This window comes from Scleropages formosus, chromosome 21 (genome assembly GCF_900964775.1).
Source record: "Scleropages formosus chromosome 21, fSclFor1.1, whole genome shotgun sequence".
Lineage (NCBI taxonomy): Eukaryota > Metazoa > Chordata > Actinopteri > Osteoglossiformes > Osteoglossidae > Scleropages > Scleropages formosus.
In genome coordinates, this window is record NC_041826.1 from 21,795,451 (window position 1) to 21,910,515 (window position 115,065).

The 115,065-nt window shown below is 42.3% G+C and overlaps 5 protein-coding genes across 14 annotated transcripts; 2 read left to right on the top strand and 3 right to left on the bottom strand.

Annotated features, from left to right (window-relative positions):
- Nucleotides 1-6,223: 6,223 nt before the first annotated feature.
- Nucleotides 6,224-7,711, bottom strand: LOC108920818 (potassium voltage-gated channel subfamily A member 1-like). Its single transcript, XM_029247375.1, has one exon. It carries the CDS (start codon nucleotides 7,709-7,711, stop codon nucleotides 6,224-6,226), a length of 1,488 nt encoding a protein of 495 aa, XP_029103208.1.
- A 7,237-nt stretch (nucleotides 7,712-14,948) lies between these two features.
- Nucleotides 14,949-23,171, bottom strand: LOC108920993 (ubiquitin-conjugating enzyme E2 N). The gene is made up of 4 exons (XM_018730172.2): nucleotides 23,066-23,171; nucleotides 18,376-18,622; nucleotides 17,493-17,633; nucleotides 14,949-17,004 (listed from the first exon to the last, which is right to left on the bottom strand). The coding sequence occupies exons 1-4, from the start codon at nucleotides 23,093-23,095 to the stop codon at nucleotides 16,958-16,960; spliced, it is 465 nt and encodes a 154-aa protein (XP_018585688.1). The 5' UTR covers nucleotides 23,096-23,171; the 3' UTR covers nucleotides 14,949-16,957.
- Nucleotides 23,172-29,076: 5,905 nt separating this feature from the next.
- On the top strand, nucleotides 29,077-30,323 carry c1qtnf13 (C1q and TNF related 13). Its single transcript, XM_029247499.1, has one exon. The coding sequence runs from the start codon at nucleotides 29,077-29,079 to the stop codon at nucleotides 30,124-30,126; it is 1,050 nt and encodes a 349-aa protein (XP_029103332.1). The 3' UTR covers nucleotides 30,127-30,323.
- A 2,466-nt stretch (nucleotides 30,324-32,789) lies between these two features.
- Nucleotides 32,790-99,220, top strand: kcnma1a (potassium large conductance calcium-activated channel, subfamily M, alpha member 1a). Of its 9 annotated transcripts, XM_018729977.2 has the most exons (31): nucleotides 32,790-33,774; nucleotides 48,529-48,693; nucleotides 56,466-56,527; nucleotides 59,340-59,433; nucleotides 60,836-60,947; nucleotides 62,105-62,180; nucleotides 62,934-63,009; nucleotides 63,398-63,568; nucleotides 63,825-63,916; nucleotides 68,463-68,573; nucleotides 68,779-68,884; nucleotides 69,400-69,482; nucleotides 70,988-71,057; nucleotides 72,358-72,513; nucleotides 72,878-72,987; nucleotides 73,288-73,356; nucleotides 75,170-75,181; nucleotides 77,622-77,708; nucleotides 79,691-79,767; nucleotides 80,205-80,213; nucleotides 87,222-87,315; nucleotides 87,515-87,638; nucleotides 87,937-88,161; nucleotides 88,376-88,568; nucleotides 88,739-88,852; nucleotides 89,179-89,309; nucleotides 90,746-90,940; nucleotides 91,080-91,198; nucleotides 92,432-92,650; nucleotides 94,987-95,015; nucleotides 96,060-99,220. In XM_018729977.2, the coding sequence occupies exons 1-31, from the start codon at nucleotides 33,472-33,474 to the stop codon at nucleotides 96,215-96,217; spliced, it is 3,642 nt and encodes a 1,213-aa protein (XP_018585493.1). In that variant the 5' UTR covers nucleotides 32,790-33,471; the 3' UTR covers nucleotides 96,218-99,220. The 9 variants fall into 9 exon arrangements, with proteins under 9 accessions (XP_018585493.1, XP_018585495.1, XP_018585496.1 ...); XM_018729979.2 differs by lacking the exon at nucleotides 80,205-80,213; XM_018729980.2 differs by lacking the exon at nucleotides 75,170-75,181.
- Nucleotides 99,221-99,627: 407 nt separating this feature from the next.
- On the bottom strand, nucleotides 99,628-114,420 carry anxa11a (annexin A11a). 2 transcript variants are annotated; one of them, XM_018730215.2, is made up of 15 exons: nucleotides 114,114-114,420; nucleotides 110,593-110,890; nucleotides 109,637-109,734; nucleotides 106,664-106,936; nucleotides 106,473-106,560; nucleotides 106,119-106,213; nucleotides 105,682-105,795; nucleotides 105,141-105,231; nucleotides 104,854-104,933; nucleotides 104,095-104,151; nucleotides 102,913-103,006; nucleotides 101,890-101,985; nucleotides 100,890-100,948; nucleotides 100,685-100,807; nucleotides 99,628-100,012 (listed from the first exon to the last, which is right to left on the bottom strand). In XM_018730215.2, exons 2-15 carry the CDS (start codon nucleotides 110,879-110,881, stop codon nucleotides 99,953-99,955), a joined length of 1,617 nt encoding a protein of 538 aa, XP_018585731.2. In that variant the 5' UTR covers nucleotides 110,882-110,890; nucleotides 114,114-114,420; the 3' UTR covers nucleotides 99,628-99,952. The 2 variants fall into 2 exon arrangements, with proteins under 2 accessions (XP_018585731.2, XP_018585732.2); XM_018730216.2 differs by lacking the exon at nucleotides 114,114-114,420 and adding an exon at nucleotides 113,815-113,971.
- Between the last annotated feature and the right edge of the window lie 645 nt (nucleotides 114,421-115,065).

A 115,065-nucleotide genomic window follows, 5' to 3' on the forward strand; every position in this document is an offset into this window, starting at 1 on the left:
ATCAAAACCACACTTGTTTCCAGATAAAGAACAGGAGTCAGAGATAATTATATATTATATATTATATATTATGGTTACCACCTCTGCCTGCTTGGTGCTCCCACGCACGAAAGGTAAAGCACAAAGGTTCTCGGTTCTGGCCCCGTTGTAGCGGAACGACCTCTCCCTGTCACTCAGAACTGCTGAATCCCTGCCCACATTTAAAAAGGGTTTTAAAACTCACCTCTTCCAGAGTCACTTCGCCCATCATCTCCTAAGTTCATGTAAGGTGTAAATGTTCATGCACCATAACTTTAAGATGATGCCCAGATAAATCTTTACACAGCTACTCCTGTAATGTAAATGTCTATATATATATATATATATATATCACAAAAAAAAAAAATTACCAGGAAGGTGATCAGGAATCGTGGATATTCAGATAAAGTTTTCTGCAGCTACTCGTGTGATGAACGTTGATTCATATGGTGGAAAGAAGCAAAATAACTGCGCTTAGGAATCACACGTGTGCATCTAAGTGTCTCTTCCTGCTAATGTAATGAACACATTGTATTTTCTATGAGATGTTTGTCACCTTGGAGAAAAGCGTGTGATAAACGAGGGAAAGCTGGTAGCGCAGAGTTTAGATCTGCTGCCTTCGGACCCAAAAGGATGCACGTTAAAATCCCACCTCCAGCCGTAGTACCCTCGAGCAAAGTACTAACCCCAAGTTGCTCCAGTAAAATAACCCAGCTGTATAAATGGGTAAATAATTGTAAGTCCCTTTGGAGAAAAGCATCTTCAAAACGAATAAATGAGGTTATTTTAACGTACTGTGGTTTGTACAGCCATCGAAACTGTGTCTGTTTTCAGCTAAAGGACACGTGAGGAACGCGAAACGTTACGTTACTCTGGTCCTCTTTGTTAAGGAAGTGAAAAGGCTGTGGCTCCCAGAGCGAAGCTGCACACCGGAGACTGCGGGCCTGCAGGTCGCAGCTCTGCAAAGTCACGGAGCCACCCGACGGTGGTGCGCGCGGCCTGCGGGACGAGCTGTCGCCGCGGGAGATCGGGGAGATCGGCAGCGCGGTACATAATGCGAGATGGAAGGAGATAGCGAGCGAGGCGCCTGCTTGAGGTTCGCGCTGTTGTGCTGACTGGCGCACCGTTTGGAGGTCGATGGTACGAGAGGCAGGATCCGATCGCGCTGACATCCCCTAATGCCGCCCGCCTCCGCTCCCCGAGACGCATCCGCTCGGCAACGCAGCGGAACACAGTCGTTTGCTTTTTGTGCGTTCGGGCACTTGAACGAAGTAAGAGCTTTTATTAATGTTAATGCACCCCCCCACCCCACTCCCATCTGGTAGGCAGCTACTGGCAGCTTGTAATTGTAAGTCAGCACCCAGCCCAGAGGATGGTGGTCTAGCTGTGGTAGCTGCCACCTTGGGCCCCGAAGGTCGCAGGTTTGAATCCCACCTCTGTGTGTTGTTCCCTTGATGAAGGTACTTACCCTACATTGTACTGGTAAAATCACCCAGCTGGACAAACAAGTAAATATTCGTAAGTGGCTTTAGAGAAAAGCGCTGGATAAACGACTAAATGTCCACGTCCTCTGAGCGTACAGACAAGTGTGAGAAAGCGGCCTGGAGAACCAGCACAAACACTCTGAGTGGCTGAACTCATGTGCAGTAGGTGTGTTGTGGATATTACATACACACATTGTCTGAAACTGCTTGCCCCAAGTGGGGTTGCGGTGAGCCGGGGCCTAACCCAGCAGCACCGGGTGCAAGGATGGAGGGGGAGGGGACGCACCCAGGATGGGATGCCAGTCCATTGCAAGGCACCCCAAGCAGGACTCGAACCCCCAACCCACCTGAGAGTGGGAACTGGCCAAACCTGCTGTGCCACTGCACCCCTGAATATTATACCGTGATAGAAAAATGACTCCGAGGATCAGTTACAGGAGTTGTTTAAATTTAACGTGAAGATGGGCAGTAAATGCACCACTTACATGGTTGATACTGGAAGAGCTCCCTCCTTACCACTGGTGCACCTAGTACAAAGCACCTCGTGCGTTAGGCCTGAGAGTGTTTGGCAGAAGCACATGGCGCTTTGAGGACAGCGGACACCCCAAGGCATCGCCCGCTGTGACTGGAGCTTTAGGACGGCAGGGAATTAGTGTGCGTGTGCCTAGCGTGGGAGCGTGTGCCTCAAGGCCTGGGAGAAGCACACGCTCCCATACTTGTGTCAAAGGTGTACGCTGACGTCCTCCACACGTCTCCTTCTGCTCTCCTTCGCACGCCGACCGAGGAGGAGGTCGGGAATCTTTCCGCTGCGGCCCGAGAGCAGCTGCCGAGGACCGTCCGGCTCGATGCGGGCGCGTGTTGGGGGGAGGAAACGGGCGCGGTGCCACGGCATCAGTGCCGGCGAAATGAGACGCCGCTCCTCTCCTGAAGCAAAAGCGTTACGACGCGGAAAGAGGCCGCATCCATAACGTCCTTCCCGCGAGCCGCGGATTCGGACGCTCCGAGACGTCCCGCATGACGGATGGCCGCGGCGATCTGAGAAATTAATACGGCGCCGTCGCCGGCGACATTCCAAAAGCAACGTGGACTGGCGAAATGAACGAGCACGGGGGGGGGGGGGGGAGTCAGCTCTTCAAAAATTTATTGGGTTGAATCCAATGTACAAGATTTAACTGTACAGAAAAAATATAATACAGATGCTTTTGCATAGGTCATAGTTTGCGAATCAGAACATACCCTTGAAATATAATTGAAGGTGAGCATAATACAGTCGTGAATTCATTCCCGCTAAGCATATGATTTTTATTTTTACTACTTTCCTGCGAAACTTAGCTACGCAACCGAAGGTCAAAAAAAAAGGTCAAAATGTCTATTTCCTTAGATACTTCTGTTGTTCGTAAATGTTCCTAAAGTCTAGAATATTCTCCTGGCTACTGCCTGTCTTTCATATTTAAAAGCTATATTCACGCTCAACAAAAACTTATTACTGTGATGAACTTGTAAATCTCTACAAAGGTGTCATTTTAATTCACGAGCTTTAATTGCTAAATGACCCCTACCGTTGGTCTACTGCACCACACAGCAAATAAAGAGACACACGTTGCGACTTTTACACCGAAAATTGTGTTTGTTGCTGACGTCAGTATTACAAAGAAAAATCATTTTTAAAACAAACAAACACGCCTGGTTCTCTTCCAGGGAGGAGCAGCAATTACTGGCCTTCACATGAGTTCAGGTTAATTGGATAACCAAGAAATAATACACATGTGGTTTATTTTTTTAGTTTTTCTGATATTATCACTTTTTCAAGGCTTGTATATCAGCCACTGGGGGGCGGGAGTTGGGGGGGGGGGGGCATTCAGCTGAATTCATCTGAACTCATTATATAGCAGCCTATATAATTCCAACATTTATCAGCATTGCTCCTAAACATAAATGAATAAAAACAACCTAATAGCACCAACAATCAAAGAATTAAATGCATATATAAACATTTACTTTGTTTTACCGGATGTGTAACGAACACTGCGAACGCCTGTGCTCGGATACGTCAGTGTCGCTTTGCATATTTAATTCGATCCGTTCGCTTCGGCTACTCTTGACGTCAGCGAGAAAACGAACACGTAGAGAAGCCGATCGCATCTCCTCGGTGGATCTCAGAGCTCGGAGGCGTTGAGAAAAAACGGACGTACGGCAGAAGTCGCTCAAGAAGAAACGTTAAGGGGTATCGTGCTGTTATCGAGCTCGTTGCTATTTGCTTCGACGTCTGTTCCACGGAGACCAACGTTTTCACGATCTGCTTCCTGAGCTCTCAATGTTCCTGAGAGGCACGGCAGTAGAACCCGTCTCCTTGGTAGAGTGACGCCCTGGGGCTCCTCTGCCATGATTTACTAGGGTAAACTGCCGCAGCGGAACTTCCTTTACAACTTGCCATCGGAAGGTTCCTTGGATGGTTTCCTCTCATGCACTCGCTGTGTGTAACTAACGGTCGGACTCTTTCTAAACACAGGTGCCGAAAACACACATTTTCTGACCGAGGCCTTGAGACCAGCGCAAGAAGAGACGTTAAAATGAGTAAAACCCTGCTGCTCTTGGTTGATGAGCGTCTGTTGAAATAAATCAATAAATCCCTCGGGTCCCAGACCACCAAACTCATTATTATCCGTCTGAGATCCAACGATACGTGGGCCCCGAAGGCGAGCGACGCAGCGGACGTGAAGCGTCATGGATCTTGGGTGTATGGTGTCAGGGATCGTGCCAAGACATCCCGAACCCGAATGCACCAAAAAAAAAAAACGCAGGACGAAAACCGAAACAGGCGTCGGACGTTTCCGGATGCGATTCCGCCGCACAAGAAGTTAACGTTTTGACATTATGCCACCATCAGCAACATTTTTTTGTCTCAATTTCAGTGTATCTACACCTCTTCACATGTTCTGCTAAGTGGGGTTTTCTGGAAGCGTCCTGCAGTAAAAGTTATGCAATGAGGTTTTTAAAAGGGCATAACCATCACCAAGGAGCTGGGCAATCAGTTTGTGGAAACACAAGCGTTGCACCTAATTTGCTATAAACTTAAAAAAAAAAAAAAAAAAAAAAAAAAATTGAAAGAAATAAATACATAAATAATAAATAAAGTGAATCAAATTTCAACGCATAGAATGCCCTGTTCAGCAGTATTTCCCTTTGCTTGTTCCAGTTACCTAAAGAATAGATATATATATATATATATATATATATGTATTTGTATACTGTATATATATGTGTGTTTATTTTCTACAGTGCATTGAGGGTGAAGAACTGCTGCTGTTTTGGTCTAAATTAATTACATAAACTGTACAGGGAGGCACTTTTAGGGATCCAGTTAAATATAAAGGCACTAGCAACTAATGTTTTCACAGCAGTGTGAACCATGTAAATAATTACTTCTAAAATGTAATTGTAACTTCTATTATTCCAGAAAATATGTAGGAGAAACGTCATGCATATAGTTCATTTAGTATTCACTGAGGGCCTGTGAATAGCAAAACAAATACATTTTCTAAAAAGTATCATTAAATCCTTACAGCATGTGTAATTTATGACTTATTTCCATTTTTTCTTTCCTCCCCCATTTTCTTCTGGAAAAAAGGAGAACGAAACGCACCATACCTTTTGTGGACGCATTCCTTCTCGGATCAGTCGGTTTTAGGAAGACCCTCATCTCCCAACCACTCCCAAGGAAAATCGTTAAGTCTTTCAGGTCCTTCCAGTGACCTGTAAGTTCTAATACTGACGTCATGCATTAAATAGAGCAAGATGCACGTTATCGTTGTTGTTCCGATCGCCGTCGCTTAGTACGGTATGTGGACATGCTATGATATTCAAAGGTTAAGATTTTACATTCAGCATTTATATACCTTTATACTAGTTCCTATTTTATTAAGAAATAAAGAGTGCACTTTCGGTGAAAGCAGAAGAAAAGTCCGAGCTCGACCACACGAGGTTAATGTCGAAGGGGGAGGAGGAGGAGGAGGAGGAGGAGGAGGAGGAGGATGTACACACTGTGGTATGAGGAAGGAGTACGCAGACATGCCGTGGAACCCCTGTCATTGTGGAGCCTTTGAAGGACAACACAACGTTCCCCTGCGTTGGGCTTCAACCGCAGCAGCGCCTGAAGAGCAGCAGCACTGCAGATGTCCCTGAGACCCTTACGTGGCGCACGGTAAATTCTGCGAAGGAGCAGCGTTCGAGACGGAAAGGGACATCTATAGGCCGCCTCGGTTTTTTAACGCTTCGCCTCCGACAACTCCTGGCCTTTCTTCACTTTGAGATGCACGTTCTCGTCGCTTCCGGGAGCCGACCGCGGCCTCGTCGTCCGGGACGCAGGTGTTGTTCTTGTAAAATGCCGTCGAGACGACCGCGTACGCAGGGCACCTCCGGAATGTTCTGCCCTCAACTTATGTCCTTAGGTTTGAAAGTCATTGAATCCATCCATCTTCTTTGCTGGTCGTCCTCCTTTTCCCTCCAACTTTTTCAAGCTTTGCCGTCTGTTCGAGACAAAGATGTATCGTTCTAATTAACCTAGATTTTTTTTTTTCTGTACAAACCTGGATGACTTTTTAAAAAATTAATGCAGCAAATGTAACACGTATTCCTCACTGTTCTATCTCTTTTCTCAACCCACTCAGATGATGTTACAGTGCATGGAACCGTCGAGGTCGATATCTGCTTCCACGTGGCTCTTAGACGTCGGTTAGCAGTTTCGAACTGACACAGTTCTGCTTGGCCGTGATGCAGTTCCCAGTTCGAAGGTTTGCTTCTCTGAAATTGTCGATGCTGTTGTTAATGTTCTCGTCGATCTCTACGTACTCCGACTTGCTGAAGGCCGACGAGCTGCGGCGACTCGAGTCGCTATCGGACGGGATGTTCGGGTTGCTCACGTTCAGCAGCTGCGCCTGCTCCTCTCCCTCCGTCTCCCGGTGGTAGAAGTAGTTAAAATTGGAGACGATCACGGGGACCGGCAGAGCGATCGTCAGCACCCCGGCGATGGCACAGAGCGACCCCACGACCTTGCCCCCTATGGTCACGGGGTACATGTCGCCGTAGCCCACGGTTGTCATGGACACCACCGCCCACCAGAACGCGTCCGGGATGCTGTTGAAGTGGGACTCCTTCTCCTCGGCCTCCGCGAAGAACACGGCGCTGGAGAACAAGATGACGCCGATGAAGAGGAAGAATATGAGCAGGCCCAGTTCACGCATGCTGGCCTTCAGGGTCTGGCCCAGAATCTGCAGTCCCTTGGAATGCCTGGACAGCTTGAAGATGCGGAAGACCCGCACGAGGCGGATCACGCGCAGGATGGCCAAGGACGTCGCCTGGTCCCCCTTCGCTTCCTTGCCCTCCCGGTCTTTGGCCAGCTCCGTACCCAGAGTTATAAAGTAGGGGATAATTGATACGATGTCGATGACGTTCATGATGTTCTTGAAGAACTCTGCCTTGCTGGGGCAGGCGAAGAAGCGCACGATGAGCTCGAAGGAGAACCAGATGATGCACAGGGTCTCCACTATGAAGAAGGGGTCGGTCAGCATGTTCGGTTTGTAGTAGAAGGTGCTGTTTCCCATGGTCTTCATGCGGCCCTCGGGCTCTTCCTTGAGGTCCGGTAAAGTCTCCAGGCAGAAGATGACGATGGAGATGAGGATGACCATGACCGACACGATGGCGATGCCCCTGGCCGGGCCGGAGCTCTCTGGGTGCTCGAAAAGCAGCCAGATCTGCCGGTGAAACTCCCTCTCGGGCAGCGGCCGCTCCTCCTCCCTGGTGAAGCCCTCGTCCTCGCGGAACTTCTCCATGGCCTCCACGCCGAGCTCGTAGAACTTGATCTCCTCGGAGAACATGTCTAGGGGGACGCTGGCCGGTCTCCGGAGCCTCCCGCCCGACTGGTAGTAGTAGAGGATGGCGTCGAAACTGGGCCGGTTCCTGTCGAAGAAATACTCGTTCCTGAGCGGGTCGAAGTATTGGATTCTTTTCTTCGGGTTCCCCAGCAGCGTGTCGGGGAACTGCGAGAGTGTTTTGAGCTGAGTCTCGAAGCGCATCCCCGAGATGTTGATGACCACCCTCTCGCAGCAGTCCTGCTCGCCGTGGCGCTCGGGGCCGCGCGGCTCCTGCGGCTCCTGCGGACGCTCCGCCAGAGCCGAGCTCTCCTCCAAGTTCTCGCCCGCTGCCACCGTCATGCTGCGGCGAGGATCGCGGAGCGAGAGCGCGCTACGGGACGCGGAGCCTCTGCAGCGCGGCGCGGTGAAAGGCGGCACGAAACGCTCCGGCGAGCGGCGCGCGGCTGCTCGCGGTGCCTCAGCAGGGCTCGTGTGCTGCCGGCGCGCGGAGCGCGGCGCTCATCGCGTCCTTCCGCTGCACGAGCGACCCGCTGCTGCTGCTCTCGCGCTGCTGCTGCTGCTCGCGCCGCTTCGCTTGTGCTGCTGCTGCTGCTGCTGCTGCTTCTGTCAGTCAGTCAGTCAGTCAGCGGCACAGAAAAGAAAGTATCGAATAAAGGAGCTCTCTGCCAGCTCAGCACTTCTCTCCACCCCTTTGCTCCAGCGCGAGTCTAACAATGGAAAGGTGCTAAAAAAGCACAATTGGAGACGCGCTCCGCTCTCCAGCCTCCTGGGCTCCAGCAGCCGCTGCGTCTCCTTCCGACTCCGAGCTCGACGACGACGTCCTCTACATCTGCACCATACATACACACACAGCCTCGGAACACTGTCCCGGGGCGAGAGACGCCGGCCATTTGCTCTGAATATTAATATTTATATTGCAACACTCCGTGTTTTTGTTTGTTTGTTTGTTTTTCTTTTTTTTTTAATGGTGAACGAACATCTCGTCCGTGTGTAGTGACGGTATAACAAGAGCCGCCAACCGTCTTATGACATCAGCGCGTCACCACCAGTTCGTGTCGTCGATCGCGATTATTTGGACGTGAACTTCACAGCAACGTCCCCCAACCGGTCCGGTGCCTTTTTTATTCATCAACTTGGCGAGACTGAGCGACCGAAGCGGGAAAGAGAGCCGCCGCAGCCGCAGCCACAGCCGCCGCCGCCGCCTCAGGAACACGGAACGGTTGGAGCGCGGGAGCGGGGCGAGCACCGCGCGCGAGCCCAGCGCGAGCTCAGAGCGCGCACGCCTCCCCTCGCGAGCGCGGGCGCCTTAATGGTGCGGTTCAAAGTGCTGAACGCATTAGGCGTCTCTTCTCCTGCGGCGCCCGTATCAGCAGAATTTGAGAGGTCTTTCTTGAGCGACGCAGAAACACACACACGTTGTTGTACGATGACTGTTTTTCCATCTAAACGCACCACATGCGGGTTGCGACAGATCGACGGAAACGTCACTTTTGTCCTGATATTAACGGACATTATCTAGTTTGTACCGCGCGCACGCACACGCGCACACACACACACACGCACACACACACACACACACAGGAGGGGAACGGGGCGCTGAGGCGGTGGGGTGGGCTGGGATTGGGGGGGCGGGGGGGGTTTCGACGCAATGCAGGCAGCCGGTGTAAAGCGCTGCCAGAAGTGCTGTCCGCGCTAGAAGCGCAGCAGTGCCGCACAGAGCCGATCCGTCACTCCTGCGTCCCGCCGCGCCAGTTCCACTCGTTCATTTCCGCTCATACACAGTATCCTGCTCATCTTATTATCTCACAATAAAACCGCTGGGTTATGGAAATACACAAACTGGCAGATGCACAACTACACCTAAGTACAGGGAATGCAAAAAGTCACGGAGGAACATCCTGGAAAAAGGAATTTTAACTTTAAAGTAGCTAAATCACAGTGACAAATGGGAACTGCAAAGGCAAGTCATTGATTGATTGATTGATTGATTTCCCATTAGCATCATGTGTCACCTGCCAGAAAGGGCAACACGGTGGCACAGCGAGTGGCGCTGCTGTCTCACAGCGCCTGGGTGGTACGAGAGGGCGTGGGTTCGATTTTCCGCTCAGTCTGTGTGGAGTTTGCGTGTTTTCCCTGTGTCTGCATGGGTTTCCTCCCACACTCCAAATCCATGCTGTTCAGGTTCCCCCACAGTGTGAGCGACAGAGAGAGTGTGTGTGTTCCACTGATGTATGGATGAGTGACCCAGTGTAAGTAGTGTATCTAGCAGTGTAAGTCACCGCGGTGAATAAGGTGTGTGGGCTCATAACACTACATAGAATTTACTGGAAGTCACTTTGGAGAAAAGCATCTGCTAAATAAATCAATGTAAGTGTCTGACAGTTACCACTTTGATAAGACAGTTTGTGTTATTGCGGATAATAGGTCTGTATAACGGGAACTTTAAAGGACCAGGTGCACCCTATAGCGCAAACACTGTTCCCTCATCATGTTCTCATTGTCTGGCGTGACAATGCCCCCGACGCACACCGCTAAACAAATTCAACGGCTTCCCCTATTTCCAGGCGTAAACGTAATTAAACCTTTATGCGAAGCTCTGGACTGCAGAGGGTGAAGTAGATTTCCACCTCCTTATTCTTCTAAGAACTTGAGGCTTTTCTTGGAGGACAGTGCGATATCCCACAGCACAGATACGGACTCGTATGGTCATATTCTCGAATGGATTGAAGCTGTTCTGAAGGCAAAATGTTGCCTTAATCCTTGTTTGATCCCTGATGTCAATGTATACTTTGATGTTTCTGTGATTTTGTCCACTCTAGTATATAACTTCTAATTGAAGTTCAATACCCTGGAGCAGAACAGGACTTCTTAATTATGATCCATGAAAATATGTACATGCATGCAATTCTAACATGTTTTTATTAAAATTGTTAGCCAAATAACCAATTAATACTTATTACTCATCAGTTTTTTTATTAATAATAGTCATAATTTATGATACATATCCAACCAAGAAGCATTTCAGGACCAAGGACAGTATCACACCTAGTGTATCCACGCTAGGTTCACTTATAGCTTTTAAATGTGTTTCTCAGGGCCTGAGTGATGCTGAACATCCTGTCATCAAGTCTTTTCAGTAAAAATGATGATAAAAAAGCTGTAATCCGACACAGACTTGCTTTTTGCTGAGAGTTTTAGCTTTTAAACCGGCAGACAGGAAGTACGTCAAGCAAGAATGTTAAAAATATTCCTTGCAGGCAGTCCTCATATTTTCTGAGTCAGTTGGAGATTTTCACGTGTTAAATCCCACGTGTGATCAACCCTTCATCCTGATCCCTAAAGTCCCACCTCGACTGAACTCTTGTCACAAAACTAGAAGTGGTGTCATGAACGTCAGCATATATGTGCACGATACAGCCGTGTCCTCGTCCGTAAACACTGATGTGCAACAGAACGAAATGTTCAACATCCACAGTCCTTACTGATAAACTTTCAACAGCTGTAGAATAAAGACATAAATCGTGGAAGTTCTCAGTCGTGGGCAACAAAAGCAGCAGGACGAACATGAGTGGTGGCGCAGCGGGTTGGACCGGGTCCTGCTCTCTGGTGGGTCTGGGGTTTGAGTCCCACTTGGGGTGCCCTGTGGTGGACTGGTGTCCTGTCCTGGGTTTGTCCCCTCCCCTTACGCCCTGTGTTACCGGGTTAGGCTCTGGGTCACCGCAACGCCGCTTAGGATGAGTGGCTTCAGCCAGTATGCGTGATGAACACGTGAACGAGTGCTTCTTGAAAGAATCAACCTACATAGATGGTCATTATTCTTAAAATATCAAATAAGCTTATAAAATCAAAATCTTTAAACTTCTGAAAACGAATAAATGACTCTGATTTACACCCCTGATTCTACTCACCCACCTGGTTTAACCAGTTCAACTTGGGCTTCGCTTATTTTTACAGCTGCACGACTTGTGTGTTTCTACCACACATAATTTCCTGTAAAGAAACGGATGGAATCGGTCATTACACACCTATTATGTCACACGAGAAACACTGCTTCTCATTAAATTACCGATTTGTGGTAAAACCAAGGGACACGAGGGTTCACACTTTCACTGTGCACTCCTAAACACTCCAGTATACAGAACATCTTCCACTAAACTGTTCTTTCCATCGCTGCTGGAACATGGTACACAAGATAGAGAGGTAGCAGACGGCCACTGTACATTCATTTTTTGAATTATAAAACCCGGAGAATCTAGAAATCTATAAACGTAAAGAAATATGATTAGTCTAAGAAGGAGGAAAAGTGCTGAGTTTATGATTTTCGAGATTTAGGTAATAAGGTTTCCATTCTTGCGTGAAGTTGGGCTAATTATAGGAGCTAAAGGAAGGACTCGGAGCACCGGGGCGTGCGTTGGGTCTACAGGGGAACCGCATGACTCCGGTGCACGGTGACCTAGATGGTACGGTGCTGATGACGGAGTAGACGAGTATTTTGGCGTTGAGGCCTCTGACCCACCGGCAGCATATTGGTGACCGATAAAGTCAAAGTGCTGCTGGAAAGTGTGTGAACTTCCAGTACTCTCTTCAAGCAGCACTGTGTATACAGGAGTCAGTCATCATTGGAAAAACTAGGAATGTGTACAAATGCATATGGTCACTATATATTTTATGTTCTATAACTGGGTGGTTTGGCTTCTTTGCTTGTAGAAAAACAAATATGATTTCTCATTTAATAGCTGGACCTCATAACCTATGGTGGGATATCAACACCTGCGAGACCCAAATACGTGAGCGGTATCTAGGTGTCACGTAAGGTCACTAAAGCACTGAAAGCACAGATCTCCCCCCCCATGACACATCCATCATCAGCTTGGATGTAATATGACTTTCACGTGATCATAGATTTGCCTGTAGTCGTAACACGGGTGGCACTGCTCTCTCACAGCACCTGGATGGTGTGAGAGGATGTGGGTTCAATCCGCCCTGAGTCTGTGTGGAGTTCTCATGTTCTTCCCCATTTGTGTGGGAGTGTGGGTTTACTCTGGGTGCTCTGGTTTCCTCCCACACTCCAAAGACACACTGTTCAGGTTCCCCCATAGTGTGTGAGTGACAAAGAGAGTGCGTTCCACTGATGTATGAATGAGTGACCCAGTATAAGTAGTGTACCTAGCAGTGTAAGTCAACACGGTGAATAAGGTGTGTGGGCTCATAACACTACCTAGAGTTCATTGGAAGTCACTTTGGAGAAAAGCGTCTGATAAATAAATAAATGTAATAATTTCCTTAAAATGGACAACAGAGCTAAGAGGAAATGGAGTTTAAATGCAAGCATTTCTTTAGCAGTACTCACAGGAGGGTTGGGGGTGGGGGGGGGGGGTTTGCAGCAGCTCACACTCAAACTGCTGGCTACAAATTTGATTTCCATCCAAAAGCAGTTTTCACTGCTTGGTTACAGTAAGAGGAACAATCCCCATTGTACCTTGATGCTGGAGGGCATCACTACTTTTAATCTCAGAACATGGTAAACTAATTACCTACCCGAGTACTTACAAGGCCATAGGACTGCAATCTCTACTCAGCCGCAGCAGAGTAACTCCGGGTTTTCTGGATGGGGCATCTCTCCAATTATGACTTTAAAGAACGTTGACAGTTCCCAAAGTATAGAAATCAGAGAGTAAATCTCAAGTATTGCACTTTTACCAGTAATTAGCAATTAAGCACATTTGAAATGCAGCTGCAGGTCATGTAAGCAATGATCATGGATTTTGAGGTGTTCTCCATTAGACATCTGCGCACATGCACATATAGGCACTGATTTTGAATCTAGTGAGGCACATAATTTGTGTATTAGAGTGTTTAATTATTGACAGAATAGATTCAATTTTTTTATTCAAATTCCTTTACATTTCGGCAACAGGCAGGGTCAACAGACACAATTAAATGTTTTCATTTCACATTGGATAAGTGACATCTCCTAAAAGGGGGACAGCTGGTAGTGTAGTGATTAGAGCTGCTGCCTTTGGATCCAAAGGTTGCAGGTTTTATTCCCCCCTCCAGCTGCAGCACCCCTGAGCAAGGTAACCTCCCTCCAATTTCTCCAGTAAAATTACCCAGCTGCATAAATATGTAAATAATTATAAGCTTGTAATAATTGTAACCTTACAATGTTAAGTTGCTTTGGAGAAAAGCATCCGCTAATGAGAAGGTCAACGCACCAATAATCCTGTAGCAAATACTTAAGTTGAAGTGAAATATGTCTTCCACAAAAAGCTGTGTTAAGGACATACATCTGTGTCTTTATTAGCCGTAGGGTAAAGCTGCAGTACTGAAATGCCCTAAAGGGAGTGATCTTTATGACCACTGGTTAGTCTGGTGGGATAAAGATACTGCACGTTTAAGCCTATTGTACCTATTCCGACGGGGGTCCCCTGCTGAGACACGATCATAAAGCATGTTGTCTGTAGTGGCAGAGTAATCATAACGAGAGCTGTAGCTCCACTCTCCTTTGTCCCCTTTTTGATTTTACCACCTTTTTTTTTTTCCATTTCAAACCCAGAAATTTGGAGCAGAAAGCTGTACTGGGCAGGTATACATTTGTGTCCCAGTACGCAGAAGGTACTGTACATAAAAACAAGATGTATATGCATTTTAAGGCAAATTTACCTTGTAAAGGAGATAATTACTATTCCATTTATCATTCGAGCACAGAAAAGGACCCAAAGTTTCTATCAGATGGTTTTTTGACTCAAACAGGTGAACCAAGATCGAGCAGAAATTTAAAGCAGCACAGAACCAATTTTTGGGCACACTCCCTAGTAAGTAAAGGCAGTGGGATACTATTAAATTTAATTAAATAATAAATACAGACAGCATATTGTGTTCCTGCAGGGAAAGCCTCAGCACACCTTTATGAATCATCTGAAAAGCCGATGCCAGATGCCATAAAATAATGAGAGGAGCTACAGGTGCTTCGCTGAGCCGCACATCCTTCACGGGGTTACCATGTTGAGCATATAAATTTGTCAGGGACACAAAAATTTTGGACAAAACGCTACATGTGCATTAGCACATACACATGGTACAGTCCATTTCTAAGATTGGCCACCTTGTCAGGGAGTTGTGCCTCATGGGCCAATGGCTAACAAGTGCAACAGTGCCACATGGTGGCCAGTTAGAGAACTTACTGACAGTACCACGCATACATTGTTCATCTAGGATTTCATTTCAGGGATTCCTGTCAAGAATCTAAAAGTGATGCCAGAATCACAATTCAATACTATTTTATGTGGCACCAACGTAAACCAGACTACATTACAGTTCACAGTACGTATTACAACAGACTGATACCTTTCTCCTGAAGGGAGCTGTAGCATGAATCCAAATTTGCACTTGGTTTCAACTAACTTGATAAGGCTCTGAAGAAACACTTTGATGTTAAATTCATTAAGAGCTTGAGAAATAACTAAAGATACATTCCTACCATCCATTGAAGAAAAAAACCTGTTCACTTTTTCATGAACTAGAACACTTAGACTACCATATTAAAAAAATGACTGATTTTAAATAATCCCCCATGTTTGCAAACAAATGTATGCTTTTATTACAAACTCAAAATAAAAAATAAATATATAAAAACTTAAAATACAATCAACATATAATGTCTATTGAGCAGACCTGGAATAAGCCCTCAGGTGCAAACAGACGGAGTCCCCAGACCAGAGCATTAATCCCACCCACTATAGTGAAACTCAATATACAATGTTATTTCTTACCTGTAGCCTCTGGTTTATGCAATTTATCACTATGAAAAGTTATCAAACTACTTGAGCATCAGCTCAACAGCCTGCAACTGAACAAATGCAGCCAATGTTATTAACTTAAGAGAGCTGGAAAGCTTGCACATATGCTACCTTCATTATGTTTGCGTGAGCAGTGGACCAGGCAAGTAAAAAATAAACTTAACACTGCAAAAGTAAAAGCAACAAAACTTACATGCAAATACGTGTAATCATCTGAAAAGAACACGTGACTAACTTCTAACCGAGAAAAAAAGGCCAAATAAATTCCAAACATAAAAATACAATCAATCAATCATAAAAAGCTGTCTGCCAACTCAAACCCAGCACTTCACTTTTCACTTATCGTATAATGGCATTTTATAGCAATCACTACAGGCACTTAAGAGCAATCAGCTAATTGAAATTGCTGTAGAGGGATCTCAGAAAAAGGAAACTGCCTGCCTGCAATGGTTGAGAGACCATAGCCAAAATGCAAAGGTTGGTATACAGTCTAAACAGAACTGGAAACCCTGCATCTAACATTTTTGGACCATAATTTTTACACAGCCAGCAAGTAAGCAAAAACTATTTCTCCTTAAAAGTGGAAAAAACCCAATGCAAATTGTTTTATAAGGACTGACTCCGTATCAGACCTACACGTGAACACCAAATTTGTGTCATGTGTAAGTTTAGCCACACCACTAAGACTATAATGCAAATTCTAATAAAGAAGCTGTCGTTTTACCACACAAACACATCATGCGAGGTCATCCCGGTTATAAGCACAAAGGATCATGGTCCAGATGAGCCCAGCCACATCTATCCTGCAAAAGCTGTTGGTCATACAAACATACTGCTTAACAAAGTCTTACTCAACAGAATTTATTTACACAAATGGGTGGATTTAGACTTAAGCATTTTAAAAAGAGGAGGAAACCATGTGTTTTTTATGAAGAATGAAATTACAATCAATGAATTTATTACAGTCTTAACCAAGTGAGTGAAGCCTTAAATCTTAAAATAAAAAAACTCAGCATGTTGCCTAACAGGAAAGCAAAAATTCTTGTAATTTGGATCACGGACAATGACAACAGCAGACTGGGGCAGGATGAAAAACACAGCACTTATGTAACTTCAAGAATCAAGAATTGTATGGCAATGGCAACAGTGAGATAAATAAAATTCTAAGACCAAACAGAATAACAAAAATATTTTACTAAAACAAAATTTACATTTTCTTTTTTCCCCAGACAAGCCATACAAGTCTCAAGCCTATATTAGTCTACACTGACAGCTGCCCAACGGTATAAGTGATGGTGAAAGTGGCTTTTTCTTTTTGAAAGTTGTTTCATTCCTTTATTTTTGTCCAAGACAAGCTTTGCTCGCTCTATAGCAGCTAAAGACATTAACTGTTCCAGGCTGAGGGGGATGATATAGATCAGGCTAGTTAGCTGCATTTCGAAAATCAAGACCATCACAGGAAAAACAGAAAATACTCTGCACTGACACTATGCTGGGTCAGGCGGGAGGTGTAGCGAGCCGGGTGTAGCGAAGGTCACCAGGCATCCAACCCAAGGTAAAAAGCCACATGGCAAGTCACAGGCCTCTGCCCATGCTTACAAACAGTGAACCAGGACAAAGACAGTTGCTAATGTGCATTTAAATCAACAAATGATCTTAAGTTTGTTTCGTTTTCTGTTTAATATTCTTTACTGGTTTCATTTTTTTCTAAGACTGTGTCCTTTAAATGCAAAACAAACAAATCAGGAGTCTTGGCAGAGCAGGAGTTGTGCTCACACTTCAACTTTTAAACTTCAATGTTGTTTCCTGCATAAAGCCTGGTCCATGTGCGGGCTGAAAGACAGAACACAAACAAGGCACTGGCATTAAAATAACCCCGTTCGGCAAAAACAACAGGCCCAGACGTCGTAACAGTCCAGAAGAGGAAAAACTCCTAAAACATTATCCATAAAGACTCGTTTTCCCTTTGATTCATACTTCCCTTCATATTTTACACTTGATTACAACACAATTACCACCAGCTGAAAATCTGGCCCAGCACCTTTCTATACACAAACCCTTCTGAAGTCCATCTAAAGCCATCAGGGACCAAAAAGAACACACACACAAAGAATACCCTGCCATCATATGGGCATGGAGTAAAGAGACTTTTCTGGAACAAGATATGTTTTTTTGACAGTTTAGTCGCAGCTTCAGGGTTTGTGTTTTGCTAAGGCAGAAAAATGTTTTCTTTGTTCCATACTTTTAACACAATATTTTTTTAGTTTGACACAACATCTAAAGAATGGTTCTGGTCAAGATTGGTGCAACTTCAAACTCACCTGTCTCTATGGCTTGAGCTTCATTAGTTTTCCATTGCTCTGCAACATCATTAGCTAATGGATCATCAGGATTGGGAGCACTTAGTAATGCCTGGATTGATAGCAGAACTGTGCGAATCTGCAGGGCAGGGGACCACTTGTCTGCAGAAGAGACCAATCCAGCACACAGCAAGAGAAGTTAATGGCAAATCTTTATAATCAGTGGAGGAAGCAATACTTGATGCATGATGCTCTGCCTTAAAGAGAAGTTCACAAGAGTGAAACCAATTATACACCTAGAGCAATTTACATTTTTGCATTTCACAGATGCTTTGCTCCAAAGTGAGGGACAACTCTGAGCGTATATGCAAAATTTATGTAAATCACTGTTTCTCAACCGCTGTCACGTTAAACCCATGTACGTTTTTGTTCCAAATGACCAACATTAGCTGATATTTCTCGACGGGATTTGCATTAAAGAGCTAAGGGACAGTCCACTATACTCTCAGTGACATTAAGCCAAATTTGTTAGAACTGAAATGCCTCCAAAGGTAAAGAGAGACATTTATGCAACTGCCCCATAGAATTAATAACTTTAATGATTATACATTCCTTTGTTCTTAGCCAAGTACGTCTGTAGAAGATTACATTACATTACAGGAGAAGGGAGAACCAACGCTAAACACTGGAACTGCGTCTCCAGAGACTGCACTGAGAAACACTAACAAGCCTGGTGAAGCTCTAAAAACAAGTCCGTTCACGTGCACTTCGGGAATCACTCATAACAACCTTACTTGCAACGCAAAGGCCGATTTCCAAACGAGAATAGACAATGCACTCCTGATCTCCACCGGGAACACAAACCTCAGAGGTCAAGCAACCTACACCAGGGGCACTCTCTTACCTTTTAAAATGTCTAGGCATATTCTCCCCAGCTTGTCTACATTAGGGTGGTATATTTTGGTCATGAAGCGTACTTTTGGAGCTGCCATTGGATATTCTTCTGGTAGAAAAAGTTCAAGTTTAAAAGTCCCTCCTTCAAAGGGAGAATCCTGGGGTCCAGCGATGACCACATGGAAATAGCGGGCGTTTCCCTCGTCAGGCTCCGCCTTGATCCCGGGTACAGGCTCCGCCAGTAAGCGCTGCGTCTCCTGGAAGGAGAAGACGCAAAAAGACAGCTGAAGGTGAGGTCTAAAACAAGGTCTTCTTGTTTGACGCCGTACAACACGGACTCAAAGGAAACACGTAAAACTGGTTTTGTTGCAGCAGACGGGTCCAGTGCGCAGAGATGTTCGTATCAAAGGAGGTTCTTCTCTCTCATAATCCCAGCAGTCTGGGATGATGTACGGAGGTCCAGACTTCACCTGGATCCAAAGGTACATTAAACACGTTGCTTTAGGAAAGCAGCAAGAAAACTAGAAGTCTAAGCGCGAGACATATGTTTCACAGTCTCCCCCACCCAAGCTGAATTCCTCACATTTTTTCAGATAACCCGTCATACAACCGAAGGATCCAGTCTCCCTGTTTGTGACAAATTGCACGCTGTGTGCCAGGAAAAAAAAAAAAAAAAAAAAAAAAAGCTTCAAGTGTAATTTAGCAGAACTTTCCAGAAAGCTTCATTTCTGGTTAACATTACATTTGTACATTTTGCAGATGCCTTTTTCCTAAGAAACTTATGTACTATAGAATAAACTACCCAGAACATTTCCCCATTTATACAGCTGGATAATTTTTACTGAAGTAATTCAGGGTAAGTACCTTGCTCAGGGCTACTAGAAACAAAAGTGTAATTAAGACCTTGGTCCTTTAGTTGGAAGGCAATGATTTCAACCACTATGGTACTTTCTTTCCCATAATTAGAATGGTGAATAAATCCTTTATGGAGAGAAAAAAAAAATACTTGACATGACTTTGTATCATAAACATTCATGAGCAAAATGATTAAAGCGTCTCTTAAAAAATGCTGAAAACGTAAACGGCAATGGGGAATGCTGCAAAGGCTATGAAAGAAAATCCAAAACGGGGGGGGGGGGACACACACACAACATTACTCCCTGTAATGCACTACCACCCCATCGGAGGTACACCCTGCTGTTCCCCGACAGTCTCTGGACTGCTGCAGTCTTACGCTGGACAAATGCTTATTAATAATGAATGAAAATAAACATTAAAAGACAGAAATCATAGTTTTTTTCCCTACAAATATTAAATCTGTTGCTGTAATCATGCATAAACATACCTTTTATAGAGGCATTAATTAAGTGACATTTTTCATCCAAGAAATAATAACTTGAACCCCCCATAATGGAATGTTGCCTAAGCCTGGGGGGGGGCCCTCACAGAAAGAATACCCTTGCTATGTGACAAGAGACATATACAACATAGTTGGTCTGAAACTTCCAAACTTAACTGGCAGAGTGTTGTTTCATTACTTGAAAAATTTATAATCGAATGCAACACAAAGCAGACCAGCAGCTCACATCAGTTCTGCAAAACGGTGGTACTGGAATATCTGACTGTACTTTTTAGAATCAAGTGTCTATTTTTTCTCAGCTGTAGTGAAATGCGCTTGTTTACTCGGTGTGAGTTTACATTGTGAGCCACATAGGAGAAAAGCATCTGTAAAATGAGAAAGGTAATGTAACTGGCAGCAACCAAGACAGCTCCACAGGAAGAGAGGCAGTAGCGGGGCGTTTCAGATGGGAACAGAGCACCAACTGACCGTCTCTCCCACCGAACACATGGCGGACCCCACACGTCACATGGGATTCACTAGTACGCAATACAAGAATAATAATAAGAAATAAAAGCAAAACTACAACCAATTAAAAAGAAAAACAATGTAAGCTGTTTGGTAATTCAGCAAGAAGTGCAGACAAGAACGAGAGGTAGTAGTACATGGAGGTGAAGGAAGACAGAGAGGCAACACTTCACAGACGGTCTCAAAACTGAGATGTAGAAGGCAGAGGATCATCTACCACCTGCTTGCTTTCTCATTGCTTCTTTCCTGCCTTCTCCACTCCTTTTTTAAAAAAAAAAAAAAAAAAAAAAAAACTTAAGATGGACCCTACTGTTCAGGATTGCCATCTGTTGGTGCATCAGGTGACACTTTGGCACACAATTTAAGCTGGTATGCTAATTGTTTTTATTTAAAAGAAAAAGAAAAAAAAAGGAAAAAACTAAATATTCCACAAATAAGCCTGCATAAGTGAAAAGCTATTCAAAAGTCAAAGTGAGGGACCAACTATTTAACATGTCAGTCCAAAAGCCATTATTTAATAGTATCATGTAAATATGCAGCTACTTGTGTGATGAACGTCGGTTCATATGGTGGAAAGAAACAAACTAACTGCACTTAAGAATCACACGTCTGCATCTAAGTGTCTCCTTCTGCTAATGCAATGAACACATTGTACTTTCTATGAGATGTACGTCGCTTTGGAGAAAAGCGTCCGCTAATTGAATACATGTAAATGTAAATATAGGTTTTTCTGTCATCAGTACATCTGGATTTAAAAGAAACTGCAGTTACCATTTGCCGTATACTTGGAAACAGCAAACTTCACTGGAACCTGCAATGACTTTCCAAAACTACAAAAATGCATTTTCTTCTACGCATTTCTTTGGTTTGTAATCAATACATGTCTAACTGGTAGAGACCGCACAGCAAAACCTTGTCTGATCTTTGCATAAACCCAAGAAAGTTTGCCTTTTAGTCAGGTAAGCTTTTTACTTGCTGGTGAACACCAAACAACGTAATTTCCAATCAATTCACAGCATCAGCTATTGCTTCATTGTAAATTATACATTTCAAAAGCCTTTGGCAACTTGTTCACACAATATGCAAACTCTGGCTGTGATCGAAATATTAACACACCTTGACATAAACTAAACCAATTCATGGCTACTGAAAATCAGCCAACTGAGAAACAGTTATATTGTCAAGCAAAAAGGAATTATACCACCATTATTCATATTACATACATATGTATATATACACATACACACAGAAAAATACAATTGGAAAATTGTCACAAATGCTTATAAATTGAGACTAAGTACGCAGGTATTGACAAGAGAGCTGCAATTACAGGAGGTTACAATGCTATCAGATGTGTGAATAAACCACTTATAATCTACTCCACAACCGAAAATAGCTTTGCCATCAAACGATCGCTAAAAGGACAATATCGGGGAAGTGGGAAGCATGAAGTACCAGAACATTCTCTGCAAGCCAAGGCGTGCAAAGTGTGCTCTGTGACAGAACATCATCACTTACCTTAAACTGCTCCAGTGGGGGGGGGGGGGGGGGGAATACCCAGCTGTATAAATGAGTAAATAATTGGAAGTAGATTAACGCTGTAGGTCACTTTGGAGGAAAAGTGTCAGATGAATGAATAAATGTAACATTTGCTTGGTGAAAAGTCTTGATTTCAGTTCTGCCCCCCCCCATAGAGAGTAAAGCAGGACTGAAACACTTTTGAACCACAATCGCTCATCTTCTTTCACCGATCAAAGGTGCAGACTAGCAGGTTGGGATGCCTATATTCTGTGTACATTGAAAATACTCACACTTATTGTCCATAAATTATTTATTGCATAATAATAACGATTGGGGGGGGGGGGGGGCTGCGCAAGCCCAACACGTGCCTCCCAAAAACTGTCTATGATTCAATCCCATCGAGTTCTACTGCTGACACTTTGCCCCCTAAAACAGAGAAGTTCTGGCATCGATCAGGGGGGCTGGAAAAGAAGGGGGGGGGGGGGTGTATTTGTGTGGATGTCCTGTGGAAACATCTGGAAAAGGCGAGGAACAGCTGGGAGAAGAGAGTCCAGGAGTAACTAACCCTTCGGAAAGCAGTCCAGTGAACTATGTGTGTTGTACAAACGAGCGCTCGCGGAAAATAAAAGCGCGCTGCCTTTTTCTTTTTTTTTTTTTGCCGGAACGCGGCGGCGATGCAGCCGGGGCGCGCGCCGACCCCTCGCGCTCATTCATTGGGAAAAAAAAAACGGGCCCGAAACCCGCCCAAGAAAGAGGCCTCGGCCTTCCGAACACCGCCAGCACGTTACTCTTTCCCGCAGTAGGGTTAGCGAGGCGTACACTACACCACACCACTCATACTTGAACTGCTCGCTTGAGGGGGGCTCATTATATAAATCTGAACTGGGGGGGGGGACCATTTCACGAAGCTGCCGGGCACGCGCGCGCGTAGGAATGCAATGCACACCGGCTGAAGCGGAGGCGCAGCTCTCACGTCACGTCGCCGGAACGGTTCCTCTCAAGTACGACCGCACGTTCGGGCGGCTGCTGGACGCGTACGGATAATTCACATAACCCGCGGAAACATGTTCGATGCTAGGTGCGACGACGCTGGGCGCCAAATGCAGAACATCCAAGGAGCACATTTTCTCCGCCATCTTCAACCAGGAGGAGCGGGAGGGCGTATCATCAACTGCTAGCTACTGAGAATGAACGGAAGTAACAAGTAGGACAGTCACACTCGCAGATGGCACACCGGATTCACTGTTTTCATCTAAACTGCTTCGTTTTAATTAACTTGTGGAACCTTGGTATAAACCGCAGCACAATTTACCTTAATAATCCTGCGGGGCAGTCCTGCCATCTTGTAATGCGGTTTAACTGTGACTCTCGCAGTGCGTCTCCTTTCGTCGGCATCCACTGCGCAACCGTGCAGCTCTTCCAGTGATTTGAGATGCCGCTGTACGGTTGCATGTCGGGATATGTAGTTTCTTCAACAATCCACTGTAGTCCATATTTCTTGAGATGAACTACGTTTCCCAAAATCTGCGGGGCTACGTTCCAACTGCAGTTCGAAAGAAGAAAAAAGTTCCGCAGTTTTGTGTCAGTTTTAGAGACAGATAACATTTGTTTTATATTTTATTTCGCATACAGTGTTACGTTATTAAATGGAATATGATGAATTTCTAAGGCATTTAAGGTTAAGCGTGCCGATCAAAATAATGATTGTAATGGAACTTCTTCTTGTTTACAAAATATTAAATCTAGTTTTAATTTAATAATTAATAAATAAAACCGAAGGCTTATGTGAACTACACTACCGTTCTACTGAATGCGGTCCTGCAAACTCACTGCTGCCAAAGGAATTCTTAATTTAGCCTTTAAACTACTTGTCAAGTAACTTGGTAAAATAAAAAAGTGCTGCAAATCAGAACAAAACAATCAGCTATTATATTCTCCGAAGTTTACCATATTATCGTCGGGTCTTATACAAAAGTAATAATTTACGTTAATGAGTGGCGCTGTTTGAAGTAAAATATCCTAAAAATTCTGCTGATAAATGCAAATAATGTAAAATCAGTAAACGTTACTGAGCCATTTCAGAAAATTATGATTTGTGAAGGAAAAAGGGGGAAAAAAATTGTGTTAATCCCTTCACTTCACGAAGGATTGTTTAGTCTTTTTCCCCACAGCATAAAAGTAGCTTGTTAGATCAGTTGCTAAAGAACCTCTGATGTGCAGCATTAGAAGGTATTTGGGACCCTAACTGTACCTGCGCCCAAAACTCAGGTTGTTTTCATGAATCAAACTATAAAATCCCATAATAAAAACACTGGCAACTAACATCTCAGATGCCAGTGGACATTTGTCCATGAAGAATGAGTTCATAAGAAAGACATCCAAGTGTCCTAGCGGGGATATACTCTATTTAATCCATTTTTCCCCCAGTTGTTTTTCTGTTCATTATTAAATTGACTTAAATGTTCTTATTTGTATAAGACTTTCAATACATATGTATGTCTGTGACAATAAAACAGAGCAGCCTTTGAGTTTGTTTTATTTGACCATGGAGCAAAAATAAAAGTATATATTTTTACAGTTAATTTGTTATTACAAAACAGATAAATTACTAATCTGCTTCCTAAACTACGACTTATTCACATTTTATGAACTTGCCTCACTCAGTGAACCTCATTTAATAGTTGGAAAATGGTTTATTTGGGATGTCAAAGTTAGACAGCAGCCAGTAATCTTTCAAAACAAGGTATATATACAGTAACACTGAGACAGCCGATAGAATAGTATAGTATATAGTATCTTTAAATGGTGGCATATACAGTATAGTATATATACTATGTACACAGTGTTAGGGGGACAGTCGGCACCACGGTGGTTAGCGCTACTGTCTTTGGATCCAAAAGTCGCAGGTTTGAGCCCCACATCTAGCTGTGGTACCTTTGAGCAAGGTACTTCCCCCCAATTGCTCCAGTAAAATTACCTTAACACTGTAAGTTACTTTGGAGAAAAGCAGAAGGTAAATGTAATGCACTGTATGGTAAATAGACTCTAGTACATTTCCTCACTTAGGTGATGCTTTTCTCCAATGCAACTTGCAACATTAATGTATTTACAATTATTCACCCATTTATAGTGCCATGTAATTTTACTGGAGTAATTCAGGGTAAATATCTTGCTCAAAGGGACTGCAGCTGGAGGTGAGATTTGAAGCTGCAACCTTTGCCTCCACATGGAAGCAGCACTAAGCACTACGCTACCAGCTGTCCTATTTCAGTTATTCTGGTTAGAAAAGCAACTAGAGCTTTCCTAAGCAGGAGTCGTTTTTTTATTTGGGAACACTTAACAAGCTGGTACCATAACAGGGGAAGATCAACAACTTAATGCAATGTGTTTTTTAGTTTGGATGTGGACTTCACGTGTGCCAAGTCTGGCATCCTTTGGCAGACAGAGATGATAATGCTCGTGTGACGCGTACGTCGACCGTACGTGTGCTTTGTGTTTAACGTTCAGCAAAATCTCGCTCGTAATTCGGGAGCATGAATGGGTTAAAGGTTCCCAGAAGAGGGTGACAGCTCCTCCCATTGCCCCTTTCCCCTGGTCTTCCTTGTGAGAGCCACTGACCATTTAGGCCCCAAAAGCCCCAAAGGTCTGATGAGGGCAGAGAGCCCAGTGACGGAGGGATTATAGAACAGACATCTGGCCACAGGGACACACAACTGGCACCTTCATCCAAGGTGGGCTTCTCATTCATCTCTTTTCATAATATAATGACAAAAAGACAGAAATTCATGATACCAGTTGCATATTTTGTGTGCTCTTGTTGTCATGTGGGATTTTGTGTAATTATGATGACATAATATCAATGTAAACTGGAATCGATAACCAGGAGTTAATAACTATTAGTTTTCTGATTCAAAGTGTTTTTTCTAATCATCCGTTGTATATGAAAGCACACTTTAACAATGAAAACTCATTCAAAATCCGTTTAGATGACATTGTTTTGACACTGTGAAGATGTGTATTTATAGCATTTCATGACCCTTTATACACCGCAATGAAGTCCACTTATACTGATATTGACACGGCACTGTATTCATAGATGTTCCGGTGCAGAAGGCCTGTTCTCCAGATAAGCGTGAGCATTTTGATCTGTCCTAAAACTGCTGATTTGCAAAATTCATATCATTTTTAAAAATCAAAGATAATTTTCAAAAATAAATTCCCATTAAACGTCTGATAATGGCTCGTCCGCACATTCTAAACGCTCCAGTGAATTTAAAATAACGCTCTTATTTCTTTATTTTTGACCTTTGCAACCAATCCCGTACTTTCTAGTCCCTCATAAACTAGTTTGTGTTGAACCGATCGCTGATTGCAAAGCGTATAGTGCGAATTCGGAAATATACCGAAATGATAATTTACTCTCCGTTCAAACAGTTCAATTTCAAATGTGTACCACTAAAGCACACTGTTCAGTTTCATGCAAGGAAATTAGCAGTGAAATATCTCTCATTGTGTTTTCCTCACTTCCATGAAGTCAGCGCTTGTTTAAGACATCTGCCGCTGAGTCCAGATAAAACTTAGTTTGACATAAAGCCAACTGGAGAATGATGGGTAAGGTTATGTCTACTTAACGTGCCAACAAAAAAGCTGCAGACGAAACGGCAAACGACCTTCAGGACCTTCGGAAGAGGCAGGAGAAGTCCGCGGAAGCCGTGGACCCAGCACTAGACTTACCGCATTTTTCGCCAACTCCCGTAGCAGTTATGCCGCTGGAGACGGCGAGTACAATGGGAACCTAGTAACAACATGTTCAGAGACCTGTGTGAGACAGTGGCATCTGTGTTTTCTTTTGTGGTGGGAAAACAGACCTGAACTCCTACAATAGTGCCTGTAGCTGAATCCATATATGCACAATTATAACGTAGCGAAGCACAGTATTCTGTGAATGGCCCCTGTCCCCCCCACTCCTTCCCATGACTACATTCTCTGCCAGCCGCTCCAAAGAGATTCTATTGTTTTAAAACACAGGGACAGATAAGCCGGAGTCTAATCTATGGCATTTTCTCATTGCACACAAAGAACGGGCAATACCAGCGAAATTACAGGGGCTGTTGCTTCCACTGAGCACTTGATTTTGAAGTGCAAAACTGGCCCTGACAGCCAAAAACCACACTTCCTTTGCACTCAAATAGCATTTCCACTCATTTCCACTGCCGCTAAATGCCAGTCTAGTGTCCGAACGCCCGCGACCAGACGGGCGATACAGCAGACCGCAGCAAAGCATCAAGGTGGGTAACTAACCCTAATGGTGCAGCATAAATTTAAATTTCCTTTGGATAAATTTGGAAGTGGGGGCGCGGGGGCACAGGGGGTTTGGCCGGGTCCTGCTCTTTGGCGGGTCTGGGGTTCGAGTCCTCCTTGGGGTGCCGTCCTTGTGCGTCCCCTCCCTCTCCACGCTTAGGCCCTGTGTCGCCGGGTTAGGCTCCAGCTTGCCGCGGCCCTGCTTGGGTCAAGCGGTTTCAGACTGTGTGTGTGAATTTGGAAGTTGGTATATTTGCGGAAACATGCAAGCCATGATTTTTGGTACTCGGATGTTTTCAAAAAATGCCACCTAAACACAATAATGTGTTTAAATTCTTGCTTAGATGCTTAGTTTGACCTATTCCCTATTTGTGGCCTCTCACCTTTGACCTCCCGTGAATTAGATGACTTTTTAGCAAATTCTCCGTGACGGAACATGTCACCTGAAGTATCATTAACAAATAATAGTAGTTTTAAGATGGTCAGAATAGAAGTGCTGCAGAGCCAGTTCTCAGGATCCGGGTTTATTTGGGTCCTTCTTGTTCCACGCCATATGTGTGTGCCAAAGAAGCACAAAAACACACGCATTTCCCACATTCCCTTGTGCCGATGAGACGTCAGGGGTTCGCAGCCCTTCGTTTCTCGCGCTGGCGAGCGGCTCGACTCGGCGCCACTAGGGCTGTGTTGGGATTTGAGCAAACGGCGCTTTCCTCCAAGCGTGTATCATTGCCCAATGAATGCACAACCTGCAGAAAAAAAGCCAAAAAAAACTGAATGGCTCAGTGGATGCATTTCGGAGGAGGTGTGTGTGTGTGTGTGTGAATGTGTTCACTCTTCCCAAGTCAGTATTGGCTGGAAGCTAATTTACCCCCTTTCAAATGAGCCGAAACCTGCCCACCATAAGTTTTGTTATCTTTATCTTACATTCTGTTTCGTCTCAGAGATCCTGCAATCGTGCAAATATTGAAAATGATTGCGGAGAACCAAGGACTCGAGGCTATTTTCAAAACAAGATGTTGCGGTAAAGCGTACACACATTTTCTATGGGAACGTTAGGAGAGCTGTGGTATTTTTCTACCTGCATTGTATATTAGCATAGGGTATATCTGTGTATTTTCTCATTTCACTTGTACATTTCATTTCACATAGATTGTGTGTTGTTTCTTTTTGCCATTTTCTTCACAACACTGCTCTTATGTACATTTTTTTTGGTAGAACTCCAGAAGGCTTTGGGCTGAAATATACTACCTTTATTCAACGCTTTTCTTCAAAGTGACTTTCAACGTTAAGTTACCTTCAGTTATTTTCCCTTTTGTATAAGTGGGTCATTTTACTGGAGAAATTTACAGTAAGTACCTTGTTCAAGGGTACCACAGCTGGAAGTGGGATGTGAACCTGCAACCTTTTGGTTGAAATGCAGTAGCTCCAACCACTACACTAGCAGCTGTACTGTACAAATGAATATGTTTTAAAGAAACAGGCAGTGTTCTAACAGAACCATCTTCCTGGGATTAGAACAGAGTAGAACATGTGAGCCGTATGGTGGCACAACAAGTAGTGCTGCTGTCTCACAGCGCCTGGGTGGTGCAACAGGATGTGAGTTTGATCCCTGCTTAGTCTGTGTGGAGTTTGCATGTTCTCCCTGTGTCTGTGTGGGTTTCCTCTGGGTGCTCTGGTTTCCTCCCACACTCCAAAGACATGCTGTTCAGGTTCATCCATTGTATGTGTGTGTGTGTGTGTTCCATTGATGTATGGATGAGTGACCCCGTGTAAGGTGTGTGAGCTGATAACACTACATAGAGCTCATTGGAAGTTGCTTTGGAGAAAAGCATCTGCTAGATAAATAAGTGTAGAATATAGTTATTGTATTTTAAAGCAGTGTGCAACGTTACATGAGTCACTTGTACACATGGGCCCAGAACCACTCAAGAAGCTGACATGTGAATGTTGAGAAGGTCTCTAGTGAGTGCAGTGTTAATCATCCCTTGCTGACATTTGTTCTCCTTCTTTCCCTAAGCTGAGATGGCTTCCAGGCCTCTAGCAAGTCTTCTGGGTGTGCTCGCTCAGCTAAGCGTTGCATCAGTGCTCCGCGTCAGCCCTGGGATGGTGGGCTTCCGATCCGCCTTCTCCGCTGTGCGTACCAGCAGTCTCGTCGGAGGTTCCCAGATGGCCGTGACATTTGACCGTCTTTTGGTTAACGTGGGCAATGACTTCAACCCGGACACTGGGCACTTCAGGTGTCACATACCAGGCTCTTATTATTTTGCCTATACGGTGGGTAAGTTCCCCAAGAAGATGCTGTCTGTCATGCTGGTGAAGAACAGGAACGAGGTTCAGGCTCTGGTCTACAACGACCACAGGAATAAAGGCCGCAAGGTACAGAGCCAGAGCGTCATGATCAACCTTAAGGCTATGGACACCGTTTGGCTGCTCCTTCACGGCAGCCCTAAATATGCCTTGTACAGCAACCCTGGTGTCTACGTAACCTTCAGCGGCTACCTCGTGTACCCCAGCTCTTCGTCCGACTACTTTAACAACCACCTGTCTGTGCCAGGACTTCACTATCCTAGATGCCCACCTTATGGAGACCCTTGGCAAGCCTGGGCAGGAGGAGAGGAGCCAGTGTCAGCTTTCTCAGCGGCTAGAACCTCCTCTGTTCTTGGAGAGAAGAAAGGGCTTGAGAAGAAGGACGCGTTGACTTTTGACGTAGAGTACGTCAACGTTGGGGGACACTTCAACAAATCCTCCGGCCGTTTTACCTGCCACTTCCCCGGGGTTTACTATTTTGCCTTCACTATGGGGAAGCACCCAAATCGGGCCTTATCGGTAAAGCTTATGATGGGCGCCGGCGAAGTGCAGACCATGATCTATGATGAGGATCACTCACGATGGCGAGAAACGCAAAGTCAGAGCCTCTTGCTGTCCCTAGAGAAAGGGGACACGGTGTGGCTCTACAGCCAGCAGCACGAACGCTTTGCCGTCTACAGCAACCAGGGGCGTTATACCACCTTCACCGGCTTCCTAGTCTATCCTTACCCTGCACAGAAGAACTTGGTCACAACTCGGTTCTGAGGACCGAGACAACGCCCAGACGCCCTCTTCTTCACTAATGCTCCAAACGATGAGGGAAGCCTTTGAAAACAGCTGTTTATATGCCCAGCGTTCCAGTTGTACTGACTTACGTACGACAAATTATTACGGTGAACTCCTTGTTTAACTTGCCCTTAGTTCCCGTTATGCATAAAGTACAGAATATGTACGCAACAAAAATAAACACAAATTTGAATGAATTTACAACATTGTGACCACAAAAGTCTTCCTACTGTTAATGGAATTTATTATATATTGAACATGAAATTAGTTACAGAGAAAATTCTGGGTTCTTTCTGAGAAATTGCATTGGCTGTGATGGTTTACCGTTATTGTGTGGATATTGCGTGCCTCTGAAATATGTTTACTGTCATGCGGTAAGTACTGCTCAGATTGCACACGATATTGAAGAGACCTGTCAGGGAGTCATATGAAGCAAGTCCTTTGCCAGAAGTTACTTAATTGAGCCTGGAAGACAGTTTTTTGTACATTTTCTCTTTTAATTATGTCATGTCACTGCATGCTCATACAAATATCAAGGTAATTCAGTGTTTTTTTTTTTTCCATTTTTGAAAGCGTCTTTAATAATTGATTTTTTCGGAATTGCAGATACAAGCTGCATCAGCTAGTTGTGTTTATATCCTAAATGTACTTGGAGTATGTTTATTGATGCATGTAATACACTGAGAGAATAAAGGAAACTATATGTGCTGAGCCAGAAGAATGGGTTAGTGGAGGTGTTTTGGTTTGTTCCCGACAAAGAGGGGAAGTACATTTAGGATAAATAGGCCAACTTTATTATTTTATTATTTAGACCACCATCCTTCTCCAGATGCTCAGTTTTGTTGGCTGGTCTGATGTCGGTCATTTCTGGGTTTGGTCATATTTTTTTCTATTTTGTGATACTGAATCAGTGCTTCAGTGAAGGTTCGGTGCTTTGTCAGAACTTTTTTTATCAACGCCTCCAAATTTTTGGCTTTTCCCAACCTCAATTTTAAAGTCCAGCGAGCAGTTCCTCTGTTTCACGGCATTGCAACTGATCCGATTTGCTCTTCAAGCTGAGAGCTCACAAAGTTAGGAATAATTCTTCTAAGTCACACAATGAAGCTCAGTCTGGTGCTGTTTCAGTTTTATTGTGACCTCTTATTAACATGTAAACACTTTGGGACTGTCATGTTTAAAAGATGTCATCTTCTGTTCTTATTTGAATTACTGAAGATCAGATAGTGAAAAATTAAAGATGCATAAGGGAAACAAAGGCTTTTAGGTATTAAATGAGTCTTTAAAGAAGAATTGGAAATACAGTTTATGACAATGCTCCCACCTTGAGGTCACAAAAACGTAATGCAGATTTTTTGAAAAATAATAATCCAAGAATTGTTCAGTGCAGGTGGAACTGGAACTCTTGGGGCTGCACATAAAGACAAAAATGGCATTTAGTCCCTTCCTTATTATAGCAAACTTATGGGACATGCTACAAAACAACTGTACATATAAATATGTTTATGGAAATACATTGTAATTACTTCTAAAATAAGAAACTAAAGATTGTAAAACAAAAACAGTAGTGTACTTCGTACTATTTTTTAAATGAGTGATACAATGTTTAATAAATATTTGATTTTAGACATACATACAGATTACAAAATGTATAAATATTTTAGCCACTGTTTATGGTGGCGCGAACGCGAATAACTGTAATTTAACGTCTGAAAACAAATTGAAAACTTTTTTCAAGACAGAATGAGAATCCCGTAAATATGTATTTCCTGCGTAGTTTTGCTTTCATGAAAAACGTTACAGCGTTTCGAAGACACGAGGCGGCGACGGATCAAAGGGTGTTTATTCATTTAGCTACTTACAGTTATTTACCTATTTACACAGCTCGGTAATTTCACTAGAGCAATTTTTCCCAAGGTGAGCACGTCGCTCAAGGTATTATTAGCGCTGCAGGTGGGATTCGAACCTGCAACCTCCAAGGCTAAGGCAGAAGATCTCATCACTACGCTTCCACTCGTTCTGTTGCCCTCTAATAAAACGTTTCCTCTATTATTAAGCAAGATTTTCATTTTAGTTGAATTTTTCCCCGTTTGTCATCATTTCCTTGGCGGGCGCCCCTCCTCGCCCTTCGCCCGCTGCCTGGACTCGCATCCCCGCTTATTGACCAGGGCGCTTTTCCAAGGCTCTTCCCCCGATTCAGCACCACGCCGCTGACGCTCCTCGTCTGGTGTCCTCCAGTCACCACGTTATGACAGTAAAGAAGCGAAACCCGTTAGTTAGTGCGCCGCAGAATAATATGAACAGAAGCAACGCAGGAGAATCTTTCCACTTTGTGAACTGGCGCGTGGTCTGCGGTCTCGCGCGCAGAGGCGAACGCGGTCAGCTGTGCCGCAGCAGCAGAAGGAGAAACGCGGCAACGACGCCGCCCAATTTTGAAACGAACGTCGCTTGTATGCAAAATAACACACGGCGACAAAGCGGCGCGCCAGACTCCGTACTGCGTGGTGCGCGCGCGCGCGCGCCGCCCGCGCGCTCTGCCCCTCGCGGAGCTCCGCCTTTCTACCTGCGAAGCGCTGCCGCCGTCGCTCCGGCTCCTCTGACGTTTCGCGCCGCCCGCTCTCGAGACCCAGGGCGATACGCGGGAACGCCTACGTGAAGCGCACGTCTCGCGGGCTCGCTACGCTAATGGCAGCGCGCGGCCGCTTCTGCGCCGTTTTCCTGCGTACGACGGACGGGTGAAGGGCAGCAAGGAAGGAATTCCTCCCTGTTGCCCGCGCCGAAGGTGGCGTCGGTCGCTCGGTCAGCGCTCCGCGCTCCGCCACGAGCTGCCCAGCAGCAGCAGCAGGTGCAGGACGGCGTTTCACACCTGAGCGCTAGTTTCTATATAAGAGAGGCGATTTCATTGACAGCGCAGGAGGAGGAGCGCCGTCCGTCCGTTCGTCCGCCGCGGGGGGTGGGAAAGACAATGGCAGGAGCCCAGGCGAGGCTGCGATCTGAACTCATGTCTGACATGGAATTAGTGTTGAAGGTTCGAGAGGACCGCTGAACAACATCCCCGGCCGGCAGCGCGGCTCCGAGCCGCTCCGAGCCTCTCCTCGGTGCCCTTCCTTCCTCCTTCGTGCGCCGCCAGCACCAGCAGCGCGGCTGATCCAAGCTGTTCCCGCGCGTCCGTCGCCGCCGCTTCTTCTTCTTCTCCTCGCTTTTCTCGGGGAAATCGATCGGATCAGTGCGGACGACGGAATCATCCGAGGGAAAAGAGGATATCCGAGGCAATATGGCCGATACGTGGGGCTGGGGAGGGCGGCAGGAGCGCTCCGCATCCTCTGGATGCTGCTACTACTAGCCGCGGAAGATGGCTCTGAGTCTGTTCCGCGAAGCGTCCGCCGCACTATAATGAGTAAGAGCATCAATAGCATGAACCCGGACTCATCGGCCCTATACGTGTCGAAGATGGACGTGATCATCCCGTTTTCACCCGACGTGCCCTGTGACAGCAATGGCCAGCGCATGTGGTGGGCATTTCTTGCTTCGTCCATGGTCACTTTCTTTGGGGGTCTCTTCATCATCCTCCTGTGGAGGACCCTCAAATATCTGTGGACTGTGTGCTGCCACTGCAACGTCAAAAACAAGGTGAGTCTCGCCACGTTTCCGCTGTTGTTAATTAATTAATTTTTTCAAATGCATTTTTCTTTATTTTTTTTCATGCCCGAGACACGAGCGCTGTTTTCGCCCCGGAGCAAAACGTGTTTTCCTCGCTGTTCCGCTTGTCTCCGGACTCCGATCTGAGCGATACCTCGTTTCAAACCCAAAGTTTCAGAGTAAAAATCCTGTAAAAAATATCCGTCACCGGTGCGGCTGTAACCCTTTGGGTAACGCAGAAATGTTACATTGTAGCACAACAATGACACATTGTAACAACAGTGTCTATTCCCATTGTAACGTGTCATAAGTTCACAATATAACTGAACAATCTACATATCTGTCGCTTTGTAGCGTTATGACTTCCTCTCCAATGTGGATTGTGACATATCTACCATCAAGGTACTTTTAATGTAACATTCGTGCATCTAGAGAACAATAATGTAACAGTTTTGGTGACAGACAGCAGTGTTGCGTGTTGTCACATTTGCAAACTGCCCGGCGCCACACGTGAAGACATCCAATATCTCCAGTTGAGACTCAGGCGACGTGCAGGTGTCCATGCGTGTCCTTCGACGTGGCTTGTTCAGCTGTCCACATCCCTGAATTAGGTAAGGTAAGGTAAAGGCTCCGAAGAAAATAATCACACCTGAAAAATATCCCGGTATCAATGAAACAACAGGCGGGCCATCCTTTACCTCCAGAACAACTTCTGTCCACCTCGCAATCCTGCTAGACGCGTCCTCGGCTGTACGTTGGTGGGATCCTAGACAATTTTCCAAAAAAAAGTCTCCAGTGCTTTTTGAAATGCAGGGTGGGGGTTAAAAGTGTGCTTGCATTGCGAACTCCTCAGGAACACGAGAACATCCCATGAAGGTTTTGGGTCGTGATCAGGTGTTGCGGAGGGCCTTGGGTAGCGTTGACTGTCACTTTGTGGCAAAAGCTGCTGTGAAGATATGCTTACAAGAGACCTTCGGCAGCGTTTGGTTGTCGGAAGCAAATTGTTGATGAACTTTACAGCCTCTGCTCTCCGTTACGTTTTAATTCACCCGTGAGAAGAACTCGTATAACGAAACAAGTTCCTGGATCCCATACCAGGCGCGTATCGCCAGCACACCTCAAGCTGTGCTCATGGCATCTTGAAGGCGTCAGTGTTTGTGGAGGGGCAGTCGGTGCTTTTAAAGAACTGCATCTTCACGGTATTTCTGGATGAAATACGCAAAGCGAACCTGGACCTGTGTCCTCCTCGTGTGGTTCTGCCACATTTCAGTTCGGTGGAGCTCAGGCCTACATGTAAAGTGGTGCAAGACGAATAGCGGCGATAGTTAGACTGTCGTCGGCGGTGAGGCTTCACCTCTGAGACCATTTGCGGTGCTGAAGCTCTGACAGAGCAGCAACTGGCCGCTCAGAATTATTCAGTATGTGAAACTCGATATTGATCGCTGGTGAGGTTTTCTCGGTTGGCATGGTGCTTGTAACAGGATGCTGCCCCTATAGGTGTTCTGCTGGGGCAGCTGTGTACTTAATGTGAAAACGGGGAGTATCCTGTGTCTGGTACGGGTGCAATGGCAGGATTAAAAATGAGGAAAGTAGCTGGTTAGATATGACCACTATGGAGCATAAAAAAAACTATACCCCAGGGAAGGAAAATGTACACCAGTTACCACATTTACCAGCTATAACCTCTCATTAAGTATTGGGTCATTGGCAGTCTGTTCTGGAGGTGTTAAAAAAAAAAAAAGAAAAGATCTGATTTTTTTTTTTTCTTTAATTATTTTTTCTTTTTAAATTCGTTGCACAATTGGCAAGAAAGCGCCTGGTTCTTAGTTTGAACTTCTGCTCAATCTAAATGCATTTTTTCAAGCGCTGGACACGCTGTCAATAAAAACCGAGCCTCCCGATCATTCTAGAGCACAGTCTTGAGGAGCCATGATAAGTTCTACTTGTCACGAAACACCTGTAGTTGTGACAAAATAAATTCATGTTTCTTCTTGATAGGTATAATGCAATAAGCGACCGTTAGATTTATTCATTTAGGTGATGCTTTTCTCCCAAGTTACATTTATTACAAGCTTACAATTATTTACCCATTTCTACAGCTGGGTAATTCTTACTGTAGCAATTTAGGGTAAGTACCTTGCCCAAGGGTACTGCTGCCAGAGGTGGGGATCAAACCTGCAACCTTTGGATCCAAAGGCAGCAACTTTACTCCGCCAACCACTTGACCCTGTTATTCTTTTGAATTATTAGTGACTCTTATCAGTGGTTGCAGTGAATAGGAGCAACATTGTTTTATGTTTAACCTAAATCAGTCCTTTAACTTCCCTATAAATTTATTTGAATTCGATTTCACAAATGCTCAAATAAAGGGACCACATTTCACTGGGATTTCAACAGTTCTGTGGTTTCAATTTTAACAGCTGTTGCGCAGATTGTTAATTATATGATCCGTATTATATTGGCAGGTGAATTGCGGCCCTCTGCTTTGGAGAGGTAGCCTTCTCATTCTGCCTTCTTTAAGCAATCATGTTTCGAAGTCATGATTTTATCTAAACACCGAGCATCATCTGCCGAAAGCGTGGTGGGTTTTTTCGAGAAAGGTCAAGTGATTACCTTGTTTGGACGCTAAATGCAGGTTTTTTGGTGGGCGGAGAAGCAGGAGATCATCGCACGTTACAGGGAACCCGCTTTATTTCCTCATCATGAAATAATATTACATTTATTAATTCAGCAGACGCTTTTCTCCAACTTCCGATGAACTCTATGTAGTGTTATCCTACACACACCTTATTCACCACAGTGACTTACACTGCTAGATACACTGCTTACAATGGGTCACTCATCCGTACATCAGTGGAACACACACTAACCTGAACAGCATGTCTTCGGAGTGTGGGAGGAAACCAGAGCACCGGGAAGAATCCCACACAGACATGGGGAGAACGTGCAAACTCCACACACACTGAGTGGGGATTGAACCCATGTCCTCTCACACCACCCAGACAGCAGTGCTGCTCACTGTGCCACCGTGCCAATATTAATCTTTGAAAAATACTGCGTGCACTAAAGAGTTGCTTGGGGGAGGGGGGAGGAGAAGAGCTTAGCCGTTATCACAAGTTCCCGTAACGTAAGTGGGCATCGCATCCACGGACTTATTCGTTGAAGTTCTTCTGATTCACACCCTGCTTGTGTAAATATCTCAGGAGGCCTTTTAGCTGACGGTGCTGCAAATGTTTGTTTCTCCTGCGTAGTTGCGCTCGTTCCTCCTGGACAAATGACAACACAATACACTCGGCTTTTACGGTCGCGGGGAATATTTCATCGTGCTGTGATCCACAGTGACAGTGTTTCAGTGCGATGGCCCAGTTTGTTTTCGCCTGGTGTTGCGCGCCGGAAGAGTGATGGAAGAATGCGTTAAGTAGGAACATTTTATGTATAAATTTCTCTGCCGTTTGCAGTTATTTTTTCAGAACGTAACCTAAAGGCATTGAAAAGCCTCACACATTTTTCTCTTTTTTTTTTTTGTTAAGCTGAGGCTTCTCTACAAAATGACTTGGGGGCGTTTCATGACTCCTCAGATCACGGTATCAGGTCACGGCAACCTGTAAACTGAAGCCTTCATTTCAGCACGTTTTGTACCTCTGTGCAGGAGAACAGTGACAATGTTTGCTGCTGGAAATTGGTTCATTTAACACACCTGACTACAATTACCTTGTTCACTGAGCTAACGTACCTTGGGGTTCCCTTGTTTCCGCACGTGCATCAACACTTATTTGTGCATTCCTTTGTTGAATGTGTCCTCCAGCTCCTCCAACAGCACTTAGAATTTGTGCATATAAAGCCTTTTGATGACAAAAGCAAAATCTGGTTTTTATATCAACTTACAGAACTGCTATAAGGGGTTTAACTGCTTTCAAGCAGAACTGCGAGTGTATTTACAGTCACAATCAATGCATGTTTATGAACTTTATGTAGTGTTATCAGCCCACATACCTTATTCACCGCGGTGACTTACACTGCTAGATACACGACTTACACTGGGCCACTTTCTCTGTCACTCACTCACACACTATGGGTGAACCTGAACAGCATGTCTTTGGAGTGTGGGAGGAAACCAGAGCACCCAAAGACTTACACTGCTAGATACACTACTTACACTGGGTCACTCATTCATACATCAGTGGAACACACACACACTCTCTCTCTGTCACTCACACACTATGGGTGACCCTGAACAGCATGTCTTTGGAGTGTGGGAAGAAACCAGAGCACCCAGCGGAAACCCACGCAGACATGGGGAAAACATGCAAACTCCACACAGACTGAGAGGGGATCGAACCCATATTTTCTCGCACCACCCAGGCACCGTGCCACCGTGCTGCCCAATTTATTAAAAGTCTCCTGGAATATTTCCATGGCAAACGTGGGGCTCGATGCTTCGTAAATCTGATGCATGTCATTTATGTTCCCGTAAAACTACCCCACCACGGTCTATTGAATGTTAAATCGGTTAATGTTATCATTTTAAATGCTTTATTACTGAACAAGGCATGGAGATTGCATACTCCGCTGTTACATAATGAGTGAGAACAGGTCGCATTTTCTGAAGGTGTGTGACCATGAATCGATCATAGAAGATCGCCCCTAGCCGGTTTCCATGTAAGGGATTTCTATGAAAATTCGTGCGGGCAGTCTTGGCTAAAATAGTACATCCATATATGTGGTGTAGATAACAGTAATCGATACTTTTGGTTAGTGATCAATAGCAGCTCCTATTTTTAGTATTGACAGCGGAGACTTGCGCTGACAGTGGACGTGATGGGACAACTTACTGCCGAATCGAAACGTTGAGAATAAGGAGTGGAACGTTGCAAATCGCCCACTTTTTTTTTGCCTTTTTTCTACATCCCTTGTTTTTTACAGGCCCTTCATCGCGAGGGGATGAGAGAAGCTAAACTCTCAGATTTGTGAAAATCAAAGCCAGTGTTGAACTACCTACAATTACACTGGTCAACAAAATTGTAATTTTTTTGTCCCACAAACTAAAATAGGTGTATTTCATAGTACTTTTTACGCTGAATTCAGATCTGTTTTCAGAATTTTTCTATCAGGTAGGGTGTAAAAGTTACAAAGCAATTAAAATTGGAAAAAATGTATTTTACTTATTCATTTAGCTGATGCTTTTCTCCAAAGAGACTTATAATTATTTATCCTTTTATAAAGCTGAGCAGTTCAAGGCGAGTACCTTGCTTCGGGCTACGATAACAGGAGGTGGGATTTGAACCTGTAGCCTTTAGGTCCAAAGGCAGCAACTGTAACCGCTGCACTACCAGCAGCCCATTATTGGGAATATGAATTATTACAGTATGTGAGGTTAACAAAGGGAGCCCAGCTGTAGATCTGAGACGGCAGCTGCTCCACGTTGAGCTTCTACGAGTAGATACGGTGCGCAGGAAGTAGGGCAGGGGTTGTGGTCCTAGAGCCCCACGCAAGGCAGTCGTCGGCGTCAGGATTTGCACAGTCCAGTCGGAGCGGTGGCCCAAGGTCGGCGCCGCCCTGCTTGCGCTTTGCTCCACACATGAGCGCATCTGCGCTGTCGGACACCCCGAAGTCCTCGCTGTTGGAAACTCGCCGCCATTCAGAGCCGACGGGCGTGTCGACTAGAGCCGTGGTCAGCCTGCGCGTGCAGAGCGTGTGCGCTCAATGAATACACATTTGCGGGTGTGCGCTGGCTGTAGCCGCACACCGACACTGACTGACGATGAGCGCATTACGTCCACGTACCCGACGGGATGCTGAGGCATGCTGTAAAAAATTTTGAGATGAAGGCTTGTTTGTATAGAGGTGCAACTCAAACTTCTGCTACACACACGATTTCCTCTAAAAAACATATGTTATTGGTCATTAAACACCTATTATGTCACATAAGACACGCTGATTCTCCTTAAATCCTCATTTTGTAGTAAAACTGAGGGACACCAGGGGTTCGCACACTTTCGAGCAGCACCGTTATATGAGGATTGCTGGTTTAAGCTTGACGTGAACTGCAGCAGGAAAAAATAAGATTTTCCAAACTAGCTGTTTTATTGCAGTGTATCATATGCTTAAAATATACAGTATTTGATGGGTAAAGTGCGGGATGAGAAACCGTACTTGAGTGAAGGCCAGCTTAGCGAGTACACTCAAAGACAATGGAAAAAGAGCAGAGGTGCAAACAGCTTTGATTGGAGAGACGGAGAAATCAATATGATCAAGGAAAGATATGGTAATATGAGTCATTCTGTTTACCGTAACCAGTCGGTGCCGTGAAAATGAATCCCACTGGCAGTACAAAGTACACACCCGGTCTTTGGATCTATGTACATTTATCTGACTTTTCTCCAAAGCGACATACAATGTTCAGCTACTTAGTTATATACCCATTTATACAGCTGGGCATTTTTCTGGAGCAGCTGAGGGTAAGAACCTTCCTCAAGGCCACTAAAGCTGGAGGTGGGGTTCAGCCTGTGATATTTGGATCCAAAGGCATCAGCTCTAACCGCTACGCTACCGGTATTCAAGAGTAGGGGAGTAACTTCATGAGTTGAGAAAGCCAGTCTTCTCTGATCGGGATTGTAAGTACAGGACTAGCAGGAGACCAGCCTGTGTTTCGTACGAACACATGTCCGTCGCCGCGGGTCTCGCTCGTCCTGCAGCTATCGGCGAGCCGCAATAATTGTACCGTGAAACCTTTTGTACCTTGAATAATTGAAGGATCTCAGCGCAAGTACAAAATGTGAATCAAAAACCCTGCGGAGGAGGCTGGGCGGCAGGATCACTCCGTGCTCACATTCACGGCGGTCAGTGATACTTGATAAGCGTCTCTACATGAATGTTAATAAAGCATGATGTGATTAGGAGGCCCATGGTTCAGCTTACCCCGACAGCAGCTTTATGCTTCACAAACTTTTCGCTTCCAGTCCATGGAGTCTCATCGCTGGCGCACGAGGTTTTGCTCGAGAAGTAATTATCCCTCGTGGAAACGAACGAGCCCAACGCTCATCTCTTTAAGGCTTCGCACACGACGCGCGCTCGGCCTCGTTTCTTATTTTTGATTCCATCGCTTTTTTCGAAGTCGAGACCAAATGCTTCGGCTGTCTGCTGCTGGGAAAAGAGGAGTGCCGGGAGCTTTGCTTTTCATGTAAAAACACACTAATGAGCGTGGTAAAGGACTCTTTGTGTCACACCAACAGGTTACTTTGCGGTTAGTGAGTAGTGGCTTTGTACGGGGCAGCAGCGGTAGCTTAAAGTATCCTAATGATGATAACGATAAAAATACTCAACGTAATGTAACAAAAATTGTATTAAGCTAATTTATTGCACTTTCTATTCAGTTTCGTTAGATTGAACGTACTTTTGGTGTTGGTTTTTCGAAAAATATTCCACGTTCTTGAAATTAGCAAATTTTGGTGAATTTTCTCATCGGATTCCAGGCACCGAATATTCCAGTACCTTTCAAAATCTGATGCTTTCTAGAGTGTTCTGGTGCCTTCTAGAATCTTCCAATGGCTGCAAGATTCTGTGGATAAAACTGGCACTCTGGAAGAACTGGTGGCATTTTTGTAATCAGTAATTTTTTAATTTTTTTCTTTAATTTTTTTTTAACAAAAATCATTATAGCTAAGAACTTCGGAAAATCTTATTACGTTGTGTAATAATAAAATAGTGGGGGAAAAACCACATGCGCTGTGTTATAATGAAGAACAGTGTCTTAGCTACCGATCGACAGGCCGTACCCTAGAAGTCCCTTTTACGAATTCGTACTACCGAGTCGTAGCCGTATGTGCTCCCTCCGTCAGTGTTTCATTAGTAGTTTCCTCGTCGGTATTTCATTTCTCCTACATTCTTCTGCTCCAGAGCACTGTCTTGGAAGGCTTGTTTGGGCCGGAAAGGTTCTGACGTGTCAGGAAATCGAACTCCAGGTGGAGGGTAAAGGTTCGGGGATCTGACCGAGAGTTGCGCTCTTACTTATTTTTACGTACGGTGCTGACTGAAAGTATGTAAACCCTGTAGGGATGGTCATTATTCTTGTATGATATATTGTAATTAACTTAAAATCTAAATGGTAAATCTTAAAATAAACGTATAGAACAAATGAATGACCAATTTGCACACCTGACTCTACTTACCTACCTGGTTTAACCAGTTCAATTTTGGGCTTCACTTATTTTTACACCTGCACTACTTGCATGTTTCTATTACACACATGATTTCCTCTAAAGAAACATGCAATTGGTCATTATGCTATTATATCAAATGAGAAACACTGATTCTCATTAAATGACCATTTTGTGGTAAAACTAAGGGACATGCAGAGTTCACGCACTTTCGAGCAGCATTTTCTGCATTCTGTATTTATGATCAGATCCATAGAAAAATTGTTCAGTTACTACTGATGTATTGGTTTACCTCCTCGCTTGGCATATTTCAGTTTTGTGCCCCTTTCCTGGAGCTGCTGCTCTGTAAACACTTTGGCGCCAAAGACCCAGCTGATCGTTCTTTTACACCGATGGGGGAATCATGGTAAATTGGTCCTCTGCCACAGTTTTTCTTTAGTCTCACAGGAATGGGTCTTATTAACTTGCTCCTCATTTTCTCATCTCTGCTCAGAGACCTTCACGAGAGCCTTGAGGTTAAAGCGCCGAACATGGGAATTAGTCAGAGCGGCAGACCCTCCAGACACTGTTGTTCCCGAAAGACGCTCCATGAAGAAGTGGGACAGGAAGCTTCATTATGTATTTACATGACTGTAAATATGTAAGCCTTTTGCAGTGTTATGAATACTTCACATTTAGCTGCAGTGCCTGGGATTTTCGGAAAACCGTCTCCAGTATCGCTGCCATCCAGCCATTTTACGTCGGACATCGACGGCATTAGTGCACATCTGGTGTTTTTTGTGTTTGTGACCCCATCAGTATGAAGCAAAATATGCTTCTCTCAACTTGAGCTTCCTGAATCATTTTTGTGATCGTAGTCTAGTGTTAGACATCCAGATCTTTAAAAGTTTATTTCATGGATTCCATTGAACAGCATATCTTCTGTGAGAGATGTATCGCACGCACGTGTTCATTTAGTTGACACGTTTCTCCAAACCAGCTTACATTTACATTTCTTTATTTAGCAGACGCATTTCTCCTAAGCGACTTCCAATGAACTCTATGTAGTGTTGTCAGCCCACACACCTTATTCACTGCGGTGACTTACACTGCTAGATACATTACTGACAATGGGTCACTCATCCATACATCAGTGGAACACACACACACAGACTATGGGGGAACCTGAACAGCATGTCTTTGGACTGTGGGAGGAAACCAGAGCACCCAGAGAAAACCCACGCAGACACGGGGAGAACATGCAAACTCCACACAGACTGCGTGGGAATCATATCATGTCCTCTCGCACCACCCAGGCGCTGTAAGACAGAAGGGCTACTCAGTGTGCTGCCGTGCCGTACAGCTGGGTAACTTCTCAGTGTGAAGGTACCTACAACTATTTACCCATTTATACAGTGTGGTAATTTTACTGGAGCAATTTAGGGGAAGTGGCTCGCTCAAGGGTACTACAGTCAGAGCGGGGATTTGAACCTGTCACCTTTGGGTCCAAAGGCAGCAGCTTCGGTTACTACACTCCTAGTTTCCACACTTCTGGGAATAGCAGTATTTTTATTTCATGCTTTTAATAAGAGCTATGATATGATTACCCTGCCCTGAAAAGTTATATCCCCACATGGAGATATCATAAAAATCACAGCAGAAATGGTGGGAGCGCTTCAGTTTTCCTCTGATGTGTCTTCAGCCACACAGCCTGTGTCCTGCCAAGTGCAAATGAGCCAGCTGAGATTTTGGGATGGCAGGCAGCAGTGCCAGCCGCATCAGAAGCCGAAAAGAACAAAATCTGACATCAGTGTTGACATGGTGTCAGCTTTGCTTCTACAGTGCTGCTTAAAAGTGTTTGGAACCCTTGTGTCCCTCGGTTTTACCACGAAATGGTTATTTAATGAGAATCAGTGTTTCTCATGTGACATAACAGGTGTGTAACGACCAATTCCGTATGTTTCTTTAGGGGAAATCATGTGTGTAATAGAAACACGCAAGTAGTGCAAGTGTAAAAATAAGTGAAGCCCAAGTTACTTTGGTTAAACCGGGTAGGTAAGTAGAATCAGGGCTGTAAATCATAGCCATTTATTCATCATATAAGTTATTTTCCATATTTTCTAAAAGAATAATGACCATCCCTTTAGGGTTCACATACTTTGAAGCTACACTGCATGCAGCTACAGCACAAGAGCCTTGCTGAGTGCTCTGAATGCTACTGTCATATTTTGATGTTATTACATTATCCAGGTAGTTTTATTTTTATTTTGTATCTGAGTATCTAATCACTCAGGCTTGATTTTTTTTTTTTTTTTTTTTTTTTTAGGAATCCACTGTACAGGTCAAACCTTTGGGGGCAGCAGGTAGTGTCGCGGTTATATTCCGTGCCTTAAAATTGAAAGACCTAAGTTTGAATCTTCCCTCCCACTGTAGTAGCCTTGAGCAAGACACCTTACCTTGAGTTGCTCCAGTAAAAATCGTATGGACCTAATTCTGTCGTGCACTTTGGAGAGGAATGTCAGCCAGATGAATAAATAATAAGCTGTGTTCAACTTGCAGTGGGTAGAAAAACTCAAAAACGGCCCTGACAGTAAAATAATAAATTCTGATGCTACAAAATGATTATATGGCACCATAAAACGAAGCCAATTATTAAGTACAGGCAGTCCCCGGATTACGAAGGAGTTCATTCCTGAGTCTGTTGTTAAGTCGGAATTGTACGTAAGTCGGAACAGTTAGTGTAGCTACAGTTCATATTTAAGTTCGTAACAGTTCGTTAGTCAAATGTTTGTCTTAGTATATAGTATATTGTGTGCCGTTCTATGCATAAAAAATATTAAAGAAACACTTCCGGATACACCAAAACATCTTTAACATAAAAGTACAGTAATAATACAATGTAACGATAATAATAAATGTAACTACGTACAGTATTTATAATTAAAATTGTCCCGATTGTTGACCGACTGTAGCCCAACCCTCTTTCCCAGTGTTTATTGGCGTTTCCACCTTTTTCCGATCACTTTATTATTTCTGCTTTAGTTTCGGTCTGGATCATTTTTCTTTTCTTTGATGCATCGCCATCACTTGCATCACGTTTACGGTTTAGTGCCATGGTTACGAGACTAAAAACAAAAATAAAGCCAAATAAACTAACGCATGAGACGCTGTTAACAGCAACACGGTGCGACTGAAAAGAAGGAAGTCTGTCCTCCCTCGGGCTCACGAGCCAACGAACCGCTGTAGATGCTCGATGTTTTGATGCGCGTCGCAAAGTAGCGCCCGTTTGTTTTTATGAATCATTGTATGTAAGTCAGATTTTCACTTTCCGGGGAGGTTCATAACTATGGGTTGTATGCAAGTCGGTCGTTCATAACCCGGGGACTGCCTGTAAGCCAATAAAAAAAAAAAGAGATACTTGCTCGTTTACTATTGATCGCCGCTTATCCTGAGACATGGTCGTGGTGGTCTGAACCCTATCCCAGAATAGGGGTAGGTGCTAGGCTGGACAAGATTCATGCCAGGTGGTATTATTGTCCATTGCAGGGTGGACGGTAAAAAATATGATATGATATCATATCATATCATATCACATCATATTAACTGACAATAGAGTCAGTTTCCAGCTGCCGGTAACACTACCCTGCTGATGTTCGCAAGTGTTTGCATTTGAACAGAAAACAGGGTCGGAAACAGGCCACCAAAGGAGCTCACGTTACTGTGCTATTTACTTATTTTCCTAAATTGATGATCCTCAGACATCAATATTTAAGTCATTAGAGCAAATGAAAAGTAAATGTGTCGACGCGAGTCTCACTTGGGCAAACGTGTGTGTGTGTGTGTGTGTGGCGCCAGCCGCATCTGGATCTGAAAAGAACAAAATCTGACATTACTGTTGACATGGTGTCAGCTTTGCATCTACAGTGCTGCCTGAAAGTGTGCGAACCCCTTGTTTCCCTTAGTTTTACCACAAAATGGTTATTGAATGAGAGTCGGTGTTTCTCATGTGACACCATTGGTGTGTAAAGACCAATTCCATGTGTTTCTTTAGAGGAAATCGTGTGTGTGGTAGAAACACACAAGGAGCGCAGGTTTGAACGTAAGTGAAGTCCAAGTTACTTTGGTTAAACGTGGTAGGTAAGTAGAATCAGGGGTGTAAATCATAGTAATGTATTCATTGTATGTTTATTTTAATACAAGAATAATGACCATCACACGCACGTATTATATATGTTGGTCCAGTGCGGCGTTTTAACATTCACGTGTATTTACGGATTTAATTGACTTTTTTTCTCCAAAGCGACTATTAAACGACTTGCCCGTGTATACGGCCGGGTACTTTTACTGGAGCACTGGGGTAAATACCTTTCTTAAAGGCACTACCTTTGGAGGTGGGATTCACACCTGCAACCTCTGCCAGGGTCCGTAGGCACCTCCTGTAACCACTGCGCCACCAGCGCTTCCCCCTCCCGCCTTTTCGCGATCCCGTTTTCTCGAGGCGCGTCTCCTCGTCTCGTGCTGTAACCTTGTAAAAACACGTACTCTCTAGCGCCGCTTAAAAATAAGTCGCACCGTAATAGAACACGCTAATTCCCCCGGTGATACGGCAGAAAGTCACGGTGACAGCTGCAGCGGGGTCACGCTCTTCTCTTGGGCCGCACAGGCTCATCTGCTTCCCTCCGCCGTCGCGCCGACGCTTGCAGACGCGGACTTCTCCATACGACCGCTTACTATTTGATGAAATAGCTGGAAGCGTCTCCCTGCAATGAATATTTCTGTGTTCATATTCCTAAGGGGGGGAAATGGACCACTTGGGTCACTCCATAGGCGCTACGTTTCGCCTTCTCCCTTGGCGCGTAACGCAATCCCCGGCACAGGGGCGTTACGGTGTATTTTTCGGGCTCTTGCAGTCCCCGCTAAGTGGTTTGCCGTCACCTACGCTGCTCCCTCTTTCCACGGTCCCGGTGAATCATGGGAAGGTGAGGGTCACGAGAAGGGGAAGGGGGTGATGGCGCCGATGTAAAAATAGCAGGTGAAGGATCTCAAGCTTAAGAACCCGGGTTCTGCAGCGGAGAGTGGCTCGTCCCGCGTGAATTTTGAGCGTATCGTTCTCCCCAGTTCCTCTCGCAGTCCCTGTTACAGATGTTTTATTAGTTATCGATCAGACACTGGAAAAAATCTCTCCTGCTGTGTGAGCACGTTTATTTCTTTGACACTTTTTACCTAAGGCTGTGATTTAGTGTTAGACTACCTACAATTATTTACCCGTTTATACAGGTGGACAATTTTCCTGGAGCAATTGAGGGAAGGTACCTTGCTCAAGGGTACTGCAGCTGGTGGCGGGACTCGAACCCGCAGCCTTTGGATCGAAAGGCAGAAGCGCTAAGCGCAACCCCACCAGCTGTTCCTTTTTCCATCCCCCCCAAGCACTCGCGATTTGGGAACGTGTCGGCTTCTCTGTCACCGAAGTGCAAGTCGCAATGAAATATAATCTGTGTCCACGTGGTGTGAACGCGGAGCTGGGCTCAGTTACACCGTAGTACGCGGAGGCATTCCTCGCACTTTAGCGGGCGGCACGCGGACCTTCGCGCTGTCGCCGGTTCGAGAAAAGGCAGGAAGCTGCAGTCTGGAGCAGTTAGAGGTCGCCAACGGAGTCCTTTCCGCACAATAGCGTGGTGTTATAAAGAGCCCGGCTGTGCGAGTGTGTCCAGACCGACTGGATGTGTGAAACCTGAGGCCTGAGGTTTGCAGAGACGGGACGATTCCCTTTACACCCCCATGTTGCAAACTGTACAGGGTTCGAAAATGCAGAGCCCGCAACCCTGGTGACCTAGCGCTTAGAACTGCTTCCTGCTTTGACCCGAAGGTTCGAATCCCACCTCCAGCCGTAGTACCCCTGAGCAAGGTACTTACCCTAAATTTCTCCAGTAAAACAAACAAAAAAACTACCCAGCTGTATAAATGGGTGAATTATTGTAACCTTAACACTGTAAGTTGCTTTAGAGAAAAGCGTCGGCAAAATAAATAAGTTTCGATGTTGACCTTCTGTGGCTTAACGTGGTCTCTCCAAGAAAGGGTGACGTTATGCTGCGGACGCTTAGGGTGAAGAAACGAAGGTGGGGTAATCATGGTCCGGGGAAGATTTGCGGGCTCGTCGATGGTGCCGCCGCAAACCCGACATCGCTCGGCTCCCATTTCTTTGCTTTCTCGCCTCTAAAATGAGAGCGTGGGGGTACGACGTGATGAAGGATAATTAACGTTGCGGCGAAGTGGGACAAAATCCTGCGTCGGCCACATTGCGGGTGAGCGCGCAGTAACTGGCCCTTGGCGGCCCTTTCTCTCATGCTACCTCTCGCGGTGTGATTCGCACCTGTTCCCACGGTCAGCCCACACACTGCCGCACGAGGAAGACGTGTGCTGCCGTCAAGCTCGGCGCCGCTCCCTACCATACCTGGTGGATGAGCTCCCGCCACGACTGAAATTGAGTCCCGGGTGGTGCGAAAGGCGGAAGTTGGGGTGGGGGCGGTGGCGGCGGGGGGGAGGTGACGCAAATTATACAAGCAACCTGTGCGGGCTTCAATGGTGCTGGTTTAATGTTTCTGCTCTGCAGGAAGCGCAGAAGGTCAGCAATCCTTCCAGTAACCCAGCCGACGGGGGAACCAAGATCCCCGACGAGAAGGAAGAGTCGTCCACCAGCGAAGTGGGGTGGATGACCTCTGTGAAGGACTGGGCTGGGGTCATGATATCTGCGCAGACGCTGACCGGCAGAGTACTGGTGAGTCTCGACGGGATGGCCTTCCTGCGTGCTGCCCCACCGTTCGCCCGTAACCGCCTTTTGTCACGCTTGTGTCGCACCCCGGAGTGCGTTTGCGCGATTTTCCGTCCCAAGAAAAAGTGGCGAATTTTCAGTGCTGCCGCACGATTTTGAGCAGCTGGGACCAATGCCAAGTGTTCGCTGCTAAAAAACTGCATAATCTTGATGAAAATATATCCCTTAAGAGGTTTCGGTTTACTTTTCAACTCAATTATTGAGTATCAACTGAATGAGTTGAAAGAAAAATTAAGAAAACAGAGGAATATTGTCTTGACCAATTTATCTGACGCTTTTACCCCAAAGCACCTCATGCTGTTGAAGTACCTACAATTATTTACCCATTTAGACAGCTGGGTAATTTTACTCGAGTAATTGAAGGTAAGTACCCTGCTCACAGGCGCTACAGTTGGCGGTGGGAGTCGAACCTGTAACCTTTGAGTCCAAAGGCAGCGGCTCCAACCGCTGCCGGCCGCCCTTTATAACTCAGTTTTATTTCCGTCTATACAGTTGGTCCCCTCCTCGCAAACCCAACTGGGGCGGCGAGTTGGGTCATAACCCAGAGTTCAAAGGTCAGTCCTATAATGAAGCAGACCAGGAGCTCGTCATCGGTCCTGCGTGCGGTTGCCCGCGTTAATGTGGTACCGGACAACCGGACTCCGTCGTTTACCGAGCTGCACGTCGCCTTCGAGAAACGTGCGTAAGTGGAAGGGTCGGAGCGGAATGGCTGATGATGATGAAGAGCACGGCGGTAGGAAGCCCCTCCCTCTGGTGAGCCGGGATGCCTCGTGCACATGCCTCCATGTTCGGAGTCCCCGGGCAGGGCTGTTTGCAATACCTTATCCCCGTGAGGAACCCTTCCCACAGCTGGACCGGGGTGTCGGTGCTCCTTCCTTTCACCCCACAAAATTCATTAATTCCCAACAGGAGCGTCGCAGTAAAGGAAACGCAATTGTTTACCTCGAAACGCAGCATCAGTTTGAAGCCGGAGGAGTCGGAGGATCACGGGGGAGCGCCTCCGTAGAGGGCTGTCTACGGCTCGTTCGCCAGCCGTTCGCCTCGGGTGGCGCTTCGGTGCGGGCCTCCGCTTGGTACGCCGGCTCTCTTTTTGCGAAAAAATAGGGAAATGCTTCTGAAAAAGTTTGCATCCGTGAAAAGTTTGTTCCTTCCAAGTTTCTAAGTCAGGGAGCCACCGTGTCTCGTTTCGCCCACCGGCGCCGCAGCGGCCGCAGGTGCGTTTTCGCTTATGGCTTCTCCGAGTCGTCGTGCGAAGGAGCCGAAAGCTTCCTTAAGCGCGCTTGAATGCTGGCTCCAAAACCAGGTAAACTTCTAAATAAACATTCCGAAACGACTGAAGCACCGAGCAAACTTCTCTCCTACTTGTATGACTTGCGCGAGCGAACGATCTCAACCGGGAGGGCGTGTAAATTCAAAAAAGTGTAAAAACGGCGAGACTTCCATCCTGGTGAGATAGAGAACAAGTGAAGAGTGGACAGCCTGGGTTTCACTTGGTGCGTGGAGAGAGAACACCATCAGGTGGTCAGTCTCAGGCACTCCACCTTCTGCTGGAGGTCCTTATGAAATAAGTTTATTTTTTATGGCTGAGGCCAGGTAGAGATTCCCCTGTTCCCTGCGCTGGGCTCAATTCTCTCGCTTGCTCGCTCCCTCACTTCCGGTAACCGCTCGTCCGGGTCTGGGTCGCGGAAGTCCGGAGCCTATCCCGGAGGCTCGGGGCACGACACCGGTTAGGGTACACCGTGGATGCCAGTGGATTGCAGAAATAAGCGAAATAATATATATAAAATGAACATTAATGGATTGGGAGTGCACTGAGACCCATGTACTTTGTTCAATTTTAGGGTCAAAAAAACAATTCAATTTAAAATATAATTATTAGTGTTTTGCCATGTAATCGCACAGTAGCCCGAAAGGTATCAGGCACTGACCCATTTCTGTTACCTACATTTAGGTGATTTACGCTCTAAGGCAAAGCGAGTGTGTGACCGGAGAGCCTGGACATGTGGCGTCGTATTTACGGATCATTTACTTCGGAATGGCGGTGCGTGTACGCCATGGAGATGATTTCCTTGCATATTCACGCGTTTAAAAACACTTTTGACCCTCCGTATCGCTGTGACAGTTATGTGACAAAGAATAAATAAATATATGTGTGTATATTTTTTAATTTAGCTGAATGAAGTGAGTTCCTTATACGTGTTCAGTTTATATTGTAACGAACAGCGTTGGTTTCCATGTCCCCGATTTTGATTATTTCTTCTCCTTTTAATATTTGTCAGATAATATCGGTTTTAGATAAGGCAGAAAGTCGGAAGTGGGTCGCATGAAATTGTCAGCGTAAATGTCACTCTATTTGCAGGTGGCTGGTACTCGTAGTGAGCGCTCAAATTGGGTCATGGGGTGGGGGGGGTATTGTGTATATAGGCATAATCTGTGAGCGGGAGGGGGGCCCCTACGCTTCTCCGTGTTCAAAGCGGGACAAATACCCTCGATAATAAAGGGCGTGAGCCATAGAGACAAATGAAAAGCACCAGAAGAATGTGTTGGCGTGTTGAGCGGCCTGCGTTTAGATCGGGGTCTCAAACTCGGAGCCTCGGAGTCTCGGAGGGACGACACGGTTCGGGGGAACGGGACTCTCATTAAAGAACATCTTTACACTCTTCCTTCACAGAGTGATATTTTGCATTATATAGAAGCATTCTGAGCAATATAAATAGATAAGTTGCATTCCGCACGTATCGTGTCTTTGTTCGTCTCTGTATTTTGCTGATAATTAAGGCTGTATTTATTTCACACCTTAATCCAAAGCAATTTACAGCGTTAAACCACCTACGGTTATTTACCCATTTACTGTTGTCGGCCCCACCCAGCGAAACCTGACCCACAGCAACCACCTGCGTGGTTCTCAAGCCAAGGGAGGAACAGAGGTGGGTTGCCGGGTCCTTCTTCCGCATGGCGGGCCGGAAACGCGGAACCTCCGCGCACCCCAAGCGGGACTCGAACCCCAGACCCACCGAAGTTAGTTGTGGGCCGAGTCCGTCGACATGGTGCAGCATAATGAGGGTCACGTTGTTTCATTATGGTGTAACCAGGAACGTTGCGTGCAGATTAGATCTGCAACTTTTAGCATGACGTCAATATGAAATATTCTACATTTCTCGAATATTTACAAGGTATTTGAATCAGGACTATGAATTTTATTATAGTAAAATAATTCAGTCAAAGTGTGGAGAAATTGACGTGTTTGTCTGTAGGCCTTTTTTTGGGAGTTACTGGCAGTGATATGCTCAGATTTACTGATGTTTGAAAGTCCTGTGTTTTAGGTATTATTTGTTTAAAAAAAAAAAAAAAGCCAGTCTTTGTTTGCTGAAAGTCTGTTACTTCTATTGGATTGGAGTTAATACCACAATGAAAAATTCTGCAAATTTAAATGAACTGTCATGTTCATGTCAGTGCCAAGTGGACAACTGTGGACGACTGAAATGTAAATTTACCACGAAAATACAGTTAATTACTCTGTGTTTGGCGCACAGCCAGGGCTGTGTCACGATAGCCGTGTCGGGACGATAATTAACATTCATATGGAAAGAGAGGGAAGAAAGTGTCGGTTTAGCTTCGAAGGAAGTGACATTGGACAGCGCTGCGTGTAAGATGCTGCTTGTAATGAAATAATTTTGTGCCTCTTTAGTGATGATTCTATGCAACTCCTTTTGTTTCAGCATAACACAGCTGTAGATTTTACATTTACATGTATTCATTTATCAGACACTTTTCTCCAAAGCGACATACATCTCATAGAAAATATAATGTGTTCATTACATTAGCAGAAAGAGACAATTAGATGCAGACGTGTGATTCCTTAGTGCAGTTAGTTTGTTTCCACCATATGAACCGATATTCATCACACGAGTAGCCGCATTACATTAATTTATTAATCCGACGCTTTTCTCCAAAGCAGCTTACAGTGTTACAATTATTTACCTATTTGTACAGCTGGGTAACTTTACTGGAGCAATTTTAGGGTAAGTACCTTGCTCAAGGTACTACAGCTGGAGGGGGGATCAAACCTGTGACTTTTGGATCTAAAGGCAGTAGCTGTAACTGCTATGCTGCTGGCTGTCAGCCGCATAAAACGTTATCAGAATATCCACAATTCCAGATCACCTTCCTAGAAATGTTTTTTTTTTTTGCTATATATATATATATAAATAAATACATTTACATTACAGGAATAGCTGTGTAAAGGTTTATCTGGGCATCATCTTAAAGTTATGGTGCATGAACATTTACACCTTACATGAACTTCAGAGATGATGGACGAAGTGAGTCTGGAAAAAGTGAGTTTTAAGACCCTTTTTAACTGCGGGCAGGGATTCAGCAGTTCCGAGTGACGGGGGAGGCCGTTCCACCACAACGGAGCCAGAACCGAGAACCTTCGTGCTTTACCTTTCGTGCGTGGGACCGCCAGGTGGGGAGATGCGGAGGAGCGTAGCCGTCTGGTTGGGGTATAGTGGTTTCGTGCAAATTGAATGCCTCGCTTTGGCCTCTCTTGCCAACACGCCGCCACTCCTTCCGACTGTACAGTAAATGCCAGTCGGTCAGTGAGCGTATGCAGGTGCCGGAGAACGAGCACCGAACCGAAATGCACCGGGAGGACAGTTTTTGGGTGGCTTCTGCGGTCTCTCTGCGAAGCTCGCTGGAAGGCGTCGAGTGTTTCCTTGGGGCTCTCGCCAAATCCTTTGAATGCCACCTACCGCAGTACCGCGTCTCCATCTGGACAGCGCGTCGCGTGTTTTCGCAAGACTGCGCAAAGGTTCGGCCCATATTCTCCTCGCAGTCGTTTTGTCAGTTTGCTGCACGTGTCCAGCTGAGGTCTGGAATGAAGTGAGGCAACATGATATGTGAAAATCTGAATTCGCTTTATTTTACCTTCTTCAAAACACTTCCGCTTTAGGGCTCATTCGGTATTATGGACGATAAAGTGTCACTGGAGTTTTGCCCTCAAGCACGGTTGCGAGTCCACCAGGATCCTCCGACGAAGGCCCGACCCCCCCGTCTCGGGGCCCTTGTTGGAGCTCTTCCACGCTCATATTTTCAGTTGAAATGCAGTGCTGTGGAGTCGGAGTCGGAAGAAATTATTGGGTTAGTGGAGTTGGAGTTGGAGTTGGAGTCGGGGGGGTGCGGTGGCACAGTGGGTTGGACCGGGTCCTGCTCTCTGGTGGGTCTGGGGTTCGAGTTCCGCTTGGGGTGCCTTGCGATGGACTGGCGTCCCGTCCTGGGTGTGTCCCCTCCCGCCTTACGCCCTGTGTTGCCGGGTTAGGCTCCGGCTCTGGCTCCCCGCAACCCCGTATGGGACAAGCGGTTCAGACAATGTGTGTGAGAGTTGGAGTCAAAGGTTTTGTGTACCGACTCCACAGCCCTGTCGAAATGTCTTCTCTTCTAATATGTTTTCTGCAAATGTGAGATGGTAGCTTGTTATGCATATTTTACAATACAAGTAATGGGGATGCAAGGGCTTCGCATACTTTCAAGCAGTGCTGTATACGTCTGGGAAAAACAATGCAAGTCAAATATAAAAATAAAATAAACTGAAGGAAAAGCCCTGTGGATGACGACTGCTGTGAAACTCATGCGAACAAAAGGCTGCTTTTCAACCTTCGAGGGACGGAGGCACTGAGCCTGGTTCATGTCTTAGGTTTGCTCTGATTTAGCTGATTTAGTGTAACGTGAGCTGTGAGAGCTCTACATTTGCATGCACACACACATATTGATGTGTTCTTGCTGTATATATTTTTGTGTGTTTTGTCATTTTTTTTCCAATTTAAATTTATAATTTTTTTTCTTTAATTTTTATTTTACAATTACATTTATTTATGTAGCAGACGCTTTTCTCCAAAGCGACTTCCAATGAGCTCTATGTAGTGTTATCAGCCCACGAACCTTATTCACCGCGGTGACTTACACTGCTAGATACACTACTTACAGTGGGTCACTCATCCATATATCAGTGGAACACACACGCACTCTCTGTCACTCACACACTATGGGTGAACCTGAACAGCGTGTTTTTGGAGTGTGGGAGGAAACCAGAGCACCTGGAGGAAACCCACACAGACACAGGGAGAACGTGCAAACTCCACACAGACTGAGCTGGGATCGAACCCTCGTCCTCTCTCACCACCCAGGCGCTGTGAGACAACAGCACTACTTGTGACTCATATTTTATTTATTTATGTATATGCAGTTTTTTTTTTAATAGAGATTTTTTTCAGCCACTGCCTGCCTGTTTTCATCGTTCCCCAGACGGACTGTACTATCAATACAGTAATAGCTATGCCAGTGACTCTTACGTTATCATTAGCAATGACAGCCTCCGACTTCAGCGTGATATCTTTAGTAGGCAAATGATCCTCTGTATTTGCATACTTTTTGCTGCAGTGTCCTTGTGTTGTGCACAGTGAGATGAAAGGACATAGTTGAGGGTCACACGTCCAGCGTAGTACATTAATCACCATGGCCGTGCTTTTAAACATATCCTTGGCCATGTGTGCGTTGCTCGATGTGTCACCTCTAAAATTCACTGATAATTAAAAATTCTTGGGCAAAAAGCTGCAGTAGCAGGAGGGCCTTCAAATTATTCTTTGGTCTCGTTTCATACATGTTTGCGGTTGCAAAATGTTTTCACATAGTTTCATATAGACGTGCACAAAAAAACCATCTGTGAAGCTGAAATGGTTGAATCCATGGGCTAAACTCAACGGGTGATGTCCCCTTCGCCCCAGGGACGACCCTTTGTCATTTTTAAGTGACATAAGGAATGTTCGCAATGATCTTAATAAAGGAATTGATATGGTAAATCAGTGCCTTTACATTCAAGATTCAAGAGTTTATTGTCATATGTACAGTAAACAGTCCGTTCCGTTGCGCCATACAATGAAATTCTTACTCTCTGAATCCTCCCAGCAAAAAAAGACGGAGGACATAAATTACAAATTTACAAAATAACTATTAGTGCAAAAGCAAGAGAAAGAATTATGGACATGTGTAAAGTGTGCAGTGCACAATGTAAACATGGAAGACATGCATGTGCAAAGTCCTGCAGAGGATATCATGACAGCACGTGAAGCTCAGAAAAAGCTCATTTGCTGCAGTGTGAATTCACATAACATTTTGCATCTAGAATTTAAAATCAATCAGTCTCTTATTGTTGGGTGGATAAATGTAAGAACCAGTGCTGTAAAAATGTTTGTACATTTATCCAACACTTCTCTCCAAAGCAATTTACGGCGTTAAGTTACAATTATTTACCCATTTATAGAGCAGGGTAATTTTACTGGAGCAATTTAGGGTAAGTACCTTGCTCAAGGGTATTACAGCTAGAGTGGGATCAAACCGGTGTCTTTTGGGTCCAAAGACAGCAGCTGTAACCACTACACTACCAGCTGTCCCCCAGTACAAGTACAAGTACAAGTACAAGTACAAGTCAGTCCTGTTCTTACTACTCTGATAAACATGTAAAGAAATTATGGATTTTTTTCCTTTAAGGTCTTCTGATACCAACATTTTTGTAAATGCAATATCCAGAAGATAATGTAAGTTGTGTTAAAATTCTAGGACCTAGTGGTTGTTTTTATTCTGTATAATTAGCATTCGTACAGTTATACCTTTCTTTGAAAATTATGTACGTTTTTCCTGCTGAAGCATTTCCCCTCTTTCAGGTGGTCCTAGTTTTTGCACTCAGCATCGGAGCACTTGGAATATACTTCATAGACTCCTCGGAGTAAGTATTTTTGTGTTTGTCTACATTTTAATTTGCTTTTCTTTAATTATGCTTGAGGTTGACCTACCAGTTTTACTCTGTGTTACCGTATTCTGTATGTTGCAATAACAAAAAAAAAAAAAAATCTGGAAACTACAAGTTTCTCTCAACTTATCCTGCCTGATCATTTAAGAAGCACTATAAATAGAGAATAAATGAATAAACAAAGTGACAAAATGAGTACAGGGCACAAAATATATTTTTTGTCAATATTTGGTCTTTGTGGGGTTCATGTCCACTTTTCCGCTTCTGGAAACGTGGAATATGCCACTCATTTTTTCTGTTTTTTTTGGTAAAAAATAGTTACAGGTCCGGTGTTTGGTTTATGTTTGGAACATATATAAAAAGTGGACTTTTTTGACCACGGTCCTAAATATCACCAGGCTGATCATTGCACGTCATGTGCACTCTGGACATTTTTCTTGAGCATTTCAGTTGTGCTGTTGAATAATTAAGATTCATTCATTCATAAGGTTTATTTGAAGATTATGCAGGAAATCCTGTGTTACATCATATCCTTTTCCTTTTGGTAGACAGGGCTCGGCAGGTGGAGTCACTGCATTGATGAGTAAAGGTTCCAACATGAAAGCAATGAATTTTGAGAATAACAGATGAAAAGAATATTAAGAGCTCGTAGCATTGACTGCACTACATGGATCATACTTGTAGCTACTATTCCAGAGAATGGCATGGGGGGGGGGGGGGGGGGGGGGGGGGTGGAGCAACACTGGAACTGCTCTCTGTAGCAGGCCAATAAAATACATTAATTACATTTAGTTATTTAGCAGACACTTTTCTCCAAAGCGACTTCCAATGAACTTTCTATGTAGTGTTATCAGCCCACACATCTTATTCACCGCGGTGACTTACACTGCTAGATACACTACTTACAGTGGGCCACTCATCCATACATCAGTGGAACACACACACACACTCTCTCTGTCACTCACACACTATGGGTGAACCTGAACAGCATGTCTTTGCAGTGTGGGAGGAAACCAGAGCACCCAAAGACTTACACTGCTAGATACACTACTTACAGTGGGTCACTCATCCATACATCAGTGGAACAGACTCTGTCTGTCACTCACACACTATGGGTGAACCTGAACAGCACATCTTTGGAGTGTGGGGGGAAACCAGAGCACCCAAAGACTTACACTGCTAGATACACTACTTACACTGGGTCACTCATCCATACATCAGCGGAGCACATGTACTCTCTATCACTCACACACTATGGGTGAACCTGAACAGCATGTCTTCGTAGCGTGGGAGGAAACCAGAGCGCCTGTCCGTACATCCGTATCCAATGGATGTGGAATTTGGTGAAAAGCAACGACGTAACACAGCATGTTGTTGAAAACGGCACGGAAATCTCGAACTTGTACAGTCGTGTGTTCGGTATCCAGCGCTCATCGCGATGGAACTCTCTTCTGTAGTTTCAATGTCACTTCACACTCGGCAGTCACATGGGAGGCTGACGCGCGCACACACACACACACGCACACACGCACAGACAGAAATAGCCTTGCTCATGTTTCCCGTTACGTAAGAAATCTCCTTGAGCCTTTACTTAGCTACAGCTGCGGGTTGTTCCGGAGCAAATGGAGCAAATGGTCCAACTTCCAAGGCCCTATATGGCACAAGCGTTCGGCCCGAATGACGGAGCAGGGCCTCCACCTCGCTGAACGAACGCGCACCTACGGATGACGGCTTTTATAGAGGACACGCCTCCGGGGGGATGAACGATGTCATAAACGGGGTAATGTCCCTGGGCGAAATGAAGAAGGCGACCGCAATGACAATTCCGAAAAAACATATAGGGAAGGGGTAATTGCTCTCGTTCACCCCAGTTTACCTGCTCTTGCATAAATGAAAGCTGCGCAAGCGGGAATTGGCGTCACCGATCTTTTCAGCGAGCCGAGTCGACACGTATTTCAGCCGAAGAAGCAAACCGAAAAATGTCAGCTGCATTAGGCTGTACGTAGTGTCCGCGCACCAAAGTTTCTGGAGACGACCTTTTAATTGTATTTAGACCGTTAGGCGTTGAGGCACAGAAGATGCTGAAACCGTATTGCATTTAATTTAAAAAGAAATTATTAAAAAAAAAAAGCATAAAATAACTGAATGTTCATTTTTTTCCAAGTACATTTAAAATTACAAATATTCCGATTAAAGTTCCAAATAGCTTTTTGCTTTATTTACAATTTTAGTTACTGTATAACATCACACAGCTGACAATTTTAATTATTCACTTTCACTTTACCAGTTTTCTTCCTGGTGCTGTTCACCCCACCAGTTCTTCAGGGGTCTGAGGTGCTTATTAATAATGTTAATAATAATATTAACAATAATATCAATAGCAAATTATTAATGTTAATTGTTAATATTAACCTATTAAAAATGTTTAATGAATTCACCTTTAGAACAATGTATGTAACAGCATACATACTTTCAAAGTGTATAACTTTCTTGTTTTGAAGTCGTTTTATCGGAGTTGTTTTATAGAAGTTGAGTTATAAGAGTTTCAACGAGGAAAAAGTGCTTCTCTGCATAAATTTATAAAATTCTGAATTACCCAAATAATCCCTTACATAGTTATAAATACAGTATTATATATTATTACAAGTGCATTTAGACAAGAGAAGTCCCTTTCAGTGTTGTGCAGGGGCAGCTGTCATGTAAACCTGGATTTCAAATATATGGAATTTTTTCTTTATTTTTTTTTTACGGCGCTGCAGTAAATCACAATTTTCTTCTCTTTTCACAGCCCTATAGAATCATGTCAGAATTTCTACAAGGACTTCACTCTACAGATTGACATGGCCTTCAACGTTTTCTTCTTACTCTACTTCGGTCTGCGTGTAAGTACAAGCCACGGTAACCTTTTTGTCGCTGTTGTGTTTGTGTAGCTGTACAACTGCAAAAGTGATGCGAACAAACAACTTGCAGTGATTTAAAATCTCTCTCCACCATGGTGGTTTTCTGGAATAAAAAAAAATTTGCAGTTATGTATTATATTATATTATATTAGTGGGGGGGCGCGGTGGTGGGGTGGCGCAGTGGGTTGGACCGGGTCCTGCTCTCCGGTGGGTCTGGGGTTCGAGTCCCGCTTGGGGTGCCTTGCGACGGACTGGCGTCCCGTCCTGGGTGTGTCCTGGGTGCGTCCCCTCCCCCTCCGGCCTTACGCCCTGAGTTGCTGGGTTAGGTTCCGGTTCCCTGTGACCCCGTATGGGACAAGCGGTTCAGAAAGTGTATGTGTATATTATATTATGTTATATTATCAACTTTAACTGTTAGAGTTATAATGTAAAGATCAAATGAAATGTTCCTTATATATGGCAATTTTCAGGAAATTGTCTAATCCAGAAAACCTCCTTGAAAATATTGCACTTAGATGTAGTTTTTTTAAAGCTCTGGCTTCATGCTTAGTTTGTATTACAGCACAAAGACATATAAAATATGACATGCGTGATTAAACTAAGGAAAGGCAGCAGGTGGCCCACTAAAAAAGGAAAGTGTTCGACGTGTGCAATGCTGACTTGTTGCGCTAATTTTGAAGACATACATCCTGTAATATAGAAATATACAAATATAAATAGTATGTTAATGAAACATATACACAGACTCTTTTCAGAATCTTTTTTATGGAGCCCCTTTATTATGAGAGACGAACGTTGTGCAATTATTTTCAGGACAGATGGTCCCCGACTTACGATGCGGTTATGTTCCGATAAACCCATCGTGAAAATGTCGTAAGTTGAAAATGGATTTAATACACCGATCCGACCGAACATCATCGCTTCTTATCCTTTAACATGGTCAATTGCGAAAGTCCACGTGCGATGGCCATTATGGACTTGCCGCCTTCATGCTGGGCAGTTAACTCGAATTTCTCCTCGGGAGTAACTGCCTTCCTCTTCTTCTTCCCACCAGTAGTAGGAGACACAGAAGGGCGTTTCGTACACGGGACGGATGCACAAAACGCAGCGTAGATACGGGGGGGTATCCAAAAAAACGCTGGCAACACAGAACACTGTAGAGTATCGGTTGTATACACTAGCGACCGCGTGGCAGACTGGTGAATCACTGCCACTGCCCGGCATCACAAGAAAGTATCGCACCGCATATCGCTCGCCTGGAAAAAATCGAAACTCAAAGTACGGTTTCTACTGAATGCGTATCGCTGTCGAACCATCTGTATTTTTTGCTTTGGTTGGGCCTCAGAATGCAATATTTGCTTATTCCCTTTGTGTTTTCCCACAGTTCATTGCAGCCAATGACAAATTGTGGTTTTGGCTTGAGGTGAACTCTGTTGTGGATTTCTTCACGGTCCCACCAGTGTTTGTGTCTGTGTATCTTAACAGAAGCTGGCTTGGTAAGTCTTTCTTTTTACACTTTCTCTAGTTCACTCTTTACATTTTTTTTTTTTTTTTTTAATTTATCAGGCTCTTTTCTCCAAAGCGACTTCCAATGAACTCTATGTAGTGTTATGAGCCGACACACCTTATTCACCACGGTAACTTACACTGCTAGATGCACTACTTACAATGGGTCACTCATCCATACATCAGTGGAACACACTCTCTCTGGAAAAGAATGTAAGGGAAAGCTTAAAGGCAATGGTAAAAAACATTCTCTAAAAAGTGACTTTTTTCAATGGAAAAGACAACTGGATGCTGAGAAATCTCCTTTTTCAGGACTGGTAATGACACAGTAGCTTGTAGTTATTTCATTTTACACTTTATGCAGATTTTGCAGTCAGCGTCATTACATCTGTTACTTAATTTGCATGGGAAATGAAATGATTTGAAACGGCTCAGCTGTTGTTTTTCGCTTTCCATCCTGGCACATTGTCCACACTGCTGCAGATAACTCTCTCTGTTTGTGACAGAATTCAAATAGCTGTTATACAGTCAGATACTGAACTGCCATATAAGACCTGTGGTAATATAGTGATACAGTATAGTAAAATAGTAGAAAATGTAGAATCCTTCAGCTAATACAGGTCTGTACTTATTAGGAGGATTGAAAGTACTACTGTCATCGCATCACGATTCATATCTTATTTTTTACTGTCAGTCGGCAGACTAAATAATAAAAACAAAAATGTTCCTTCCTTTTGTGGGTAGCAAAGAATGAGAAGCCGCTTCAAACTCCAAGCATTGTGCAGAACCTCAGATTGAAACGAAATATTAATGAGCAGATGGGGCGCATTTCATATATAGCGACTGCTTGTCGTTTACAGCCTTAAATCAGTTACCAGTTTGGACACAGGAGCACCTCCATATGCATTTGTATGTGTACATTTCAGCTCAGTTACTATGGTTACCAGTTACTTCTGTTCACAACAGTAGTTTAACTTGTGCAGGTACTAGATGTGCAGATGTGGTCTTTTGCTTATTAAATTGCAGGATGTGTTTTCTTAAACACATTTACAACCTTCCACATATCCTTGTGTGTTTTCAGGTCTGGTTTGTCTTTTCTAGTGTAGCCTCTCTGTTCATTATTCTGACTTTTTTCTTTAATGCACAGGTTTAAGGTTCCTGAGAGCCTTAAGATTGATCCAGTTTTCAGAAATTTTACAGTTTCTGAATATCTTAAAAACAAGGTAAGTAAATTTTCTCATACCCAAGACAATGATTTTTGTTTAGAACATGTATGTGCAGGTGGTCCCCGATTTACGTTGGGGTTACGATCCACGAAACCCATCCTAAGTGGAAAATATCGTAAATCGAAAATGCATTTGATACGCAGAACCTACCGAAAATCATTGCCTAGCATACGTGCGATGGCCATTACGGATTTGCTGCCTTCATGCTGGGCAATTATCTTGAGTTTCTTCTCAAGAGTAACCGCTCTCCTCTTCTTCTTCCCGCCAGTAGCGGGAGACAGAGACGAGCATTTCTGCGGCATTATGGATGCTCAAAACACAATGTAGATATGGGGGGTATAGTGACCGCGTGGCAGACTGGGAGATGTGGATCGCTGCCACTGCCCAACAACGCGATAGAGTGTCGCACTGCATATCGCTTGCCCAAGAAAAAATCTAAATTCAGATTCTAAGTACAGTTTCTACTGAACGTGTATCGCCAGCTCACCATCGTAAAGTCGAAAAATCGTAGGTCGAACCATCGTAAGTCGGAGACCGTCTCTATGTATGATTATTATTTTCTTCTTTACATGCGATCACCCAAAAAACATGCAGTGTCTTCTTCGTTTTTAAAATGTTCTGAGACTAATTAGGCATCTTTTTTCTTAATTGTCATAAAAGACCTGTGAATATTGTTTCTCCAGAAATACCAGCACAAGTTGTTGTCTTTATGGAGCTTCCTGACAAATGAATGTTGGTTGTCTTTAACAGCAATTCCATCAAGCTTGTGAACCTGTGCTCCATCTTCATAAGCACATGGCTGACAGCTGCTGGATTCATACATTTGGTAAGTTTTTAATACAGACTGAAACTTTTGGATGTGGTATTTTGTCAGAGAAGCTGCATATCTTGTCAGAAATGTGTGTGATATCACCCGTACTTAAGATTGTTTCCCCTGAAAAAACACTCAACTTGTTTGCGTAATTTTGCTTGAATTGGGAAATGGAAAAATTCTTATGGGCAGGTGTGTTCATGAAATTTGTTTCATTCTAGCATTTAATGACCCCCACTGTGTTTCTTAAAATGTACTGCCAGTAAATTTTAAACAGGACTTGCGCTCTCATTGTCTTAATAGAGGTCGTGCGTAAGTTGAAGAAGAACCGTAGACGAGGATGTGAAAGTGTCACTAAAGATATTTCAGTGAACCTTTTCTCCTCTCGAATTAATATTTCCAGGTTGAAAACTCAGGAGATCCATGGGAGAATTTCCAAAATTCCCAGTCTCTTTCTTACTGGGAATGCGTGTACTTACTCATGGTTACTATGTCCACCGTGGGATATGGAGACGTCTATGCAAAAACCACCCTTGGGCGCCTTTTCATGGTCTTCTTCATTCTTGGTGGTTTGGTAAAGATCTCTTTATTGCCCTTTCTGAAAATGTAGCCCTCATTGAGGAGTGGAAAACTGCAAAGTATTTTTCAGGTTTTTTTTCTCAGAATAAAACTGCAGATAGCATCTTCTCTACTTAAAAATTACTTTATTAGTATTCCATGACACATATTTTTGTTCTTGGGTCTTTGCTGAAAAACTTTCGGAAAACAGTAGCTTTTCCCGTCCCTGATCCTTCTGTTTCGTTTTTTCTTTCCTCTCCTACCTTTTTTAGGCCATGTTTGCCAGCTATGTCCCCGAAATCATCGAGTTAATTGGAAACCGCAAGAAATACGGTGGCACCTATAGTGCGGTTAATGGAAGAAAGTAAGTACTCAGCTGGGCTCTGCTGCCTACCCTGCAGTAGAACACTCTCTGCATGCCGCTTTCTCTCTCTGTCTCATGCATGTAGGCCATGTTTGCTCGCTACGTGCCCGAAATTGCCGCACTCATCCGTAATCAGAAGAAATACGGAGGGAGTTTTAACTCAACTCGAGGCAGAAAGTAAGTTGACACCCTATGCGGTTGTGTGACTCTAATCCCTTCGTCGTGAATCGGGTGTTACAGATAATTTAATGACATTTACAGGGAGCTGTTTGAAATACCGCACTTAACAACAAAGGTCTTGTTCGGCAAAAGAAACCATACCCGCTGTGTTGTGTATCTGAGGATGTGTCGTTTCTGCTTTATTTGCATCTGTTTTCGTTTCGTTCGCAAGAGCTTATGCTGGTTTTTCGTTCGGGGTAGCTTTAGGTTCCGCTCGATTAATTTAGATTCAGTGACCTCCCTACAGCTGGTGCAGTCCGATAAAGAAAAATGTCCAATATGCTTAACTGATCACATTTTTTCTTTTAGATATGTTTTGCAGTTGTTGTTCTTCGTGTTTCTGTGTTTGTTTACGTACAGTATTCTTGAGTGCATTTTTAGAATAAAAAGTCTTTTTGGATCATTACCACTGCCAGTTGGCTCTTGCCATCAAACTCCTGAAGCCCTTTCCTGTTTTTGGCTTATTTGTATGAGGCTGAGGATTTGTTGTTTGTTACTTTCTTGTTTGTCTGTGCAGCAATTGATTTGTTGCCCGTTTCCTGACACTTTGGTTTCGTTATTCAAATTTAGCACATTTGTCACACTGTTACTTAGCTATAAGAACTATGGGGTGCAGATGGACACCTGCTTTCACTCAAGTTCCGCAAATCGCTTTCCTGGGAAAAAAACTAATTTCAAAATTCGATGTACGGTTTCTACTGAATGTCTACCACCAGCTTACCATCGTAAAGTTGAAAAATTGTAAGTTGAACCATCGTAAATCGGGGACCACCTATACTTAACATTTTTATGTTTTCTTATAAATTATATTATGAACTGTGATAGTCTTTATATAACTACTCTGTGTTAGTATTATAATGTGTGAAAGTAGTGAAAATATATAGCAAAGGCCCATAATAGAAAGTAGCGTTCATGATGTTGTTTGAATATCCTTTCAGTTCATGTGATGTAAGGGGATTTGAGATGTGCGACAAAGTTGACTTACGAAACTCGTCGAAACTCGGGGGTCTCCTGTGCTGCTCCTTCGGTAGTGTTTTGACAGCGGTCGGGAAAGGTGCAAGTATGTGTGTTACATGGGCCATATTTGTGGGTGTTGCCTAAGTGGAAACCTTTTCTCAGGAAATGTGCTGCTCATCTATACAGGTCATGGAAGAAAAAGCAAATTCTGGCCATGTTTCTTTACTTTTTATAGTTTCACTTTTTTGAAAAAAAAGAAAAGAGGGGAAAAAAAAGACAAATGAGAAGACAGTCCATTGAGTGGTGTGATCTGGCACCAGACAGTTCAGGTTATGCATAATTTCACTAATTCTCATTTTTTTCACTCATCCTATATTGTGAAAATTATTTTTCAGAAAGCAGTTTGTTGTTCTATTTTTGTTAACCTGTTTAGTGTATCTAGATTTTAAAATGTGTCATTTTGTGGCGAATGAAAAATCCTGATTGAGTAATATTATTCTTTCCTGGCCTTCATTTGGTCCAAAATGATGTGTAGTGTTTTACGTATTATTAAACTGTTTGCTGCCCCACATACAATTTGTAATTTGTTGTCCTTTATTTGAAATAGTTTTTTGTGGAGTTTTCTGATGGCCGATCTTACCGTTTAGTGGCACTGATGCCTGTTCAGTGGCTTTGAGTGGAGTGGAGGTGCATCAATCATCGGTTTGAAGTGCACAGCAAAATATTGGACTGAATTAGTGTGGAATGTAACATTTCAGACATATTACACTCCTATCTCTCCATTACTCATCTCAATCTCATGAGGCCCGAAAGCAGTTTTTCTCGAATTTGAGATCAAACGGAGCATTGATCATAAATGTTTCTTGGTTTCATCAGCACATTTCTGAACTTCATAGTGGTGAAATTCAAGGGTGATATTTCAGTTGCAGTGATTCGTTCATGCCTTGCAGTTTCTGCTATACGGGAGTTAATAATTTTTTTTTTATTATTATTTTAAAATGCACAGTGTAAATGAGCATTCTGCATAGAATTGGTTCTATATTTTACACATCTTTTTACAGGAGCCAATTTTTGTACATATCTCATATTTGCGTCTATGATTTCTATTCTCTCTTCACAGATACCCATTTTTATCCCTGAAGGCATCACTTCTGCAGTGTATTCCAGATGCCCTTTACAACTCTGCATCTGATGAATGAATGTTACTGCAAAAATTGTTGGTTTCTCACTGAATTAAGGAATTATAAGTGTAGAAATTAAAATGTTGATCAATCATTTCAGATGAGAAAAATCACATTTTGTTTGCGTTGAATTTTTTGTGATTCACAGTGTATGTTATGTGTTTCATCTTATGTTAGTGTATAATTTCAACTTTATAGACGGAATTCCAATATATTACAGTTATATTTCTGAGTATCTGATGGTTATTTATGGTTATTTCCGTTAGATAATCTCCAGACTATTATGAGGAGTTGTTTGATGCAGCATTACCCGCCATACCTTATGTGTTTCTCTGTGAAACGTAGTTGTTGCTATATTGTTGCTGTTGTTCGGTTATAGTAATCCGTTTAATTTTAAGTTACTGTTATGAGTGCAGGCAATGGACTTAGCAATGTCTGAATATGTTCAGCAGTTCCTTTTTTTTTTTTTAAAAAATCTTTAAAAAGACTTTAAAATAGACCCTCCTTAAGCTGAATGCATATTTCAGAATTTGCGGTTGTCAGCTGTGCAAAGTGGAATTTGCATTGTGCAACAGCCATCGTAGTGGAAATAGTAGAACACAAAGTGTAACATAGACAGAAGGAACAGGATAGAGATGTTTTCCCGAGTTCCCGAAGCAAGACCAGTATGTCCCCCTAGGAATTGTAGCTCTGTTGATCTCTTTTTTTTTTTTTTGTTTAACCCAGTACGTGGCAGGGTGTTTTTGCCACCACTAAAATAAATATGCTTTATTGGATAAATTATACACTTCAAAATAATATCTTTTTCCTGAACTTAAAGTTTTGTTTGATAGATTAAATTGACCAAATTATTAGTATACTAATAACTTTTCAAATGAAATCAGAAACACTAATTCTGTAAGGTGAAAGATGTATACGTATATTTAGTTATAATTTTAAGTCGAAATAAGCTAAGCATGTGATATTATTTTACTGTCAAGTTGTGTTCGAAGAATAGTTGCAGAAACCAGATCGCTGCTATGTCACATGTACCTCTTTAACGAACAAATCATTATACTGCTGGGGGTTAAGATACAGCTCTTTGAATTTATATAATGGTTCTGAATGTGGTGGTAATTTCGTTAACACAGTGAATTATCTCTAATATTTACATCAAAACATAAACGTACACATATTAATCCAATGACCTGTGTCACTGTGGTAAAATTTGTAAATATGGTTTTTTTCCTTATTAGGTTGTGTTATGATGTGCAGCACTGATTTTTGAGGTTTGTTCTTGTTCTTGTAAGGTAATAATAAGGCAAGAATAGGCAATACGTACATATCTTGTGTAGTATCCGTGAGTTATATATAATAATACAAATTATTTTCATGGATAAATCTTTTCTGTGTTTTAACAGTCTTATTTTTGAGGAAGTAGGCATGTGGAGTGGCAATGCTAAAATGTCATAAACAGAAATTAGCCAAGCATTTGTTGTGTGAGAGACAAAATGCAAAAAACATCTACACATTGAAGCTTTTGCTTCCTGTCACATAAGGGATTTTTTAAAATTGGTTGATAATGCTGTCCATGTTCATTCCATTAACCGTTTCCTGTTGTGGCCCCCAGTGTTTGTTTTGCGTGGTGTGAACAGAATACGGATTTGTTTGCTAAAAGCAGGAAGTCTGACTCCTTTTTTATATTTTTTTAACTGGTTGCTAGAAAGTATTTTCATGTTTGTTACTTACAATTCATTTGTGTTCATGGAAAGAGACTTTGAGGTATTTATGTCTAAAATTTGAGAATATCCAGAACAAGTACGTAGTCTTTCATTGTAAACACAGTTATTTAGCTGTTTACGTCCCATAAACTGAACACCCACGTATCACCTGAAGAACTATTATGATGTGAATATTTTTCTAAATCTCACTTAAGAATAATTTTGTTTTTTTCCTTGTCTGCTTCCAAAGAGAAGTGTAACTTTATAGTGTAACATTGTTTTATCTTATTAATTGTTCTAAATGTATATTATTAATGTCCTAGGCATAAAACTTGGGAGTGTCAGAACATCTATAGTGAGCAGTTTTTTTTTTTTTTTTAAAACATGAAAATGCTTTTTTTTTTTTTTTTTTTTTTCTCTTTGTTTTAGCGTTTCAATTGTTGTTTCTACTCTGATGTTTCACAATAGTCTAAACTTTCTCTTTTATAGGCACATTGTCGTCTGTGGTCATATAACACTAGAAAGTGTCTCCAACTTCCTAAAAGACTTCCTACACAAGGACAGGGATGATGTCAATGTAGAAATTGTTTTTCTTCATAAGTAAGTAAAATATAGTTTTAAAATTGTACGCTTGACGACACCGTAAAATATGAAACCAGCAATAAAAAGGATGCAGTGACCTTATATATGCTTATACACCCCGCAACCCATAAACGTGTGAGTGATGTACGTTAAATTAGTTTCAATGTTAAGCGACTTCTGCTCCAGCATTTGACACTAATTCTTACCGTTGTCTTTCTCGCAGTATTTCCCCTAATCTTGAGCTGGAAGCCTTATTTAAGCGCCACTTTACTCAGGTGGAATTCTATCAAGGATCTGTTCTGAATCCACATGATCTTGCCAGAGTCAAGGTACACATGTTTTACATGTATCAAATAGTATTCAGGTTGATTTATGACATATGACCAGTGACTGTCTTGGAGTAAGAGGTGCGATGACAGCAGGGCTGTGGAGTCGGTACGAAAAAACCTCCGACTCCAGTAACCCAATAATTGCTTCCGACTCTACATCACTGCCCAAAAGTTGCACGTTATTTTGAGGGTCGACTTATTCGGTGAACATATGCCTGAAACTCTATTACACCTCTAATTTTTTGGGGGTCGACTCATACGCCGGATCGACTTATACACCAGCATATAGAGTACATTTAGTCTGAGTCGCTACATTTTTACCGACTTCGGTAACCCAATAATTGCTTCTGACTCCACAGCACTGGATGGCAGTATGACAATGACTATTTATGATTAATGCTATATGTCGAAAGCAGAATAAGTTTTAACTCTGTTGCAATTACTCTTGTTAGAGGAGGGCTTCTTGTTGTCATTGTTATCACCGATTATGACTGTGTGTCATTTTCACTGAGCAGATAGAGTCAGCAGATGCCTGTCTGATTCTAGCAAATAAATACTGTGCTGATCCTGATGCTGAGGATGCCTCAAATATCATGAGGTGAGATATCTGCTCCTTTCTTGAATGAATTGTTTACTCATCTCTAGTGCTCGCTCACATTTATATGCAAATGTTTTAGTAAGTGGAGTTTCCTGCTTCTGTATTAAAATTTTAAATTAAAATATCAGCTACAGCGACTGTGGTTAAGAAGCAGTATCAGTATAACAGGAATGGAACTGATGTATCGAAACAGTTCAGTTCGGAAGGTTGGGCACGATGAGCTTCTGTCCTGAAATAATCCAACGAATGATGCAGAAGGTCTAATTGTCATATTAGTCACGTTTCCTTCCGCTCCTTTGGGAAAAAGTTGCCGCCTTTAATGTACAGGTCTCTTTAAAAGTACGTGAAGCCCGTATGCCCCTGTTTTACCACAAAAAAAGTTATTTACAGAGAATCGGTGTTTCTCATACGTCATAATAGATGCGTAATGACCAATTCCATATGTTTCTTTTGCGGAAATCGTGTGTGTAGTAGAAACGCACAAGTAGTGCAGGTGTAAAAATAAGTGAAGCCCAAGTTGCATTAGTTAAACCAAGTAGGTCAATAAAATCAAGTGGGTAAATCATAGTAATTTATTCATTTTATTTTTATTTTAAGATTTATACATTTATTTTAATATTTTATCCAAGAATAATGGCTATCCTTACTATGTGTATCTGGCACTAGTTGGACCTTTCGCAGTGTTATTTCAGTGCGCTGGGGTGAGTGTCCATATGGTGGCCTAAAGCGCAGGCTTTTGTTAATCGGAATCGGAATCGGAATCAGCTTTATTGGCCAAGCGTACCTGCGCATACAAGGAATTTGTTTCCGGTTTAGAGCAAACGTACAGTGCACATTCACACATACAGGCTACATACATACATACTGAACTAGACATAGACTAATACAAACACGATTACCGATAATGCAGCAGACAAGAACATAGTATAATGCAGAGAGAACACAAAACCATGCAAGCATAATACAACTAAATGACCAAGCATAGAAAGAAGTACGCATTGACCTGTATCATAAAGTGGCATTATAGTGCAGTGATTGTCAGTTATTTCGAGAACATATTGCACATGGGTATGATGTTACTCAAAAGATATAAAGAAACATATTGCACATGATGTTGCACAAAAGATGTAAAGAGCATACTGCACATGGGTGTAATGTTGAACAAGTAGGGTACAGCAGTAGTAAAAAGTCCAGTGAAGATTGAGGTTATAGGAGGGTGTTTAGAATCTTTATGGATGCCGGGAAAAAGCTGTTTGGGTGTCTGGTAGTTCTTGTTTTCATTAGTCTGTATCGCCTGCCCAAGGGAAGTAGGGTAAACGGACAGCGAGCGGGGTGTGAGGGATCCTAATGAAGCTGTAGAAGCCTATGAGTAAGGAGGTGTTATGTTTGCCGGGGCAGGAGTATCACTATTGTACAATGTGAAATTAACAGCATGGCTAACTGCTTAGCTCCATGAAATAGCTCTGTAGGAAATGTATTCATAATGTTTGGTCCTGAATCCACAGAGTAATATCCATCAAGAACTATCATCCAAAGATACGAATTATCACTCAGATGTTGCAGTACCACAACAAGGTAGGCGTGGCCTTCAGCATGAGATGTTTTCTCTTTTCGTTACTCAATGTCAGTGTCTGGGTTACAATTTTGTTTAGGGTATCAAGTCCTAGTGGACACTGCATTGCAAATCTGACACTCTGTAACTATGTGGATGGTCAGAACAGGCTTAACGTGTTCTGTAAAATTACCTTATTTGGCAAATTCCGATTATTAGGGGGTCAGATTGCCCCTTTTTTGTGTGTGGGGAAAAAAATAATTGGGTCCCACACGAAAAATATGCCACCAGAAATTATTTTTTCTGTATTGTTATCGATGAAAATAGCATACATTTTTTTTAATAATTTTTGTACCAAAATATTATTTCAAGGTTAACTTTTAATGTCATGTTTTCGTCAATACATTTGTTATTGAAAACTGATTGTCCTCATGTAGGGTCACCGAAGTCCGGACTTTATCCGATAGAGGCAGTTTAATTTAATTTATTTTTCTTTCAGTAGGGTTTCCCAAGGCCTTTCTCATTCTTTCCTACCTGTTTAGGAGACATTTTGATAATTTAGCCGATATGAAGAAATCTGTGTCTGTGTCTTTAACGATATCTTTCTACCACTAGAGGTGCTGTTTAGCACAACTTTTTTCATGTTATTTGATCGTATTATCATATTTGTTTAGGATTTTACTAAGGCTTTATTTACACTGGCGTTCACTGTTTCCAGGGCAATTCAGAGGTAATGCAAATAGCCAGAATGACATTACTGAGGTACATATACCTTTTGGGTTTGAGACACCAAGTGCGTATCTGTATTCCAAAATGTCCGACACAAGTGAATATGCTGCTGTATAGAATAAAATATACATTTTGCAAGTCCAATGACTGTGCAAAATCCAAAAATGCCATGGTACAGAATGAAAGGCCTGTTGTGTGGAGAAAAAAAAACAAGGTTTATATTTTCATAAGCTGCAGCTGTAGCTGTTTTTCATTGTGCAGGTCCCATTATATAAGGAAGGAGTTTGCATGATTTGCAGTCAACTAGGCCAAGCTTTTAAAATTTAATCAGAGCTTTGTTAAAAACAAGGGTCTGATATGCATGACCACATGTTCCCCATTTATGGCGGTTGAAAAATGCTTTTTCCTGAGCATTAGAATTTGGGTGGCCACCGTAGCTTTTTTAGTTTAGACTCAAAAATACTGATGATTAATAGTCCAAACTACAAGAGCTTCATCCCAACAAGAACCATTTCTGGTTTTAAATGTTTGTGATTATTTTTTGTGTTTCAGTGTATGTTTCTCCATTTTCCTATATCCCCTCTATGGTTGTAGGCCCATCTGCTCAATATCCCCAGCTGGAACTGGAAGGAAGGGGATGATGCGATCTGCTTGGCCGAGCTGAAGGCAGGCTTCATTGCCCAGAGCTGCCTTGCTCAGGGAATCTCTACCATGCTTGCAAACCTGTTTTCCATGAGATCCTTCATCAAGGTATTCATCCATATATTTCTTCTTCTTCTGTTGATGAACGCAGCTCAGTAAAACAATTACATGCATTAGGTTACTTTCATCCGGTCATTTTGGTCACATTTTTTGCTTGTGTTACATTTTTTCATTCATTGGATTTTACGGTAGAGCTTTCGGAGTTATTTGTTGACATTTTCCACTGAGAAAGGAAAAAATAGGGGTGAAAAACAGGTAAATGTTGATGTGAGCTTCTTTGGTTTTCGTTAAAAGAAAGAACTGCTCTTCACCACCGTATCGCACAATTTGCTCGATGTTATTCTCGAATGCTTTCAACGCGTGTGATAACCTGTAAATAATTTATTTGGTATTAAACCTGTTTCACTTACAGATTGAAGAAGACACATGGCAGAAGTACTACCTGGAGGGTGTAGCGAATGAAATGTACACCGAATACTTATCTAGTGCTTTCGTGGGCCTTTCGTTTCCCGCAGTTTGTGAGTAAGTACTGTAGTCGACACGAAACCACGTACTGCGTACTGTGATTGAGATGTTCCTTCATTACTTATTACATGCCCCTTTAGGAGATAGAAGACTATTTTGCACTTCTCTCTGTAATGGATCACTTCTGTTGAACATGTTTTTGGTACTGAAAGTTTGGAATAACATAGCATGCACGGTACATTTTTTACTTTGTTTTCCTTATGTCCTGAATTATCTACGTGGCATCTTCGATGAAACTGAAAATGATGTCACTAATTTAGTTTTCTTAAGCAAATTTTTTCCTTTTTTCCCTCCTAGGTTGTGTTATGTCAAACTGAAGTTGTTACTGATAGCCATTGAATATAAGTCTGAGCAGAGGGAAAGCAGGTAACGTTCCTGTTTGTCGTCTTTTCTCTAAGCATTTGCGAAGGCACACTTTGAGCTAAAAACATTCTTCTGGAAAAAAAGTGTTGTCCGGTCAGAATGGCCTGCGCTGGATTTGTATTCATCGGATAGAGTTGAACAGTCTTCGATAGTACTTTCATGTTTTAAGTAACATAGTAATAACGTAGTACTGATTGAGATCTAGAGAACAAACAAGTTCAGACGCTCAGTACTGGGATTTTCAGCTCATAACTCTGCTGGGAAATGTTATATGTTATTGTTTAATAACACATGCGGTGTTGAAACTTTATTGCAGAACTTTGCAAAAATTAATAAAAAGTATAAAGTGAACAGACTCTAAATGGAGATAGACGGGATATGTGTATATCTATAGTTTATTAGCTATTGTTAGTTACTCGTCCGAGTTACAGTGGTCACTGATATATTGTGCAGCTGATGTTCCGATTACACCTTCGCTGAAACTTGCTTTAAGAATGAGCCGTGATGTATTCACTTTCACCATAATTTTGTTGACTTTTACTATTTTCTTCACGATTATGGTCTCGAGACATTGTGCTGATTCAAGTACTGAACTATGATAACTATTAACATGAAGTACGATGTTTCAGTAATCTCAATTTGCCAAGTTCCACCCCTTCACTTTCATTATCTGTGTCAAATGTTTCTGTATGTCATGATATTACAAACTAATTCATCTGCTCTGCTGTTTGACCTTGGCAAGGAGTTCTCCAAAGAGTACTGTGCTAATTTGCACTGGCTTGGAAACTTAAATTTCCCTTGACGATATCATACTATTTTTACAGATGTTTGAACTCATAGTCACACATCTCCAGGAATCTCGTTTTTGTAGTTGATGGACTGGTTACAAATACTTTGGTGATTATTAATGATTATTAATTTTATTTCTTAGGTCATTTTAACTGATTAAAATGAGCATCCTGCACATGTCTTACACCGTAGTTTTTCCGCATCTACAGAAGTTTACTGTTTATATACATACAATAGAAATGTAGTATGTATATAATTTTGCATCCATAAAATGATATACACCGATAATGGGTATATCTGATAGATGTTGCACTTACATTCAGCGTCAGTCCCTGTGATCAATTTTCCTACTTTTTGTGTTGCTTGTATGGTTCTGGAAATGTTACACAGAAATTTCAAGACATTAAGCATTTTGTTTGCTAGTTTTCTAAACATTTAAGTAATTTAATGTTGTAAAGTTTTATAGGGAATATAGTTTTAAAGTGAATCTTATTTATCTTGATATGTCGCCTTGAGGCAAGACAACGTAAATTTATGTAAATACATTTTTACACATTTTGATGATGATAACTGAGCCTTAGATGATCCCAGAAGCTCTATGACTGGAGAAGTGACATAGTCATATTTTCACTTTAGGGACTCAGCTGAAAAAATCTTACATACGTACTCAGTATCTCAAATTGGTCCGCTGTGGAAGATATAAATGGTTGCTTTGTGCACGATGATAGATTACAGTACGCCGTTATCGAGTGCTCTTTCTTAGCGGGCAAATAACTTGTCCATTTTTTTTTAATTGCATTTATTGCAGTTGCCCTCTGCAAAATTGTTCCGAATATGTTTTGCCATCACATCCTTTAAAGTCATTAAAATTCACTTAAATACTAATAAATACTCACTCAGCAGTGAGTAATGCTGTCTGAAACTGGGCATAATGTCATTTGAAAGTGGGCAGTTTCCATGACCTATTACCTTGTGCTTGTAACCTCATACAAGTGTTTGATTTGATTTTTTTTCTTGTTGTTTGCAGAAGCCGAAAGCGGTATGCCCTCTACATTATCTGTTGTACAGTGCAACCCTATCTTCACTACTTTAAATCCTCCAGACTCAGGACTTAAACAACGATATTGCCCCGACCCCTCCCAAAACCAGCCATCTTCTTGGTCTTATTGTGCACCTTGTGCCTAATGCACTAACTTCTTTGCAGGCAGTTGTAGAGTAGTTGTGTTTTTTTTTTTATTTTTATTTTTTATTTTTTTACCTTTAGTACTGTTGATGTATCGCCAAGCCTGCGTCCTCTTTGGCTTTTTTGTTCCATGTCTGTTCATTTCTCTTACCCACCTAGTTCCTCTCTTCAGCATTCATTGCCTTTCAAAGTTTGCGATTCTTCGTCCAAAGTTATTTTCAGTTTTTTTCTTTGTTCTGTTTTCAAAATAAAAACAGTACTTCATGTTGTTATAGTTTCATTTCGCATATCTCAGCCAAGAGAATCAAACGAATCTTGTTCTTTTTCTCTGTTAATTTAGGTAGGCTTATTTATACAAGTAACCATTGTCTCTGTGCACATTCATTAACCGTAATAAGGAAAATGTGCAGTCTTATCCAACGGTACCCATTGTAAATGCTTCTGTCACGTTCCTGTCCAGTTTCACATTAAGTTGTTTGTCATTCATGGTTCATACACTAATATTTGTTCAATGTAACAAAATTTCGATTATCAAAATTTTGTCCAGATTTGATCAGTATGTAGGTTCAGTTTCATATGACGTAACTTGGTGTGGTTCATTTATTCCTACTGCACATTGTTTCTCTCACAATTTTGTGTCTCTGAGTGTGTGTGTGTGTGTGTGTGCGTGTGTGTGTGCGCGTGTGTGTCTGTCTGTCTCTGCATGTCCATGTGGTCTCCCTCTCTGAACCCCATTTCTTGTTTGTCTTTGAATAATTGTGATCAAGGTCACTTTGTCAGTTTGCTGTTTAACAGCCCAACTGCAGAGAAATTACTGCAACAGTTAGCATCTACGTGCTCTGCCGTGGTTGTAACTGCTCTTAAAAAATGTTTTCATATGCTGGGTAACAGCATGCGTAGATATACCGTCAAGTGAAACATATCATGTATCACTTGTTTCCCACAATATGAGGTTTGTAAATACTATATATTTGCTGCACTTCTGAATTTCATCAGCTATTCTGAGTAACTATTATAGTAGAGTAAGACTGCAAATAATCCAAAGTATAACAGAATTATGTGGTTTGCACAGATTCTACTCGAAAGTACAAGCAGGCGAAATCTCAAATTTGGGGGGCATTTGAAATGATTTGCTGTGTTTAATAGCATGTAAACTGTGTAGTTTTGTTTCTTGACTTTGGTGGCTAATCTACCGCAAAGCTTGTAGCTCTGGTGATTTAAAAAAAAAAAAAAAAAAAAAAAAAAAGATCAGCAGTTTTGATGGAAAGAAAAATGTAAAACGTCACTGTAAATATTCCTTTACAAAATATTGCTGCTTCCGTAACGCTCCGAGCGGTGCGGTAGATTGGACCAACCTGTCGGTGTTCATTCGGCCATAACGCTCTGTGCTTTGTGAACCATTCTGATAGAGCCCAGAGGAAAGACTGTTAACATGTCATTTATTGTATACATTTGTCCTGGCCTTTTTAGTGTCCATGTATCTGAATTTTGTGTGGTGGTGTCTGTAATGTGTGCTCTTGTTTACTAACTGTGAGCAGTGCACGCGTGTAAGAAAAAGCACACAGATGTAAGGCATGTGTCTTTCACCTGGGCTGAGTGTGACCCTATAAGTCTAATTAATGGGGAATGATACAGTGCCACACATCACCTCACTCCACTGTACCTTGTACAGATTGTGTGGGAATTCTCACACGCTTCTGTAGTAAAATTATTTTTTTACACAATGAACTCACGAGTGAATAGATATTGTTTGAATAACTGTCAAATATGTCATCTTTTAAGTCGACGACTACTGACAGATTTTGCATTAGAGGAAAATTTATCGTTATTATAATAATAACGACAATAATAATTAATAGTATGATATTCTTATTGCGAAACAGCCCTGCGCAGTGCAAGGGCACATCTATTTTTGTTTATTATTCTGCTTTGTGTGCTGACATCTGTGGAAATAGCACGAGTGTTTGACAAAAGGCAAATGTAGCTCAGAAATTTTAAATGTATCAAAAAGTTAATGAAATTGCAGTCTCTGGTTTATTTAAAACACCGGTCCTTAAAATAATTATTTCGTTGCCATTTGTTAAACCAGTTCTTTTGTTGTATAATTTTATTTTCATAATAGTGAGACTTTTATAAAACTTTTAAGATACCTTGGTACTGAAAAATCTGTCATTTTTGCTCCAGAATAAAGTTTGTTTTATTTTATTTTGTACCATTCCTCTTGATTAGAATGTTTAAATGTTGGTGTTAATTGTTAATTGAAATGAATAACCATCATGATTTTCTGATTAAACAGTATTCTTATAAATCCTGGGAACCATGTTAAGATCCAAGAAGGTACCTTAGGATTTTTTATTGCCAGCGATGCCAAAGAAGTAAAAAGGTAATTATTCCTCCTGTTATCGCCAGCTATGGGACCATAGAAAGTTACTAACTCCGAAATTGCAATACACACGCAAACTTTGGCATGTCTAAGTGTCCAATTATAAAATGCTTCTGTAAGCATTCTGTGTAATTCTAGGCTTCCCTTACCTAATTGATAGCTGAAAATGTACTTGCCATGTGAATTGTCATTACACAAACTCTTAATTTTCATTAAATTTAAATGAGAAGAATAAAATTTCCTGAGCCACCCGGTTTTTTCTTTTTTTTTTTTTTTTTTTTTACCAAAAGTGCAAACTTTCTATCTTACTTTTCAAGCATGTAGAAATTCTAATTTAAAATCGTGCTCATGATATCCAAACAGTCCATAAGAAGGTAATTAGACCAATGTAATTACTGTGATCACTTGTATCCGCTCTCTGCAGACCTATTTGTAACATGTTATCTGTAATAAACAAACAAGTAATTTGTACTGATATTGACTTTCAAGCAAATTTTGTCTGTTTTATCACTTGAATGGTAAGGCATTCCTTTGCCTTTTTAGCTTTTAGAAATCTTGTAGCACTTTAATACTTTTGTGCATTCGGGATCATTATTATGATGGATAATAGTTTAAAATAATATATTAAAGTCGACATTTCTGAGAGGCGCCTGTGAATGGGCTCACATCTACAAGACAACTCACACTGGCAGGAGAATCCATGGCACAAGTGGCCCAAGTAAGTTCTTTATGTAGGGGAAGACTGTCTTTTGTTATGCACCCATCCTTTGCCTAACGGAGTTCAGTTGTTCCATGAAATCACCTCGATATGTGAATTACCATTGTAAAGGGATTGAATTAACATTATTTGTCACGGAAAAGGTAATTGGTTCACTTACAAGAAATGTGTCATTTAAAAACCAATTATGTATCCAACATATTTATATTTTTTTAACAATAGGCCACTGTGTAGAGTCATGAAAAAGGTTTGGCGGTCATTCATCTTCATTTGGTTGTGAGGTTAAGACTTTATTTGCTTTAGGGTAAGGGTATTCAATTTATTAAAGCTGTTCATAATTGTGGCCAGCGTGCACATTTTTGTATGCGTGGAACCACAGCAGAGCAAAAAAAAGGAGGGAAAATGTCGTCGTCACCTTTCATTTAAACCCTCCCAGCAGTAGGAGGGCATTCAACCCTGAGAAGGAGACCAGAGAGCAAGAACCTGCAAGAGAGACTCTACTTCCCAGACCTTCCCATGTAGTTCTTCAGTAATCCACTGCAGTGATTTAAGTAACTGAATTAATCATTACAATAATAATTGTAATTAATTATATTAATTTATTTTGATAAGGAAGAAGAACCCAAGAGCGCAAGTGTGAATTCTGTCTTTCAACAAGATTCTTACCCGGAATTGTTCCTGTAAAATTGTCCTGCTGTGTAAAAAAAAAAAAAAAAAAAAAAATATAGTAAAAAGCTTAACATTGTAAGTTGCTTTTGAAAACAGTGTCAACTAAATGAAATATTAATAATGGTAATAATAACAATACTGCCAAATCTGCTGTCTCGGTGTGATACTAGATTGACGATCAATGGTTGTAATTGGTTGTGGTTATAAATGTGACATTGTTCTCCCATGTTGCCTCCCATGTACAAGCATAACTACGTTTGTTAAATGAATTTATTGTTCTGTAATTTTCCGAAATGTTGCCATGACTGTGTGCTCCATGTTAACTTTGTTGTTTTTGTGTTGAATGACTGCACTGATGACCGTGCGTGCATGTGAGCTATACCATGAGTCATTGTAAGGGTCACGCAAAGGGCCATGTAACAGGCAAAAAAGCCGTTGTAGTGAATTATTAGCCCATTGTATGAGACAATGGTACTCTCGCAAGCTGTTGCACAGGACAGAACTCCTTTATGTGAGGGATGAGTGTATTATATTACATTTTTCAAATATTTTATATTTATATATTCTGTAATGTTAAAATGTATTTTGCTTTTAGGGCATATTTCTACTGCAAAGCATGTCATGATGACATCACAGACCCGAAAAGAATAAAGAAGTGTGGTTGTAAGCGATGTGAGTATACATTCTTCTTTGAGAGAGTTTATTACTGTCTTAAAGGAATTTTTTGTGTGTTTTTCAAAATGTATATTGTTTATTAATGAGCATAATAATAGAAAATAACTAATCAGCATCCTAATAGAAAATGAGAATCCCGTTAAAGTTAAGCATTGCTCATTAATTACCATTCAGTACATGTAATAAAACAGTTTTCAAATTTATCTTAAGATTTGTGTCTTAAGCTACCACAACGTATGCTGTTTGCTTTATCTAACCATTTCCGTTTTTTCCTGATCTTGGCATGTAATTTTACAACAGGGTGGCTTTTTGGAACGAGATGGCAACTCCATTACTGTTGCCAAAATTTGTATTTTAATCATGTTGACATTTATTTGATGTATTTTTTCCTTGCTGCCTTGGAACACAACACTATTTTAACCGCACTCTGATAGTGATATATTGTGAGTAAAAACGGGTTCCCTGTTGGCCGCAGTTTAGTTCAACTGTCGTTCTTCAGCGATAATTTTATCTATGTTGCATGCACCATTGTAGTGGCTCCCCTCCCTGCGCCTCTTGTGTCTACAAGCCTCAGACGGGCCAAAAACATCAGGCCACATAGACACTCCTTCATGAGCAGCTCAGAACATGGTCAGTTCTCAATGTCCTGGAGCATTCATCTCAACTTAAGTTTCAAAAGCTTTTAAAGTACCATTGACCCTTGAACAACAGGGGGGTTAGGGGCACCGTCCCCCCCGCGCAGTCGAAAATCCACCTATAACTTTCGACTCCCCAAAAACATAACTACTAATAGCCTGCTGTTGACCACAAGCCTTACCGATAACATAAAGAGTCGATTAACACATTATACATTAGTATGTTATATGTATTATATACTGTATTCTTACAAGAAAGTAAGCTAGAGAAACAAAGATGTTACTAAGAAAATAAGAGAAAATACGTTGACTGTACCGTATTCATCGATCCCGTAAGTTTACGTCGTCTGTTTGCAAGATGGATCGTCTGTCTGCCTGTCTGTCGGTACCTACATCGCTATTGTTTTATGATACAAAACACTGTTATACGTATTACATGTATATGTGATTATAGTAAATCATAAAACAGACTAGTATCAACATCTGTTTTTTGCATTCGTGACGTACCTAACTTTTTCTTAATTTTTTCGATATTTCTAGGCTGTGCGGTTCGTCTGCAAGTTTTTTCGAATTGTTGCAAATCTCCAAAAAATTTTCCAATATATTTATTGACAAAAATCCTTGTATAAGTGGACCCGCGCAGTTCAAACCCACGTTGTTTAAGGGTCACCTGTACATGTCACAGGAGCTCCAATTTCACACGGAAAGAGAGCGATGAGATGTCGGGAGTCAAATACAGGGCGTTACATGAAATGGACCCAAGAAAGCAATGAAAACGTTATTGTCTCTCTGGGTAAAACCTCCTTTTACCTCTCTAATTTTCAGCAAACATACACACGCACGCACTCACACATGTTTTGGGAAGGATGTGAAATTCTGGGCCCAGTAGCACAGCAGATGTTGTGCAGGACGGAACGAGTCCCTTCTATTGCTCCCAGACGGTTCCTGGCCTGGTGTTCTGTAGAGCTGTGATCATGCAGAAGTCACAAGCACTTTGCTTGCAGGAACGTCATGTCTCAGAGATAGTTGGACCCTTTTTTACTCACTCCCAAGGGGTATCCAACCCAGATTAGCCAGATTTAAATATCAAACTAGTTGCTCAAAAGTGACCTTCCAGTAGATTAACTTACAGACTGAGCTCTTCAAAAATCCTGCTTTGCAGTAATGCCATCAGCATATAATTTTATCAATATGAAGTACACAACAAACCATTTTCCTTTTGATCTTGCGTTTGCAGAACTGTCTGAAACAATGTCAACAACAGATATTTCAGAGAGAATAATTTGCCCTCTTTCATGTTTACAGAAGAGCTGAATTTTGCTTCTTCCCCAGCAAAATTTTGTCCATATTGCAGTTGGTAATATGGATATTTTAGTAACGGTTTTCAAAATAGCTATGTACGTTGTTATAAACGCATTTCTGTGTTAAACTAATAAGAAGAAATCCCCCAAAAGTTTTTTTTTTTTTTTTTTAACCAGTGAGCTGTAAACCATAAATTACAGTATATTCTCACTGGACTTGTAGGTTTCAAGAAATGTTGCTGATAGCATTTCTGGCAATATAAGGTCATTCTACCGTTGAAAATTGAGCGCTAGGATACACATGTAAAATCATTTCAACGATGTGTAACCACCTATCTTTTATGTTTCATTGTCTGTGTATCGCTGACTAACAGTAGAACATGTTGTGCTCTTGGAATAGCATAAAGTGACAACTGTGAAGTCAGACTTCTTCAGCATGATCTTGATATCCGCCTCACGAATTCTGTGTCACTTGTTATACTTTTCAACCCCGAAGTGTAATTCATATTTTCCTTTTATGTTTGGCCAGTATGCTTTCGTGCGTGATGATTACTAACGCAAATATTTATGCATGTCCGGACATGAATAGCAATGCCTGAGGTCTTTATTTGAAGCCATGTCTTGTAGCAGTGCCGCTCAACTGAAGGCCTTCGAATGACGTATCGAAATGTTGACTCACTTTCTTAAACGCAAAGCAAAAGCGAGTTTTCCTAAGTGGCGCAGGCTTGCAGAGAGACCCCAGGCGAGCGAAAACACACGAGCATGGCCGGCTACAGCTGGCTGCAGTGTTCCAGCACAGCTCTGGATGCGACGTACAGGTGGTCCTCGACTTACGTTCCGGGAAACCCGTCGTAAGCCGAAAATATCGGAAGTCGGAAATGCATTTAATACACCTAATACACACCTCTGCGTGACACACTGGAAGATGCGGATCGCTGCCGCTTCCCAGCTTCGCAAGAGAGTATCGCTCTGCGTATCATTTGCCTGGGAAAAAAATCAAAATTCGAAGTGCGGTTTCTACTGAATGTCTATCGCCAGCTCACCATCGTAAAGTCGAAAAATTGTCAGTCGAACCATCGTAAGTTGAAGGCCACCTGTACTTTCAAGCTTGCGTTCCAACGAAGCTCGACGTATGTTTTTTCAACTCTGCATGGAAGCCACCCCTAACATTCGATTTTAGGCCAGTGTAATGCTTTGTGCAATTTGCACGTTCTCCCAGCTGAGATGTTCTATTATTAAGCTCTATTGGACGTGCTGTATATTTGAAGACTGTGCTAGAATATCTGCAAGAGCCTCACGTGGCAGAGCAGTTGCATGGTGGTCCGCAGGAGCATCAAGTGAGGGCCTGGAACCAGAGAATGCTGCTGACAACATCCCCTGTCCATTGCTTGGGTACATACTTCCACCGGCCCACCTTACCTCCGACTCGTAATAAAAGCTACGGCCTAAGCGTGAACGATGCTTAACGCTTGAGATCATTTCTCTCAGAGCGGGGGAAGGCAAGTAGGGGCAACACCTGCATCTTCAGTGTGTTATGGTCTCAACACCTTCACCCTCAACCTCAAGGTGCCAACACTAGTGTGAAATCCCAAGTTTAATAGTATTCATTTTTAGTCTTGGCTTTTCAACAATAAAGCATATTATTTGAGCTCGAAGAACTGGGATCTAGAAAGGGGCTTGAGTAGGAGGGATTGAGCCTCAAAACGGAAGTACGCAGGTCCATGATCCTGCCATGCAATGGAGATCATCAGGGGCATGAACTTGGGTGAGCTCTCTAAGGCCTGCGCTCTCTCTCTCTCTCTCTCTCTCTCTCTCTCTCTCTCTCTCTCTCTCTCTCTCTCTCTTTGTCTCAGTAGCATCCTTCCAACCCCGGTGACCTGCTACCTTGCCATTAACCTGCTGCTTTTCCTCTCCTTTTATCCAAACCATGACTGTAGCCAAGATGTCCATCTGCAAAAGAATAAGACTGGCATGTTGTTATGGTTGCGGACGCTCTTTGCATCACTGCTCATGCATGTCAGGCAGTGTTCATAGTAACATGGACACCCTTCAGAGAGCCTTCCCACTTTCTCCTGTCTCTGTCAATGATTGCTCCACCACTTTCCGTGCCTGTAAGTCTGAAGCAGCCCACGCTATTCCATGGTTGTGTCCTCTTTATTCGTGACCTTCGCATTGTGCACGTGTCTCTGTGTGCTTGGCCGGTTCGTCCTTTTGGTTTTTTTAATTTATTTATTTATTTATTTTATTTTATTTTTTTTTGTCATTACTATTTTAAAAGTTTGTTTTTCCTATAATTATTATTTTTTGATGTTTGGTGTCAGAAGTTCGGGGAGTGTTTTCACATGGGCTGTTGTTTTGGGTGCCAATTTCGGTTGCTTCCATGGGTTTTTCAATGTGCTGGGATATGCTGTGTTAGTAGAGCACATGCACTGTGCTTTTACTGCTTTCCAGGTGGCGTGTGTGTAAAACGTATGAGGTGTGCATTCCAGTAAAGGTGGACAAATATTGTGTTGAAGCAAAGTGATTTTGCTTAAGTAATTTCAATACGTTTATTGTAATATTGTTAAGCCCTTTGTGAATGTGAGACACTTACTTTCTTCTGTTCTGTTCCCAATACTTCCCAACTACCTAGAAGCTGATCTAAGTAGGAAAATTCTACATTTGGATGGGTTGGAGGTTTTTCAAGGCTTTTTTGAGACCCACTGGGGTGTGCAGACCCCCTCCCCCTCCGCCCTTGGCTGACATCTGTACTGTCTGCTTGCAGTGGGAGGATAGCCTGTGGGATGTGTGTGTAATGCCTGTGGGATGTGTGTGTAACGCATGCTCTGTACATTCTCCTAGTCATCGTCACCCGTCTGTGTTGGTTACTGACGTGAAATTTCTACTTTCATCTTGGGTCAAAAAAAGGGTCTTAGTAAAGATACAGGCAGTCCCCGGGTTACGAACATCCGACTTACATACAACCCGTAGTTACAAACCACCCCCCGTAAACCCTACTATATTAAATATTCGAGTGACACAATGATTCGTAATAACAAACGGCGCTACTTTGTGACGCACATGAAAACATTGTGCATCTACAGCGGTTCATCGGCTCGTGAGCCCAAGGTAGGACAGACTTTCTTCTTTTCAATCGGACCACGTTGTTGTTAACAGTGTCTTGTGTGTTACTGTATTTGGCTTTAATTTTTTAGTTTTTACCCTCATAACCATGGCACCAAAGCATAAATGTGATGCAAATGATGGTGATGCATCAAAGAAAAAGAAAACAATCACGATTGAAACTAAAGTGGAAATAATAAAGCGATCAGCAAAACGTGAAACACCAATATTTTTCCAACATGGGAAAAGCAAATATTAAAGTTTCTTCACACACACACATACATTCTCTCTCCTCCTCCTCCTCCTCCTCCTCTCTCACTCTCTATTATAAACACTGTAGCAATATTTATTATCTATTTCTGTCTCCCTATGTAGTTACATTTATTATTGTTAATATTAATTTATCATTATTATCATTATATCATTACATTGTATTATTATTATTATTATTATTCTTACAGTATTAGGAACGGAACACGTTTGTAATCTAGGGACTGCCTGTATAAATATATTCATTAAACGGGCAGCTCTCATAGTTTGTTCATTTCTGTCACCAGCTCTGAATATGCATGTTCTCCCTGTGTTTGTATGGGTTTCCACCAGCTATTCCAGTTTCCTATCACATATTGACACAGTGTTTTAGTTAGTTTAATGGCTTTAAATTGTCCATAGTGAGTTACTGTGATATTTATGTTTGTTTTTTCTGTGATCACTTTGTTGTGATGTACCATGTCTTACACTCTAAGCTTCTCTTGACTGGATCTAAATCACTGCAGCCTTCACTGGTTACAGTGTTATAAAAAAGGATAGGTCCGGTAGTAAAAGCCTGTGTAAACACACGATATACATTTCTCCCTTTCGCTTTCTATGTGCTGAAAATTTTACCGTGATAAAGGTGGTAAAGGAACCTATCATCGAAGAAGTGCCAAATATCCCAGTCATCTTACAACCAATTTAGTAACACAAACCCAATGACTCTGAGTGCCAGTTTTCTCTCTTAATCTTCATTTATTTAGGGTGTAAGTGGTCAAATGTGCTTTGTTTTGTTTAAATTAGTAATGATGAGAGGGCTGTAAGTAACATTGGAAAAGGAGCTGAAATTAAATGGAAAAGTGGAAGGAAATCTAACAGACTCTGTATAATTTCACATTGTCTCCTCTACAGAAACCAAGATTAAACTTTTTTATGAATGTAGGGACTGAACCTTTAAATGCCATTAAATATACCATTAAACTGATGTGAAATGAATGTGTAGGAGGAAAAGTGAGTGAACTTGTTGATCAGCAGGTCCAGAAAAAGCTGAATATTAAACTCAGATTTCTTCAGACTTCTTTATTTTTACTTTAATTCAAAGTAAAGCCATGTGCTGATCTTTTTTAAAAGTGAAACACTTTTTTTCTGATTTTTGTGGTTAATATTTATTTTTAATCTATTTATGTGTAATGTATTATTGTAATGAATTTATTTATATATTTGTTAAATATTGGTGTTATGTCACAAGGGGAAGATCAGGTGCTTTTCAGAATTCTTCCTGGGTATGTAGTCACTAGGGCTTTTATCTCCAGAATAAAATAAGATTGATTAATTTTGCTTCTCTGAAGGTAAAAAGAAAAACATTACATATAATATTACAGAGATACATCAGATATATAATATACAGATGTAGAGAGAGATTTTCCTGAGAAATGAGATGATCCAGTGGCTTGGAAGTCAGTCACCAGGTGCACATGGAGGACTCTATACCATCAGTACAAGTGAAGACCTTCTTCGGTGCTTTTAATTTAACGGATTTATGTTTTCGATGAAGGTGCCATGTGAAGAATTTTTTTTTTTTCTGTCGACATGAATGTCTTCATCTTTTATGTGGTTCATTCATATTTTGACGCTGTGTGCATGAGATTGGGCATGAGCATGACATTGTGTGCCTTGGTAAGTGTATCTTCGAGTAAGTGTGCCAGTGGCCAGCCAACGCTGCACGCGAGCACAAGCATACTGGATCCACGAGGACTGATGGGCAGAAGAGGGAAGCACAATGTGTCTTTTGTCCATTCAAATGAACCACTTCAGTTGCTCTTTGGCAATGGCAAGAGGCTGTATGTGAGCAGATCAGAACGAAAAAAGATCCACTTCTGCAGTGCTCAGTATGGGACATGATTGGGAGAATATTCACGTTCACAGAACAGACTCCTGTGTGTTTGGTAGATTATTCAGAGTGAGCCTTACAGACCACACCGCAAACTGTCCAGCTGGTCGACACCTCCAGCTGTTTGCGTATACCTTTTCTAACAGGGTACATTTGTAGTTTGAGCTTCTTTTCAGACCAAACAGTTGGTCAACATGGGGCTCCGTCTAGTATTTCGGTGGAGAACTAATACGCAGCTGTGCAGTGTTGATCCTTCGATGTCTTTTGCAGTTGAAGATGAGCACCCGTCAACTTTGTCTCCTAAAAAAAAGCAGCGAAATGGAGGCATGCAAAATTCACCCAACTATTCACCCAAAATAATGCGGTAAGGAGAAATTTCAACTCATCAATTCATAGTAAGGAAGGGCAAGACTGGCATGAAGCAGGGGTGGAGTATGGAGAAGGCAGTGGAGAGCACGATGCACAGCACCCAATCATTGACGCGTACCATCGGTGCACACTGGACGTACTCTTGAACCTGCTGCCGTTCTCACATCGTGTTCTTGTCCTCTTCCTGGGAGCAGACACGACCCACTACTTATTCCGGGGAATGAACAGATTGAGAATATGGATATGAATGTGAAGAAGTACGATTCTACAGGGATGTTTCACTGGTGCCCACCCAAAGACATCGAGAAGGTTATCTTGGTGGGTATGACACCTACAGGTACCTTACACACTGAAATACCAAGTATCATTGCTTACGTTATAATTCATACTATTTATTTACCCCAGACAATAAATAGTGTAAAGCTAATCTGAACACTGGGATGAGAAAATATAGGTAACAATTTCAGGTACCTATTATTATTATTATTATTGGTGCAGTAGATGGAAGTTGTAGTAACCACTTTTAAGCTGGTGGATCTTCCTTTTGAGACAAACATCTACATTTTTTTCCATGTGCCACTTTTACTTGCACTTATTTTGTGGTTCCTCATTCTAGACCCGTAGTGAAGCCTCCATGACTGTCCTAAGTGGACATGTAGTGGTCTGTATATTTGGAGATGTCACGTCTGCTTTGGTGGGGCTGCGGAACTTGGTCATGCCTTTAAGAGCAAGCAACTTCCATTACCATGAGCTGAAGCCAATTGTGTTTGTGGGATCTTTGGAGTACCTGAGGAGAGAGTGGGAAACACTTCACAACTTCCCCAAGGTGTCCATCCTGCCTGTGAGTGCTGAAACGTTCCCTACACTGAAGTGTTACCCAAGTTTCGGTTTCAGTTAAAAATGTTCAGCTTGCCCTACCTAAAAATTTTCAGTGGAAACGTTGGGTTTTTCTATTTTTGGAACAATCAAGAAGCTGTATGAAGCTGAAATCCAAATGAAAACACTGCCAGTATATATTGTCACACTTTGCGTTTCTTTTTTGTCTTTGGAAATAGGGCACGCCACTGAGTCGAGCTGATTTGAGGGCTGTCAACATCAACCTCTGTGACATGTGTGTCATCCTGTCGGCAAATCAGAACAATATTGACGACGCTTCGCTGCAAGACAAAGAGTGCATCTTGGCGTCACTCAATATCAAATCTATGCAATTTGACGACAGCATTGGGGTCTTGCAGGCGAATTCTCAAGGTAGGCGCTGGCTTCTTCACCGGTTCCACTGTGGTCTGTAGTTAAGGTTTGGCAAGTTCTCCCTTTCTCATTCGTCTTACATTAAACTTTTGAATTGAGAAACATTAAAAATAAATCAGTCATCAAGTCTCACATTGACCTGATGACCACAAAACTGTTTCTGTCTGAAGGTTTCACACCTCCTGGAATGGACAGGACATCTCCAGACAACAGTCCAGTGCATGGCTTAGTGCGACAGACTTCTGTCACAACTGGATCAAATATCCCAATAATAACTGAACTGGGTAAGCCCCATCGGTCATAACTGAAGCGCAGAACCTTGTCGAGGTCGGAAATGCAGCATTAGGAAGCTATCTTCTTGCCTTTCTTCACTGATCGTTGAGCAGTTAGAGAAGTTACTTGTTCAATGTCAGGCAGATTTAATTCATGTTACACAGGGAGAGCAGGCAAACTCCACTGATCCAGATTCCCTCTCTATAACCTTGTGTTGGATGTTAAATTGAAATCTCAGCTAATTCACTCGTAACTGCTTCACCGGTGCTTAGGGCCTCTACAGGAAGCTTGAAGTGTTCAGCGGAGCCTTGAGTAACGGCAGATATTTGCTCCCCAGTGAACGACTCCAATGTGCAATTCCTGGATCAGGACGATGACGACGACCCAGACACCGAGTTGTATCTCACACAGCCCTTCGCTTGTGGGACTGCGTTTGCTGTCAGTGTGCTGGATTCCTTAATGAGTGCGGTAAGTGTACAAACTTTCATTCTAATTCTGGAATATATATAATGCATCATGAGAGATTTAGAAATTGAAATACACAGATAGATGCTCCTCAACTAACGATGGGGTTACATTTCGATAAACCCATCGTAAGTAAGTCGAAAAAGAATATAGGACAAAGAATACAAATAATTACAAAGAATACAGTTTTGACTCCAGAGTACTTGCTTTCCTCTTTTATTTCTCATCAGAAGCAGGAGACATTATGTTTAGCAGACATGATGGGATGCGAAAACACAAAATAAAAAGGCGCTTTCAACACAGTATCGGTCGTTTACGCTCGTTGGCGTGATCAATACAGAGACCGCGAGCGTGGCTGAGCGGATGCTGCGGCTCGCTGCCATTGCCCAGCATCAGGAGAAGTGTCGTATCGCATATCGCAAGCGTGGGAACAGATCGAAATTCAAAACTCAAAGTACGTATTCTACCAAATATGTATCGCTACCGTACTATTGTCACTTCAAAAAATCGTAAGTCGGACCGTCGTAAGTAGAGGAGCATCTGTAAAGTTAAAATATGGAACAGCTGGTAGCATAGTGGTTAAGGCTGCTGTCTTTTGACTCAAAAGTCAAAGGTTCAAATCCAAGCTGTAGTACCCTTGAGCTGGGTACTTGCACTAAAATTGTTCCAGTAAAATTACCAAGCTGTATAAATGGGTAAAAGATTGTAAGCTGCTTTGGAGGAAAGCATCGGATAATTGAATCATGAGCATTTTCATAAAACCAGGTGAAATTAGACATTTGTCGAGGTGTGTTTGTACTAATTTGTCATGAACATATTGATCAGGTTCCAGTTCGTCCCATCTTACACCCAGTTCCTTTCAGTTCAGTGCTTGTTTTAATCAAACGGGTTAATTCGGAGGAGGCTGGAGCAAATAATAATAAATAATTAAATAAATGCTTGACTCAATTTTCAGCAGCGTTTTGAAAAGAGGACACATACCCCTGAAACCTGCTATATTATAATCTGATTTATAAATATGTGTATTAGTCTATGGAGAAAACAATTTTCTAATTAAAAAAAAAAGTTTTAAAAATTAATTTTTCCACTTTTTTTGGTTTCATACATTTTATTGTGTAACTTGTTAAAGTACAGGGTGTACAATTTTGGTTTACTACAAAAATTATTTCACTTTCCAGGTGGGAGAAACCTCAGGTGTCCTAATGACTACATTGTGATCTGTAGTTTGCCTTGTCCTTGCATTATATTGATGACAAAATTAAATTTTAATTTAATGATTAGGAAAATACAGTCAAGTGCCTATACAAATAAACGTACAAATATATTTTGTACTCACGTAATAAATAAAAGTAACAGCTGAAAGTGTCAGTAACTGACTTTTAGAGAGCCCAGAAGGACACTAATTAAATGAGATGTAAAATGATGCCGTACCTTTGCAGACGTACTTCAACGATAACATCCTCACGCTGATCCGGACGCTGGTAACAGGTGGGGCGACTCCGGAGCTGGAGGCAATGCTGGCGGAGGAGAACGCCTTGCGGGGAGGATACAGCACCCCACAGACGTTGGCCAACAGGGACCGCTGTCGAGTGGCACAGCTGGCCTTGTACAACGGACCCTTCGCAGACCTGGGGGTTAGTGTGGGCCCGGACGGAACGTAGCGGCTTGCTATACAAATTCTCACCGCTCCTGACCGCTCTTGGAACGACGACATTGTTTAAAGCTCTTTGTGTAAAGATTATATTGAGTGTCTGATAAATGTTTCTTTTGCAGGACGGTGGCTGTTATGGAGACCTGTTTTGTAAAGCTTTGAAAACGTATAACATGCTTTGCTTCGGCATATACCGATTAAGAGATGCCCACCTCAGTGCTCCAAGTCAGTGTACCAAGCGGTGAGTGAAGCCTGGGCTCACTTGGTAGTGGCAATAAGGGAAGCTGGGGAAATATAGGTTGTCCCCGATTTACGATGGTTCCACTTACGATTTTATCGACTTTACGATGGTGAGCTGGCTGTAGACGTTAGAAACCGTACTTCGAATTTTCGATATGCGGTGCGATACTCTGTTGCGATGCTGGGCAGCGGCAGCAATCTGCATCTCCCAGTCTGCCACGCAGAGGTGTCTATTAGGTGTATTAAATGCGTTTTGGGCCTATGATGGGTTTCGTGGAACGTAACCCCATCGTAAGTCGGGGACCACCTATTTATTTTATTTATATACTATATTTACTTCTTTATATGCATACTATATAGTGTATTTATTACTTTATGATAGCTGGTAGCATAGTGGTTGGAGCTGCTGTGTTTGGATCTAAAGGTTGCAGGTTCGACCCCCCCCAGCTGTAGTACCCTTGAGCAAGGTACTTACCTTAAATTGCACCCCTCGCTGACTACAGCCCCGCCCACTAACCACTATAAATACCCAAACTCCTCAATCAACCTAACAGACTACATCAATGATCGGTGAAGACAACATCTAACGGTTTACAATGCAGAACCCTGAGGATGTTTCCAACATAGGAAACGAAACATTGGGATTAGTCTCTATGACAATGCCGTCTACTCCGGAAGATGCTAAATTCCAGTCTAATACTGTATATAGTTTTCTTTGTATTGCATATTATATTTCAACTTCAAGTTTCAAGTTCATTGTCATAGATACAAGTATTTAAATCTTTTTATTATTATTTATATTGTCTGTGTGTATTGTATATTGTGTATATTGTTGCCAGTCTGACCAGTTTCCTGCACTGTCCTGTATTTGCACTTGCTGTACACTATATGTCCTATGTGGCACGAAGGTCCAAAGAGAAACGTAATTTCATTTCCCCACACGTGCAACTCACCTACAGTTGAAATGACAATAAAGTTCACTTTGAGGGTTACAAAACCTTTATCCAACATTAGATTTTGGTCGAAGACCTGAAAACATTCTCTTTTTAGATGTTAGGGTTTTAGATGTCCCAAGTGATGGTGTGTTGCTGAAACCATTTGAATACCAACGTGGTTATTTGATATTTACATTTATTCATATTTACATTCACATTGAAATAAAAATTGTTTTATAATAATAGTTTTCCCATTATATTTTTTCATCTGTACTTGTGTGTGTTCTTTCCCTGTTTAGGTATGTTATTACCAATCCACCATATGAGTTTGAGTTGGTCCCTTCGGATCTGATCTTCTGCTTGATGCAATTTGACCACAACGCTGGCCAGTCACGCACCGTCCTCTCCCATTCCTCCCACTCGTCCCACTCGTCCAGCAAGAAGAGTTCCTCTGTTCATTCGATCCCCACCGCTAACCGGCCTTGCCGCAAGTCACGGGACTCCCGGGAAAAGCAGAAGTACGTCCCTTGAGTTGACTTAAGTTATGCGTCACGTGCCGTTTGATCATCCAAGGTATCTGTGGGATGTGTTTGGTGGAGTAATTGTTACCACGCAACACTGTTTTATGATGCAGTCTGCCAACCCAGTCCCCTCTTGGGCTAAACAGCATCCACCAGAGCTATTTATGAACCATTTCACCCTGAAGGGTTTACATTTTGCTTGAATAACAATTTTACTTCTACCCTGGTAAAAATTACATTTGCCACATAAGATTGTGTATATCATAAGAATTCTGTAATGCATGTAAGACACGGAACACCACAGTGGTTAGCTATTCGTAAAGTATATTTTGCGATAAATCAATGGTAAATTAAATCACACAAGTCAGTTGTACTGATATTGTCTTTCAGGAAACTTCTATGTGTATTATCACTTTAATTTTTATAACCTTTTATAAAGCATGCACTCCAGGCAAAATCATGGAAACACATGAAAAAAAGACTTAAATTTTAAATTAAATCACAATAACAGGGGCAGTTATATCAATTTGCATACACACACTGTCTGAACCGCTTGTCCCATACGGGGTCGCGGGGACCCAGAACCTAACCCGGCAACACAGGGCGGAAGGCTGGAGGGGGAGGGGATACACCCAGGACGGGACGCCAGTCCGTCGCAAGGCACCCCAAGCGGAACTCGAACCCCAGACCCACCGGAGAGCAGGATCCGGTCCAACCCGCTGCGCCCTCACGCCCCCCTCAATTTGCATATTGATGTATAGCTTTTAAAAAATATGTTTTAATTGTATAATGAGGCTACTGTTTGAAAATCAAGGCCAATGCATGTTAAATGACAGTAATAAGCACAAAATCCCTGAGCAGTGGAAGAATGTCATTTCATTTCTCTCCCCCCCCCCCCCCCCCATCTTATGTTTGAGATTAATTCAGTTAATTTCTCACATTGTGAGGGTATTGAGGGAGCCACTGGGTCAGATGACTTTATGGTTCTATAAAAGGCAAGGAATACGAAGGCAGTTTAGGCAAACAGCTGGGTTTAACGCCGTTCCCTCACAAAAATTCCGAAAATGTGCGGAAATTTCAAGGAAATAAAAGTGTCAGGTGTGTGCACACTGATAGAAACACCAGGATGAAGTGAAAAGTAGCCGTCAGAAGAATCTATCTTTAATCCACGTGTTTGTATCTGTGCATATATTGTACAGTCCCTTGGAAAAGTATTCACACCTTCAGCCAATCCTCACATTTTCCCTCAATCACAAATTGTACACCAAAACTTCACACACGCTGAAATATTTTATTTCAAAATACTGAAAGTCAGTATTAATTATTTTAAGGCGACATTACTTTTATGTTTGAAAATATTTTTAAGAAAAGTGAAAAACCAAAATAAGGTGGTGGCATAAGAATTCAATGACAACTCAATTTTATTTCTTTTAAGAACGGTCAGATTGAAAACTGGGGTCGTGTGCGTACTCTAACCGCATTGAAACTTCGCTGTATTAAAACAGCAGTCAGTTTACTGAGTGAAGAGACAAAATAATCAAAAAGTAAGGAGCACATTTTTATGTTCATACTCATGTGTTTGTCATTTTGTGAATGTATGCACTGTGTAACTGCGCACGTCTGCTCGTCTGTTCAAGTTACACTTCAGTTGTTCTGGTTTTCTTTTACATTATGATATACATTTGGTGACAATCTACACTGAGGCTCTTGAGTTCAGGATGAAATTGATATATATGATCCCTACTGTAATACAGCTACCATCCACGCAGTATCCGTGTCTGTTTTCTATTAGGAGGGGACATTTATGCTGGATGTAATGAATGCAATGTAGTGTCCTGTCCTCAGGTCACAACATATTGATCTGGCAGTACATGAGGTCGACAGAAAACATTTTACTGAGCAATCCGAGGAACTGTAGGGTCCCACTGAATCCCCAAACATCATAATTTTAATCATCATTATTATTAGTAGTAGTAACAGTAATAATAATAATGTCTGGGGATTATTATTATCATTATTGTTATTATTATTATTAGTAAGCCATAGTATTGACAGATTGTAACAAAAACTATTATTGAACATTATTGTACTGATATCTTTAACAATACAGAATGATTAGAAAACCATGTAGAACATAAAAATGACCAGTGAACGATTTATAAAACGTTAAAATCTTGACTGATGTTCATTGAAGCCATCAATACTGGATTTTTAAAAAACTGGTATTTGTATTGTTAAGAACTCCCAGTAAATGATCATGCCAGTGATTGTTTGAGACATGTCAGCTGCTTTACATTCTGTACATCTTACTTAGATTACTTTTTTCTCTAAAGTGCAACAAGGACGAATAGAATGGGCCAAGGTATGAATGTTCATGATTATGCATGACGTAGTTGTGGGTTTAATCATTATTTCTCTACTTGCAGTGAAGTGAAGAAACATTTTCACAAATCATTCCTCGATTTGATTTCTTTTCTGGCTGAAAGCAGTTTGGCTGCTGCTTAGCGTCCCCTGACCTTCGTCATGTCCAGAGTCATGTCGGCATTGCATGTAGTTTGTCATCTTTCATTTCCTCTTTGTCTTTCTTTAGTTCTTCTCTACTGCACCCTTTGCATTCTTATTTTTCAGTTTTACATGTAAAAGTATTTTTTTCAAATCTGATCTCTGCTCTGGAGATGGCAGCAGTGGCTGAGTGTGCAGCTGTACATGTCCTTCTGCAGCAGTGTGACAATAAACCTAAAATTTTATTTCCTTTAAGTGTACGTAGTGCGTAATCTACTATTTTTCCATATTCCTTTTATTAATGCATAAACAGTTACTCTGCCTGCCTTTCCAAAGGTGATGTTTTCTTGGACATTTCTTCATCTTATCTCCAGCAGTGTAGGGTTCACACGTTCCTTCTCCATGAGTTTATGCCTTATGCGCGTTTTTCATGGACGTCTCGATGCTTCATCTGCTCCAGCATCCGGAACGTACACTTTGTTCAGTGAAAGCAGAGTGCATCTTCCCCTTTGAATGGCATCTTCAATCCATCTTCATTGAAATGAGTGTTTTCTGAGGTTTGCTCAAACTTAGACTATCATGGTGTGACACTATGCAAGATCACTCAACATGAGCATTCAAATACACATTGTAGTTTCTATGAGATGTACGTCGCTTTGGAGGAAAGTGTCTGCTAAGTGAATAAATGTAAATAACACGGACGCTTTCTCCTTACCATTTAAAATAAAAGCTAGATTCGAAGCGTTATAAACTGCCAAATCACTTTAAGACCCTTTGCCTCGCTCATCAGTGCCCAGATGATGTTTTTTCGAATTGTAAAATTGAATGAAGAGAAAAATGTAGCTGTTTAATTGAAATGAACTGTATGATAGAGTAACGCTTGGTTTTCCACATTTTTCCGCAGAAAAGAAATGGTTTACAGATGAAGAAGAAAACGCCTATCCAAGGAACATTCAAATCAAGCCCATGAACACCATGAACACCATGGCCAATCAAGTCAATCAGTATAAATCCACAAGCAGCCTGATTCCACCAATCAGAGAAGCTGAAGACGAATGCTAAATTCTGGGGTGGACAGCAGTATCGAGGTGATGACTAATCACGCGTCATTCATTCTGTATCCCAGGATTACCAGAAAGACTCTCCAACGTGTACTTTGGTACCACTTCTGTGTTATCAGACAGTGTTTTTTTTCTAAATGTATATAAAGACAATCGTATGATTGTACAGTCCCTTGCACTTTTTAAAGTAGTTTAAGGGATTTGAGTACTTCCTTGAACCCTTTGCAATATAGTCTGGATGCAGCTAGACTCCATGACCTACTTCCTTACTGTGGACCGATGACCGTCACTTTAGAAAGAGGGAATCGGAATGGCGAGACCATGACCATGCTAATTTCACCTCCTTCGTATCTGCTTCTTTAAGCTATTTAAAACATTTCTAGACACCAAAGTTATCGACTTTATAGGTTAATGTATTACTTTCGCTAAATTCAAACTGTGGTTTTTGTTTATCGCGGTTTATTTCGACGTACGGCCGAGATTCCCAGCGCTCCACGGACAGCTTCCGCCGAACAATTCAAGTAAATACATTCCATTTTTAAAATATTCAAGTAATGATTTTTTTTTTTGATATAGAATTCTATGATGAAATGTTTGCAATGAGAAGAAAGACAGTCTGGATTACTGGTGGTGAAGTTTTGTCATTGACTCGCCATGGATGATGACCTGTAAGAATTTGTGACTTGTCATGTGACAAGCGGTGCAGTCAGTTCCCCAAGCATGATTGAGCAGCCTAAATTAAGACATTTTAGTCATTTAGTGTAAGGCATTGAGTTCATAACTGAAGCATGCCACGATGAATGGAAATTAGTGTAGGTTGTCAAATGTTTGCCGAGCATGTGCAGGCAGTACAGAAATGCCACATATTGCGTAAAGTGGGCAAGCAGGAATCCTCCTTTGAGCAAAGTCACTGCATGGCACAGGATTGCGGTGGAGGCAGTAAGAGCTTGGATGTTCTCCACAGCAAATCCTGGGTCACAATCCTCGCAGGCTTCACTTCCTGTAGAGGATGTTAAGAGCTCTATCATAATTGGGGAACTACTGCTGAAAGAAATCGTGAACATTGGCGATCATGTGCTTCTTTCTTATACCACTGTAATGTACCCCTCAAGCTGTTTCATGAGTGCATTGGCCTGTCCAATTGTCCTTTTAAACAAAGAGATAATGCATCGGGGAAGTGTCATCGAGGAGCAGGGCTGCTCGGTCCCGCCTCGGCATCAGTTTGGGTGATTCTCCGGTAGGTGCAAGTGATGAACAAATAATACTAAGAGCTTTATGTGTTCAATGATGTAGTTCATGGTGGATGGGTACAACCCAAGCTATACATGCTGGGAATCATAAGTATGCACAAGATGTACTGTCGTCATTGTCATTTTGCTCGGAGAAGGTCTCTACAAAAGTAGAAAAGGCCTCTAGATACATTAGCACATATGGTTCTCTCCAAACCTGCAATAAAAAACATCAGAACATCATGAAGAATTAGAAAACGGTGAAAAAACCATTTTCGTTTATAGTAAGTACATAACACTTGTGTTGTCGTCATTATTACCAAGATTTCTTCAACAATTCTCAGCATTTTCATCAGTATTTGCCATATTACAGCAACAATACATATATGCATTATTGTGAAGTGTATAATGAAATATGATGATTACATTTCATAGCTAGTAGATTTTTGATATATGTGAACATAATGTATATACTATCAGCATATTAATGTTGATAAAATATCCCTAGCCTCAACAGAAGACCAGAAATTATATATATATATATAATAAAAATAGATATTAAATAAAATATATAATTTGCCTTAATGTTAGTCTTTAAAAACTTTATTTTAACCTCAGATGATTTTTCTGCAAATCAGATCAGGGACAACATTGCATCCATTCGCATTCAGGAGCGTTCCGATGAGAGGCGTTCAAAGTGGGTCAAGTAGGGTTGTTTCAAGAACACCTTCCTTGCCAATGAACACGCCGTTCTGGAGAAAGATGACCTGCTGCTCGTAATAAACAAATTCAGGGTTAATGCTACGTTCACCATGAGCACAGTGATATTCATGCATTGTTTGGTTATTGTGTTTTAGTGGACTGTGGTATGTAGTGTGCTTGAAAAGTAGAATTTTACTTGTGAAGGGCGATGCAATGGTACAGATAAATTATATTTCAGCTGCATAAGACTGAGGTATTGGAGTGTGTGATGTGTGCTGAGAGATAACGACGATCTCGGGCGGGAGCTCGGTACGTAACGTAATTTAACGCAATCGTGTTCTAGCATAGAGAACATCCAAGCCCACATTGCCTCTATGGTAGAGCAACACTTGGCAGTGCATGGCACAAAGGAGGATTCCTAAGACCCACTAATGCGAAAAGTGGCATAGAGAGGTCTTCACGTACACTCGAAGGCGTTCTCAAAAATCGTAAATGAACTAATGTGTGAAGTCGTTCATAAATCCATCGAGATTAAACTCTAGGAACAATGTATGCTGTCAGGCCTCTCTCTGGAGCTCTTTCAGTGTATATACGTTTTGTTTTTCATATTCAACCAACGGGAATAATTCCATGCAAACGTAGACATCCTGAACGTCATGTATTACTGTTGTATGCTGCATACTTAATGTACATTTGCTATAAAGGTTATACCAAGTATAATAATAATTACTGGGTTCTTAATGACTTGAAATATCACAGATAAAAGTTGGCAGACATCTATGTCTTAAGTGTTAAAAAATACATTTAAGTATTTATTTTGTTACAGTTATGTCAGTTCAGGATAAATTTAGGTCATAATTTACAAACATGCTGATGACTGGAATACTCATTACAGGAAAAGTAGTTTGAAAGAACAGTGGGATATATTTTGGTAAGGTATTAGTAAAGGGTTAGTGGCGCTGATCCACTTAACTCCTCTAGAACACATGCAAATAAACGGCCTTGTACACATTGTTTGTACATAAATTGTACATGGTTTCATTTTGTATTTTCTGAAATTAAAATTGATGTATTTGTGCTCTAAAATGTGATTTGTCTTCTGTTATGGTACTTTTTCAAGAACTATTTTCTTGGGTCAAAGGTTGAGGTAGGAACATTTCTCTATACAGCAGATGGTGTCGCATGTCATACTGTCATTCCTCGGTGAGGGTAACGTTTCCAAAAAGAGAGAGCATTGGGTTCACTGATTTCTGACATGGCAAAATCGCAGGCACACAAGTGTAGTGCCGGCGAGACACTAATGTTGTTGAGAAGTGCAGGCTATTTATAATATTTAAAACATGGCACTAGACAACATCTGGTGCTGGACAGAGGTTGATTCTTCTCTGGTTGCTCTTGGAATATTCATTAGTGGTATATATGAATACATAAACGGGTGGGAATTGTCACATAACACACAACAAATATCTGACTTTCTAATCGCAGTCTTTATTCTCGAAATTTCCCAAAATGCGTGTTGCAAAAATAATTTCCAGCTACACATTTTGTCCGGTACAATCGAAAAAGAGTACAATGAATTTCTTTATTTTATTTATTTCTGCAGAAAAGCAGTACTTTGGTTTCCAGCTGAGGCTAGTATGTGAAAGCTTTTAAAAATACATATATTTGTATAATGTTGGCACTGAAATCTTATAACAAGTCAGAAATACAGTCAGCATGCAATGTAAACTGGCAAAACTAACAAGTTCAGTGTTATGTTTGAATATATAAAAAGCTGGATGTATAAGAAAGTGAGGAAAGCTATTTTAGTCATTCCCACCACACAGCTTCAACAGCAGCTTCCTGTAATCTCCAGATGTGTCACCCTAAAACACAAAAAACAAGGAGCTCAGCACATCCTAACCACTGTGCAGCTGTTTTCATTCTCTGCAAAGAGGTAAAACAAAGTACTCTGTACCTTACAACACAAGTGTAAACTTTAGTACAGATGCTCCTCGACTAACGATGGGGTTACATTCTGAAAAACCCATCGTAAGTGGAAAAATAATACAGTAGCGTACCTACCGAACATCATAGCCTAGCCTAGCCTACCTTAACCGTGCTCAGAACACTTACCATAGCCTACAGCTGGGCAAATTTAAGCAGGAGACACATGGGTGTTTAGTAGACATGATGGGATGCGAAAAGACAAAATATAAAAACGCTTTCAACGCAGTATCGCTTGTTTACACTTGTTGGTGTGATCGCTACAGAGACTGCGAGCGTGGTTGAGCGGATGCTGCGGCTCACTGCCATAGCCCAGCATCAGGAGAGAGTATCGTAGCGCATATCGCAAGGGCTGGAACAGATTGAAATTCAAAGTTCTAAGTACAGATTCCACTGAATGCGTACCGCTATTGTACTATCGTAACGTCGGAAAATCGTGAGTCAAACCATTGTAAGTAGAGGAGCATCTGTACTATATTTGGATTAAGAATGAAAACTAGACATGATAAGAACCCTGTAAAAAAATCCATTTAAAAAAATGTAATACTTACAGAAATGTATGAATAAAGTGACTTTCCGTAGTTTTTCACGAACTCCTGGCGAATGTCCAACATGTCAACTTCGGAACGGCTCACCATGATTCGGATCAGGGTTCTGTCCTTAGTCCCTAATCCCTGTGAAAGCAAAGCACTTAAAAGCACAGACCAGCACAGAACCAAATCAGTAACAGAACAAAATTAGGAGCAAGAGCCTAACCTTCATGGACTTGTAGAGCCTTTCGGCGAAGTAGGCAGGAGTGTTCTTGATGCACTTTACTGAAAGACACAAGCTCACGGTTACGCTGTGGACGCTCCCAACATCGCTTCATCTGTCCCACGATAAAAGAGTAAAACTCGTCATCAGAACTGCTTTAATCTTGACTGTCTGAGGAACACACTCAAATACAGCAAGAAAGAGGAGTCATCATCCAAGGTGTTGGGGTAGCTGGTACTGTAGCGGTTAGAGCTACTGTCTTTGGATCTAAAGGTTGACAGTTGGAATCCAACCTCCAGCTGTAGGACCCTTGAGCAAGCAAGGAACTTACCTTAAATTGCTCCAGTAAAATTACCCAGCTGTATAAATGCATTAAGTAGCTTAACGTTATTAGTCGCTTTGGAGAAAAGCATCAGATAAATGTAAGATGTAGCGACTAACGATTCTTCAGCTAATGCTACTAACACCACTTAACCATTCAATGCGGATAAACAGGAGCTGAAATAATTTTAATTTTTAGCTACATACTGGACCTGGAATTAAGTCTATGGTACTTCAAATAATACTCACAACAATAACATACCATGAGCCTGCCATTCAAAAAACCTTGCAGAAGTTTTATTTTAATTAATAATAACTATAATTAGTCCTTAACATGTGTCCAAGTATTGAAATACATACTGTCTCTTATTGGTTAAAAAAAAAAAAAAAATGAAAAAGCTTACTGACAATAAAAACCTTCTACTTCTAATGACAAATATTAAATATATTTAAATATTAAAAATATTTCTTTCACAAGATATTTATAGTCCTATAGGGACTGAAAGACCACTGTCAGACCACAGACTTTCAACTGTCACACATCCCACTGCAGGAAGATGTGTTGACCACAGCACACAAGCACACAAAGACACCGCTCAACAGTAAAAAAAAAAAAGTTGCAAAAAACGGCCGAAGATCAATTTTACTCTTGTTCACCGTACAGGAGACAAACGAGACTCACCGACAGCCAACATGCCGCTCTCCAAGTCGCCCGACATCTCCCTGGCAATGCTGTTCTCGATGTCCCGGCCACACATTTGCTGGTACTCGTGAAACACTGGCAGAGACAGACCCGCATGATCACAAAGCCGGAAACAAGTCTAATTCCCACAAGACACAGCATTGCGCGGTAAAACGCTGTCCAGGCAGTAACCTGCCATTGCCCACTGAGATGGTTCATTAAAAAATTACAGGTGAAGCCTAAAACAAAATCAATTCTTCATGAAAAAGGACAATGTAGTAAATATTTTTTTTAAGGCTACATCCAGAAGCAATTCATCCAGCCACTCGTGGCCTGAGATTTACCGAACGCTGTTCTCACGACGTTACAGCTAAAATGTAGAGAACTGCAGCTGCCTTCCGCTATTTTTATGTCCGAGCTTCAGTGTGTTACGTCCTCATTCGGTCATTTGCTTCCTTTCCGAAATGCATTCCAGGGAGCCGCTAATGCCTACAAATTTACGGCAGGTTATTTCTTTTTAACCATCTTTTATTGACTTCAAGAAATGTGTAACATTGTCAGCACCTGGCCTAAGTTATGCATAAAATCAATTTAAAAAAAAATATATATATATACTGTGTATATATATATATTATATATAAATACATAACTCAATCAATCAATTAAGCAAGCAAGCAAGGTTAAAGTAGCAGGTCAATTCCTTTCACACCTGAGCCCACAGTGAATTTAAACGGACAGTTGATGGCCTGGCTCTTCGTAGAATTATGTGATATGTATCACTCTACAGAGAGAAGTACAACTGAGTCATGAAATGTAAAAGGTTACCAGCTTATACTATGCTGCATAAGGAAAAAAATTACAAGGACAATTTGCTGAAAATCCAGCACTGATGTCTTCATATAAACTGTCAATATGGACATATAAAAATATTCCATATAAATTACACTCCATATAAAACACAGGCCACTACAGGGGAAAAAATGTTTTGTGTAACTTTATATAGTTCCCTCGGCATTCAGTTACCTGCTCTGAGGTGAGCTTTGCTTCTAGAGCACAGGATGGCATTGAACTTGGACTCATCTGTTCCCAGCTTGTTCTCCCCAGCGTTGTAGAGCATCTGACACATAAAACACACACATCTAAACATGTGTACAACTACACACCCGTACGAATCAATCATCACAGCAGGTACAAACTTCCCTTTCACACCAGATTCACTGGGAAAATAACAGGTGGGTGAAAAGAACTTATTTCCTGATCAGCATTAACATAAAAAAATTACCATGTATCATGTATAAACGGGTAAATAGTTATAGGTAGCTTAACAATAAACATCGCTTTGGAGAAAAGTGTCAGCTAAAAGAATAAATGGTAAGAGTTTAAATATTTCATGACATTTAACAACTACAGTCATGTACCGCTTAACAACGTTTTGCTTAACGACTGACCACATATACAACGTGGTCCCATAAGATTATAATGGAGCTGAAAAATTATCGACTATCGACATCGTAGCGCAACGTGTTCCTCACGTGTCCGTGGAGGTGCTGCTGCAAACAAACCTACTGCACTGCCAGTCGTATAAAAGTATAGCACATACAATTATGTACAGTACATAATACTTGAAAATAATAATAAACACCTGTGTTACTGGTTTATGTATTTACTATACTGTACTTTTTGTCATTATTTTACAGTGTACTCTTTCTACTTATAAAAAAGTTTATTGTAAAACAGTATGTTTTACACCAACAGCAGCGTCATAAATCTTGCGTTTACTAGGTGTTTTGACTGCATCGAGGCTATACCATCTAGCTGTGTATAAGTACACTCTATGATCGAAGCTATACCATCTAGGTTTGTATAAGTACACTGTATGATTGAGGCTATACCATCTAGGTTTGTATAAGTACACTCTATGATCGAAGCTATACCATCTAGGTGTGTATAAGTACACTATGATGTTCGCACGACGACGAAATTGTCAAACGACACATTTCTCAGAATGTAACCCTGTCGTTAAACGATGCACGTCTATAGTTCAAGTCATTATTTCATTCATTCATTAGTTCATTTGATGCAGATATGGGAGTGGTACAAACTCAAACTGCAACTCCTCGGGGCATCTTTATATTCTTGTATTTTACATCAATCAAAATGTTACACCTTCAGTTATTCACTCATCATTCATAACCTTTGATTTACCTGAGCATCTTGCTTTGCCAAAGAGATGTCCACGGTTTCACGTTCATCTCGATTTCCCTTAAGACATGGCAGTTATGTTAATGACATTTGGCTGAGAGACGGCAGAGATTACAAAAATTAGCCAAGAACAAACGTATGTGCAAGCATATACGGTCTATTTTTTTTACATTTACATAACTGCTGCCATCATATCTGTATTAAAATCCCAGGTAAACAGATAACAGCTAAGAATGATGTAAATAATAATGTTATATTTTGGACAACAGGTGACAGAGTCGGCTTCAGTTACAAAGTGTTGGATGTTTAATAATAATAATAGGCTTTAAAATGGCAAATTTGTACAGTGCTGCTTGAAAGCGTGTAAACCCCTATGTCCCTCACTTTTACCACAAAACCATAATTTAATGAGAATCAGTGTTTCTCATGTGACATAATAGGTGTGTAATGACCGATTCCATATGTTTCTTTAGAGGAAATCCATGTGTGTAGTAGAAGCACACAAGTAGTGCAGGTATAAAAATAAGTGAAGCTCAAGTTAAACCTGTTAAACCAGGTAGGTAAGTAGAGTCGGGTGTAAATAATAAAGTTATAAAATGAATAAAGGATAAAAGTATATTTTAATATTTTATACAGGAATAATGACTGCCCCTACAGGGTTCACATACTTTCAAGCAGCACTAAAATGTAAAAATGTGTTACATCAAATGACTGATCGTTAAAACAATTAAATAAGTGTAGTAAATGTGCAGCCACCCTTACCTGAGCAAGAGAGACGAGCAGCCTGCGGAAGTGTCCTGAGGTGTCGCCATGGATCGCCTCTTCCAGGGTTTTCTTGTTCTCTAGGGGGGAAACCACATGAACACGGCAAGCACACGCAAACCCCCACCTGCTCTGTCACTGTGCTCCCACGGACAATGCTATATAAAATATGCCTTAAATATCTGTCCAGCCACATACAGCACAGCACCATTCAATTGCACAAGTCACCTGTAAGCACTGACACTGCGAATTCTCACATAGATTCATACAGTTTGTTTTATGCTCACCTGCTTTGTATATCTGATTGATTTCCTGGATCTCGGCGTTAGAACGTGACGCCAGAATTTCTATCAGGCAGGCTTCATCGGTACCAGCACCCTGTGGAACACAGCGCACACACTGGCTCAGCAGTCACGTCCTTTTTACCACAAACAAGGTGAAAACACAGGCACGGCTGGTAGCGTAGAGGTTGGAACTGCTGCCTTTGGACCCAAGGGTCACTAGTTCAAACGCCACATCTGGCTAATACTCTTGAGCGAAGTACTTACCCTAAACCGCTGCAGTAAAATTACCCAGCTACATAAATAGGTAAATAATTGTAAGTAGCTTAACATCGTAAGTCATTTAAAGAAAAGTGTCAGATAAACAAATACATGCAAAAACAATCAAATATACACAGTGTTTTTTTAATCAACAAATGCTAACGTCTCTGATGCGTTTTATAGTTTCTCTAAAGCCTGTCCATTTTAAACAAACAATAAAAGGCATGGCTTGCATAGAAAAGAACGAACAACAGGAAAAACGGAATAAAGACAGGAATGCGCTAACCTTGATGGCATCTTTGAGTTCATGCGCATCAAACTGGGCTGGAGTCTTCAGCATGGCCAGGACAAGTTTTTCAAAGTTTCCCGAAAGTTCAGACTTCAAATCTTTCACTAAATCCTAACGACAAAATAAGACCGAGAAACACAAATATCACATTTGCGCCTAAAATCTCGTTCGATAAAGTTTTACATACACAAAGTTGTGCTGCTTCCTTTTTATTTAAATAATAAACTAAATAAATTGCGAAATGTACCCGTCTGGAGTTTTGAGCACTTATTTTCACACGTGAAATGATGTAAATAGTATTTCATTTAAATAACGTAGCTAAAATGAAGAGTAACACTATGCTAATTTTTCTGTTTACTTAAGTCATACAATGTACGAGTTTTTTAAGTTGTGTCACATGTATTACTATAGAATATTGATATGCTTCATTCTACCTTTCCATATGCTGTCTTGTAGGTGATCAAGAGCGGTACACGTTGCTTGTTGGAGCGACTCCCCAAAAGATCAATAATAGCTTGTTCGTCAGTACCTGTAGAAACACAAATCTCCATTTGTTACGATACATAGTTTCATCACATATTAAAATTGCAACATTTACTCCTGTCTCCTGATCGATGAGGATTCGACTCGTTGAAAAGTCGGTGAGCGTACGGAGAAATATAATTTATTTCTAATTGTATTTTATTTTTTTGCAGGCGTGATCAAACGAGGGTCGGATGCGACCGATTGTTACCGAAAATTGCCGCGTCAGCAAATTCGTCTCGAGTGGGAAACGACAGTTTTCTCACCAAACCCTTTCATCGCTTTGCGGAGAACTTCAACATCCTTCAGTGGATCAGCGCCAGGAAAATCCTGGATGGAACCTCGATATCCTCTCTATGGGACCAAAGAACACGTAGAATTTCTGCATAGTAGCAGTGTTTGTGTTACCTGTTTACTATGGTACCTCCATCACAGTGTGACCACCGAGGAGACTTACACTTATTGCTGGGGCTACTGGCATTGGAGAGGGGCCTCCTCCATAGGTGCCAGGGTAGCTTGGCATTGGCTGAGATGCTGCGGGACCTGTCGGAGCAGCAGGACCCATTGGAGCAGCAGGACCTGAGGGAAAGCCCATACCTGCCCCGGGTTGGGGGTACATGCCATAGGGCTGCTGATTGCCTTGCTGGGGAGAAGGAAACCCACTGGGAGCCTGAGTGAACATGGAGGGGTTTAGATTGAACCCCCCCATGGTTGATGAGATCTGATTGGCCTGGGACGAGAACAAGAACACACTGCGTGTTATTAAAAGTTCACAGCTTTGGCTGATTTTTTTTCCCAAATAATGAAAAGAAAACGGGAGGGACGTCACACTGAAAGTGGGGAGTCATACAAATCGCACCGCTCAAGAGGACGGAATTCATTTCGGCTCATGGCCTCTTGCGGCGATTCCTCTTTCACACTTTTAAATTGTTACGTATCAAAATGTCTGTCATGAAAATATTCAAGATACTCCGCATCAATCAAGATACGTCCATATAATAGCTGCAACAGTAATAACAATACAGACGGTCCCCGAGTTACGATGGTCCAACTTAACGATTTTTCGACTTTACGATGACGCGATAGCGATACACATTCAGTAGAAACCATATGTTGAAATTTGAATTTTTCCCAGGCAAGCAATATGCAGCGCGATGCTTTCTCATGATGCTGGGCAGCAACAGCGATCCACATCTCCCAGTCTGCCAAGCGGTTGCCAGTGTATACAACCGATACTCTACAGTGTTCTGTTTCTTTGGATGCCCTCCTGTATCTACGTTGTGTTTTGTGCATCCATCATGTCTATGAAACGCCCATCTGTGTTTTCTACTTCTGGTGGGAAAAAGAAGAGGAAGACAGTTACTCTTGAGGGGAAACTCAAGATGATTGTCTAGCATGAAGGCGCCAAGTCCGTAATGGCCATCGAATGTGAACCTGGAATTTCACAATCGACCATCTTAAAGGATAAGAAGCGATGATGTTCAGTAGGTTAGGTGTATTAAATGCATTTTCAACTTACAATTTTCGGTTTATTGGAACGCAACCCCATCGTAAGTCGGGGCCCGTCTGTCATAATAATAATAATAATAATAATAATAATAATACATAGACATGTTAGGGCAATTTTCAGCATGTTGGATAATGCTATGTTTTTTTTAACTGCTCTTTCACACAACGCATGACTTTGCCACTTTGGTTCTGATGCTTTTTCTCTCTTCTCCCTCACTAACAATACCACACACTGCTTTCTTTTTCCTTTACACCATTTACACTGACCAAGTACTATTTCCCTTTAACCACAGCCTTAAAAAGAGTGCCAAATGTAGACGTTTCCACAAACACGGTACTCCAACAGTATCAATGGCTTTGATCAAACAGACAACATATAATAAAATGGAACATCGTGCCTGTGTATAAATTATGTAAAGTTAATTATTAAGTTCTATCTAATGAACAATGTGACAGACAAACCATTAACTTTCAGGTGAAAAAAATATAAGCTTAGACATTCCCCACCTCTTTCGCCAACTCTCATTTTGAGAAATTTAACCATTTCATCATGTACTTCATTGTAAACATGCTGCATTTATGTAGTATTATTAAATATATCTAGTATTCGTATTATATTTATATTCAGTTATTCAGTCTAGAAAGTTTATTAACTGCATTTTGGCATATTTCTTTAAAAAAAAAAAAAAAGTCAGTTCAAATTTGTTTGACATCACAGAACCTACAGCGACATGCCAGTCATACACACATTGCACACACTTTCATCCACGAGCGCGAGCTACTTAAAATTTAAACAGAGAATGAGAACTTAAATCAAAAAACTGTAAAGAACGAGAACATTCAAGGTAATTGAACTCACAAGTTGACATTGCAATGCATCTCCGAGTTGTTTACAACAAGATGGGCTTTCAGACAATAAGTAAATATGAAACAAGTAAAAAAAAAAAAAAAAAAACACACAACATTAAAAAAACTGCATATTGCTAAAACTGTGACCCAGTTCAGTCACAAATGATAGTAACCAAGTAGAAGCTCCGAGTCACATAACATCCATTGTTACGGAGATTATCTACTTCTGACACTTTTCCCTCCAAAAAATTGTTGGTCTCTGAATCATTTCTCCTCCAACTAGCAAAAAAGTCTTAACACAATGTCCGGATTTTACCATTTATTAGAGTGCAAATTGAAAATGATATCCGTCATGTAAAATTGTAGTGCAATAATATTTAACTGCTCTGACTGAGCATCCAATACTAAAATAACTTCACCGAGAGGTTTCCATTAGTCGCGCATCAGTATCAGCGTCTTCGTAAATATTTACAGTCGATACAAATTTGGACAAGCTGGCAATTCAAACGGCTGTCAGCTGTCACCTGTGTCTAAAAGAATGAACCAGAAAGACATGCTAATGAATGCTTCAGTTGAGAAATAAAATACTATTTTACCTTTGTTTTTCATTGTAAACTGTAAAAAAAAGAAAAAACGAACAACTACTAATCTAATAATGCTATGATAATGTATACAGAAGTTTTATTTCAATTCTAAATGTATTAAGCATAACAACGTCTCACTCAAAAGTGTTTTAACTTATATTAAAATAAAAACCATATTTATTTGGTTTTGGTGGATTTCCAGTGGCGCCGACTCTATTCTTGTTCTTCCTTACAAAGTAAACATATCACATGGTCAGGAAGTTGCTTCTTAAATTCAACGTTAAATTCAGACTAGTGTCTATCTCAGCCGTAACTATCATTTATATAATTCGTAAAAACATTTAAAAATTTGAGTTAAGGTTTTAGTGGATTTAACAATTATAACATTGAACAAGTGAAAAAATAACATACAGTATAATACTAAATAATACATATAATAATAAGTTGACCGTTGTGTTTTCAGCAAGTGTGTAGACAGCAGTCCTTACCATTTCTGAGATCTTGGCAGGAGTAAATCCTGGATTGGACAAATTATCCAAACCAATACTGGGGAAACCTTGACCAGCACCCCATCCTGAGTTCATGCCTAAAACAGGAAGCAGAGCAGTTCTGGTTTTTACTTACACATCAACAGCATAAAAGAACACACAAATAGGTACAGCAATGGATATGAGCTAAAATCACAAATACAGAGGTGTATATATAATATATATATAAAATGTCTATGAATATATATAAAATATGTATTTTAAAAAAAAAAACAAAATGTATCTATAGTAAATAATGTACAGTATGGCCACCCTTTGCCTTGAGAGCATCTTCTATCGTCCACCGTGGAACATGCGTCTTTGGACTATGGGAAGAGTCAATTTTGCGGCAAAGATACAAAGTGCCCACGGACATATCGTCCGTTGTGGATTTTTGTCATGCAAGTCTTGAGCTTTGTGGTTATAGAGACCATTCTACAGTCTAGAACTTCCTACATGGGCCCAAGATTCCTTCCCATCAACAGCCAAACAGTATGAAGCCAGGAAACCAGGTACATTATGTTTTTTCCTTATATTTCAAGATACATTTATTAATTTCTCTAACACTTTTCTCCACGGTGACTTACAAAGGTGAGCTACATACAGTTATTTATCCATTTATACCGGTGGCAATTTTACTGGAGCAATCTTTAGGGTAAGTACCTTGCTCAAGGGTACTACGATCACAGAATTTCAATGAACAAAGTGTTAAAAAGTAACTCAATGGGTTCAACATCATCTCAATGTATAGTCTTGCAAAGCAAGTGAAGCTTCAATTGTAAACTCAAGGTTCCTGTTGGAAAATGACATTTTGATGTTAAAGTGTGGAGCTTTAGCCAGGAATCACATCTGTACACTGACAAGGGATGAAGCTCATACTCATCGGGGGGAATAAAAACCAACCTGGAGTTACCTACCTGGAGTTGACATAGGCTGATATCCCCCAGGCTGTGGGGGGTAGCCTCCAGGTTGGGTGGGATAGCCTCCTGGCTGAGGGGGGTTAGCCCCTGCGGCTGAGGGGTAAATGCCAGGTTGGGGTGGATAACCACCAGGCTGAGGAGGGTAACCGCCGGCCTGTGGAGGGTAACCACCGGGCTGAGGAGGGTAGCCACCGGGCTGAGGAGGGTAGCCACCGGGCTGAGGAGGGTAGCCACCGGGCTGAGGAGGGTAGCCACCGGGCTGGGGAGGGTAGCCAGGATAACTCATTTTAGGGTCCTGGAAGAAAAAAAAAAAAATTAGGGTTAGTATCTGCATGCGACCCTTCAGGTGTCATAATTCACTTGTTACGTTTCATACTGCATTCTTCGTCTTCCAAAGAAGGGGTAGCAGGTAGTGTAGTTAAAGCCCACCATGCAGGTCCTGCTGTGCCTCTGTGTCCCTGCAGTTAAAATTACACAGCTGTATAAATGGGTAAATAACTGTAGGTGACTAAACAGAGCAAGATGCTTTGGAGAAAAGTGTCAGCTAAATAGACACACGTAAAGAAAATCTATATATTGAAAATAGTCAGTATGAAAAGCACTATCAAAAGACTTGCAAATATAAATGGAAGTTACGACCCCACATGATAAAAAGAGAAACATTCATAATATTTGCATGCAGTAAAATTTCAGCGAGCTACAGGAAGACATACTGAGAAGACAGGTTTGGATCTTTAAACAGTATAACTGAACTGGAACACTGGCATTAGGGAAAATCAGGTATTTTTCAGGTAACATTTTTATAGCAGGGTATTTTGTTTTGGGCATGGGAATTTGCTAATCCAGTCTACATGTGTTTCGTGGACTCGAAGAAGGCCTACGACCGTGTTCCCCGGGAAATTCTGTGGGAGGTGCTTCGGGAGTATGGGGTACCGGGGCCACTACTGCGGGCCATTCGGTCCTTGTACATACGGAGCGAAAGCTGTGTCCGCATACTCGGCATTAAATCAGGCCTGTTCAGTGTGGGTGTTGGACTCTGCCAAGGTTGTGCCTTGTCTCCACTCCTGTTTGTGGATTTCATGGACAGGATATCAAGGCGCAGTCGAGGTCAGGAGGGCATTCCGCGTGGGAGTCGGAAGGTGACGTCTCTGCTTTTTGCGGATGATGATGTCCTTTTGGCACCGTCACATGGCTGCCTCCAGCACGCACCGGAACGGTTTGCGGCCGAGTGTGAAGCGGTGGGAATGAGGATCAGCACCTCAAAGTCTGAGTCCACGGTTCTCTCACGGAAAAGGATGGCATGCCCCCTCCAGGTAAGGGGAGCGTTTTTGCCCCAGGTGGAGGAGTTCAAGTATCTTGGGGTCTTGTTCACGAGTGAGGGAAGAAGGGAGCGTGAGATCGGCCGCAGGCTGGGAGCAGCGGCAGCAGTAATGCGGTCGCTGTACCGGACTGTACTGGGGAAGGGGGAGCTGAGCCATAAGGCGAAGCTCTCCATTTACCGGTCGATCTACGTCCCTACCCTCATCTATGGTCATCAACTCTGGGTGATGACCGAAAGAATAAGATCGCGGATACAAGCGGCCGAAATGAGTTTTCGCCGTAGGGGGCTGGGACTCACTCTCCGTGACAGGGTGAGGAGTTCGGACATCCCGGAGGAGCTCAGAGTAGAGCCGCTACTCCTTCACATTGAGAGGAGCCAGTTGAGGTGGTTTGGGCTAAGAATAAGGACCCGCTGGAGGGATTATATCTCACAGTTGGCCTGGGAACGGCTGGGGATCCCCCAGGTTGAGCTGGAGGAAGTTGCGGGGGACAGGGGCGGCTGGGCCTCTCTGCTCTCCCTGCTCCCACCGTGACCCTTTTAGGACAAGCGGGACAGAAGATGGATGGAGAAGATGGATGGTATTTTATTTAGCAATTCAAATTAATATAACAGCTATTTTTTGAGTTGTTTTACAGTTATAGGTTTTAAATACAACACAGTTACATTTTTTAAATACACATTTAATGTTTTAGGTCACCCTTGGGTACTGTTTGATTACCACTGATGAATGGACCCCCTAATAAAATGTCAAAAAACATGGCTCTCTTGCTCAGGTTTCCTTTCACAGTCCAATGACAACTGTGTGGCATGCTGGCGCAGCGGGTAGTGTTGATGTCTCAAAGCACCTGGGCTGCACCATTGGCAGCGGGTTTGATGCCTGCTCTGTCTGCATGTTCTCCTTGTGTTTGCATGGCTCTCCTTCTGCAACCTACGTGTGTTTCAGTTGAACTGGTGACTAAGGTGCCCTTAGTGTGTGCATACATTTACATTTATTTATTTAGCAGACACTTTTCTCCACAGCAACTTCCAATGAACTCTATGTAGTGTTATCAGCCCACACACCTTATTCACCGTGGTGACTTACACTGATAGATACACTACTTACACTGGGTCACTCATCCGTACATCGGTGGAACACACACTCTCTCTCTGTCACTCACACACTATGGGTGAACCTGAACAGCATGTCTTTGGAGTGTGGGAGGAAACCAGAGCACCCGAAGGAAACCCACGCAGACACGGGGAGGACGTGCAAACTCCACAGATACTGAGCGGGGATGGAACCCACGTCCTCTCGCACCACCCTGCCGCCGTAGATAAGTGTGTTACAGTGCTGGGATGGGCACACCACTGTAAGAAGTTTACCGCAGTGCATCCAGCGCTGTAAGTCACCCTGAATAAAGGTGGCAGGTAAGTAGAAGGCCACACAGGAACCACACTGAATACACACACATCACTGCGCTGCAACACACTCACACACACTGCTCCAGGCAGGAGCCCGCGGCGCGGGTCTGTTCACCGGGTGGAGCTCCGCCACCGTGGAGTGTGTCGCAGCGCAGCGCCGCAGTGACTCAGCTGGACTGGCAGATGTGTGTGTGAACGTCTTGCGAGTGTGTGAAACGCCAGCCGGGGGGGTGCAGACATATGTTTGAGGAAAGGAGACCCGTGATGGATCGATCGATGCATTGGAAATGATATTGATCATGATGGAAGTACTTCCCCGCACTGCCAAACTACGTGTCCGGACAGCAAACAAACAAACAAACAAACAAGTCACGAACCAGCAAACAGACCAGACGCAACAACAGGGCCCGATCTACAGCTCGCGCACTCAACACTCCACATCTACTATGGTATTTTTCTTTTTTACCCCGAACTGTGAGGATACACTGCGATACCTCGTTCGCATCTGCGGTGTGGCCAAACCGAAACTTGAGTTGGGGAATAAAAAAGGTCCGTTTTCGGTTTTGCTTTCATGATTCAGTTTGAACGAAATAAATGTTACTTTCTTATTTTTTTTTCCCTTTTTTCCCCCTCTAGTCGCAGAGGGATATATGCAGCGAATTTACCACATAAGGAAGTTAAAAACAGCGGAGGGTAAAAACGCACAAACACGTCACTGCCGACCCGACACACGTACTACGACTAAGTTAAGGGCACATAAAGGCGATGAAGACGAAAAGGATGCGACACTTACGCTCGAAGGGACTCGAACGGGACCACAGATCGAACTTCGAAGTGTCTTTTGCGGAACGAAAGCGGCGCCGTCGAGAAAGCGCTGAGAGAGAGAGAGAGTGCGAGTGCGTGTGTGTGTGTGTAAGTACTCAGCTCAAGGGTTGGGCGCGTCTCATACTTTCCGTAGGACTCGCAGCCTCGCGTTCATATGAACTGCGTTACACAGAAAAAGAATTAATAAAGATGCAGAGACCATGTAGCCTAATTGTAAGATGATGAAAAGGGTTAAAAAAAAAAAGTTCCATGAATGCCGTTCGTTAGTTGGAAACACAAATGTAGCTATTATACACACACATTTTCTGAACCGCTTGTCCCATAGGGGGTCGCGGGGAGCCGGAGCTTAACCCGGCAACACAGGGCGTAGGGCTGGAGGGGGAGGGGACACACCCAAGACGGGACGCCAGTCCGTCGCAAGGCAACCCAAGCGGGACTCGAACCCCAGACCTACTGGAGAGCAGGACCCGGTCCAACCCACTGCACCACCGCCATTTACAGGGTATTTTTACTGTATACAGTAAGTACTTTGATCGAGGACACTAAAGCAGGAGTGCGATTCTTTGCACTTTTTTTTGTTGGTTGCCAAACACTGCGATCGAGTGGGACTGTGACAAAACTGATTCCACTGGAATCCAAGGAAGGGTCCAGGTGGTCGGCCGCCTATTCCGGGACCCTGGATGGGATACCGGGTACGCAGTTTGGGCACTTCAGAGTGGCCAGTTCTCCTGGAACGCGTGTCTTCGGAATGTGGGTAGAAACCCACGCAACTGCGCGGAAAAGAGACAAGTGCGCACAGGCTGAGCGGGATTCGAACCTACACCCACCCTTTTCTTTATGGAAAATTAGTAATAACTAGCAGGGCCCCTCCTGGCCATCGCAATAATTTCAGTCATTACATGTACTTTCAGTTCGTTAGG

Excerpts from the sequence above, each read along its gene's own strand:
- LOC108920818 (XM_029247375.1), bottom strand. The coding sequence starts at position 7,711 with ATGACGGTGGCAGCGGGCGAGAACTTGGAGGAGAGCTCGGCTCTGGCG.
- LOC108920993 (XM_018730172.2), bottom strand. The coding sequence starts at position 23,095 with ATGGCAGGACTGCCCCGCAGGATTATTAAG. Across the intron at positions 18,623-23,065 it reads TGCCCCGCAGGATTATTAAG|GAGACGCAGCGCTTACTGGC; the intron begins GTAAATTGTGCT and ends TTCTCCTTCCAG. Across the intron at positions 17,005-17,492 it reads AGCTCAAGCCATAGAGACAG|CCCGCACATGGACCAGGCTT; the intron begins GTGAGTTTGAAG and ends TCTGTCTTTCAG.
- c1qtnf13 (XM_029247499.1), top strand. The coding sequence starts at position 29,077 with ATGGCTTCCAGGCCTCTAGCAAGTCTTCTGGGTGTGCTCGCTCAGCTA.
- kcnma1a (XM_018729985.2), top strand. The coding sequence starts at position 33,472 with ATGCTGCTACTACTAGCCGCGGAAGATGGCTCTGAGTCTGTTCCGCGA. Across the intron at positions 56,528-59,339 it reads TACTTCATAGACTCCTCGGA|CCCTATAGAATCATGTCAGA; the intron begins GTAAGTATTTTT and ends CTCTTTTCACAG. Across the intron at positions 95,016-96,059 it reads GACGAATAGAATGGGCCAAG|AAAAGAAATGGTTTACAGAT; the intron begins GTATGAATGTTC and ends ATTTTTCCGCAG.
- anxa11a (XM_018730215.2), bottom strand. The coding sequence starts at position 110,881 with ATGAGTTATCCTGGCTACCCTCCCCAGCCCGGTGGCTACCCTCCTCAG. Across the intron at positions 104,152-104,853 it reads TGCTCGTCTCTCTTGCTCAG|GGAAATCGAGATGAACGTGA; the intron begins GTAAGGGTGGCT and ends CCATGTCTTAAG. Across the intron at positions 100,808-100,889 it reads GGCTCTACAAGTCCATGAAG|GGATTAGGGACTAAGGACAG; the intron begins GTTAGGCTCTTG and ends TTGCTTTCACAG.